This window comes from Heptranchias perlo, chromosome 20 (assembly GCF_035084215.1).
Source record: "Heptranchias perlo isolate sHepPer1 chromosome 20, sHepPer1.hap1, whole genome shotgun sequence".
Classification (NCBI taxonomy): Eukaryota; Metazoa; Chordata; class Chondrichthyes; order Hexanchiformes; family Hexanchidae; genus Heptranchias; species Heptranchias perlo.
This window is the reverse complement of record NC_090344.1, coordinates 27,581,622-27,687,012: the sequence shown is the minus strand read 5'-3', so window position 1 is coordinate 27,687,012 and position 105,391 is coordinate 27,581,622. Positions and strand designations below refer to the sequence as shown.

At 44.4% G+C, this 105,391-nt stretch overlaps 1 protein-coding gene and 13 non-coding genes across 14 annotated transcripts; 7 read left to right on the top strand and 7 right to left on the bottom strand.

Annotated features, from left to right (window-relative positions):
* Positions 1-8,606: 8,606 nt before the first annotated feature.
* Positions 8,607-8,688, top strand: trnas-cga (transfer RNA serine (anticodon CGA)). Its single transcript has one exon. It is a non-coding gene; the product is annotated as a tRNA-Ser (tRNA).
* Positions 8,689-13,804: 5,116 nt separating this feature from the next.
* On the bottom strand, positions 13,805-13,878 carry trnat-agu (transfer RNA threonine (anticodon AGU)). Its single transcript has one exon. It is a non-coding gene; the product is annotated as a tRNA-Thr (tRNA).
* Positions 13,879-18,086: 4,208 nt separating this feature from the next.
* On the top strand, positions 18,087-18,175 carry trnap-agg (transfer RNA proline (anticodon AGG)). Its single transcript is given in 2 exon segments — positions 18,087-18,122; positions 18,140-18,175. It is a non-coding gene; the product is annotated as a tRNA-Pro (tRNA).
* Positions 18,176-23,138: 4,963 nt separating this feature from the next.
* trnag-gcc (transfer RNA glycine (anticodon GCC)) lies at positions 23,139-23,220 on the bottom strand. Its single transcript has one exon. It is a non-coding gene; the product is annotated as a tRNA-Gly (tRNA).
* Positions 23,221-26,009: 2,789 nt separating this feature from the next.
* trnat-ugu (transfer RNA threonine (anticodon UGU)) lies at positions 26,010-26,083 on the bottom strand. The gene has a single exon. It is a non-coding gene; the product is annotated as a tRNA-Thr (tRNA).
* Positions 26,084-31,615: 5,532 nt separating this feature from the next.
* On the bottom strand, positions 31,616-31,688 carry trnav-aac (transfer RNA valine (anticodon AAC)). Its single transcript has one exon. It is a non-coding gene; the product is annotated as a tRNA-Val (tRNA).
* A 6,609-nt stretch (positions 31,689-38,297) lies between these two features.
* trnah-aug (transfer RNA histidin (anticodon AUG)) lies at positions 38,298-38,371 on the top strand. The gene has a single exon. It is a non-coding gene; the product is annotated as a tRNA-His (tRNA).
* A 6,327-nt stretch (positions 38,372-44,698) lies between these two features.
* trnai-gau (transfer RNA isoleucine (anticodon GAU)) lies at positions 44,699-44,772 on the bottom strand. Its single transcript has one exon. It is a non-coding gene; the product is annotated as a tRNA-Ile (tRNA).
* A 6,080-nt stretch (positions 44,773-50,852) lies between these two features.
* Positions 50,853-50,934, top strand: trnas-cga (transfer RNA serine (anticodon CGA)). Its single transcript has one exon. It is a non-coding gene; the product is annotated as a tRNA-Ser (tRNA).
* A 4,582-nt stretch (positions 50,935-55,516) lies between these two features.
* Positions 55,517-55,590, bottom strand: trnat-agu (transfer RNA threonine (anticodon AGU)). Its single transcript has one exon. It is a non-coding gene; the product is annotated as a tRNA-Thr (tRNA).
* Positions 55,591-67,478: 11,888 nt separating this feature from the next.
* trnas-gcu (transfer RNA serine (anticodon GCU)) lies at positions 67,479-67,560 on the bottom strand. The gene has a single exon. It is a non-coding gene; the product is annotated as a tRNA-Ser (tRNA).
* Positions 67,561-73,783: 6,223 nt separating this feature from the next.
* Positions 73,784-73,854, top strand: trnag-gcc (transfer RNA glycine (anticodon GCC)). Its single transcript has one exon. It is a non-coding gene; the product is annotated as a tRNA-Gly (tRNA).
* Positions 73,855-76,802: 2,948 nt separating this feature from the next.
* trnag-gcc (transfer RNA glycine (anticodon GCC)) lies at positions 76,803-76,873 on the top strand. The gene has a single exon. It is a non-coding gene; the product is annotated as a tRNA-Gly (tRNA).
* Positions 76,874-93,327: 16,454 nt separating this feature from the next.
* Positions 93,328-95,960, top strand: LOC137336096 (probable G-protein coupled receptor 139). Its single transcript, XM_068001585.1, has 2 exons — positions 93,328-93,379; positions 95,059-95,960. The coding sequence occupies exons 1-2, from the start codon at positions 93,328-93,330 to the stop codon at positions 95,958-95,960; spliced, it is 954 nt and encodes a 317-aa protein (XP_067857686.1).
* The last annotated feature ends 9,431 nt before the right edge of the window (positions 95,961-105,391 follow it).

Here is a 105,391-nt window from a genome sequence, read left to right as displayed (position 1 = left end):
AAGGGGTGGGCGGGGCTTCAGGGTCCCAGTGATCGGGAACAAAGAGTGGGCGGGGCATCAGGGTCCCAGTGATCGGGAACAAAGAGTGGGCGGGGTTTCAGGGTCCCAGTGATCGGGAACAAAGAGTGGGCGGGGCTTCAGGGTCCCAGTGATCGGGAACAAGGGGTGGGCGGGGCTTCAGGGTCCCAGTGATCGGGAACAAAGAGTGGGCGGGGTTTCAGGGTCCCAGTGACCGGGAACAAAGAGTGGGCGGGGCTTCAGGGTCCCAGTGACCGTGAACAAAGAGTGGGCGGGGCTTCAGGGTCCCAGTGACCGGGAACAAAGAGTGGGCGGGGCTTCAGGGTCCCAGTGACCGGGAACAAAGAGTGGGCGGGGCTTCAGGGTCCCAGTGACCGGGAACAAAGAGTGGGCGGGGCTTCAGGGTCCCAGTGACCGGGAACAAAGAGTGGGCGGGGCTTCAGGGTCCCAGTGACCGTGAACAAAGAGTGGGCGGGGCTTCAGGGTCCCAGTGATCGGGAACAAAGAGTGGGCGGGGCTTCAGGGTCCCAGTGACCGGGAACAAAGAGTGGGCGGGGCTTCAGGGTCCCAGTGATCGGGAACAAAGAGTGGGCGGGGCTTCAGAGTCCCAGTGCCTCATTTATTTTATTCTCACTCTGCCCACAGCGGGTTTAGAACTGAACTCAATCAGAGGAGAGGGAGGGAGAAAACTGGGAGTGGAGGGAAGAAATATTGGAGATGGTGGGATGGGTTTGGATTTCAGCACAGGGAGGAGGGAGAGTGTGTGGGACGGGGATTTACAGCTTTGGAGGAACAAGAGAGGAAAGAATGTTCCATAGAAACTAGAATTGTCTGTTCTGAATTTCGATCCTGTATTTACAGTGTTGACTTTTGTAAACTCCTTTTCCAGGGTACGAGAAGGCGAGGATTTGCAAACATCAGTGTGAGTGGAAAAGCGCCGAGACACACACACCCGAGTGAGAGTGTTCCAGTGCACTGACTGTGGAAAGAGCTTTAACCAGTTACACAGCCAGAAAAAACACCACACCATTCACAGCGGGGAGAAACTGTACACGTGTTCTGTGTATGGACGAGGTTTCAACTGATCATCCAACCCGGAGAGACACAAAGACACCCGCACCACGGAGAAACCGTGGAAATGTGGGGACTGTCGGAAGGGATTCAATTATCTGTCTGAGCTTGAAACTCATCGACACAGTCACATCGGGGAGAGGCCGTTCACCTGCTCCACACATGACAGGAAAAGCACAGTTTCCGGTCTGGGGTCTGTTACCTGATCTCACCCAGAATGGTACTGAGCCCCACAAAGCAGGAAACGCCCAGGCTCAGTCCCAGGCCTGTGCGGAGTTAGCTGTTCTCAGGGTTGTTGGTTCGAGCCCCACTTTGGGTGGTTTGTGCTTTAATTTTTAGGCTGATTTCACAAGCGATCCCCAGTTCGAAATTCCCATGGCAGAGAGTTCAAGGAGTATTTTGTATAAACTAGATTCAAGGGCAGTATCAAAAATGTCCTCCTTGATTCTGGACCTTCATCTCTCTCCAACCGCTCGCTGCTGCAGATTGAACTTTATTTCATTTCACCCGCAGCTCGGGGTCAGTGCGGATTTGAGGGGCTTTGGGCCGGTCTCTCCCTTCACACCCATCAGAGAGGCTTTGGGCCCGTCTCTCCCTTCACAGCCCATCAGAGAGGCTTTGGGCCCGTCTCTCCGTTCACAGCCCATCAGTGCCGAGAAAAAGACGGAGAATTTTACACACATAATGTGTTCTGTAACTTTTCATAAACACTTCAGTATTTTTCACTCCGCATCCAAAATTTTGAGTTCTCCCCTGGTGTGTCCGCTTTCTGTATTTATAAACACAAGTGTATTTCGTTCCGTGTCCAACACTGTGAGGTCTCCCCTGGTCTATTTGTATTTTGTGTTTATAAAGAGTGTACATTATTGACCGGGGGTTTGTGTGTAGTGGGTTTGAGGGTGAGCTCTGATTCCCGCTCCCTGATGGATTGAATGGAGGAAAGAATGAATGAGAGAGAGGCGCGATGTGGGAGACGGGATGATGGAAGAATGTGTCCAAGAACCTGGTTAAAAGTGGCCAAACACAAGATAATATTAAGATACCATCAGCAGAACATTAACATAACCTGAGCTCCGAGATCTGGTCGGTCCCATTCCCCCGAAGTAAGGAATGAGCGGGAGAGGCAATTCCACCCGGTTTATGTTTTTTTTCCAAAGCAACGCCACACAGTCCAACTTGGGATGGAGCCGAAATAGCTCAGTTGAGAATGCGAAAATTTGAAAGTCCCTGGTTCAATTCCGAATTTCAGCAGAATTTGGTTGTTTTGCTCTCGTTCTTTGGGTCGAATCTGGCATTAATTTACCCTGAAATTTTAACCGGCGCTGGAGGCTTGGGGAAGGAGTCGAGAAGCATCAAGGAAGAGAAATATTGATAGCATCTTTACTTAGCTTTATTTCTTTCTGCATTTTTCTCTGTTTTTTGCCTCTCTCAGCGCCGGCGAACATTTGATTTGAAGCATTTGATTCCTAAAGTGATGCCTTTTCCTCATCTCCGGGCGGCCAGACACGCTCTGTCTGTTTGATACTGCTTGTGACCATTAAAGGGCACAAGCCCCGAGTTAAACGTTTATCAGCAAACCGACAAAGCGATATTACAGCGGGAATATAACTCATTGCTTCATATTGTTAGATACTCAGTGACTCAGATTGCAATGTGTGTCAGTAAACATACCCGGATACTGAGTGACACAGATTGTAATGTGTGTCAGTCAACATACCCGGATACTGAGTGACACAGATTGTAATGTGTGTCAGTCAACATACCCGGATACTGAATGACACAGATTGTAATGTGTGTCAGTCAACATACCCGGATACTGAGTGACACAGATTGTAATGTGTGTCAGTCAACATACCCGGATACTGAATGACACAGATTGTAATGTGTGTCAGTAAACATACCCGGATACTGAGTGACACAGATTGTAATGTGTGTCAGTAAACATACCCGGATACTGAATGACACGGATTGTAATGTGTGTCAGTAAACATACCCGGATACTGAATGACACGGATTGTAATGTGTGTCAGTAAACATACCCGGATACTGAATGACACAGATTGTAATGTGTGTCAGTAAACATACCCGGATACTGAATGACACGGATTGTAATGTGTGTCAGTAAACATACCCGGATACTGAATGACACAGATTGTAATGTGTGTCAGTAAACATACCCGGATACTGAATGACACGGATTGTAATGTGTGTCAGTAAACATACCCGGATACTGAATGACACAGATTGTAATGTGTGTCAGTAAACATACCCGGATACTGAATGACACGGAATGTAATGTTTTTCAGCAAACCGACCCAGATGCTGAGTGACACAGGTTGTCATGTTTTTCAGTGAACATACCCAGATACTGCGTGACACGGATTGTAATGTGTGTCAGTAAATATACCGGGATACTGAGTGACACAGGTTGTAATGTTTGTCAGTAAGCATACCTGGAAAAATGGTTCCGGAAATGGAAAGAAATAGAGAGATAGGAAAAGAGGCAGATAGAAAGAGATGGAGACACAGAAAGGTGAGTGAGAAAAGAAGGATAAATGAAGAATGAACAGAAAGATGCGTTTCTCCGCCCCAGGGGTAAAGATATATCAAACATTGTAATGAATGCTATTCTAAAAACTATTCCCTCTGACTTTTTGCGTGAATTTCCTTGTTTGCAAAGTCTGGATATTCAAAGTTGCTAAAATAACGTAATGCATTACTGATAACTCGTATGGGGAACGAACCCGTGACCTTGGTGTTATTAGCATCACGCTTTAACCAACTGAGCTAACCGGCCTTTTATTTTTCTTACGGCCATCAGTTTGGGGCACGCGTTGGATTTTCTGTGTTTTACTTCTCACACTGCGTAATACGGTTATTGCACGAACATTGAACACACCACATCCCTTAAACATTGTTACTTGTTTCTGCATAAAACTGGCAAGGGTGTACATCGAAATTAACAGATAAGGAGCACTTTAATGCGACAAATTTAATTCTGGTAATAATTATGTTCTGAACAGTGAAGGGCCCACCCCGAAAACACTGTCCCGCTGTTAAACCAGTGGGCAGGACCCTGAGGTACTGCGAAAATCGTGTGCTGAGGTTTCCGTAGTGTCGTGCTTATCATGTTCGCCTTTTACGTGAAAAAGCTCTTGTTTTGAGGAACTTGCTTCGGATAAACCTCCAGGCGTCAACTTGTGCTGAGAGAAGGGACAATTCTTGTTCCTTCCTGTTAACTTTAACAACGGCTGTACCAAATTCCAAGTGTCATCAACTATCAACATTTGAAACCAGACCCTTAAAATGCAGTCTGGAAAGTGGAAAATGGTGAAAGTGCATCAGGCACAAAGCACAAAAACATATTTAAAGTTTCACTATCCATGTTAGTATTTCCGTGAGTCAGCAGCATAAAGTTATCGGTTACAACAATTATTCACCTTTCACAGAATTTCATTAGTTTCATTAATTAATTTAATAACGTTCATTGGTCACTACAACCACAAGCTTGAGCTCGATGAAATATTAATGTTGTTAACCATGCAATGTGATGTTTTTCTCTGTTACAATCATTCAGCGCGTTCGGCTCTTAACCCAAAATTTGGTGGTTCGATGACCCCAAGGGACGATACAATATCCCGGATTTCAATGCGTGTTTTCACTGTAAGAAAATGCACCATAAATGAATTTGATGAAAAGTGACTAATATTGTTGACTTGAAATAGTTAGTGTGCAACTTGACATTGCACCACATCGGAATCCAAATTGAGATTCGGGGCCAGAAAAGCAGATGATGCACGGAGGCAGAGGGCAAGGCTGAAGTATTAAATGAGTACTTTGCATCTGTCTTCACCAAGGAAGAAGAAGCTGCCAGAGTCAGTAAAAGAGGAGGTCGTGGAGATACTGGATGGGATAAAAATTAATAAAGAAAAGGTACGAGAAAGGCTGGCTGTACTTAAAGTGTGTAAGTCACACGGTCCGGATGGGATGCATCCTTGGTTGCTGAGGGAAGTCAGGGTGAACATTTCAGAGTTGCTGGCCATAATCTCCAATCGTCCTGAGATATGGGGGTGGTGCCAAACGACTAGAAAATCTCAAATGTTACTCCCTTTTTAAAAACGTGTGCAAGGATAAACCCAGCAACTACAGGCCAGTCAGTTTAACCTCAGTGGTAGGGAAGCTTTTAGAAACGATAAATACGGGATAAAAATAACAGCCAGTTCTACAAGTGTAGATTAATAAAGGAAAGCCAGCACGAATGTGTTGAAGGCAAATCGTGTTTAACTAACTTGATTGAGTTTTTCGATGAAGTAAAGTGCCACAAAATAGGCTTGTCAGCAAAATTGAAGTCCATGGAAGAAAAGCATGGATACCAAATTGGATAAATGACAGGAAACAGAGAGTCGTGGTGAACGTATTTTTTTTCGGACTGGAGGAAGGTAGACAGTGTTGTTTTCCATGGGACTGGACTGGGACCACTGCTTTTTGATATATATTAATAACTTGGACTTGTGTGCACAGGAACAATTTCAAAAATTGCAGATAACACAAAACTAGTAAACAGTGAAGAGGATAATAATAGTCTTCAAGAGGACACAGATAATCTGGTGGAATGGGCGGACACATGGCAGATGAAATTTAACGCAGAGAATTGCAAAGTGATATATTTTGGCAGGAAGAATGAGGAGAGGCAATATAAACTAAATAATAAAATTCTAAATGAAGTGCGGGAATAGAGAGTCCTGGGGGCATATGTGACCATATCTTTGAAGGTGGCAGTACAGGCTGAGAACGTGGTCCTGGGCTTTATAAATAGAGGCATAGAGTACAAAATCAAAAAAGTTATGTTGAACATTTATAAAACACTCGTTCGGCTACAACCAGAGTATTGTGTCCAATTCTGGGCCCCGCATTTTTGGAAGGATGTGAAGGCCGTGGAGAGCATGCAGAAAAGATTTACTCGAATGGTTCCAGGGATGAGGGACTTCAGTTATGTGGACAGACTGGAGAAGTTGGGATTGTTCTTCGAGCAGAGTCGGTTGAGAGGAGATTTGATAGAAGTGATCAAAATCATGAAGGGTTTAGAAAAAGTAAATAAAGAGAAGCTGTTCCCATTGGCTGAAGGGTTGAGAACCAGAGGACACAGATTTAAGGTGATTGGCAAAAAAAAACAAAGGCGAAATGAGTAAAACTTTTTTACGCAGCGAGTGGTTATGATCTGGAACGTGCTGCCTGAAACGGTGGAAGCAGATTCAATCGTGGCTTTCAAAAAGGAATTGGATAACTACTTGAAGGGAAAAATTTGCAGGGCCACGTGGAAAGAGCGGGGGAATGAGGCTAACTGGATTCCTCTTACAAAGAGATGGCACGGTCTGGATGGGCCGAATTGACTTCCTTCTGTGCTGTAACCATTCTATGATTCGATGATTGGATGGACAGAGCGGTCTAATAGGATAGGCGATGGGTTGTGGGGAGCAGGGAAACTTTCGACTGGTTGCACAGCTGTGTTACTGACGGCTCGTTGGTCTCGGATTATGGTTTTCACTTTGGGCGTTTCACTAATTGATATGTGAGAGGTCCGGGGTTCAAATTCCTGGACGAGCCCTCCTGTGTCACTATTTTCAGTGGAAATTCATTCATTTCTTTTTCACATCTTTTCAGCGTTGCAGAATACAGGATTGACTTAATTCCAGAGCATGTTTGACGTTTCGTGGCTCGAATGCAGAGGATTTGTCGACGCAACACCACATAGGGAAAGGAAAATGTCTCAACGTGGTGTGCAGATTGAAGCTGAATGTGAATCTATCTCTTTTCAGGGGTGCAGAAAGAAAATGCTCTTTCATCGGCCGGGAATCAATCCCCGTCTCCTAGGGTGGCAGGTGAGAATTCTACCAGTGAAACAGCAACGTCCGGACGGTCGCGGCTGCATGTGTCCAGTTGGAAACCTGTCTGAAAGAACATATAGTCTCACAAATCTCCTGTGAGTACCCTGTTCATTCTGATTTACAGCCGTGCATCAAAGGCGCTCGCAGCTGCGGTAGTCGCGTGGTTCAGACGTTAGATCTGAAACCCAATGGGGTATTCCGGCAGAAGTTGGAATCGTGCTATCGGCGCTATTGTGTAAAGTTTTGTTCAATGCTCAAATAAATATGAACTGGAGATAACGGGCTGCAATTCCTTCCCTCAGAGAGATACTCCACCGCGGCAGATCATTTTAACTGGGAGCCCAGTGGTCACTTGCAAAATATCAAGATACGTGAAGGGAACTTCACAATATTCCACAACTGTCCAAAACTGGGCACCGCACTTTATAAAGGATGTGAAGGCGTCAGACAGGGTGCAGAAATATTTACTGGAATGGTTCCAGGGATGAGGTCTTCAGTTACGTGGGTAGACTGGAGAAGCTGGAGTTGTTCCCTTCGAGCAGAGAAAGTTGAGTGGAGATTTGATAGAAGTGTTCAAATCATGACGGGTTTAGATAAAGTAAATAAAAAAAAACTGCTCCCGTTGGCGGAAGGGTCGAGAACCAGAGGACGCAGATTTACGGTGGTTGACAAAAGAACCAAAGGCGAGAAAAGGAAAAACTTCTTAAACTAGCGAGTGGATATAATCTGGAATGCATCGCCTGAAAGGGTGGTGGAAGCAGATTTAATCCTTGTTTCTAAGAGAAACTGGATAAGTATTTGAAGGGAAAATATTTGCAGGTATACGTGGAAAGAACGGGTAATGGGACGATCTGGATTGCACTAAAAGAGAGCTGGCACAGGCTCGATGGGCCGAATGGCCTCCTTCTGTGCAGTGACGATTCCATGATTCTATATCTCCCAATCTCCATCGTAAATGCTGCAAACTTGACGTTAGGTTTTTTCGATACTTTTATCTCTCTATCTCTCTCTGTCTCTGTCTCTCTGTGTTTCCCCCTGATGGACTTCTCAGGCAGCCTTGAACGGCCAAAGCTGATCGAACCTGCGACACCAGCAGAGAACGGTAAAGATCGAAAGACTGAGACGGGAGGAAAACTAAAAATCCAACCCAGATGATGAACTCGCAGATAATATCTACACATTAATGTCTCTTCGTCCTCATAGTGAAAACATCAGTAATTTTATTCCAGTATAAAAAGAAAGAAAGTCTTGTCTTTATAAAGCGCTTTTCAAGACCTCAAGACCTCCCAAAGCGCTATACAGCCAATGAGGTATTTTTGAAGTGTAGTCAATGTTATACTTGTGGTCGAGTGGATAATCTGCGGATGCCGAGGGAGACAACAATGTAACTTTCGAGAAATTAATTCTGAAAAGTCTCACTTGGCATGACAAGTCGCACATTCAAAAGGAATGTGGTAAAGAGAGGATAATATTGTTGATATGAAATAGTTAGTGTACAACTTCACATTGCTGTACATCGGAATAGAAAAAGTGATTGGATGGATCGCAGGATGGCCGATCGGCGATGGGTTGCACCGAATTCTGCATTGGTTGCACCCTTTTGGTAGCAGTAGCTGTTCTGTTTTTTGTATAGCTGCGATGGCCGAGTGGTTAAGGCGTTAGACTCGAAATCTAATGGGGTTTTCCTGCGCAGGTTCGAATCCTGCTCGTAGCGCTATTTCTTCTAGATTTGTTCAATGATCAAACAAATAAGGACTGGAGTTGACGGACCGTGTTCCCTCCCTCAGAGAGATGATCCAGCGTGGCAAATGCTTTTAATTCGGAGCCAATGGTCTCTTGCAGAGTTGCACGGCACGTGAAAGAATCTCTCCCAAGCTCCATCTTAAATTCTGCTCGTTCGCAAAGCTTGATATTTATCCGATTTGTTTCTATACTTTAATCTCTCCCTGTCCCTGTCTCTTGACTCTCTGAATTTTCCCCTGATGGACTTCTCAGGTTTTCTTGAACGGCCAAGGATGATCGAACCTGCAACACCAGCAGAGAAGGGTAAAGATGGAAAGACTGAGACGGGGGGAGAAGCAAAGGTGCAACCCAGTTGATGTATTCGGAGCTATTGTCCACACATTTATGTCTCTTCGACCTCACAGTGAAAAAAATCAGCAATTTGAATACAGTGCACTTATGGTAGAGTGTTTAAATGCGAGTGTTGAGACACACAACAATCGAACCGTTGCCATGGTGATGATCGAATCTGAACACTAGACCACAAGGAAACGCTGAAAATTCTTTGGTGCGAACAAGCAGCCCAACGCGGCCTTTCCTACTTGCCTCTTTGTAATTCAGGTCATTATCGTGCGAGACAAGCTGCCCGCAAAAAAATGGCATTTTCTGTTCAAACTACTATCGCGACAGAAGGTGATGTTCAGGCAATGACAGCACCAAGTGCAACTAGGCATGTACATGAAATGGAAAGTGAGGTAAAATACTACCACAAGCTGCTGATGGACATGTTTCGATTTCCAAAATTTACGAACCTGAATGCAGCTCCTGGGAAAACTGCAAGGCCACGCAGGTCCATCATGAATCATTTGAAGCAACTGGCAGTTTAAAGTGGCATCTCCTCCTGCTTCTGTCGGGGGTGAAGGAGAGACACCGTCGTTATAAAAGTACAGTTTGATTTTGTACAGAACTGTACAGAGAAGGAGCACATATACTGGGGCTGTGAGATATTCTATATTATTCATATTTAACCACAAGAATATCCGCAGTCAGAAGCTGAAAAGAAGGGAGAGATAAGAGGCCGGAAAATAAGCACAGAGCTGAATGAATCACGCAAGAGTGAAAGAAAAGTAAATCTTACCAGTTCTGCTGTGTTCCGTGCGCAATCTTGGGCGCTCCCCGATGGACTGATGGTGAGAATTTAATGCTCCCACCAACGCATGAGTTCGATTCCAAGTCAGCGAATTAACTTTAGCAAAAGTTATTAAATTAATTACATGAAACTAATTAAACCCTGTTGGTCGATGAATGACTGTTTTATTCACCATTAATCAAACGATAACTTTCTATTTCATACTGAAGGAGATGTTGACGTGGTTACCGAGAGACAGTCAAAACTTTAATCAGATTTTTATGCTTTGCAGATGATCAAATTTCATCATTTTGCAGACTGGATCTTAAGGGTATGATTAAAAGCTCAGTGCAGCTGTTGTTAAATTTAAAATGAATAGGCAATTGTCGCCGTTGATCACAGGAACGCCCAAACCGGTTCTACGATCAAGATGAAAGTAACGCAACGAGCAACATCTGATACAAAAATCCCCACCGTTTTGCTTTTCCAACATAAAAGGTGTGACATTTATTCTCTGAACATAGGAACAGTCTGGTCTCGCTCACGACAGAAATCTCCATGTCACAGCGAACCAGCTCTCCTGCAGCAAGTGCGGCCTCCCTTCTGGCCTTTCCTGGGCTTGTCTGCCAAGGAGAATTGTGATTTTCTTGCTTCCAAAACATACATTGAAACCCTGGAACTTTGAGGCGAAGAATCCTGAGGAAAAATCAAATAAGAGCTCGAACCATCAAACTTCCGTCCGAACCGACAGCACCAACTAGACAGGCGAAGAGGTCACCTGCTAAACCAATAATTAATTGGGCTAAACTTTGAGTTTGCAGCGACCAATATAACAACTGTCTACAGTCAGTCCAAAATGAATGGTTCAAGCTTGTAGGAGTGAAAATCCAAACAGCCGGTCTTCACTCTTAAACCAGCAACTATGAAGAAAAACATGCCGGAGAAATACTCGCTTTCAGTGCGGTGACACTGGGCCAGAGTAAAGCTCAGTTAATATGATTGGTGAGTGGCTGGAGGGTGGATTTCGAACTCCTGACCGATTGCACTGCGCATTTTCCAGATCTGCTTGGAGCACCAATCCCTTCAATTCATCACTTACAATTCGATTCTCGGTTTCATTTCGCTGACGCTTGGTGAAATTTTACAAATTGGAAGCGATTAGTGTCAAAGCTCACCACGTCACCGACATGCTCGCAGATACAAAGCGGCCACACTCTGCTTCAGCAAGATGAAAGCCGAGAGCGATTTCAAGGTCAAATATAATGGCTAACAAAACTTATTGAAAGAAAGTGCAGGTCGTTGAGTTGCCTTTAAATTCCTGATTGTTCGCATTGAACTTCTTCCCATTGCGTTTGAGAGCCACGTGGGGCGATTTGGGGACTTCATTTCATTTTATGCAGAAGTTTCAAATGCAGTTCAAGGTCAAAAGTCCTGGGAACACTGTTGTTCACAATTTACCGGTGCTGGGACCACTGTTGTTCGCAATTTATCGGTGTTGGGACCACTGTTGTTTACAATTTACCGGTGCTGCGACCATTGTTGTTCGCAATTTATCGGTTCTCGGATCACTGTTGTTCACAATTTACCAGTGCTGGGACCATTGTTGTTCACAATTTATCGGTGCTGCGACCATTGTTGTTCACAATTTATCGGTTCTGGGATCACTGTTGTTCACAATTTGTCGGTGCTGCGACCATTGTTGTTCACAATTTATCGGTGCTGCGACCATTGTTGTTCACAATTTATCGGTGCTGGGATTACTGTTGTTCACAATTTATCAGTGCTGGGTTTGAGAATGCATACGGGGCGCACTTTTAATAAAAATGCATATGGGGTAAACTTTTAGTGGTTTATAGTGAGATACCTCCATAGCGAAGTAGCAGTGTGGTGAACCAATGGTTAATATGAGTAGCCCATTTTGCTAGCTAGAATTAGAAACAATGAGCTTCTTCTTTGACCACCTGTTTACGTTATTGATTTTCTTTATGTATAAGCCTGCCTTGTGTTAATCAAGCAAAGAGATATGATAAAGTTGAATTCTAGTATAAGGAGTTGTCATGCAGCTGCATTATTGAATGGATCTCCCTTTGCAGGCAAGGTCAAAACACATCCCAAGCCAGAGATAAGGTAGCCTCCCTTTTCCTTGGCATACGCATGAACAAGTATTACCTGTGAGTGGTCGGTCATTATGTCAGTTTGCATGGCTTGCCAAGACTCAGCTTATGATTGGTTTTAACCCCTTGCTACTCATGTCCCTCCCCACTCTGAAAATGTATAATTGTGTGGATCTGCCTATGTAATTTTGCCTGCTCTATGAGATTGACCAGACTCTGTCAAGAGTTGAAATCAATTCTATAGATAAGGTCAGCTGCAACTAATAAATTGTGTTAAACTTTCAAGTGTTATTCTCATCAGTTATTGCTGAACCAGACGAAGGGTAAAGAAATCCGGTATCGTCAGGTTCACGGTTGTTCACAATTTATCGGTGCTGGGTTCACAGTTGTTCACAATTTATCGGTGCTGGGACCACTGTTGTTCTCAATTTGTCGGTGCTGGGTCCACTGTTGTTCTCAATTTGTCGGTGCTGGGACCACTGTTGTTCACAATATATCGGTGGTGGGACAACTGTTGTTCACAATTTATCGGTGGTGGGACAACTGTTGTTCACAATTTATCGGTGATGGGACCACTGTTGTTCACAACTTACATTAATGATCTAGTCATCGGAATCGGAAATACAATTTCAAAATTGACAGTCAGCACATAATTGGCAGCTGTAGTTAATACAAAGGAAAAATGCGAAAAATACAGGAAGACGTCAGTAAACTTGCAAAATGAAGTGTAAATGGCAAATTAGGTTCAATATTTATTGTGTATTCCCTTGCCTTGTTTGCCCTCCCTAAATGCATTACCTCATTCTCCAGATTGAATTGCATTTGCCACTATTCTATCCACCTGTCCATTCCACTGATATCTTCCTGCAGTCCACAGCTTCCCTCCTCACCATCAACCACACGACCAATTTTTGCATCTTCTGCAAAATTGTTAATAATACCCCGTACATTTAAATCCAAATCAATGATCTGTGCTACGAAAAGCAGCGACCTAGTACGGATCCCTGCGGAACCCCACTCGAGACAGCCTTGCAGTCACAAAAACACCCGTCGACCATTGCTTCCTGCCACTAAGTCAATTTTGGATCAACTTGCCAATTTCCCTTAGATCCAATGGGCTTTTACACTTTTGACCAATCTGCCATGTAGGAATTTGTCAAAAGCCTCGCGAAAATCTATGTAGACTACAAAAAACTCACTACACTCATCCACCTTCCTTGATACCTCCAAAAAAATTCAATTCAAACGACCTTCCCTTAACAAATCCATGCTGACTGCCCTTCATTAATCCGTCCCTTTCTAAATGAAGATTAATACTTTCCCCCAGAATTGTGCTCAATACCGAGGTTAGGCTGACTGGCCTGCAATAATTCGATCTCTTCCTTTCTCCCTTTTTAAACAACGGTACAACTTCAGCAGTCCTCCAATCCTCCGGCAACACACCTGCAGCCAGGGAGGATTGGAAAATGATGGTCAGAGCCTCCGCTATTTCCTTCCTTGCTTCTGTTAACAGCCTGGGATGTATTTCATCCGGGCCTGGCGATTCAGGTGGAGTGATTTGGGGACTTCCTTTCCCTCTTTGCAAACGTTTGCACCGCAGGTCAAGATCACAAGTCTTGATCCAAATTAGGACTACTTCCGTGTTTGAACCTCAAATCGCGAAATATACCCCGACCCCAACGAGCCCAGAAACAAGAACGTGTCTTTAAATTAACCTGTTACAGACACATTCCATGAGAGGTCTGTCTGTGCAATGAAAGGGCGTTTTTGAACAGTCATTCGGTTATCCGTTTCCTCCTGAACAAACACCACAGTGTTATTTTGTCGCTCAATTCCACAAATTAGGTAAAATAACGAGCTACACAAAGCACTGCTGGGAGTTGAACCCAGGATCTTCTGTTTACTAAACATACGCTTTAACCAACTAAGCCACAGCGCCAATTGATGACACTTTATCTCCACCTCCTCTCATTAATATCTATCAGCGACACTTCACTGTTGGGGGTTCAGGCCGTTTTCTCTTTGTCTGTTTCGCTTGTCCGTTCACCTGTGCATTCCGACACTGACTGGATTTCTCGCTGTGTTTATCTTTGTGTATCCATCAGTGCGTTGATACACGGATGATTATGTGTGATTGTATTTGTTACATTAAATAAATTCGGGGATCAGACAATTCTCGCTCTGACATTGGAGAACTATTGAGCCGAACCTTCCAGCGAAGTGTTCTTTATTGTCGTGCTGAAACTAAAAAAAAGCGTCAGAGGAGCAAAAAGGGAAAAGGAGAAAAACTTGTGAGGGAAAATGAGGACAACTCTCAAGGTTTTTCCAAATATATTAAGAGAACGAAGGGAGGCTTGGAGTAATGTGGGCCGCTTGAAGACAGATGGAGGTGATATTGTAATTGAAAATCAGGAAATGGCAGAGTTGCTAAATTTTTACTTTGCATCGGTCGTCACAGAAATGGATGAGGCTAACATACCAGAGACACGAGGAAAACTGTTAATCAATCAAGGGGTTTCGTTTTAGTAAAATAATGGCAATGGAGAAAATAATTAGGCTAAAGATAGACAAATCTCCACGACCTGATGTTTACCATCCCAGGGGATTGAAAGGAACAATTGATGAAATTGTACATGCTTTAGTCATGATCGATGAAAACTCTCTTGATTTAAGAATTGTTATTTAATGAAGCGCATCTTGATTGGAGGCTTCTGTTAGAGAAAGATCTCGAAGTGATAATTGAGAGACCGAAAATGAAGCTGTTTGGCAGGAGCGCTGATGCTGTCGGTTGTTCGCTGCTCTCGTGTTGCACAATTATTGAGCGTGCGTTACTTATTTATAGCAGTATGGACTCCAGAAATGACCAGGGTGTGAGTTCGAGCGTCTTCTAAAACAATCAAACCTTTTACTCCGAACATTTTGACTGGAGTTCAATGTACAACTGGTATGTTCAATAACGCATCTACTTCTTAGTGTTCCCATGGGAGCTCTTGGGTTCCTCCGGCCTGCCGTCTTGCAATAGCAGGTGCCAGTTTACTTGTTCATAGGGGGAGAGGGGGCTTTTAGCGGCAGCTCATATGGCAAAGGGGCCGGTACGAGATCTTTAAATCTAAAGAACCAAACAAACAATTCTTCTTTTCGTTAAGCCGATATTCATCGGTTGGAAGTTTCGTGTTGGCAAAATTTGGAAGGGAAATATTCTGCCTGGTGTCACTGTGTAACGGAAGAAATTATTCAGCTTCCAGATGTTAATACGCTGAAAGGTCGAGAGGCCTTTTCCAACTCCCGTGTGGGACAAGTTCAGCATTTGAGCCGCTGGGTAAAGTGCTATTTTAATTGGTGCAAACGAATGACAAGACATTTGGCACATAGAAGAAGAATTGTAAACTCACGAGTTCACTGTCCATGTTTCTTACATCATGTTCAACAGGAACAAGGATTCTCCTCAACACGTTGCTGAGAATTTTATCAAACGGACCTCACCCTTGCTCGCCGGCTGCAGGGATGATTCAGAGGCCTCCCATGAATATGTACGATGGGAGCTTATGTAATATCGAGCCTGAGTAGCTCAGTCGGTAGAGTATCAGACTTTCAAAGTGGGCAGTGAGCTGAAGGTCCAGCGTTTAACTCCCTGTCCAGGCTCCAGATTTCGGAACAGCTGGCAAGCTGTGTCTTTGCAGCGGGACCTGCGATGTGTTGTCAAAGTTTCGATCGTATCTTGTTTCCCAGGGATGGGCAGTAATGCGCTGTCTGAGGCGGTTCCCGATCAGGAATTCAACTTTACTGTATTAGTTCACTGTATTAATTTCGCAAAACTCATTCAACTCTGTAAAAAAGACGAATACTTGTTCAAATCGCCATTGATCAACCAGTAACTTTCTGTTTCCGGCTGAAAGAAATGCTAAATTTTTAATGCGTTAATTCACCAGGCCGAATTTAGGGCGTTCAGAGGGGAAGTGAAAAAGGAAATGAGAGGCAAAGAGAAATATGACTATGGACTGACGGCCAACATAAAAGGGAATCCAAAAGACTTCGACAGGCATGTAAACAGTAAACGGGTAGTAAGGGGAGGGGTGAGGCCGATTCGGCACGATAAAGGAGATCTACTCATGGAGGCAGAGGGGATGGCCGATGTAACAAATGAGTATTTTGCATCTATCTTTACCAAGAAGACAGAGTCTCAGCAAAGGAAGTTATCGTTGAGATACTGGATGGTCTAAAAATTGATAAAGAAGAGGCACTTGAACGGCTGGCTGTACTTAAAGTAGATAAGCCACCACGTCCGGATGGGATGCATGCTAGGTTGTTGAGGGAAGTAAGGGTGGAAATTGCGGAGGTACTGGCCATTATCTATCAACATGTGTGTGGTGCCAGCGGACTGGAAAATTGCAAAGGTTACACCCTTGTCCAAAAAAGGGTGTACGGCTAAACCCAGCAATTATAGGCCAGTCAGTTTAACCTCAGTGGTGGGGAAACGTTCAGAAACCATAACCCGGGACAGAATTAACAGCCACTTGGGCGAGGGTGGATTGATTAGGGAAAGGAAGCACGGATTTGTTAAAGGCAAATCGTGGTTAACTGACCTGTTAGAGTTTTTTGATGAGGTAACAGAGAGGATCGATGAGGGCAATTTAGTTGATGTGGTGTCTAAGGACTTTCAAAAGGTGTTTGCTAAAGTGCCACATGGTGGGCTTCTCATCAAGATTGCGGCCCATGGAATAAACGGGGCAGAAACAACATAAATGCAGAATTGACGAACAGCAGGAATCAGATTACTGGTGAACTGTTGTTTTTCGAACTGGCGAGAGGTGTACAGTGGCGTTCCCCAGGGATCAGTGCTGGGACCACTGCTTTTCTTGATATATATTAATGACTTGGACTTGAGTGCACAGAGCACAATTTCAAAATTTGCAGATGAAACAAAACTTGGAAGGGTAGTGAACAGTGATACGGATAGTAATAGACTTCAAAGGATATAGACAGGCTGGTGGCATGGGCGGAGACGGGGCAGATGAAATTTAACGCAAAAAAAATGCGAAGTGATACATTTCGGTCGGAAAAACGAGGAGAGGCAAAATAAACTCCAGGGCACAAATGTAAAAGCGGTAGAGGAACAAAGAGGAGTTTATGTTTACAAATCGTTGAATGTGGCAGGGCAGGTTGAGAAATCGGTTAAAAAGCATACGGGATCCTGGGCTTTAGAAATAGATGTATAGAGTACAAAAGTACAAAAGTATAGAAGTCAGGATGAAACTTTATAACACACTGGTTCGAACACAACTGGAATTTTGTGTGGGGTTCGGGACACCGCACTTCAGGAAAGATGTGAAGGCCTTCGAGGGGGTTCCGGAATAAAATACTATCATAATTCCAGGGATAAGGGACTTTACTTACGTGGATAGACCGGAGAATCTGAGGTTGTTCTCCTTGGAACAGAGACGGTTTTGTAGAGATTTGATAGAGGTATTCAAAATCATGAAGGATCTCGGCATGGAAGATGGAGAGAAACTGTTCCCATTGGCGGAAGGGTCAAGAACCAGAGGACATAGATTTAAAGTGATTGGCAAAATAACCAAAGGTGACATGAGGAAAAACTTTTTTACACAGCGAGAGGTTCGGATCTCGAATGCACTGCCCGAGGGTGTGATGGAGGCAGATTCAATCATGGCCTTCAAAGGGGAGCTGGACAGGTACTTGAAAGGGAAAAAAAATGCAGGGCTTCGGGGAAAGGCGGGGGAGTGGTTCTAGCTGGATTGCTCTTGCAGAGATCTCGCACGGACTCGATGGCGCGAATGGCCTCTTTCCGTGCTGTCAGCTTTCTATGATTCAATTCTATGTGAAGGTTGCAATGCAAAGGGAGCAGAGCGTGCCATAAATCGACACGACTCTGAGTATCCTCACAAGCAATGTATTTTAAGAGCAACTAATTCTGAAACGTCTTACTTGATAACTCAAGTCGTGCACTCGAAAGCAATTTGGTAAAGGGAGACTAATATTGGTGAATGGAAATAGTTAGTGCACAACTTGATATTGCTGTCCACCCGAACAGAAAACGAGATTGAATGGATCGAAGTGGTCTGAAAGGATGGTCGATCGGCTGTGAGACGCAACCAACATTTACACTGGCTGCAAAACTAAAGTAACAGTGGCTCGTTGGTCTAGGGGTATGATTCTCGCTTAGGGAGTTTCATTGAGTGATATGCGAGAGGTCCCGGGTTCAAATCCCGGACGAGCCTGCATGTTTTTCTCCTTTGAGTGAAAAGTCACCAATTGTCTTCTCACATCTTTTCAGTTTTGCTGTTGGGAGAACTGAATTATATCCAGAGGATGTTTGAGCTCCAGTGGACTGAATGCCGAAGTTTCGTCGGCGCAATACACATGAAGCAAATAAAATGTCTCAAGATGATGAGGAGATTGAAACTGAATTTTAATTTTTCCCAATTCAGGCGGATATTAGATGACGGGATAGAAAGCCACATATCCAAGTTTGCCGATGACACCAAGATGGGCAGCATTGTAAGCAGTGCAGATGAAAGCATAAAATTACAGAGAGGCATTAATATAATAAATGAATGTGCAAAATTGTGGCAAATCGATATGAATTTCGTCAAGTGTGAGGTCATCCACTTTGGACCTAAAAGGATAAATCAGAGCACTTTCTAAATGGTGAAAAGCTCGAAACAGTGGAGGTCCAAAAAGACTTTGGGGTCCATGAACATACATCATTAAAAAGTCATGGACAGGTACAAAAAATAATCAAAAAGGTTAATGGAATGTTGGTCTTTATATCCAGAGGACTAGATTCAAGGTGATCGGCATTATGATACAGCTATACAAAGCTCTGGTTCGACCACACCTGGAGTATTGCCTTCAGTTCTGGGCAACGCACCTTAGGAAGGATATATTGGCTATAAAGGGAGTGCAGCGTCTATATACTAGAATGTTGCCTGGACTCCACAGTTTAAATTACGCGGAGAGATTACATAAACTCGGGTTTGCCTCGAATTCAGTAGATTAAGTGCTGATTTGATCGAACATTTCAAAATATGAAGGGGAACTGATGGGGTAAACAGATAAAAAAAGATTTCCGCCCGTTAGCGTGTCTAGGACTCGGGGACGCAGCCTAAATATTACGGTCAGGACTTTCAGGAGTGAAGTTGGGAAACACCTCTGCAAGCAAAGGGAGGTAGAAGTTTGGAACTCTCTTCCGCAAACGGCAGTTGATGCGAGCTCAATTGTTCATTTTAAAACTGAAATTGATAGATTTTTGTTAACCAAAGGCATTCAGGGACATGGGGCTAAGGTGATAATATGCAGTTAGGTTACATATCAACCAGGATCTCACTGAATTGCGCATAAGGCTCGAGGGGCCAAATAGTATACTTTTGCTCTTCAGCTCCTCATTGTTACAGAATGATCCTGCATTGTATTGGGAATCGAACCAAGGTCTCCAGCGTAACAAGTAAGTATTCGACCCCAAGCACCATCAATGCGCGCGTTTGGAACAGCAGCATGTGTCCATTTGGAATCCGATCTGAATGAACATGCCGTTTACAGCTGCGGTGGCCGAGTGTTTAAAGCGTTGGACTCAAAATTCAATTGAGGTTTTCCTGCCCAGGTTTGAATTCTGCTCGCAGAGCTACTGTTTAAAGATCACTTCAGTGCTGAAATAGATTAATTGGAATTGATTGACCGCATTTATCTCTCTCCCAGAATGAGAGATTCTCCAGCGAGGCCGATGCTTTCAACTTGTGTCCAATCTTCTCTTGCAAGATTTCAAGATCCAAGAAGGAATCTCTCCCAATCTGTAACTTAAATTCTGCTAGTTTGCAAAACCTGACATTTATACTCTTTATTTTCTTTGCATGCATCTCTCCATCTCTCCATGTCTCTGTCTCTTGTCTCTCTGTATTGTCCACAATGGACTTCTCAGGCTTCCTTGAACGGCGATGGCTGATCTAACCTGCAACAATAGCAGAGAAGGGTAAAGAAAAAAAAGACTGAGGAAGTCGGAAAAGGAAAGGTGCAACCCAGCTGATAAATTCGTAGCTAATGTTTCCACATCCTTGGCTCTTCGTTCTCATGGTGAATGAAAGCAGCAATTTGAGTAAAGTGTACTTCTGGTGGAGTGTAAACTATGACGATGCCGAGACAGACGACAATGTCGTTTCAGAGTAATTCATTCTGTAAAGTGTTACTTGATAATACATGTCGTACATTCAAAACAAATTTGATAAAGAGAGACGAATATTGTTGATCTGAAATAATTAGTTTAGTAGCTGATATTGCTCTACATCGTATATCGTACAAGAAAGCGAGTTTGGATGGCCATGGTGTTCTGAAAGGATGGCGGATCGGCTGCGTGGCAGCGAAATTTTACAGTGACTGCACGGCTCTGTTCCCAGTTGGACTTTGGATCTGATTCTCACTCAGGGAGTTTCACTGGTTCAAATCCCGGTATGAGCCCCCTTGCGTCCCCATTTTTCGTCAAAAACCACCAATTGGCATCTCACATCATTGAAGCAAGTGCAGAAGGTAGGTTTGACTTATCTCCAGCCGAGCATGTTTGAACACCAGAGGAGAGAATGCAGAGGGTATGTCCACGAAAGACACGTAGACGAAATGAAGATAATCTTTCAAGAGGTTGTACAGATTGAAGCCGGCACATGAATTTATCCCAATTCAGGCGATTTCATGGGTACAGATACAAAAGGTAAAGGAAGCTGCTTTGGCCTGGAACCAAACCCCTGGTTTCCTGTCGGCAGGCGAGGGTTCTACACTCAACCACCAATCCACACACGGCTGCAGGCTGCAAGTGAAGCGTTGGATACAAGTCTGGAACATGCAGTCTGGCAGAGTTCCTGTGATTATCCTGCGCAGTCTCCAACCGCGTGCTACCTGTGGGTGACCAAACGAGTGGGTCAAGCATGGTCTTGAAATTCACTGAGATTCGAAATCACTTCAAACCGCCACTGTAAAATGGTCAAATAAATAAGAGCTGTAGTTACCAGGCAGCGTTTACTTTTTTCAGAAATAATGTAAGAATCCAGCCCTATGTACACGTCTAAGATTTCACGGCATGCGACGAATTTCCTTTAAGCTGCCACCTAAATTCTGCTCAACCACAGAATTGGAGATTTATACTATTTTTCTTTGCATGTATCTATCTATCTCTGTCTGCGTTTCTTCACTTTCGCTGTTGATCCCTAATGGACTTATCAGGCTTCCTTCAACAGCCAGGTCTGCAAACCCGGGATGGGAAAAGCCTGTCGGTTCTTCGTCCAATTGTTGGATTTCGACGGGTTGAGTTTTGCTATTTTCCGTCTCCGTTTTCGGAAAATATAAACCGAGATGGGATTTCCCCTGCTCGGGTCCCGTCACCTGCGGATAATGAGAATGAACCCGATCTATCATCCGGTCCTAATATCTGTATTCTCATTGTTTAACAATAAAATTACGGGGTTACAGTTATTTTCAGGACACATTTTAGAAATTCAGACTTATTCGAAAACTAGAAGCACGTGGGATTAAAGGGCCGGTGGTAACGTGGGCAAGTAATCGGCTGGGGGATAGGAGGCAGAGAGTCGTGGTGAACGGATGTTTTTCTGACTGGGGAGAAATATGCAGTGGAATCCCCCAGGGGTCGGTATTAGGGCTATTGCTTTTCTTGTTATATATAAATGTCTTGGATGTGGGAATAGGGAATACAATTTCGAAGTTTGCGGATGATACAGAACTTGGCAACGTAGTAAATAGTGAGCATGATAATAGCAGACTTCAGGAGGACATGGAGAGACTGGTGAAATGGGCGGTCACGTGACAGATTTAACGCCGATCAGTGTGAAGTGATGCACTTTTAGAAGAAGAACATGGAGAGGCAGTATAATCTAAATGGAACAATTTATGGGGGGTTCCAAGAGCAGAGGAACCTGGGGGTTCATATTCAGAAAACAGGGCAAGTTGATAAGGCGGTTTAGAAAGCATAAGGGATACTTTGCTTTGCAAATAGGGGCATTGAGTACAAAAAAAGGAAGTCATACGAATCCTTACAAATCAGTGTTTAGGTCTCATCTGGAGTATATTGTACAGATCTGGGCACCACACTTTAGGATGAAAAGGGATTGAAGAGGATTCAGAGCAGGTTGACCTGGATGATACCAGGGATGAGGGACTTCAGTTATTTGGAGAGATTGGAGAAGCTGGGATTGTTCTCCTTACAGCAGAGATGGTTAACGGGAGACCTAATAGAGGTATTCAAAATAATGAGGGGTTTTGAAAGAGCAAGTAGGGAGATACTGTTTCCTCTGGCATGTGGGTTGGTAACCAGAGATCATAGATTTAAAATAATTGGGAAAAGAACTAGAGGGGAATTGAGGAGAATTTTTTTCACCCTTCCTGAAAGGGTGGTGGAAGCCGATTCCATGGGATCATTCAAAAGGCAATTGGACATAATTGAAGAGGACTAATTTGCATGATTATTGGGAAAAATCTGGGGTGTGGGTCTAATTTGGACAGATCTTCGAAAAAGCCGACACTGGCACGACGGCCGAATGGCCTCCTTCTGTGCTGTAAGATTCTGTGATCCTATGATTACCTTCTGAATCATTACAATTGAACAACGAAGAAAATTATAACCGTTATATTCTGCTTCTCCATTCCCTTATGAATATCGCAGATTATACTGTCCAGGCGGGGGTGGGTCTGAATGGGGGATAGAGTGCGGAGCTTGGAATGGAAGCCCAGCAGAATGAACTTGGTCTCATCAGTTTTTGTTATTTTTCCGACCAGTTGCCCGAAGCAGGCGGTGAACCTTTTTCTCGAGAGAGGATCGTCATTTCAGTTCAGAAGGAAAAAGGTATCAAGAAAATCGCGTAAAATGCACACAGAATGATCCGGGACTGACAGCACATCCCTTTTAAACAGACACAGACACGAAATGATCCGGACATAAATCATAATTATGGGACGTAAGTTTCTCTTACGTTGACCATAAGATTTACTCATTTTACAATGACACCAATGTACACTCTGATATTTCGCGATCTCACATTCTTACAATCTCAACACCTTCCTGGAAGGAACTGTTGCTGATTTCAGCAAACAATGCAAAACCCTCCGTCTGCCGTTTCGAGAAGGATGGGACTTTCACCAGACCTTCTGGGTGGACTGAATGGGAGAAACAAAACTTAAACGCAATAACGACGAGGATGGGATTCGAACTCACGCGTGCACAGCACAACAGATTGGCAGTCCATCGCCTTAACCTCTCGGCCACCTCGTCGCATGCAGAAATATGCGAAACCCCCTTTATTCAAAATTAAAATTCTGGCTATGTTGCCAATCTGAAATAAAAACTGTAAATGTGTATATCCTCAGCAGGTCAGGCAGAATCTTTCGACATAGAAACAGAGTTAACGTTTCAGGTCCATGACCATCACATGAGTTTTCCAACTCACTCAACTTGCGCCTTGTAAATGGTTGAACGGCTTTCGGGAGTTAGAAGGTGAGTCACTTGGCGCAGAATATCCAGCCTCTGACCTGCTCTTGTCGCCACAATATTTATGGAGCTGTTCCAGTTAAATTTCTGGTTAATGGTGACCACGAGTATGTTGATGGTGGGGGATTCGGCGATGTTACCAACGAATCCCCACAGAAGAGATTTACTGTCATGATTCCAGGGATGAGGGGTATAAGTTTCATGAATGGATTGGAGAAGCTGGGGTTGTTCTGCTTGGAACAGAGACGGTTACGAGGAGATTTGATAGAGGTATTCAAAATCATGAAGAATCTATACAGAGGAACAGTGAGATTCGAACCCTCATAATTCAGAGATGGAAACCAGCATCTGAGACAGCGCAGTGATTCACGCACATGGTGAGCCATTTAGTTCTGATTACAAAGGTCATGCAGCTGAAACGTTTCCTCTGGTTCTTTCACCACAGGCGCTGCCTGACCTGCTCAGTGTTTTCAGCATTTTCTGTTTTCATTTTTGTGATTTCACAATGGCTGTTTTCCTGAAAACAGCCAATTTGACCCAAGGACGCAGCTCACACTTTACTTTCCTCATGCGCTTAAAGTCTGCCGTTTCCGAACTAAATCTCCTCCGCGCCGAGCTTTCAAAGGACCTTTCGCTCACGGCCAATCTGTAATCGACACCTTTTCACCATTGCCGCTCTTTTCATTTCTCCTCATTCCTTTTCAATCGGACATTTCCACAGACCTATTAAGATCAAGCGGAACATTTCCGACTTTCCTGCACCGCCCAGATTGCCAAAAATGCACATTTCAGCCGTCTTTCGCAGCAATGTCGCGCCGCCCGTCTCTTCCGCACATCAACTGTTCGTGGAAAAGCGCCAACGACCATGAAAACAAAATCCAGTTTTTCAGTTAACATCCCCCGTGTCACAAGATACCCCATGGAAATTTCACGGAAAAGTATGCGCTGTCCGACCGAATGCCAGCCCTGCTTTCTTAGAGCTTGTCTCTGGAGCAGATCGAAATGTATCGACTGGTTTCAAGGCACAAATGAACATTGATGCGAACGGGACATGTGTCCCCGAGAAACAGCGGTCGATGGAGAGCAAACTTAAAGCCGGAAGAATGTGAAAGTGAATGTTAGATTCGGCAAGGCCGCAGGAAAGTCTCAATGAAATAGACCATGATCGTAGAAGGAAGGAAAAGCTGGAAGAAGCGGCAGGTCTGAATTGTGGATCATCCAGCAGAGACACATGGAGAACAAAAACAGGATAAAGACAAAGGTGCTGGGGCAGAAAGAAAAAGCACGAAATAAGAGGAATGAAAAGAGAGTGAAAGAAAGAATGGGAGAGAGGGAGGTGAAAGAAAGAAAGAGAGAAAGAAAGATAGAAGGGAGAGAGAAAATCAAGCGTGCAATACTCACCCCGCAAACGGGCGCTGCTCCCAATCGGCTACACTTCACCCCACAGATCCTCATCCCATTCACACCATCCTTCAATACACTGTCAATGTTGTGCAGTGAAACAGAGAGTTTAAAGGCATAAAGGCACACACACCATCCTACAATACACTGCCAATGTTTTGCAGTGAAACAGAGAGTTTAAAGGTCTGAAGACACACACACCATCCTAAAATACATTGTCAATGCTGTGCAGTGAAACAGAGAGTTTAAAGGCATAAAGACACACACACCATCCTAAAATACACTTTCAATACCTGTGCAGAGAGACAGAGAGTTTAAAGATACAGAGATACTTACATACTATCCTACAGTACACATTAAACATCCGTGCAGTGAGTCAGATAGTTTACAGGTACAGAGACACTCACAGCGTCCCACAATACACTTTAAACCATGTGCAGTGAGACAGAGCGTTTAAAGATATAGAGAAATTCAACTTCTTTTTTCAAAAGTGGTACATCCCAGAAGCAAGAGAGAGCGTGTGTCAGTCTCCCTCTCCTGATAGAGCTGAGGCTTGTCAGTCAAGAGTCCTCTCCTCCGTGTATTGGCCGTGGAGGAAGTGCAGAGTAGATTTAATAGAATACCTTCAGCCTGACCGAGGTTAGGCTGACTGGCCTGTAATTACTTGATCTATCCTTTTCTCCCTGTTTATACAACAATACAACTTTAGCAGTCCTCCAATCCTTCGGCATATCAGCTGTAACCAGAGAGGATTGGAAAATGATGACCAGAGCCTCCGTTATTTCCTCCCTTGCTTCTGTTAACAGCCTGGGATATATTTCATCGGGGTCGGGAGATTCAGGTGGAGTGATCTGCGGACTTCATTTTCCTCTTTGCAAAGATTTTCACCGCAGGTCAAGATCACAAGTCTCGGTCCAAATTAGGACTACTTCCGGGTTTGAACCTCAAATCGTGAATTATACGCTGACCTCAACGAGCCCAAAAACGAGAACGTGTCTTTAAGTTAACCCGTTGCTGACACATTCTATGAGAGGTCTGACTGTACAATGAAAGGGCGTTTTAGAAGAGTCAATCTGATATCAGTTTCCTCCTCAAACCTGAACAAATACCAATTCCAAAGTGCCATTTTGTCGCTTAATTCCACAAATTAGGTAAAAATAATTAGTTATGCAAGGCACTGCTGGGAGTTGAACCCAGGACCTCCTGTTTACAAGACAGATGCTTTCACCAACTCAGTCACAGCGCCCATTCATGATCGCTCAGCCCCACCTCCTCTCACTAATATCTATCAGCGATACGTCACTGTCTGTTTTGGGTTCAGACCGTTTCATCTTTGTCTGTTTGGTTTGTCCGTTCACCTGTGCATCCCGATGCTGCCGACATATCTCGTTTTGTTTATCTTTGTGTCTCCATCAATGCGTTGATATACGGATGAGTATGTGTACTTATGTTTGTTACATTAAATAAATTACCGGTTGAGACAATTCTCGCTCTGAAAGTGAAGAACTATTGAGACGCACTTCACAGCAAAGTATTGTTTATTTTGGTGCTGAAAATAAAAAACCGTAAGAGGTCCAAACAGGGAAAAGGAGATAAACCTGTTAGGGAAAATGAGGACAACAGTCAAGATTTTTACCAGTATATTAAGTGAAAGAAGGGAGGCTGAGAGTAATGTGGGCCGCTTAAAGACAGATGGAGGTGATATTGTAATTGAAAATCATGAAATGTAGAATTGCTAAATATTTACTTTGCTACGTTCTTCACAGAAATAAATGAGGCTGACATATCAGAGATATGTGGAAAACTGTAAATAAATCAAGGGGATTCAGTATAAGTAAAATAATGGCAATGGAGAAAATAATTAGATGAAAGATAGACAAATCTCCAGGACCTGATGGTTACCATCCCAGGGGACTGAGAGGAATAGGTGAGGAAATTGTACATGCTTTAGTCATGATCGTTCAAACTCTCTTGATTCAGGAATTGTTCCTTTGATGGAAACAATTTCAATGTCACTCCATTATTTGGGATGGGTAGCAGAGATGATGTTGGAAATTATAGACCCATTCGTTTGACATCCGTTGTGGGGAAGTTGCCAGTATCCGTTATTAGGGAAAGAAAGATTGAGAACTTGGATAAACATGAATTGATCAGAGAGAGCAAGCATGGATTTGTAAAGGGTAAGTCAAGTCTAACAAAACTAGTTGAACTTTATGAAGATGTAACTAACGTGGTAGTTAATGGAGTGTCCATGGTTGTTAAATGATATTGACTTCCAGAGGTATTCGATAAGGTACCATATAAGAGACTGTTAACGACAATGACAGTGCGTAGAATTTAAGGCAACCTAATGAAATGGGTAGGGAGTTGGTTAGAAGGTGGGAGACAGAGACCCGGCATATAAATGACATAGACGAAGGAATAGAGAGCCGTGTATCCACGTGTGTCGCTGACACCAAGATAGGTGTCACAGTGAGTCGTGTAGATGGAAGCATAAAGTTACAAAGGGAAATTGATAAATTAAGAGAGTTGGCAAAACTGTGGCAGATGGAGCAACATAGAATTACATGGAAAGTACATCACGGAAACAGGCAATTCGGCCCAACTAGACAATGCCGGTGTTTATGCTGCAAACAAGCCTCCGCGAACCCCATTTAATCTAACCCTATGAGCAAACCCTTAGATTCCTTTCTCCTCCATTTGTTTTTCTCGCTTCGCTGTAAACGAATCCATGCTATTCGCCTAAACTACTCCTTGTGGGAGCGAATTGAACATTCTAACCACTCTCTGGGTGAATGTGTTCCTCTTGAATGCCATATTGAATTAAACAGTGAATACCTTATATTCATTGCCTCAATGATTTGGAGTCCCCACCTCCACAAATGCAAACACCTTATCTACGTCTAACGTATCAAACCCTTGCATAATCTTAAAGTCCTATATCAGGTCACCCCTCAGCCTTCTCTTTTCTATACAGAAGAGTTCCAGTCTGTTCAAACTTTCAATATGGAGAAGTGTGAGTTCATCTACTTTGGACTGAAGCAAGATAGATCAGAGTATTTTCTGAAAGGTGAGAAGCTAGGAACTGTGGAGGAGCAGAGAGATTTAGGGGTCCAAGTACAGAAATCGCTAAAAGCCAGTGGAATGGTCGAAAAATTTATTTAAATGTCTCATGGGATGTTGGCCTTTATCTCAAGGAAGCTGGTATTCAAAGGGGGAGAATGTTACAGATAGAAATCCCTGCTGAGACCCCATTTAAAGTACTGCATTCAGCTCTGGGCACCACACATCAGGAAGGAAATATTGGCCTTGGAGGGGCTGCAGCGCAGATTCACCAGAATGATACCGGGGCTAAAATGGTTAAATTATGAGGACAGGTTATGCGGAGGTCGGTCCTCATTTTTCTCTTATGGATCCGGCCCCATCCGTTTACTGTTGACGGGAGCGCGACTGATACGAAGTCAGTCAAAATCGGATGCAAATCACATAACCGGCACAGCAGCTCTGGAACTGGCGACTGGTTTTACATTGAGTCTTTTTTATGGGATAGGCTGTACATTGTTTGTATAATAATAATAAGTTTGATACAATGAAGGTTTTTTCAGTTATTTCCCATTTCCACCCACACCAGTTTTACATAGCAAAAGGTAACAATATTTAAGGGATGTGATGTACAGTGTTGGTGGAATCAATGTAATTTAACTTGATATTTTGTAGAATCTCTTGTCCATCCCAGGCTCTTACCTCAGGCTTGGATCCTCACCTAGTTTAAAACCAGTCACTCACTGATATAAATAAACCAGTAGCAACCCCGAAACCTCAGCGGGTATATTTGTTCCGATAATAAGTGACGGTCCCAATTTCCACTGAAATTCTCGATCAGCAAATACCAGAGGCTGTTTTGGGTTTGACAAACTGTGAAACAGATTGATTTAAAAGCCGGGAAGAGGGAAAAAATGGTGATTGATATAAAGTGTTATATATTAACTCTTTCTGTTTCCGATTTACTATTTATCTTTGTGTGTGACTGACAGGAGCGGCTATAACGGAGCCCAGTGACTGGGTAACGAGCTGCACTGAATCATTGCCCTGTGTTACAGACCGGCTCGTTAGACCTGTTCATTCCGTCTCATCTCATTGTCAGCAAACAGGAAATTACTGAAGTTAAGGCTGGTGAATAACAGCTCGAAATATCAATCCTCTCCACCATTGGGGACAGAGTCTTCCGAAAAACAGGGATTTTCACTCGTGCAAATTTCATCCACATTTTCTGCTCTTCATTTCTCTGATTTGTTTGATGCGGCTTTGCCTACAATTCACGACCTACAGGAAAAACCCGATTTTACAGTCGATTTTCGGGTCAAGAGTTATGGTGAGATTTCAAATAATTGAAATCGACCCTTATTAACGCCAATATCGTCACCTACACGTTTGACGAATGCAAAGCGGCTTCACTCACGGTTTTGCTGCACAACTCGTTCAAAGATACTGTCGGTAATTGGAGGGTCTTTGAAGTGATGACACGAACATCACAGTTCGCGCTGCCGTTTTTCTCAAGACGCTTCAGATTCATGTGGAATGATTTAGGTCTGGCGGTTAAATCCGTTCCCTCTTCACAAATCCGTCTTTGAACCTGTATCCTTTAGTATTTTTTATAACCGATACCAAATCGGTTTGCCATGTACTGTACATTACTTTTTAAAATATTACAGATGAGCGGAGCACTTGAGCTGTCACAGCTGTGACTTTCACTTTTCTCCCTCTGCTCTTGATCTCCCCGGTAACTGTCACTAACCACAACCTTCTGTCTCACTTCTCCATCAGAAAGTTCCGAGCCTAGGTTTTCAAATGAAATAACACCCATCTCTTCAGTCAACGACAGCTGAGAGAGAGTTTCTCAGTTTCATTACACACTTTATCCAAATCCTCCTTAAAGCACCATCAAAAGTTGTCCTTTAGTTAATAATAAGATCAATAAAAGTTCTTATCTTCTGGGGTTTTGTTTCAGATTCCAGGGCTTTTAAAGTTCACTGCGGATACTTATCGAAGCGCATCTTGATTGGAGGCTTCTTGGAGAAATCGGAAAAAGATCACAAAGCGATAATTCAGAGACGGAAAATGAAGCTGTTTGACGGGAGCACTGATAAAACCGATTGTGCGCTGCTCTTGTGGCGGAAGCGCTCAGCGTGCGGTACTTTTATGAACTCCAGAAATGCCCAGGTTGTGAATTTGAGCCTCATCTGGAACAATCGAACATTTTGAGTTCAAGGTACAACTGGTATGTTCCATAACGCATCTACTTCTTAGTGTTCCCATGTGAGCACTTGGGTTCTTCTGGCCTCCCGTCTTGCAATAGTAGGTGTGAATTTACTTGTTCATAGGGAAGAGGGGGTATTAGCGGCAGCTGATATGGCAAAGGGGCCGGTACGAGATCTTTCAATCTAAAGAACTAAACATACAATTCTTCTTTTCGTTTAGCGGATATTCATCAGTTGGAAGTTTCGTGTGGCGAAAATCTGGAAGGGAAATATTCTCCCTGGTGTCACTGTGTAACGGGTGAAATTATTCAGCTTACAGATGTTAATACGCTGAAAGGTCGAGAGGCCTTTTCCAACTCCCGTGTGGGACAAGTTCAGCTTTTGAGCCACTATGTAAAGTGTTATTTTAATTGCTGCTAACGAATGACAAGATATTGTTAAATAATAGCTACATCATGAAATAAATTTAAAACAGAAATAGATAGTTTCCTGGAATTAAAGGGAATTCGGGGTTACGGGGAGCGGGCAGGAAATTGGACATGAATTTAGATTTGAGGTTAGGATCAGATCAGCCATGATCTTATTGAATGGCGGAGCAGGCTCGAGGGGCCGATTGGCCTACTCCTGCTCCTATTTCTTATGTTCTTATGTTCTTATGTTCTTATTTGGCACAAACACGAAGAACTGTAAACTCACGAGTTCACTGTCCATGTTTCTTACATCATGTTCAACAGAAACAAGGATTGTCCTCAACACGTTGCTGACAATTTTATAACAGGGACCCTCACCCAATTTCGACATCTACGATGGATAATTCAGAGTCCTACAATGAATATGTACGATAAGAACTTAACAAATTGCGAGCCTGCGTAGCTCAGTAGATAGAGTAACAGACTTTTAAAACGGGTAGTGATCTGAGGATCCAATGTTCTGGTTGTAAATTTTGAAACAGCTGGCAAGTTCTGTCTTCGCAGCGGAGCAACAACTACGGGACAGACGATGCCTGCAATGTGTTGTCAAAGCTTTGGTGTTATCTTGTTTCCCAGGGATGGGCAGTAAGGCGCTGCCTGAAGCGGCAATTGCAGCTTCCCGCCAGCAACGTGTGATCGGACAGGCGGCCTGAATGTTGTTGCTCTCGTGGCCTCACTCAATGCGGGAGCTGGGGAACATCGAACATCGAAAAACTGATCTGTTTGTTGCCGCGGCTGCAATGCTGTTTATAACTGTATTTATAAACCGAGGCAGCGCTGCAGGATCCTTTAATGACCTCTCACAAATCATCTGAAAACAATCGCAATGTGCAGCTTTGAGAGGGGCTTCCTGCACAGTCGGGGCATGAAACGTGAATGAGGGCGAGACACTGTCTGTATATGTGTAGTGTTTGAATGTGTATTGAACGATGCAGAGAATGGAAAACATATCGGTTCTGTGAGGTGTGGTATTTTATTCACATTTAACCACAGAATGAATTCTTGCTTTTTTTCAGACGTATTGATTTTTAGTGGGGAACTTTTTCAAAATGATTCTGCCCGGTTTCGAACCGGGGACTTTTCGCGTGTTGAGCGAACGTGATAACCACTACACTACAGAAACTCTGCGATACAGTTTCCTATAGGAAACCCTCAGAAGATAGCTGCCGACTGCAAATGCTCTCAGTGTGGGAGACGGGTCCCTGTCCCGTTCAGGGAATTAAATTCTCCAAAATAGTTGACTGTATTAATTTCGCAATACTCATTAAACTCTGAAAAAAGAATAGTTGTTCAAATCGCCATTAGTCAACTCATAACTTTTTGTTTCAAGCTGACGGAAATACTGACTTTTGAAAAAATTATTCACCAGGCAGATTACAGAAAGTTCAGAGGGGAACTGAAAGTGGTAATAAGAGGGGCAAAGAGAGGGTATGAGAATAGACTGGCGGCCAACATAAAAGGCAATCCAAAAGTCTTCCACAGGCATGTAAACATTAAACGGGTGGGAAGAACCCGACGCTGATTCGGGATCATAAAGGAGATCGACTCATGGAGGCAGAGTGGGTGGCCCAAAAATATTGCTGCCCGGTTTGAAACCGGGGACTTTTCGTGTGTGGCGAACGTGATAACCACAACACTGCAGAAACTGTGCTGCACATGTTGTTATAGGAAATCCTCAGAACACAGCTGCCGTCTGCAAATGCTCTCAGTGTGGGTGACGGGTCCCTTTCCCGTTCAGGGAATTAACTTCTACAAAATAGTTTACTCTATTAATTACGCAATACTCATTAAACTCTGAAAAAAGACGAATAGTTGTTCAAATCGCCATTAATCAACTAATAACTTTCTGTTTCAGGCTGACGGAAATCCTAACTTTTTTTTCATTCAATCACCAGGCAGAATACAGAAAGTTCAGAGGGGAACTGAAAGGGGAAATAAGAGGGGCAAAGAGAGGGTATGAGAATAGACTGGGGGCCAACATAAGAGGCAATCCAAAAGTCTTCCACAGGCATGTAAATATTAAACGGGTCGTAAGAACCCGACTGTGATCGGGGAGCATGAAGGAGGTTTGACTCATGGAGGCAGCCCAAAATTGTTTTTGCCTGGTTTTGAACCGGGGACTTTTCGCGTGTGTCGTGGACGTGATAACCACTACACTACAGAAACTCTGCTGCGCACGTTATTTAAGGAAACCCTCAGAAGACAGCTGCCGTCTGCCAATGCTCTCAGTGTGGGAGGTGGGTGCCTTTCCCGTTCAGGGAATTAACTAAGGCAAAATAGTTTACTGTATTAATTTCGCAATCCTCATTAAACTCTAAAAAAAAGACGAATACTTGTTCAAATCGCCATTAATCAACTGATAACTTTCTGTTTCAGGCTGACGTAAATCCTAACTTTTTTTTATTCATTCACCAGGCAGAATACAGAAAGTTCAGAGGGGAACTGAAAAGGGAAATAAGAGGGGCAAAGAGAGGGTATGAGAATTGACTGGCGGCCAAAATACTTCCACAGGCATGTAAACATAAAACGGGTCGTGAGAACCCTACTATGATTCGGGAGCATGAAGGAGATCGACTCATGGAGGCAGAGGGGATGGCCAAAAAATGTTTTTGTACGGTTTTGAACGTGCTGCACACGTTGTTTTAGGAAACCCTCAGAAGATAGCTGCCGTCTGCAAATGCTCTCAGTGTGGGAGACGGGTCCCTTTCTCGTTCAGGGAATTAACTTCTACAAAATAGTTTGCTCTATTAATTTCGCAATACTCATTGAACTCTGAAAAAAGACGAATAGTTGTTCAAATCGCGAATAATCAACTAATAACTTTCTGTTTCAGGCTGACGGAAATCCTAACTTTTTTTTAATTCAATCACCAGGCAGAATATGGAAAGTTCAGAGGGGAACTGAAAGGGGAAATAAGAGGGGCAAAGAGAGGGTATGAGAATAGACCGGTGGCCAACATAAAAGGCAATCCAAAAGTCTTCCACAGGCATGTAAACATTAAACGGGTAGTAAGAACCCGACACTAATTTGGGAGCATCAAGGAGATCGACTCATGGAGGCAGAGGGGGTGGCCCAAAAGACTGTGGACCAAACTCTGGAAAGTGGGTTGAGGCTCGATACCTCTTTTTCGGACGGCTCAGACACGAAGGGCCGAATAGCCTCCTTCTGTGAGGTAACTTTCTATGATTGTATGATTCCATGATATTATTGCCGTCTGTCTCGGAATGGTGTTAATATACAATCTACTATAAGTATACTTTAATCAAATTGGTGCCTCTGTTTCACTGCGAGAGAGAAGAGGCATTAATGTGTGGACATTGGCTGCAGCAGCTGGATTGCCCCTTTACTTTTCCTCCTGTCCCAATCTTTCTTTAACCTCCTCTGCTGGTGTTGCAGGTTAGATCAGCCATCGCCGTGCAAGGAAGCCTGAGAAGTCCATCAGGGGATAACACAAGAGACAGAGACAGGGATAGATAGAGAAATGCATGCATTGAAAATAAACTGTATAAATAGAATTATACAGTCATTATTTTTTGAGATCGTTCATGGGATGTGGGCGTCGCTGGCGAGGCCAGCATTTATTGCCCATCCCTCATTGCCCTTGAGGTTGGTTACAGTACAGAAGGAAGTTATTCAGACAATCGAGCCCGTGCAGGCTCATCGTAAGAGCAATCCAGTTAGTCCCAATCCCCCGCTCCTTTCCGGTAGCCCTGTATTTTTTCCCTTCAAGTACTTATCAAATTCCTTTTTGAAAGCCACGATTGGATCTGCTTCCACTATCCTTTCAGGCTGCGCGTTCCAGATTACAACTACTCGTTGGTAAAAAAGTGTTTCCCCATGTCGCCTTTGGATCTTTTGCCAATCACCTTAAATCTGTGTCCTCTGCTTCACGACCCTTCCGCCAATGGGAACAATTTCTATTTATTTACTTTATCTAAACCCTACATTATTTTGAACACTTCTATCAAATCTCCTCTCAATGTTCTCTGCTCCAAGGAGAACAACCCCAGCACGGGGTAAATGCGGTCAATTAGCTTCAATTCATTTATTTGAGCATTAAACAGCTCTTTAAACGTTGCTGTGACATTATGGTAGCGTGCCCTCGCGGTCTCAGGTGTTCCATCAAATTTCTACGGAGGCGTGGGTTTGAATCCCACTGCTGTTAGAATTTCTGCCAATGTTCATTTTGGCTTGTTCGCAGAAAACCCGATTGTCGTGCGATGGAGCAGAGGATGTGAAAGAAGCTGAAAGTGAAAGTGCAGATATTATTTTCATCGCAATGACAGGACACGTTTCCACAGGTAAGGGCCTCTCACCTTAAGGTTCTTTCCAGCAGAGTGGGACAGGTGATCAAAGTGACTGGCTCTAGCGGCGCAACCAGTCAGTGCGTGGTCCTTGGATGACAGTCCAGGGCCGGGAAATGGCGAGGTTGTTATTCGAGGCCCACCGAAACCAACCAATCCTTTTCCTTGTGAAAATTTCGGCCGGAGTTGAAGGTACAATTGGTGTGTTCCAAAATGCATCTAGTTATTTGCATCGCCGTGTGGTTCCTCCGGCGTATGCTGTTGCAAAAGCAGATGAGAATATGTCGGACTGAGATGAGGAGAAATTTCTTCACTCAGAGGGTGGTGAAACTATGGAATTCTCTACCACAGAAGACTGTGGAGGCCAAGTCAATGAATATATGTAAGAAGGAGCTGGATAGATTTCTAGACACAAAAGGCATCAAAGGGTATGGGGAGAGAGCGGGAATATGGTATTGAGGTCCATGATCAGCCATGATCATATTGAATGGCGGAGCAGGCTCGAACGGCCGAATGTCCTACTCCTGCTCCTATTTTCTAAGTTTCTATTAACAATTGGCGTGTTCCGTAATGCATCTAGTTATTTGTTCAGCCATGTGGTTCCTCCGGCCTACTCTGTCGCAATCGCAGATGAGATGTTTAGTCTTCTTAGTTTACAGAGGGAGGCTTCGGAATTGGAGCCACAAACTATGATTTTGATCCATCTACAAATTATGGGATTTAGCTTGAGCTTTAAACCAGCGCGTTAGACCGCTCAGCCACAATACTTTCCATCTTGCGTTCTTCACGTGCTACTTTTACAGGAATAGAATTACTGCAAACAAGTAGTCTACCCATCAAGCACCAATGCTCGCACCGCAGCAGGATGCATGTGTCCAGTTTGAAACCTGTCTGAAGGAACATTCCGTCTGACAGAGCTGGAAGTCCGGCAGATTGACTTTCTCGGTGAGCAGATGATGAGCCTCCTTCTTGAGAGTGTTTCGCCAATCCAGCTCAGAGTGGATTAAGCATTATAAATTCGGGTGGGACTGGAGCCACTAGTATAAGAGAAAGTGGATGGGGGCTGTTTCCCTTCCTTGACAGATATTAATGATCGTGTTCCGGTTTTGCTGCAAAATTTCACTTCCCAGCTCCGAAATCAACGAACTAAAATTTAACGGTGGTGCTATGCGAACACACAATTTCTGAGCGAAAAGTCCGATGTGCTACCCATTGCGCGACTAAACCGGTTATGAATTATATGATTTCACATTACCCATATGCTGCTTATGAACTTTTGATGCGGCAGAGCAAGTGGTTCGAAAGCTCAGTGGGGTTTCAAATGAACTCCTGAGAAAGTTTGTCCAATGCATAGTGCTCTCTCTCCCTCTTTCTTTTGCTCTCTCCCGCTTTCTCTCTTGAGCTCTCACTCTCCCCGTTTATCTATAGAGGGTTCGAATACAAAGAGGTGGAAGTTATGTTACAGCTGCACAGAGCTCTGGTGAGACGCCATCTGGAGGACTGCATTCAGTTCTGAGCACCCCACCTCAAGAAGTATGTATTAACCTGGAGCCTGGAGGGGCTGAATGGCCTATTCCTGTTCCTATTTTGCAATGAATGAAACAATAATTCAAGAATCGAGACGCTAATGTATCAGGATGAGTGAGTGAAGAATGTTTTCTGTTTGAAGTACTGATTTCATTAATTGAATATCCTCAGTGACTCAGCTCAGTGCAGTCCAGTCCAAACACCTGCTCGCACAAAGTGGCATTTTCTCTGAGAACACGAAAGACGTGTTCTGGCCATGACAGTACCGAATGGGGATAGTCCTGTGCATGAAATGGAAAAGTGAGGTGAAATACTCCCACAAGCAGCGGATGTCTCTGTTTCCATTTCCAAAATGCACGCACGCACGGGCCGAATCGATGCAGCTCCTGGGAAAGCTGCGAGGCGAGGCAGGGCTGCAGTGGATCATTTGAAGCAACTGAAACACACAAGATTCCGCCCGTTTCACGTTGCAACTCCTGTTTCTGACTTTTCTTCCCCTCCCGCTTCCTCTACTCCTCCAGCTGCCAGGTGAATTAGATGCTTGATGAAAACACAGGGCAATTCATGAATCACATCCTGACCTGGACAGCATGGAGAGAGAGGGAAAGAACGGTGCTGGCCATTGAGAAGGAATTTTGCACATGCCGGGAAAAATAAACACAAAGATCTCATCTCCCTGCTTCTTTGGTATGTGGGATATCTTAATGCTCAGGTGATGATATCACTGCCCCCGCCGCCCCCCCCCCCCAACCCCACCCCGGCCCATGATATCCACTCACACTCTCCTTCCAATCTCGCACACCTTTGCTTAGGTTTGAAATCGTGTAAGTTTTCACACTGGGATTCAATTTGAAGAAAGCGATGCTGTGATAACCTGGGGCTATTGAGGAGTTGCAGTGCAAGAAGGCTAATGATAACAGTGACAGTTCTGACACTGTGAGCGACAGTTAAAGGTGAACAACATTTAAAGTCTCATGCAGCAGTCTGGGTCCAAATCTTTCACGTGGCATGTCCTTCTGCTGCTGTCACTCATTTACCTCCACGGAGAGTTCATTTGGAATTCCTGTGCTGCTGCCTTGCGCATTTTCCAGTTCTGCTTCGAACAATCGGGACTTTAAAGGCACCTCTGTGACCTGCACTTTCTTTAAATGTGTTTAGTTCGCTTTGCATTCGACTGTGAAATCGCTTTCGGATTTCATCTCACTGAACCAGACTGTGACCGCATTGTATCTGTCAGCGAGTAAGTGGCGAGGTTGGGGTCAGCACGGGTCGTTATCAACTTTTGAAACCTCACCAATTACAAGAAAAAGAGACATTGAATCAGTGATGAATTGAATGAATATCGCTCCAAGCAGATCTGGACAATGCGCAGTGCAGCCGCACAGGAGTTCTAAATCCACCCTCTCGCCACTCGGCAATCGCATTAACTGAACGTTACTCTGACCCAGTGTCACCGCGCTGAAATCGAATGTTTGTCGGCCACATTTTTTCTTAACATCATAGTTACTGGTTTAATGGTGAAAACTGCCGTCCGCTGCACTGTAAGTACAAGAGACAACTTTGTAGACACCGTGTCGTGCCACAGACCTGCTCGTTGGACCTGCTCGTTTCATCTCCTCTCATTTTCACCACACCTGAATATTACTGGAACAGAGAATGGAGAATCACAGCTCGAAAAATCAATCCTCTCTGCCACGATGCGACTAAGACTTCCAACAGACAGATGTTTAATGGCAAGGTGAGTTTAATGTTTAGAAAAAATAGAGCACAGATTTTCACTCATGCAAGCTTCACACCCTTTATTTTGGAAAAGTAAACTGATGGTGGAGAGATGTTATATTGATCGCGGCAACCTGAATTTTTAGCTCGTTGAATCAATGGCTCAAAAACAAACGTGTCGTGTCTCTGTGGCGCCATCGGTTAGCGCGTTCGGCAATGAACTGAAAGGTTGGTGGTTCGAACCCACCCTGGGACGGGAGGGAAAATTTTACCTTAAGTTTCATGGTCTCGTATTTCCTGCTTTCAAATATATGTTTTGTCTGCAAAAAAATGCACGGTTTCGATGGCCAGCTGAGCACGGCCGATCTTCCACCATTTAACCTGAGATTGCCTTCACGGAAATCAGAATTCTTCTTGACAGACAAGGTCGAAAGATTTCAGGAGAGCCGCTTCACGCTGACATGGATGTTTCTGCAGTGAGCGACACCAGACTGTTGCCACAATAAATGTCAGTCCTTTTATTTTGGAAACGCAAAATTGTTTTCGCATTCCGGAGGGTTTCAGTTCATTTGTGAACTCCACCACTGACACTGCTGAAGGTTGTAGGCTCAGGGAGTGGGACCTCCAGGAGTGGACTGTAAGAAAGCTGGGTTTCGGCATCCTGACAAATATATGCCGAGGAACCAGAGGAAACCTTACGAAGGAACCGTCTGGGGTTTTACCTGTTAGTTTAGGTCTCAGGGTGAATGATTCCTGACTCCCCGAACTGTCTTACATTAAACTCAGGTCAGATCAGGATGAATTCAGTTTACAGGAGGACAGTGTCAAATATCACCCACAATCGAGGGGGACAAAAGCAGCCATTAGAGAAGCTACGAGATCATTGGAAAAGAAGATGGTGCACAATTGTGGGAATAAAAGCAAACGCCTTTTCAACTGCGTCGGGAGTCAGAAGACCATTAAAGATAGTTTAGGTCCACTGAAAGGCAGTTCAGGACAGATTCCCAGGCTAAGGCAGAGCTGTTAAATGACTATTTCTCATCAGCCTACACTCCTGTGATTGATGCTGAGATTCCAGCTATGGGATGCGCTGTCGACAATAACATCATAAATATTAAAATAGAAAGTGATGTCATCTTGGATAAAATACGAAATCTCAAAATAGATTGTGCTCCAGGTCCAGATGATATTCACCCACGGGTGTTTTAAGAGATGGGACGGGTGGTCTGTGAGCCCCTTGCCTGTATCTTCAACAGCTCAATAGAGTCAGGGATTGTCCCCTGAGATTGGAAGGTAGCTCACGTAGTTCCCATTTTCATTAAAGGGGACAAATCAGAGACAGGGGATGACGGGCCCATCAGTGTGACATCGATCAGATGGAAGATGCTTGAATGGATCCTAAGCGATGCTGTTTTGACCACGGGGAAAGAGAAGGAGCCATTAGAGATACTCAACGCGGCTTCCGAAAAACAAGGTCGTGTCTTACAAACTTGCTTGAGTTTTTTGAAGAAGTTGCTGGGTTAGTGGATGATGGTAATCCGGTTCACATTGTCCATCTCAGGGGTGTCAAACTCATTTTCGATGGTGAGCCTGATCTGATAACATGGCACTTGTCCTGGGCCACATTCCGCAAAAGTTATTAAACTGGAAATAGATGAAGATTAACTATATTGGTACTTACTTACGTTTAGATTTTATTTATTGCTACTGTTGCTCCCGATACCTGGCACCTCTTAGCTTGAACCATTGCATCAATATTTGGAGTAAATGACTGGGCTGTGTGATGTCTTGGATAAAAACATGAGGAGAACTTGTCATTAAAGAACTTTGGAAGTGATTTCCACAATTTCACAACTCCCTGTGTAAAGAGATTTCTCTTGATCACTGCACTAAAGCAGAAAGTAGGGGTTAAGGGTCGCTACTCAGACTGGTAAAAGGTGGAAAGTGGTGTTCCACAATGATCGGTGCTGGGACGACTGTTCACAATTTATATAAACGATTTGGACTCGGGAATCGGATGGACAATTTCAAAATTTACGGATGACACCAGTTTGAGGCGGGGTAAAGCTGATACTGATCAAGACTACAAAAATATACAAGAAGACATTAATAAACTTGCAGAATGGGGGTGTAATTGGCAAATTAATTTTAATAAAGATGAGGATGAAGTGGAGCATCTTGGTAGCAAGAACAAGGAGGCCTCATAATGCTTGGATAATAAGAGTCTATATGGGGTAGAGGAGTAGAGAGATCTGGGGACACAGATCCACAAATCACTAAAATTAGTGATGCAGGTTAAAATGGCCATTAAAAAGCAAACCAAACACTCGGGTTCAATTCTGGAGGGATAGAATTGGAAAGCTATGTTAAACTTGTATAGAACCTTGATTAGACTACACTTGGAGTACTGTGAACAGTTCTGGTCTCCATATTATATGTAGGATATAGAGATACTGGAGAAGGTGCAAAAAGGATGTCACCATTTTAGTGGTCGCTGGATTTGGTGTCTCTGTGTAACTGATCCCTGTATTTGGTGTCCAAATGTAAATAATCCCTGGACTTGGCGTCTCAGTGCAAGTGGTCCCTGGATTTGGTGTCTCTGTGTAAGTGGTCTCGAGATTTCGTATCCCTGTGTACGTGTCCTTGGATTTGGTGTCTCAGTGTTAGTGTTTCCTGGATTTGGTGTCCCAGTGTAAGTGGTCCCTGGATTTGGTGTCTCAGTGTAAGTTGTTCCCGGATTTGGTGTCCAGTGCAAGCTGCCCTCGATTTGCTGTCACATTGTTCGTGGTCCCTTGTGTATTGAGGCATCGCTCGTGGAATTTTTCACCTCCTTCCACTTTTGCAAAAATTGTTGCCAGCTTATTAAAGCCATTAACTGGCTCTCGGGTAGGGCACAGAAAAAATGAGACATCGTCAGTTTCCCTGAGAATGACAGGTCTGAATTCGAGTGAGAGAACATTTAGCAATTAAACCAGACTGGGCGGGTCGGGCCTGAGTTGCGACTTACTAACGGAAAAGTAGCGGCCAGGGAAGGGCTGAGCACTCAGGTTTCTGTATAATTTATTTATTTATTATGTTTGTTGCTTCCCTGGCACCAACCTCGATGGGATGACAATAATTAATTTTCTGTTCACCAATTCCGGCTTTCAATGGCGGGGCATTTCCCCACAGTCCCCCGTGCCTCAGAATGTGCCCTATCAATGAATACAGGAGTCCAGTGCGCGGTGCCAGGACCAGGCTGTGCTATGAGCATGCGCAGTGCGAGTGGTGGCGAAGGACTGAGGAGGAACAGTCGTGTCGGAGGCCGGGAGAAGACGGGGGAGTAATTGGACCTATGATTAGGCGGAGAAACGTCACAAGCACCTGATGGCGTCTTGAGGCCACAAATCCGAGTCCACAGGCCCAGTGTTTGCACCTCGGTGACAGGCCCGACCAGCAGCCGTCCGAAAATCAGTGTGACTGGCCGCCATCTTGCGAGCGGAAGTCATGGTAGAATCTTGGCGCATGCGCGACCATCTTGGCACTGGAACAACGAGTGGGCGGGGTTTCAGGGTCCCAGTGACCGGGAACAAAGAATGGGCGGGGTTTCAGGGTCCCAGTGACCGGTTACAAAGAGTGGGCGGGGCTACTGTGTCCCAGTGACCAGGAGAGAAAACCATTGCCTCATTTATTTTATCCTCACTCTGCCCACAGCGGGTGTAGACCTGAACCCAATCAGAGGAGAGGGAGGGAGAAAACTGGGAGTGGAGGGAAGAAATATTGGAGATGGTGGGATGGGTTTGGATTTCAGCACAGGGAGGAGGGAGAGTGTGTGGGACGGGGATTTACGGCTTTGGCGGAAAAGAGAGGATGTAAAGTTCCATAGAAACTAGAATTGTCTGTTCCAAATTTCGATCCTTTATTTAGAGTGATGACTTTTGTGAACTTTTACAGGGTATCAGAAGGGGAGGATTTGCAGACGGGAAATTCAAACCAAATATCACATCAAGATCTGACAGAGTCACTCGATTCACCAGGACCTGAATATCATCGACCTTTGAATGTGGAAGGAGAAATGTTTGTCTTTTCTGTCTGTGGGACAAGAATACAAACATCAGTGTGACTGGAAAAGCACCGAGACACACACCCGAGTGAGAGTGTTCCAGTGCACTGACTGTGCAAAGAGCTTTCACCAGTTACACAGACTGAAAAAACACCACACCATTCACAGCGGGGAGAAACCGTACAGGTGTCCTGCGTGTGGACGAGGCTTCAACTGATCGTCCAACCTGGAGAGACACAAGGAGACCCGGACCACGGAGAAACTGTGGAAATGTGGGGACTGTGGGAAGGAATTCAATTACCCATCAGAGCTGGAAACTCATCGACGCAGTCACACTGGGCAGAGGCAGTTCACCTGCTCCACACAAAGCAGGAAAACCACAGTTTCCGGTCTGGGGTGCGTTTCCTGATCTCACCGGAGTGGCACTGAGCCCCACAGAGCAGGAATATCCCAGGCCTGTGCTGAGTTTTCTGTTGTCAGGCTCGTGGTTTCGAGCCCCACTTAGGGTGGTTTGTGTTTTTATCTTTAGGCTGATTTCACAAGCGATCCTCAGTTCCAAATTCCCCCGGCAGAGAGTTCAAGGAGTATTTGATATAAATTAGATTCAAGGGCAGTATCAGAAATGTCCTCCTTGATTCTGGACCTTGATCTCTCTCCAACCGCTCGCTGCTACTGATTGAACTTTATTTCAATTCACCTGCAGCTCGGGATCAGTGCGGATCAGAGTGTCTGCGGGCCCATCTCTCCCTTCAGAGCCCATCAGTGCCGGGAAAAGAATGGAAATTTTACAGACATTACGTGTTCTGTAACTTCTCATGAAAACTAAAGTGTTTTTCACTCCGTGTCCAAAACTGTGTGGTCTCCCCTGGTGTCTCCACTTTCTGTGTTTATAAACACTTTGGTGTAATTCGTTCCGTGTCCATAACTGTGAAGTCTCCCCTGGTGTATTACCATTTTGTGTTTATAAAGAGTGTAAATTATTGACTGGGGGTTTGTGTGTTGGAGGTTTGAGGGTGAGCTCTGATTCCCGCTACCTGATGGATTCAATGGATTAAAGAATGAATGAGAGAGAGGCGCGATGTGGGAGACGGGATGATAGAAGAATGTGTCCACGAACCTTGTTAAAAGTGGCCCAAACACAAGATAATATTAAGATATCATCAGCAGAACATTAACATAACCTGAGCTCCGGGATCTGGTCGGGTCCCATTCCCCCGAGGTAAGGAATGAGCGGGAGAGGCAATTCCACCCGGTTTATGTTTGTTTTTTCCAAAGCAACGCCATGCACTCTAACTTGGGATGGAGTCGATATAGCTTAGTTGAGAATCCAAAAATTTGAATGTCCCTGGTTGAATCCCGAATTTCAGCAAAATTTGGTTGTTTGGATCTCGTTCTTTGGGTCGAATCTCGCATTAATTTACACAGAAATTTTAACCGGCGCTGGAGGCTTGGGGAAGGAGTAGAGAAGCATCAAGGATGAGAAATATTGATAGCATCTTTATTTAGCTTTATTTCTTTCTGCATTTTTCTCTGTTTTTTGCCTCTCTCAGCGCCGGCGAACATGTGATTTGTAGCATTTGATTCCTAAACTGATGCCTTTTCCTCATCTCCGCTCTGTCTGTTTCTAACTGCTTGTGATCATCAAAGGGAACAAGCCCCGAGTTAAACGTTTATCAGCAAACCGACAGAGACATATCACAGCGGGAATAAAACTCGTTGCTTCACATTGTTAGATACTCAGTGACTCAGATTGTAATGTGTGTCAGTGAACATACCCTGATACTGAGTGACTCAGATTGTAATGCGTGTCAGTAAACATACCCTGATACTGAGTGACACGGATTGTAATGTTTTTCAGTAAACATACCCGGATACTGCGTGACACGGATTGTAATGTGTGTCAGTAAACATACCCTGATACTGAGTGACACAGATTGTAATGTGTGTCAGTAAACATACCCTGATACTGAGTGACACGGATTGTAATGTGTGTCAGTAAACATACCCTGATACTGAGTGACACGGATTGTAATGTTTTTCAGTAAACATACCCGGATACTGCGTGACACGGATTGTAATGTGTGTCAGGAAACATAGCCGGATACTGAGTGACACGAATTGTAATGTGTGTCAGTAAACATACCCGGATACTGAGTGACACAGATTGTAATGTGTGTCAGTAAACATACCCGGATACTGAGTGTCACAGATTGCAATGTGTGTTCGTAAACATACCCGGACACTGAGTGACACAGGTTGTAATGTTTGTCAGTAAGCATACCTGGAAAAATGGTTCCGGAAATGGAAAGAAATGGAGAGATGGGAAAAGAGACAGACGGAAAGAGATGGAGACACGGAAAGGTGAGTGAGAAAAGAAGGATAAACAGAAAGATTGTTTTTCTCCGTCCCAGGGGCAAAGATATATCAAACATTGCAATGAATGCTATTTCAAATATAATTTCCTCTGACTTTTTGCGTGAATTTCCGTGTTCCTCAAGTCCGGATTTTCAAAGTCACTAAAGTGATATCATTAATTACTAATGGCCCATACGGGGATCGAACCCGCGACCTTGGCGTTATCAGCGCCACGCTCCAACCAACTGAGCGAACAGGCCATTTTTATTGTTTACGTCAATCGGTTTGGTGCACGCATTGGGTGCTCTGTGTTTCACTTCTCACACTGCGGAATACGGTTATTGCAGGAACATTGAACACACCACATCCCTTAAACATTGTTACTTGTTTCTGTATAAAACTGGCAAGGGTATAAATCGAAATTAACAGATAAGGAGCACTTTAATGCGAAAAATTTAATTCTGGTGATAATTATGTTCTGAACAGTGAAAAGCCCACCCCTGAAACACTGCTCCACTGTTAAACCAGTGGGCAGGACCCTGAGGTACTGCCAAAATCGTGTGCTGAGGTTTCCGTGGTGCAGTGCTTATCATGTTCGCCTTTTACGTGAAAAAGCTCGATTTCAGTTCCCGCATAAAAACATAGTATTGAAGAACTTGCTTCGGATAAACCCCCAAGCGTCAACTTGTGCTTGGAGAAGGGACAATTCTTGTTCCTTCCTGTTAACTTTAACAACGGCTGTACCAAATTCCAGGTGTCGGAAACTATCAACATTTGAAACCAGACCCTTAAAATGCAGTCTGGAAAGTGGAAAACTGTGAAAGTGCATCACATACAAAGCACAAAAACTTATTTAAAGTTTCATTATCCATGTTAGTATTTCCGTGATTCTGCAGCATAAAGTTACCGGTTACAACAATTATTCATCTTTCACAGAATTTCATTAGTTTCATGAATTAATTTAACAACGTTCATTGGTTACTGCAACCACAAGCTTGAGCTCGGTGTAATATTAATGTTGTTAATCATGCGATGTGATGTTTTTCTCTGGTACAATCATTTAGCGCGTTCGGATCTTAACCCAAAATTTGGTGGTCCGATGACCCCCAAGGGACGATACAATATCCCCGATTTCAATGCGTGTTTTCATTGTAAGAAAATGCACCATAAATGAATTTGATGAAACGTGACTAATATTGTTGACTTGAAATAGTTAGTGTGCAACTTGACATTGCACCACATCGGAATCCAAATTAAGATTCGGGGCCAGAAAAGCAGATGCATACACGGAGGCAGAGGGCAAGGCTGAAGTATTAAATGAGTACTTTGTATCTGTCTTCACCAAGGAAGAAGAAGCTGCCAGAGTCAGTAAAAGCGGAGGTCGTGGAGATGCTGGATGGGATAAAAATTGATAAAGAAGAGGTACTAGAAAGGCTGGCTGTACTTAAAGTGGGTAAGTCACACGGTCCGGAGATATGGGGGTGTGCCAGAGGACTGGAAAATCTCAAATGTTACTCCATTTTTAAAAACGTGTGCAAGGATAAACCCAGCAACTACAGGCCAGTCAGTTAAACCAGTTTAATAGGACAAAGTCAGCATGGCTTTATGAAGGGGAAGTCATGTCTGACAAATTTGCTTGAGTTCTTCGAGGATATAACGTATAGGGTGGATAAAGGGGAACCAGTGGACGTAGTGTATTTAGACTTCCAGAAGGCATTCGACAAGGTGCCACATAAAAGATTATTACTTAAGATAAAAAATCACGGGATTGGGGGTAATATTCTGGCATGGGTGGAGGATTGGTTATCAAACAGGAAGCAGAGAGTTGGGATAAATGGTTCATTTTCGGACTGGCAACCAGTAACCAGTGGTGTTCCACAGGGGTCGGTGCTGGGTCCCCAACTCTTTACAATCTATATTAACGCTTTGGAGGAGGGGACCGAGTGCAACATATCAAAATTTGCAGATGATACAAAGATGGGAGGGAAAGTAGAGAGTGAGGAGGACATAAAAAACCTGCAAGGGGATATAGACAGGCTGGGTGAGTGGGCGGAGATTTGGCAGATGCAATATAATATTGGAAAATGTGAGGTTATGCACTTTGGCAGGAAAAATCAGAGAGCAAGTTATTTTCTTAATGGCGAGAGACTGGAAAGTACTGCAGTACAAAGGGATCTGGGGGTCCTAGTGCAAGAAAATCAAAAAGTTGGTATGCAGGTGCAGCAGGTGATCAAGAAAGCCAACGGAATGTTGGCTTTTATTGCTAGGGGGATAGAATATAAAAACAAGGAGGTATTGCTGCAGTTATATAAGGTATTGGTGAGACCGCACCTGGAATACTGCATACAGTTTTGGTCTCCATACTTAAGAAAAGACATACTTGCTCTCGAGGCAGTACAAAGAAGGTTCACTCGGTTAATCCCGGGGATGAGGGGGCGGACATATGAGGAGAGGTTGAGTAGATTGGGACTCTACTCATTGGAGTTCAGAAGAATGAGAGGCGATCTTATTGAAACATATAAGATTGTGAAGGGTCTTGATCGGGTGGATGCAGTAAGGATGTTCCCAAAGATGGGTGAAACTAGAACTAGGGGGCATAATCTTAGAATAAGGGGCTGCTCTTTCAAAACTGAGATGAGGAGAAACTTCTTCACTCAGAGGGTGGTAGGTCTGTGGAATTTGCTGCCCCAGGAAGCTGTGGAAGCTACATCATTAGATAAATTTAAAACAGAAATAGACAGTTTCCTAGAAGTAAAGGGAATTAGGGGTTATGGGGAGCGGGCAGGAAATTGGACATGAAGCTGAGTTCGGATCGGTCAATGCCCTGTGGGTGGCGGAGAGGGCCCAGGGGCTATGTGGCCGGGTCCTGCTCCGACTTCTTGTGTTCTTTAGATTTGTGGTTGGGATCAGATCAGCCATGATCTTATTGAATGGCGGAGCAGGCTCGAGGGGCCGATTGGCCTACTCCTGCTCCAATTTCTGATGTTCTTATGTTCTTATGTTAAGCTTTAGGAAACGATAAATACGGGATAAAAATAACAGCCAGTTCGACAAGTGTAGATTAATAAAGTAAAGCCAACACGAATTTGTTGAAGGCAAATCTTGTTTAACGAACTTGATTGAGTTTTTCGATGAAGTAAAGTGCCACATAATAGGCTTCTCAGCAAAATTGAAGCCCATGGAATAAAAGCATGGATACTAAATTGGATAAATGACAGGAAACAGACAGTCGTGGTGAACGGATTTTTTTCGGACTGGAGGAAGGTAGACAGTGTTGTTTTCCATGGGTCTGGACGAGGACCACTGCTTTTTGATATATATTAATGACTTGGACTTGTCCGTACAGGAACAATTTCAAAATTCATAGATAACACAAAACTAGGAATTGCAGTAAACAGTGAAGAGGATAATAATAGTCTTCAAGAGTACACAGACGGGCTGGTGGAATGGGCGGACACATGGCAGATAAAATTTAATTCAGAGAAGTGCGAACTGATATATTTTGGCAGGAAGAATGAGGAGAGGCAATATAAACTAAATGATACAAATGAGGTGCGGGAATAGAGAGTCCTGGGGGCATATGTGCACACATCTTTGAAGGTGGCAGGACAGGCTGAGAACGTGGTCCTGGGCTTTATAAATAGAGGCATAGAGTACAAACTCAAGAAAGTTATGTTGAACCTTTATAAACACTGGTTCGGCCACAACCAGAGCATTGTGTCCAATTCTGGGCACCGCATTTTAGGAAGGATGTGAAGGCCTTAGAGAGGGTGCAGAAAAGATTTACTAGAATGGCTCCAGAGATGAGGGACTTCAGTTACGTGGACAGACTGGAGAAGTTGGGATTGTTCTCACAGCAGAGTCGGTTGAAAGGAGATTTGATTGAAGTGTTCAAAATCATGAAGGGTTTAGAAAAAGTAAATAAAGAGAAGCTGTTCCCATTGGCAGAAAGGTCGAGAACCAGACGACATAGTTTTAAGGTGATTGGCAAAGAAACCAAACGCGAAATGAGTAAAAAAAATTTACGCAGAGAGTTGTTATGATCCAGATGTGCTGTCTCAAACGGTGGAAGCAGATTCAATCGTGGCTTTCAAAAAGGAATTGGATAAATATTTGAAGGGAAAAATTGCAGGGCCACGGGGTAACAGCGGGGGAATGAGACTAACTGGATTGCTCTTACAAATAGATGGCACGGTCTGGATGGGCCGAATTGACTTCCATCTGTGCTTTAACCATTCTATGATTCGATGATTGGATGGACAGAGCGGTCTAAAAGGATAGGCGATCGGTTGTGGGGAGCAGGGAAACTTTCGACTGGTTGCACGGCTGTGTGACTGACGGCTCGTTGGTCTCGGATTATGGTTTTCACTTTGGGCGTTTCACTAATTGATATGTGAGAGGTCCGGGGATCAAATTCCCGGACGAGCCATCCTGTGTCACTATTTTCAGTGGAAATTCATTAATTTGTTTCCCACATCTTTCCAGCGTTGCAGAATACAGGATTGACTTAATTTTAGAGAATGTTTGACGTTCAGAGGCCAGAACGCAGAGGGTTTGTCGACGCAAAACCACACAGAGAAAGGAAAATGTCTCAACGTGGTGTGCAGATTGAAGCTGAATGTGAATGTATCCTTTTTCAGGCGATCTCATCGGTGCAGAATGAAAATGCTCTTGAATCGGCCGGGAATCAATCCCCGTCTCCTCGGGTGGCAGCTGAGAATTCTACCAGTGAAACAGCAACGTCCGGACGGTAGCGGCTGCATGTGTCCAGTTGGAAACCTGTCTGAAAGAACATATAGTCTCACAAATCTCCTGTGACTACCCTGTGCATTCTGATTTACAGCCGTGCATCAAAGGCGTTCGCAGCTGCGGTAGTCGAGTGGTTAAGATGTTCGATCTGAAACCCAATGGGGTATTCCGGCAGAAGTTGGAATCGTGCTATCGGCGCTATTGTGTAAAGTTTTGTTCAATGCTCAAATAAATATGATCTGGAGATAACGGGCTGCAATTCCTTCCCTCAGAGAGATACTCCACCGCGGTAGATCATTTTAACTGGGAGCCCAGTGGTCTCTTGCCAAATATCAATATATGTGAAGGGAACTTCACAATATTCCACAACTGTCCAAAACTGGGCACCGCACTTTATAAAGGATGTGAAGGCCTCAGACAGGGTGCAGAAACATTAACTGGAATGGTTCCAGGGATGAGGTCTTCAGTTACGCGGGTCGACTGGAGAAGCTGGAGTTGTTCCCTTAGAGCAGAGAAGGTTGAGTGGAGATTTGATAGAAGTGTTCAAAATCATGACGGGTTTAGATAAAGTAAATAAAGAGAAACTGCTCCCGTTGGCGGAAGGGTCGAGAACCAGAAAACGCAGATTTACGGTGGTTGACAAAAGAACCAAAGGCGATATGAGGAAAAACTTTTTAAACTAGCGAGTAGATATAATCTGGAATGCATCGGCTGAAAGGGTGGTGGAAGCAGAATTAATCGTGGTTTCTAAAAGGAATTGGATAAGTATTTGAAGGGAAAATATTTGCAAGTATACGTGGAAAGAACGGGGGAATGGGACGATCTGGATTGCACTTAAAGAGAGCCGGCACAGGCTCGATGGGCCGAATGGCCTCCATCTGTGCAGTGACGCTTCTATGATTCCCAATCTCCATCTTAAATTCTGCTAACTTGATGTTAGGTTTTTTCTATACTTTTATCTCTCTATCTCTGTCTTTGTCTCTCTGTGTTTCCCCCTGATGGACTTCTCAGGCAGCCTTGAACGGCCATAGCTGATCGAACCTGCGACACCAGCAGAGAAGGGTAAAGATAGAATGACTGAGACGGTAGGAAAAGTAAAAATCTAACCCAGATGATGAATTCGCAGCGAATGTCTACACATTAATGTCTCTTCGTCCTCACAGTGTAAACATCAGTAATTTTATTCCACTATAAAAAGAAAGAAAGTCTTGTATTTATAAAGCGCTTTTCACGACCTCAAGACGTCCCAAAGTGCTTTACAACCAATGAAGTAGTTTTGAAGTGTAGTCACTGTTAGACTTGTGGGAGAGTGGATAATCTGCGGATGCCGAGGGAGACAACAATGTAACTTGAGAGCAATTAATTCTGCAAAGTCTCACTTGGCATTACAAGTCGCACATTGAAAACGAATGTGGTAAAGAGAGGCTAATATTGTTGATATGAAATAGTTCGTGTACAACTTCACATTGCTGCACATCGGAAGAGAAAAAGTGATCGGATGGATTGTCAGATGGCCGATCGGCTGTGGGTGGCACCGAATTCTGCACTGGTTGCACCCTTTTGGTAGCAGTAGCTGTCAGATCGTTTCACAGCTGCGATGGCCGAGTGGTTAAGGCGTTGGACTCGAAATCCAATGGGGTTTTCCTACGCAGGTTCGAATCCTGCTCGTAGCGCTATTTCTTAAATATTTGTTCAATGCTCAAATAAATATGAACTGGAGTGAACGGACCGTGTTCCCTCCCTCAGAGAGATGCTCCAGCGCGGCAAACGCTTCGAATTCGGAGCCCAATGGTCACTTGCAAAGTTGCACGGCACGTGAAAGAATCTCTCCCAAGCTCCATCTTAAATTCTGCTCGTTCGCAGAGCTTGATATTTATACTATTTGTTTCTATACTTTAATCTCTCCCTGTCTCTGTCTCTTGAATCTCTGAGTTTTCCCCTGATGGACTTCTCAGGCTTTCTTGAACGGCCAAGGATGATCGAACCTGCAACACCAGCAGAGAAGGGTAAAGATGGAAAGACTGAGACGGGGGGAGAAGCAAAGGTGCAACCCAGCTGATGAATTTTTAGCCAATATACACACATTTATGTCTCTTCGCCCTTACAGTGAAAACATCAGCAATTTGAGTACAGTGCACTTTTCGTAGAGTGTTTAAATGCGGATGTCGAGACAGACACCAATCGATCCGTTGCCATGGTGATGACCGAATCTAAACACTGGGCCACAAGGAAACGCTGAAAATTCTTTGCTGCGAACAGGCAGACCAACGCGGCCTTTCCTACTTGCCCCTTCGTAATTCAGGTAATTTTCCTGCCAGACAAGCTGCTCGCACAAAATGGCATTTTCTGTTCAAACCACTATCGCGACAGAAGATGATGTTCAGGCAATGACAGCACCAAGTGCAAGTAGGCATGTACATGAAATGGAAAGTGAGGTAAAATATTACCACAAGCTGCTGATGGACATGTTTCTATTTCCAAAATTCACGCACCGAATGCAGCTCCTGGGAAAACTGCAAGGCCACGCAGGTCCATCATAAATCATTTGAAGCAACTGCCATTTTAAAGTGGCATCTCCTGCTGCTTCTGTCGGGGGTGAACCGTACAGTTTGATTTTGCACAGAACTGTGCAGTGAAGGAGCACGTATACTGGGGCTGTGAGATATTCTATATTATTCATATTTAACCACAAGAATATCCACAGTCAGAAGCTGAAAAGAAGGGAGAGATAAGAGGCCTGAGAAAAAACACACAGCTGAATGAATCACGGGGGGTGCGCGCCCTTGGGAGCTCCCCGATGGACTGATGTGTTCGAATTCAGTGTTCCCAACCACCTCATGAGTTCGATTCCAAGGCAAGGAATTAACTTTAGCAAGAGTTATGAAATTATTAAATTAATGACATGAAACTAATTAAACCCTGTTGGTAGATGAATGACTGTTTTATTCACCATTAATCAAACGATAACTTTCTATTTCATACTGAAGGAGATGTTGACGTGGTTACCGAGAGACAGTCAAAACTTTAATCAGATTTTTATGCTTTGCAGATGATCAAATTTCATCATTTTACAGACTGTATCTTAAGGGCATGATTAAGAGCTCAGTGCAGCTGTTGTTAAATTTAAAATGAATAGGCAATTGTCGCCGTTGATCACAGGAACGCCCAAACCGGTTCTACGATCAAGATGAAAGTAACGCAACGAGCAACATCTGATACAAAAATCCCCACCGTTTTGCTTTTCCAACATAAAGGGTGCGCCATTTATTCTCTGAACATAGGAACAGTCTGGTCTCGCTCACTGCAGAAATCTCCATGTCACAGCGAACCAGCTCTCCTGCAGCGAGTGCGGCCTCCCTTCTGGCCTTTCCGGGGCTTGTCTGCCAAGGAGAATTGTGATATTCTTGCTTCCAAAACATACATTGAAACCCTGGAACTTTGAGGCGATGAATCCTGAGGAAAAATCAAATAAGAGCTCGAACCATCAAACTTCCGTGCTAACCGACAGCACCAACGAGACAGGCGAAGAGATCACCTGCTGAACCAATAATTAATTGGGCTGAACTTTGAGTTTGCAGCGACCAATGTCTACAGTCAGTCCAAAATGAATGGTTGAAGCTTGCAGGAGTGAAAATCCAAACAGCCGGTCTTCACTCTTAAAGCAGCAACTGTGAAGAAAAACATGCCGGAGAAATACTCGATTTCAGCGCTGTGACAATGGACAAGAGTAAAGCTCAGTTAATATGATTGGTGAGTGGCTGGAGGGTGGATTTGGAACTCCTGATCGACCGCACTGTGCATTTTCAAGATCTGCTTGGAGCACCAATCCCTTCAATTCATCACTAACAGGGACAATTCGATTCTCGGTTTCTTTTGGCTGACGCTTGGTGAAATTTTACAAATTGGAAGCGATCAGTGTCAAAGCGAACCACGTCACCGACATGCTCGCAGATATAAAGCGGCCACACTCTGCTTCAGCTCGATGAAAGCCGAGAGCGATTTCACCGTCAAATATAATGGCGAACAAAACTTATTCAAAGAAAGTGCAGGTCGTTGAGTTGCCTTTAAAGTCCTGATTGTTTGCATTGAACTTCTTCCCAATGCGTTTGAGAGCCACGTGGGGCGATTCGGGGACTTAATTTCCTTTCATGCAAAAGTTTCAAATGCAGTTCAAGTCAAAAGTCCTGGGACCACTGTTGTTCACAATTTATCGGTGCTGGGACCACTGTTGTTCACAATTTATCGGTGCTGGGACCACTGTTGTTCACAATTTATCGGTGTTGGGACCACTGTTGTTCACAATTTATCGGTGCTGGGACCACTGTTGTTCACAATTTATCGGTGCTGGGACCACTGTTGTTCACATTTTATCGGTGCTGGGACCACTGTTGATCACAATTTATCGGTGCTGGGACCACTTGTTCACAATTCATTGGTGCTGGGGCCACTGTTGTTCACAATTTATCGGTGCTGGGACCACTGTTGTTCAAAATTTATCGGTGCTGGGACCACTGTTGTTCACAATTTATCGGTGCTGGAGGAACTGTTATTCACAATTTATCGGTGCTGGGACCACTGTTGTTCAAAATTTATCTGTGCTGGGACCACTGTTGTTCACAATTTGTCGGTGCTGGGGCCACTGTTGTTCACAATTTATCGGTGATGGGATCACTGTTGTTCACAATTTGTCGGTGCTGGGGCCACTGTTGTTCACAATTTGTCGGTGCTGGGGCCACTGTTGTTCACAATTTATCGGTGATGGGATCACTGTTGTTCACAATTTATCGGTGCTGGGACCACTGTTGTTCACAATTTATCGGTGCTGGGACCACTGTTGTTCACAATTTATCGGTGCTGGGACCATTGTTGTTCACAATTGAAAGATGCTGGGATCATTGTTGTTCTCAATTTATCGGTGCTGGGACCACTGTTGTTCACAATTTATCGGTGATGGGACCACTGTTGTTGACAATTTACATTAATGATTTGGTCACAGGAATCGGAAATACAAATTCGAAATTGACAGACAGCACATAATTGGGAGCTGTCGTTAATACAAAGGAAAAATGCGAAAAATACAGGAAGACATCAGTAAACTTGCAAAATTGGCGTGTAAATGGCAAATTAGTTTCAATATTTATTTTGTATTCCCTTGCCTTGTTTGCCCTCCCTAAATACATTACCTAATTCCCCAGATTGAATTGCATTTGCCACTATTCTATCCACCTGTCCAGTCCACTGATATCTTGCTGCAGTCCACAGCTTCCCTCCTCACCATCAACCACACGACCAATTTTTGCATCTTCTACAAACTTGTTAATAATACCCCGTACATTTAAATCCAAATCAATGATCTGTACTACGAAAAGCAGCGACCTAGTACGGAGCCCTGTGGAACCCCACTCGAGACAGCCTTGCAGTCACAAAAACACCCGTCGACCATTGCTTCCTGCCACTCGGTCAATTTTGGATCAACTTGTCAATTTCCCTTGGATCCAATGGGCTTTTACATTTTTGACCAATCTGCCATTTAGGAATTTGTCAAAAGCCTCGCGAAAATCTATGTCGACGACAAAAAACGCACGACCCTTATCCACCTTCCTTGATACCTCCTCAAAAAATTCAATTCAAACGACCTTCCCTGAACAAATCCATGCTGACTGTCCTTCATTAATCCGTGCCTTTCTAAATGAAGATTAATACTTACCCCCAGAATTGTGGTCAATATCGAGGTTAGGCTGACTGGCCTGCAATAATTCGATCTATTCCTTTCTCCCTTTTGAAACAACGGTACAACTTCAGCAGTCCTCCAATCCTCCGGCATTGCACCTATAACCAGGGAGGATTGGAAAATCATGGTCAGAGCCTCCGCTATTTCCTTCTTTGCTTCTGTTAACAGCCTGTGATATATTTCATCCGGGCCTGGCGATTCAGGTGGAGTGATTTGGGGACTTCCTTTCCCTCTTTGCAAAAGTTTCCAACGCAGATCAAGATCACAAGTCCAGGTCCAAATTAAGACGACTTCCGGGTTTGAACCTCAAATCGTGAATTATACCACGACCCCAACGAGCCCAGAAACAAGAACGTGTCTTGAAATAAACGTGTTTCAAACACATTCCATGAGAGGTCTGTCTGGACAATGAAAGGGCGATTTTGAAGTCTTTCTGGTGTCCGTTTCCTCCTGAACAAATACCAAGACCACAGTGTAATTTTGTCGCTTAATTGCACAAATTAGGTAAAATAACAAGCTATACCAGGCACTGCTGGGAGTTGAACCCAGGATCTCCTGTTTACTAGACAGATGCTTTAACCAGCTAAGCCACAGCGCCAAGTGATGATCTTATCGGTCCACCTCCTCACATTAATATCTATCAGCGACACTTCACGTTTGGGGGTTCAGGCCGTTTTATCTTTGTCTGTTTCGCTTGTCCGTTCACCTGTGCATTTCGATGTTGCCTGCATTTCAAGCTTTGTTTATCTTTGTGTATCCATAAGTGCGATGATACACGGATGATTATGTGTGATTGTATTTGTTACATTAAATAAATTAGGGCTTCAGACAATTCTCGCTCTGACATTGGAGAACTATTGAGCCGAACTTTACAGCGAAGTGTTGTTTATCGTGGTGCTGAAACTAAAAAATCGTCAGAGGAGCAAAAAGGGAAAAGGAGAAAAACGTGTGAGGGAAAATGAGGACAACTCTCAAGGTTTTTACAAGTATATTCAGAGAGAGAAGGGAGGCTTAGAGTAGTGTGAGCCCCTTAAAGACAGATGGAGGTGAAATTGTAAGTGAAAATCAGGAAATGGTAGAGTTGCTAAATTTTTACTTTGCATCGGTCGTCACAGAAAAGGATGAGGCTAACATACCAGAGACACGAGGAAAACTGTTAATAAATCAAGGGGTTTCGTACAAGTAAAATAATGGCAATGGAGAAAATAATTAGACTAAAGATAGACAAATCTCCAGGACCTGATTGTTACCACCCCAGGGGATTAAAAGGAACAGGTGAGGAAATTGTACATGCTTCAGTCATGATCGATCAAAACTTTCCTGAGTTAGGAATTTTTATTTAACGAAGCGCATCTTGATTGGAGGCTTCTGTTTCAGTAAGATCTCGAAGTGATAATTGAGAGACCGAAAATGAAGCTGTTTGACAGGAGCACTGATGCTGTCGGTTGTTTGCTGCTCTCGTGTTGCACAATTGTTAAGCGTGCGTTACTTATTTACAGCAGTATGGGCTCCAGATATGACCAGGTTGTGAGTTCGAGCGTCTTTTAAAACAATCAATCCTTTTACTCCGAACATTTTGAACGGAGTTCAAAGTGCAACTGGTATGTTCCATAATGCATCTACTTGACAGTGTTCCCATGTGGGCACTTGTGTTCCTCTGGCCTACCGTCTTTCACTAGCAAGTGCCAGTTTACTTGTTCATCGGGGGAGAGGGGGCTTTTAGCGGCAGCTCATATGGCAAAGGGGCCGGTACGAGATCATTAAATCTAAAGAACCAAACAAACAATTCTTATTTTCGTCAAGCCGATATTCATCGGTTGGAAGTTTCTTGTGGGGAAAATTTGGAAGGGAAATATGCTGCCTGGTGTCACTGTGTAACGGAAGAAATTATTCAGCTTACAGATGTTAATACGCTGAAAGTTCGTGAGGCCTTTTCCAGCTCCCGTGTGGGACAAGTTCAGCTTTTGAGCCGCTGGGTAAAGTGTGATTTTAATTGCTGCTAACGAATGACAAGACATTTGGCACAAACAAGAAGAATTGTAAACTCACGAGTTCACTGTTCATGTTTCTTACATCTTGTTCAACAGGAACAAGGATTCTCCTCAACACGTTGCTGAGAATTTTATCAAACGGACCTCACCCTTGTTCGACGGCTGCAGGGATAATTCAGACACCTCTCATGAATATATACGATGGGAGCTTATGTAGTATCGAGCCTGGGTAGCTCAGTCGGTAGAGTATCAGACTTTTAAAGTGGGGAGTGAGCTGAAGGTCCAGCGTTTAACTCCCTGTCCAGGCTCCAAATTTCGAAACAGCTGGCAAGCTGTGTCTTTTCAGGGGGACCTGCGATGTGTTGTCAAAGTTTCGGTAGTATCTTGTTTCCCAGGGATGGGCAGTAATGCGCTGTCTGAGGCGGTTCCCGATCAGGAATTCAACTTTACTGTATTAGTTCACTGTATTAATTTCGCAAAACTCATTAAACCCTAAAAAAGACGAATACTTGTTTAAATCGCCATTGATCAACCAGTAACTTTCTGTTTCCGGCTGAAAGAAATGATAACTTTTTTTATGTACTCATTCACCAGGGCGAATTTAGGGAGTTCAGAGGGGAAGTGAAAAAGGAAATGAGAGGCAAAGAGAAATATTACTATAGACTGACGGCCAACATAAATGTGAATCCAAATGTTTTCGACAGGCATGTGAACAGTAAACGCATAGTAAGGGGAGTGGTGAGGCCGATTAAGGAGATCTACTCATGGAGGCAGAGGGGATGGCCTAGGTACCAAATGAGTACTTTGCATCTGTCTTTACCAAGGAAGAAGATGCTGCCAGAGTTTCAGCAAAGGAAGTTATAGTTGAGATACTGGATGGTCTAAAAATTGAAAAAGAAGAGGTACTTGAACGGCTGGCTGGACTTAAAGTAGATAAACTACCAGATCCGGATGGGATGCATGCTGGTTTGCTGAGGGAAGTAAGGGTGGAAATTGCGGAGGTACTGGCCATAATCTACCAACATACTTAGATATGTGGGTGGTGTCAGAGGACTGGAGAATTGCAGAGGTTACACCCTTGTTCAAAAAATGGTGTACGATTAACCCCAGCAACTATAGGCCAGTCAGTTTAACCTCAGTGGTGGGGAAACTTTTAGAAACGATAATCCGGGACAGAATTAACAGTCACTTGGACGAGGGTGGACTGATTAGGGAAAGCCAGCACGGATTTGATCAAGGCAAATCGTGGTTCACGAACCTGTAAGAGTTTTTTGATGAGGTAACAGAGCGGATAGATGAGGGCAATTCAGTTGATGTGGTGTATATGGACGTTCAAAAGGTGTTTGATAAAGTGCCGCATGGTAGGCTTATCATCAAGATTGCGGCACATGGAATAAAGGGGGCAGTCACAGCATGAATGCAGAATTGACTCAGAGCACGAAACAGAGATTACTGGTGAACGGTTGTTTTGCGAACTGGAGAGCGTTGTACAGTGGTGTTCCCCAGGGATCAGTGCTGGGACCACTGCTTTTCTTGATATATGTTAATGACTTGGACCAGAGTGCACAGGGCACAATTTCAAAATGTGCAGATGAAACAAACCTTGGAAGGGTAGTAAACAGTGTTAGGGACAATAATAGACTTCAAATGACATAGACAGGCTGGTGGCATGGGCGGAGACGTGGCAGATGAAATTTAACGCAGAAAAATGCGAAGTGATACATTTCGGTTGGAAGAACGAGGAGAGGCAATATAAACTCCAGGGCACAAATGTGAAAGCGATCCAGGAACAAAGAGAGGTTCATGTGTACAAATAGTTGAATGTGGCAGGGTAGGTTGAGAAAGCGGTTAAAAAGCATTCGCGGTCCTGTGCTTTATAAATAGATGCATAGAATGCAAAAGTATAGAATTCAGGATGAAACATTATAACACACTGGTTCGAACACATCTGAAGTATTGTGTCCGGTTCGGGACACCGCACTTCAGGAAAGATTTGAAGGCCTTGGAGGGGGAGCAGAAAAAAATTACCAGCATAATTGCAGGGATGAGGGACTTTAGTTACGTGGATAGACTGGAGAATCTGAGGTTGTTCTCCTCGGAACAGAAACGGTTTTGTAGAGATTTGATAGAGGTATTCAAAATCATGAAGCATGGAAGATGGAGAGAAACTGTTCCCATTGGCGGAAGGGTCAAGAAGCAGAGGACATAGGTTTCAGGTGATTGGCAAAATAACCAAAGGTGACATGAGGAAAAACTTCTTCACACAGCTAGAGGCTCGGATCTGGAATGCACTGCCCGAGGGTGTGATGCAGGCAGATTCAATTATGGCCATCAAAGGGGAACTGGATAAGTACTTGAAAGGAAAAAAAATGCAGGGCTTCGGGGAAAGGCGGGGGAGTGTTTCTAGCTGGATTGCTCTTGCAGAGCGCTAGCACGGACTCGATGGGCCGAACGGCCTCTTTCCGTGCTGCAACCTTTCTATGATTCAACTCAATGTGCATGAGGCGATGCAAAGGGAACAGAGCGTGCCGCAAATCGACACACCTCTCAGTATCCTCCCAAGCAATGTAGTTTAAGAGCAAATAATTCTGAAACGTCTTCCTTGATAACTCAAGTCGTACACTCGAAACCAATTTGGTAAAGGGAGACTAATATTGGTGATTGGAAATATTTGGTGTGCAACTTGATATTGCTGGACACCGGAGCAGAAAACGAGATTGGATCAACAGACCTGGTCTGAAAGGATGGCCGATCGGCTGTGGGAGGCAACGAACTTTTAAACTGGCTGCAAAGCTGAAGTAACAACGGCTCGTTGGTCTAGGGGTATGATTCTCGCTGAGGGCGTTTCATTGAGTGATATGCGAGAGGTCCCGGGTTCAAATCCCGGACGAGCCCTCCTTTTAGTGAAAAGTCATCAATTAGCTTCTGACATGTTTTCAGTGTTGCTGTTGGTGGAACTGAATGAAATCCAGAGGATGTTTGAGCTCCAGTGGACTCAATGCCGGAGTATCGTCGGCGCAACACACGTGAAGGAAATAAAATGTCTCAAGATGATGAGGAGTTTGAAGCTAAATTTGGATTTTTTTTCCAATTCAGGCGGATATTAAATGACGGGATAGAAAGCCACATATCCAAGTTTGCCGATGACACCAAGATGGGCAGCATTTTCAGCAGTGCAGATGGAAACATAAAATTACAGAGAGGTATTAATAAAATAAATGAATGGGTAAAATTGTGGCAAATCGATATCAATTTAGTCAAGTGTGAGGTCATCCACTTTGGACCAAAACGGATAGATCAGAATACTTTGTAAATGGTGAAAAGCTCGAAACAGTGGAGGTCCAAAAAGACTGATGTGTCCATCTACATATATCATTAAAATGTCATTGACAGGTACAAAAAATAATCAAAAATGTTAATGGTCTTTATATCTAGAGGACGAGAATACAAGGGGATAGGCATTATGATACAGCTACACAAAGCCCTGCTTAGACCACACCTGAAGTACTGTATTCAGTTCTGGGCAACACACCTTCGGAAGGATATATTGGCTGTGGAGCGAGTGCAGCTTCGGTTTACTGGAATGTTACCTCAACCCCAAGGGTTAAATTACGCGGAGAGATTACATAAACTCGGGTTTACCTCGAATTTAGTAGATTAAGAGCTGATTTGATCGAACTTTTCGAAATATTAAGGGGAACTGATGGAGTAGATAGAGAAAAACTATTTCCGCCCGTCAGGGATGTCTAGGACTTGGGGACATCGCCTAAACATTCGGGTCAGGACTTTCAGGAGTGAAGTTGGGAAACACCTCTGCAAGCAAAGGGAGGGAGAAGTTTGAAACTCTCTTCCGCAAACGGCAGTTGATGCGAGCTCAATTGTTAATTTTATACCTGAGATTGATCGATTTTTGTTAACTGAAGTTATTAAGCGATACGGGGCTAAAGCGATTATCTGGAGTTCGGTCACATATCAGCCATGATCTGTTTGAATTGCGGAACAGGCTCGAGGGGCGAAATGGCATACTTATATTCCTCAGCTCCTCATTGGTGAGAATGATTCTGCATTGGCCGGAAATCGAACCAAAGTCTCCCGCATCAGAGGTGAGAATTCGACCCCTGAACAACCAATGCGCGCGTTCTTAATAGCGGCAAGTGTCCATTTGGAATCCTATCTGAACGAACATGCCGTTTACAGCTGCGGTGGCCGAGTGTTTAAAGCGTTGGACTCAAAATCCAATTGAGGTTTTCCTGCCCAGGTTTGAATTCTGCTCGCAGAGCCACTGTTCAAAGATCACTTCAGTGCTGAAATAGATTAATTGGAGTTAATTGACCGCATTTATATCTCTCCCAGAATGAGAGATTCCACAGCGTGGCCGGTGCTTTTAATTAGTGTCAGATCTTCTCTTGAAAGACTTCAAGACCCGAGAAGGAATCTCTCCCAACCTGTAACTTAAATTCTGCTAGTTTGCAAAACCTGACATTTATACTCTTTATTTTCTTTGCCTGCATCTCTCTATCTCTCCCTGTCTCTGTCTCTTGTCTCTCTGTGTTGTCCCCGATGGACTTCTCAGGTTTCCTTGAATGGCGAGAGCTGATCTAACCGGCAACAATAGCAGAAAAGGGTAAAGTAAAAAAAGACTGAGACAGTAGGAAAAGGAAAGGTGCAACCCAGCTGATAAATTCGGAGCTAATGTCTCCACATTCATGGCTCTTCGCTCTCATAGTGAATGAAAGCAGCAATTTGAGTAAAGTATATTTATGGTCGCGTGTAAACAACAATGTCGTTTCAGAGCAATTCATTCTGTAAAGTGTTACTTGATAATACAAGTCGTCCATTCAAAAGGAATTTGATGTTGTTGATATGATATAATTGGTGCAGAACCTGACATTTTTCGACATCGTATATCGTACAAGAAAGCGGGATTGTATGGACAGAGCGTTCTGAAAGGATGGCGGATCGGCTGCGTTGCAGTAAAATTTTACAGTGGCTGCACGGCTCTGTTGCCAGTTGGTCTTCGGGTCTGATTCTCGGTCAGGGAGTTTCACTGGTTCAAAACCCGTTGAGCCCCGTTGTGTCCCCATTTTCAGTCAAAGATCACCAATTGGCTTCTCATTTCCTTTCAGCGGTGCAGAAGGCAGGTTTGACTTATCTCCAGCAGAGCATGTTTGAGCACCAGAGGACAGAATGCAGAGGGTTTGTCCACGCAACACACGTAGAGGAAATGAAGATAATCTTTCTAGAAGTTGGACAGATTGAAGCCGTCACATGAATTTATCCCAACTCAGGCGATCTCATGGGCACAGAATACAAAAGGTAAAAGATGCTGCATTGTCCTGGAAACAAACTCATGGTTTACCGCCGGCAGGCAAGAGTTCCACACTGAACCACCAATGCACACACGGCTGCAGACTGCACGTGTAACGTTGGATACATGTCTGGAACATGCAGTCTGGCAGAGTTCCCGTATGTCCACCTCGAAGATTTCACGAATTACCTTTAAGCTGCACCTTAAATTCTGCTCAATCACAGAATTTGGAGATTGATACTATTTTTCTTTGCATGTATCTCGATATCTCTGTCTGCGTTTCTTCTCTCTATGTGTTTCTCCCTGATGGTCTTATCCGGTTTCTTTGAACGGCCAGGTCTGCAAACCCGGGCGTTCCAGAAGGGTTTCTAGAATGCTCGGGTTTCCAGAATGTCGGATCTTCAGTCCAATTGTTGGATTTCGACGGGATGAGCTTTGCGATTTTCGTCTCCGTTTTTGGAAAATATAAACCCAGATGGGTTTTCACCTCCTCGGGTCCCGTCAACTTCGGGTAATGGGAATGAACCCAATCTATCATTCGGTCTTAATATCTGTATTCTCATTGCTTAAGAATTAAATTACGGGGTTACATTTATTTTGAGGACACATTTTAGAAATTAACACATAACAGACTTATTCGAAAACTAGAAGCACGTGGGATTAAATGACCGGTGTTAACGTGAGCACGTAATTAGCTAAAGGACAGGAGGCAGAGAGTCGTGGTGAACGAATGTTTTTCTGACTGGAGAGAAATATGCAGTGGAATCCCCCAGGGGTCGGTATTAGGACTATTGCTTTTCTTGTTATATACACATGACTTGGATGTAGGAATAGGGAGTACCGTTTCGAAGTTTGCGGATGATACAAAACTTGGCAACGGAGAAAATATTGAGGAAGATAGCAGCAGACTTCAGGAGGACATGGACAGAATGGTGAAATGGGCAGTCACGTGACAGATTTAACGCCGATCAGTGTGAAGTGATGCACCTTTGGAAGAAGAACAAGAAGAGGCAGTATAATCTAAATGGAACAATTTATGGGAGGTTCCAAGAGCAGAGGGACCTGGGGGAGCATATTCACAAAACAGGGCAAGTTGATAAGGTAGTTAAAAAAGCGTATGGGATATTTGGCTTTGTAAATGGGGGCATTCAATTTAAATATAAGGAAGTCACACTAAACCTTTACAAATCACTGGTTAGGCCTCAGCTGGAATGTCTTGTACACTTCTGGGCACCATACTATACGAAGGATGAAAAGGGATTGAAGAGGATTCAGAGCAGGTTGACCTGGATGATACCAGTGATGAGGGACTTCAGTTATGTGGAGAGATTGGAGAAGCTGGGATTATTCTCCTTACAGCAGAGATGGTTAACGGGAGACATAATAGAGATATTCAAAATAATGAGGGGTTTTGAAATAGCAAGTAGGGAGAAACTGTTTCCTCTGGCAAGTGGGTCGGTAACCAGAGGTCATAGATTTAAAATAATTGGCAAAATAACTAGAGAGGAATCTAAGAGATTTTTTTTTCACACAGAGGGTTTGTTAAGATCAGGAACGCACTTCCTGAAAGGGTGGTGGAAGCAGATTCCACAGGATCATTCAAAAGGCAATTGGACATGTACTTGAGGAGGACTAATGTGCAGGGTTCTGGGGAAAATCTGGGGTGTGGGTCTAATTTGGACAGGTCTTCGAAAAATAGCCGGCACAGGTACGATGGCCGAATGGCCTCCTTCCATGCTGTAAGATTGTATGATTCTATGATGACCTTCTGAATCATTGGAATTGACAATATTCAGTGTTGTGGAGCCAAGAAAATTATAACCATGATATTCTGCTTCTCCATTCCCTTATGAATATCGCAGATTATAATGTCCAGGCGGGGTGGGACTGAATGGGGGATAGAGTGCGGAGATTTGAATGGAAGCCCAGCAGAATGAATTTGAACTCAACAGCAGGCGGTGAACCTTCTTCTCCAGAGAGGATCGTCATTTCACTTCAGAAGGAAAAAGGTATCAAGAAAATCGGGTGAAACAGATACGGAATGATCCGGGACTGACAGCAAATCCCTTTTAAACAGACACAGACACGGAATGATCCAGGACTTTTTGCACATCCCTTTTTAACAGACACAGACACGGAATGATCCGGGACTTATAGCACATCCCTTTTAAACTGACACAGACACGGAATGATCCGGGACTTAGAAAACATCCCATTTAAACAGACACAGACACGGAATGATCCGGGACTTCCAGCACATCCCTTTTAAACATACACAGACACGGAAAGATTCGGGACTGACAGCACATCCCTTTTAAAACAGACACATTCAGGGAATGATCCGGGACTTACAGCATATCCCTTTCAAACAGACGCAGACACGGAAAGATCCGGGACTGACAGCACATCCCTTTTAAACGGAAACAGACACGGAATGATCCGGGAATTACAGCACATAGCTTTTAAACAGACAGAGACACGGAATGATCCGGGAATTACAGCACATCCCTTTTAAACAGATGTAAACAATCTTACAACACCAAGTTATAGTCCAACAATTTTATTTGAAAATCACAAGCTTTCGGAGGCTTCCTCCTTCGTCAGGTGAATGTCAGGAAATCCTTGAACGTTTCGCATTTATATTCAGAGAACAATACCTGATGATTACAGATAATCTTTCCAACTGCCCGTTGTCAAGGCAAGCAAGGTGTTCAGACAGAGAGGTGTTACATACAGGACCACCGAATATACAAACGGCCAGAACACAAAACAGAGAGAGAGAGGGAGAAACATCCGAAAGGAAGAGAAAGACAGAAAATGACTCGTTGAATTAAAAACAGATAACTTTTTTTTCCGCTGGTGGGGTTACGTGTAGCGTGACATGAACCCAAGATCCCGGTTGAGGCCGTCCTCATGGGTGCGGAACTTGGCTATCAATTTCTGCTCGACGATTTTGCGTTGTCGTGTGTCTCGAAGGCCGCCTGGGAATACGCTTACCCTAAGATCGGTGGCTGAATGCCCTTGACTGCTGAAGTGTTCCCCGACTGGGAGAGAACTCTCCTGTCTGGCGATTGTTGCGCGGTGTCCGTTCATCCGTTGTCGCAGTGCCTGCATGGTCTCGCCAATGTACCATGCTCCGGGGCATCCTTTCCTGCAACGTATGAGGTAGACAACGTTGGCTGAGTCACAGGAGTATGAACCATGTACCTGATGGGTGGTGTCCTCTCGTGTGATGGTGGTATCTGTGTCGATGATCTGGCATGTCTTGCAGAGGTTACCGTGGCAGGGTTGTGTGGTGCCGTGGACGCTGTTCTCCTGAAAGCTGGGTAATTTGCAGCGAACGATGGTCTGTTTGAGGTTGGGTGGCTGTTTAAAGGCGAGTAGTGGAGGTGTGTGGATGGCCTTAGCGAGGTATTCGCCGTCATCGATGACATGTTGAAGGCTGCGGAGAACATGGCGTAGTATCTCTGCTCCGGGGAAGAACTGGACGACGAAGGGTACGCTGTTGGTTGCGTCCCGTGTTAGTCTTTTGAGGAGGTCCATGCGATTTTTCGCTGTGGCCCGTCGGAACTGTCGATCGACGAGTGGAGCGTCATATCCCGTCCTTACGAGGGCGTCTTTCAGCGTCTGTAGGTGTCCATCGCGTTCCTGCTCGTCTGAGCAGACCCTGTGTATTCGCAGGGCCTGTCCATAGGGGATGGCCTCTTTGACGTGGTTAGGGTGGAAGCTGGAAAAGTGGAGCATCGTGAGGTTGTCCGTGGGCTTGCTGTAGAGTGAGGTGCTGAGGTCCCCGTCTTTGATGGAGATTCGTGTGTCCAAGAAAGAAACTGATTCTGAGGAGTAGTCCATGGTGAGCTTGATGGTGGGATGGAACTTGTTGATGTTATCGTGTAGTCTCTTTAGTGATTCTTCGCCGTGGGTCCACAGTAAGAAAATGTCGTCGATGTATCTGGTGTATAGTGTTGGTTGGAGGTCTTGTGCAGTGAAGAAGTCCTGCTCGAACTTGTGCATGAAAATGTTGGCGTATTGGGGTGCGAATTTGGTCCCCATGGCTGTTCCGTGTGTTTGGGTAAAGAACTGGTTTTCGAAGGTGAAGACATTGTGATCCAGGATGAAGCGGATGAGTTGTAGGATGGCGTCTGGAGATTGGCTGTTGTTGGTGTTGAGTATTGATGCTGTCGCAGCGATGCCGTCATCGTGGGGGATACTGGTGTAGAGTGCCGAGACGTCCATCGTGGTGAGAAGTGTTCCTGGTTCAACTAGTCCGTGGGTACTGAGTTTTTGTAGGAAGTCTGTAGTGTCGCGACAGAAGCTGGGGGTTCCCTGTACGATGGGTTCAGGATGCCCTCGACGTATCCAGAGAGGTTCTCACACAGGGTTCCGTTGCCTGATACGATAGGACGTCCGTGTGTGTTGGCTTTGTGTATCTTTGGGAGGCAGTAGAAGTCTCCCACGCGGGGAGTACGTGGGATGAGAGCGCGTAGGATGCTTTGAAGGTCTGGATCATGACTTACAGCACATCCCTTTTAAAAAGATAGAGACATGGAATGAACCGGGACTTGCAGCACATCCCTTTTAAACAGACACAGACACGGAATGAGACGGGACTGACAGCACATCCCTTTTAAACAGATAGAGACATGGAATGATCCGGGACATTCAACACATCGCTTTTCAACAGATACTGACACGGAATGATCCGGGACTGACAGCACGTCCCTTTTAAACAGATACAGACTCGGAATGATCCGGGACTTTCAAAACATCGCTTTTAAACAGATACTGACACGGAATGATCCGGGATTTACAACACATCCCTTTCAAACAGACACAGACACGGAATGATCCGGGATTTACAGCACATCACTTTTAAACAGATGGAGACACGGAATGATCCGGGACTGACAGCGCAATGCTTTTAAACAGACACAGACACGGAATGATCCGGACATAAAACATATTTATGGGACATAAGTTTCTCTTACGTTGACCATGAGATTTACTCCTTTTACAATGACACCACTGTACACTTTGATTATTTGCGACCTTGCAATCTCAACACCTTCGTGGTTGGAACTGTTGCTGATTTCAGCAAACAATGCAAAAACCTTTGTCTGCCGTTTCGAGAAGGAAGAGACCCGACCTTCTGGATGGACTGAATGAATGAAACTAGATTAAACACAACATCGACGAGAATGGGATTCGAACCCACGCGTGCAAAGCACAATGGATTAGCAGTCCATCGCCTTAACCACTCGGCCACCTCGTCGCATGTGCAAACTCGCCAAAGCTCCTTTATTTAAAATGAAAATACTGGCTATGTTGCCAAACTTAAATAAAAACAGTAAATGCTGAATATCCTCAGCAGGTCAGGCAGAATCTTTAGATATAAAAACACAGCTAACATTTTATGTAAATGACCATCACATGAGTATTCTATTACAATCCTGACTTGCGCCTTGTAGATGGTGAGACGGCTTTGGGGAGTCAGGAGGTGAATCACATCGGCACAGAATATCCAGACTCTGACCTGTTCTTGTCGCCACAGCATTTAGATGGCTGGTCGAGTTAACTTTCTGGTTCATGGTGACCACCAGGATGTTGATGGTGGGGGATTCCTGGAAAGATTCCAGGAATGAGGGGTTTTAGTTTCATGGATAGACTGGAAAAGCTGGGGTTGTTCTCCTTGGAATAGAGACGGTTGCGAGGAGATTGAATAGAGGTATTCAAAAATCATGAAGGATCTGGACAGAGTCGATAGAGAGAAACTGTTCCCATTGGCGGAAGGGTCAAGGACCAGAGGACATTGATTTAAGGTTTTTGGCAAAAGAGCCAAAGGTGACATGAGGAAAAACTTTTTTACACAGCGAGTGTTTAAGATCTGTAATGCACCGCCCGAGGGGGTGGTGGAGGCAGATTCAATCATGGCCTTCAACAGGGAACTGGATAAGTATTTGAAACGAAAAAAAAAGTACAGGGCTGCAGGGAAAGGGCGGGGTGGGGCGGGGCGTTGGGGTCTAGCTGGATTGCTCTTGCAGAGAGCCGGTACGGACTCGATGTGACGAATGGCCTCTTTCCATGCTGTAACCTTTCGATGATTCGATTCTATGTGTCGGGGGCGATACAAAGCGACCGGAGCATAACGTAAATCGACCTGCTCATGTCCATTCCCTGATAATAAATCCGAGTGTGATGCAAAGAAGAAATACATAATTATGGTGCATATCTGTCATCTTCTGCTCACCATAAGAGATACTTCGTTCACCAGGGGGCCATTGCGCACTTTGATTGATAATTCACCTGGATCACCCCTTACAATCCCAACACCTCCGTGCAAGAAACATTTTGGGTGGCAATTCTGACTTTGCTGATTTGTGCAAACAGATGTGAGCCAGAAATGCGGAAACGCACTTCTTTGGAAAGAAGATTTTTAGGTGAGGCGGCCAAAATAAACGGTTCTATCAATTGTGGCAGAGGGGAGATTTAAACCCACATGATCGAAAGACGGACTCCAGCAACTTAGATAGTTCTGCTACTCTCCTACATACCAGTCTGTCCACTTCCAATTCAAAAGTTCAGAGGGCTGAAACCTGACCTCTGGTTCTTTCTCCACAGGCGCTGCCTGACCTGCTGAGTGTTTCCAGCATTTTCTGTTTTCATTTTTGTGATTTCACAATGGCTGTTTTCCTGAAAACACCCAATTTGACCCAAGGACAAAGCTCACACTTCACTTTCCCCACGCGCTTTCAAGTGTGTCGTTTCTGAACAAAATCCCCTCCGCGCCGGACATTCAAAGGACCGTTCGCTCACGGCCAACCTCCTGTAATCGACACTTTTTCACCATTCCCGCTCTTCTCATTTCTCCTCATTCCTTTTCAATCGGACATTTCCACAGACCTGGGGGACTTCAATGTTCATCACCAAAAGTGGCTCGGTAGCACCACTACTCGCCGAGGCCTGAAGGGCATTGCTGCAAGATTGGGCCGACTGTAGATGGTGAATGAATCAACACGAGGGAAAAACCAACTTGACCTCGGCCTCACCAATCTACCTGTCGCAAATGCATCTGTCCATGACAGTATTGGTAGGAGTGACCACTGCACAGTCCTCGTGGAGACGAAACCCTGTCTTCGTACTGAGGAGACCATCCAACGTGTTGTTTGGCACGACCACCGTGCTAAATGGGATAGATTCAGAACAGATCCAGCAGCTCAAAACTGGGCATTCCATGAGGTGCAGTGTGGCCATCCTGCTGCAGCACAATTATATTCCAGCAAAATCTGTAACTTCATGGCCCGGCATATTCCTCACTCTACCAACAAGCCAGGGATCAACCCTGGTTCAATAAGGAGTGTAGAAGAGAATGCCAAAAGCAGCATCAGGCATACCTAAAAATGAGGTGCCAACCTGGTCAAGCAACAACTCAGAACTAAATGCATGCTAAACAGCGGAAGCAACATGCTATAGATTAGAGCTAAGCGATTCCACAACCAACGGATCAGATCAAAGCTCTGCAGTCCTGCCACAGCCAATCGTGAATGGTGGTGGACAATTAAACAACTAACGGGAGGAGGAGGCTCTGTAAACATCCCCATCCTCAATGATGGAGGAGTCCAGCACGTGAGGCTGTAAGCGTTTGCAGCCAGAAGTGCCGAGTGGATGAATCCATCACGGCCTCCTCCTCATATTCATAGCACAGTCTTCAGCCAATTCGATTCACTCCACGTGATATCAACAAACGTCTAAGTGCACTGGATACAGCAAAGGCTATGGGCCCCGAAAACATTCCTGCTGTAGTACTGAAGTCTTGTGCTCCAGAACTAGCTGCGCCTCGAGACAAGCTGTTCCAGTACAGCTACAATACTGGCATCGACCCGACAATGTGGATAATTGCCCAGGTATGTCCTGTCCACAAATGCGGGACAAATCCAATCCGGCCAATTACCGCCCCATCAGTATACTCTCAATCATCAGCAAAGTGATGGAAGGTGTCGTCGACAGTGCGATCAAGCGTCACTTGCTCACCAATAACCTGCTCACCGATGCTCAGTTTGGGTTCCGCCAGGACCACTCGGCTCCCGACCTCATTACAGCCTTGGTTCAAACATGGACAAAAGAGCTGAATTCCAGAGGTGAGGTGAGAGTGACTGCTCTTGACATCAAGGCAGCATTTGACCGAGTGTGACACCAAGGAACCCAAGTAAAATTGAAGTCAATGGGTATCAGGGGGAAAACTCTACAGTGGCTAACACAAAGGAAGATGGTAGTGGTTGTTGGAGGCCATTCATCTCAGCCCCAGGTCATTGCTGCAGGAGTTCCTCAGGGCAGTGTCCTGGGCCCAACCATCTTCAGCTGCTTCATCAATGACCTTCCCTCCATCATAAGGTCAGAAATGGGGATGTTCGCTGCTGATTGCACAGTGTTCAGTTCCATTCGCAACCCATCAAATAATGAAGCAGTCCGAGCCCGCATGCAGAAAGACCTGGACAATATCCAGGCTTGGGCTGACAAGTGGCTCGTAACATTCGCGCCAGATAAGTGCCTGGCAATGACCATCTCCAACAAGAGAGAGTCTAGCCATCTTCCCTTGACATTCAGCGGCATTACCATCGCCGAATCCCCCACAATTAACATCCTGGGGGTCACCATTGACCAGAAAATTAACTGGACCAGCCATATAAATACTGTGGTTACGAGATGCTTGGTATTCTGCGGCGAGTGACTCACCTCCTCACTCTCCAAAGCCTTTCCGCCATCTACAAGGCTCAAGTCAGGAGTGTGATGGAATAGTCTCCCCTTGCCTGGATGAGTGCAGCTCCAACAACACTCAAGAAGCTCGACACCATCCAGGACAAAGCAGCCCGCTTGAATTGCACCCCATCCGCCACCCTAAACATTCACTCCCTTCACCACCTGCGCACCGTGGCTGCAGTGTGTACCATCCACAGGATGCACTGCAGCAACTCGCCAAGGCTTCTTCGACAGCACCTCCCAAACCGACGACCTCTACCACCTAGGAGGACAAGAGCAGCAGGCACATGAGAACAACACCACCTGCACGTTCCCCTCCAAGTCACACACGAACCCGACTTGGAAATATATCGCCGTTCCTTCATCGTCACTTGGTCAAAATACTGGAATTCCCTTCCTAACAGCACTGTGGGAGAACCTTCACCACACGGACTGCAGCGGTTCAAGAAGGCGGCTCACCACCACCTGCTCAAGCTCAATTAGGGATCGGCAATAAATGCCGGCCTCGCCAGCGACGCCCACATCCCATGAACGAATAAAACATTAATGTGAAGACATTGGCTGCAGCAGCGGGGTTGCACCTTTGTCTCAATCTTTCTTTAACCTTCTCTGCTGGTGTTGCAGGATCGATCAGGCATCGCCGTTTAAGGAAGCCTGAGAAGTCCATCAGCGGACAATACGAGAGACAGATACAGGGAGAGATAGAGAAATGCATGCAAAGAAAATAAAGAGAATACATAGAATCATACAATCATAAGATGGTTACAACACAGAAGGAGGGTATTCGGTCCATTGAGCCCGTGCCGGCTCATTGTAAGAGCGATCCAGTTCGTCCCACTCACCCGCTCCTTCACGTGTGTTGCGCCTTGGAAACTTCCACACTCTGTCCTCTGGAGCTCAAATATTCTCTGGAAAAAAATCAATTCTCCCAACAGCAACACCGAAATGATGTCGGAAGCTGATTGCTGACTTTTCACTAAAAGCACTGAGACAGGAGGTGTCGTGCCGGATTTGAAGCTGAGATCTCGCGTATATCATTAAACGCAAACCTCGAAGCGAGAATCAATCCCCGAGACCCACGAGCCGCTGAGAGTGAAGTCGTGCAGCCAGTTGAAATGTGCGCTGCCTCCCACTGCCGATCGGCCATCCTTTCAGACCTCTTCTGTCCATCCAATCTCGTTTTCTGTTCTGGTGCACAGCAATATCAAGTTGTACATTAACTATTTCCAGTGACCAATATTAGTCTCCATTTACCAATTTGGTTTCGGCTGTACGACTTGAATTATGAAGTAAGACGTTTCAGAATTAGTTGCTCTGAAACCACATTGCTTGGGAGGAGACTGAGAGATGCAGATGCACAGCGGAACCTTGGAGTGCATGTCCACAGATCGCAGAAGGTAGTAGAACAGGTAGATAAGGTGGTTGAGAAGTCATAAAGGATACTCTCCTTTATTTGCCGAGGCATAGAATATAAGAGCAGGGGAGGTTATGGTAGAAATTTATAAAACAATAGTTAGTCCACAGCAAGAATACTGCGTACAGTTGTGGTCACCACATTACAGGAAAGGTGTGATTGCACCAGAGATGGTACAGAGGAGATTTACGACAATGTTGCCAGAGCTGGAGAATTTTAGCTTTGAGATTAGATTGGATAGGCTGGGGTTATTTGCTTTGGAACTGATGAGGCTGTTGGGAGATTTAATTGAGGTGTATAAAATTATGACGGGCCGAGATAGAGTGGATAGCAAGGAGCTATTTCCCTTAGCAGGGAGGTCAATAATCAGGAGACAGAGATCTAAGATAATTGGTCGAAGGATTCGACGGCAGCGGAAGATTTATTTCCCAACCAGTGGGCAGTGGGGGTCGGGAAATCACTGCCTGAAAGGGTGGGAGAGGCGGAAAACCTCATCGCATTGAAAAATAAAAACCTCAGTATGCACCTGAAGATCCGTAACCAACAAGATTAGGGGCCAAACGCTGCAAAGGGGGATGAGGCTCGGTACCTATTTTTCGGCCGGCACAGGCACGATGTGCAGAATGGCTTCTTTCAGTGGCCTAACTTTCTATGATTCTATGATATGATTGCCGTCTGTCTCGGCATCGTGATAATATGCACTCTACCATAAGTATACTTTAATCAAATAGGTGCTTTGTTTCACTGTGAGAGCGAAGAGACATAAGTGTGTTGACATTGGCTTCTGCAACTGGGTTGCACCTTTACTTTTGCTACCGTCTCAGTCCTTTTCATTACCCTTCTCTGCTGGTGTTGCAGGTTCGTTCAGCCTTCGCCGTTCAGGAAGCCTGAGAAGTCCATCAGGGGACACACAGAGAGGCAAGAGACAGAGACAGGGAAAGATAGAGAGATGCATGCAAAGAAAATAAAGAGTATAAATGTCAGGTTTTGCAATCTAGCAGAATTTAAGTTACAGATTGGGAGATATTGCTTCTCGGTCTTGAAATCTTGGAAGATAAGATTGGACGCCCAATTAAAACCACCGGCCACGTTGAAGTATCTCTCATGCTGGGAGAGAGGTAAATGTGGTCAATTAATTCCAATTAATGTATTTGAGCATTGAAGAGATCTTTGAACCGTCGCACTGCGAACAGAATTGAAACCTCGGCAGGAAAACCCCATTGGAGTTTTGAGACCCCGGCTTGAACCAATCGTTCATCGCAGCTATAAACGGCATACTCGTTCAGACAGGATTCCATAGAGAAACATACAGTTGTTGTATAAGCCAGCATTGGTGGTTCAGGGGTAGAATTCTCGCCTGCCACGCGGGGGACCCGGGTTCGATTCCCGGCCAATGCACGATCATTTTGCATTCTGCACCAAGGAGGAACTTCGGAAGAGGAGTCTGGTGTTTGGTCCTTCCAGCCGATTCCGCAACTCCATGGGATCATGGCTGAGTTGTGACCAAACTCTCTGTGCCCGCCTGAGCCCCATATCTCTGAATACCTTTGGTTAACAAAAATCTCTCAATCACGGGTTTGAAATTAACAATTGAGCTCGCGTCAACTGCGGTTTGTTGAAGAGACTTCCACAATTCTACCTCCCTTTGCTTGTGGACAGTTGTCCCAAGTTCACTTCTGAAAGTCTGACTCCAATGTTTCGGCTATGCCCCCAAGTCCGAGACAGCCCAACGAGCGGAAATAGTTTCTATATAACTAACTCATCAGTTCCTCTTAATATCTTGATAATTTCGATCACATCAGCCCTTAATCTACTATATTGCAGGGAATACAACCATAGTTTGTGTAATCTCTCCTCGTAATTTAACGCTTAGAGTCCAGTTATCATTCCAGTAAATCGACACTGCACTCCCTCCAAGGACAGTATATCCTTTCAAAGGAGCGGTGCCCAGAACTAAACACAGTACTCCAGGTGTGGTCCAACCAGAGCTTTGTGCAGCTGCAGAATAATGTCTATTCCCTGTATTCTCGTCCTCTAAATATGTAGGCCACCATTCCAATAGCCTTTTTGATCATTTCCTGTACCTGCCCATGACATGTTAATGATCTATGTACATGGACACCTAAGTTCCTTTGGAACTCCACAGTTTCGAATTTTTCACCTTTTGTAAGGTATTCTAACCGATCTTTGTGAGGTCCAAAGTGGATGACCTCACACTTGCCAAAATTGAAATCCATTTCGGACGGTTTTGGCCATTCATTTATTATATTAATGTCTCTCTGGAATGTTATGCTTTCATCGACACTGCTCACAACGCTGCCCATTTTGGGGCCATCGGCAAACTTCGATATGTCGTTCTCTATCCCGTCATCCAATATCAATGAGACCGCCTGACCTGGGGGAAATTCACATTCAGCATCAATCTCTTCATCATCTTGAGACATTTTAAATACTTTACATGTGTGGCGTCTTGGGAACTTCTGCACTCTGTCCTCTGGAGCTCAAACATGCTCTGCATGTAATTCAATCCTGCCAACAGCAATACTGAGAAGATGTCAGAAGCCAATTGGTGTCTTTTCACTCAAAATAGTGGGACAGCAAGGCTCATCCTGGATTTGAACCCGGAACTACTTGGATATTAATCAACAAAAGCCCCAAAGCGAGAATCATGCATCTGGATCAACCAGACGCTGTTGCTTGCTTCATGCAACCAGTGTAAAGTTTCGCTGTCTCACAAAGCCGATCGGCCATCCTTTCAGACCTCTTCTATCCATCCAATCTCGTTTTCTATTCCGGTATGCAGTAATATCAAGTTATACACTAACTATTTCCTGTCACCAATATTCGTTTCCCTTTACGAAATTGGTTTCTTCTGTCCGACTTGTATTATCAAGTAAGACGTTTCAGAGTTGGTTGCTTTGAAACTACATTGCTTTGGAGGATACTGAGAGGTGTTGATGAAAAGAGGGACCTTGGAGTGCATGTCCACAGATCCCTGAAGGTAAGAGGACAGGTAGTTAAGATGGTTAAAAAGGCATACAAGATACTTTCCTTTATTAGCCGAGGCATAGAATGTAAGAGCAGAGAGGTTATGGTAGAAATTTATGAAACTATAGTTAGGCCACAGCAAGAATACTGCATACAGTTGTGGTCACCACATTACAGGAAAGATGTGATTGCACTAGAGATGGTACAGAGGAAATTTACGACACTGTTGCCAGAACATGAGAATTTTAGCTATGAGATTAGATTGGATAGGCTGGGGTTGTTTGCTTTGGAACTGAGGAGGCTGTTGGGAGATTTAATTGAGGTGTATATAATTATGACGGGCCGAGATAGAGTGGAAAGCAAGAACCTATTTCCCTTAGCAGAGAGGTCAATAATCAGGTTACATAGATCTAGGATAATTGGTAGAAGGATTAGAGGGAAGCGGAAGATTTTTTTTCCACCCAGCGGGTGGTGGGGGTCTGGAAATCACTGCCTGAAAGGGTGGGAGAGGCAGAAACCCTCATCACATTGAAAAATAAAAACTTCAATATGCACGTCAAGATCCGTTACCAACAGGATTAGGGACCAAACGCTGAAAAGTGGGATGAGGCTCGGTGCAGATTTTTCGGCTTGCACTGGCACGATGTGCAGAATGGCTTCCTTCTTTCGCCTAACTTTCTCGGATTCTATGATATTATTGCCGTCTGTCTCGGCATCGTGCTGACATACACTCTACCATAAGTATACTTGAATCAAATTGGTGCTTTGTTTCACTGTGAGAGCGAAGAGACATCAGTGTGTCGACATTAGCTGCAGCAGCTGGGTTGCACCTTTACTTTTCCAACCGTATCAGTCCCCTTTTTTACCCTTCTCTGCTGGTGTTGCAGGTGAGATCAGCCTTCGCCGTTCAAGGTAGTCTGAGAAGTCCATCAGGGGTCACACAGAGAGAAAAGAGAGAGAGACAGGGAAAGATAGAGAGATGCATGCAAAGAAAATAAAGAGTATAAATGTCAGGTTTTGCAAACTAGCAGAATTGAAGTTGCAGATTGGGAAAGATTCCTTCTCGGGTCTTGAAATCTTGGAAGAGAAGATTGGACGCCCGATTAAAAGCACCGGTCACGTTGAAGTATCTCTGATGCTGGGAGAGAGGTGACTGCGGTCAATTAATGCCAATTAATGTATTTGAGCATTGAAGAGATCTTTAAGCCGCAGCACTGCGAGCCGAATTCAAACCAAGGCAGGAAAACCCCATTGGAGTTTTGAGACCACAGCTTGAACCACTCGTTCATCGCAGCTGCAAACGGCATGTTCGTTCAGACAGGATTCCATTTAGAAACAGGCAATTTCTGTATAAACCAGCATTGGTGGTTCAGGGGTAGAATTCTCGCCTGCCACGCGGGAGACCCGGGTTCGATTCCCGGCCAATGCACGATCATTTTGCATTCTGCACCAAGGAGGAACTTCGGAAGAGGAGTCTGGTATTTGGTCCTTCCAGTCTGTTCCGCAACTCAATGAGATCATGGCTGAGTTGTGACCGATCTCCCTGTACCCGCCTTCGTCCCATATCTCTAAATTTCATTGGTTAACAAAAATCTCTCAATCATGGGTTTGAAATTAACAATTGAGCTCGCATCAACTGCCGTTTGTGGAAGAGACTTCCACACTTCTACCTCCCTTTGCTTGTGGAAGTGTGTCTTAACTTCACTCCTGAAAGTGCTGACTCTAATGTTTAGGCTATGCCCCCAAGTCCTCGACACCCCAACGAGCGGAAATAGTTTCTTTGTAACTACCCCATCAGTTCCTCTTAATATCTTAATAATTCGATCACATCAGCCTTTAATCTAATAAACTGCAGGGAATACAACCATAGTTTGTGTAATCTCTCCTCGTAATTTAACGCTTGGAGTCCAGGTGTCATTCTCGTAAATCGACACTGCACTCCCTCCAAGGATAGTATATCCTTCCGAAGGTGCGGTGTCCAGAACTGAACACAGTACTCCAGGTGTGGTCCAACCAGAGCTTTGTGTAGCTCTAGAATAATGTCTCTTCCCTGTATTCTCGTCCTCTAAATATATAGGCCACCATTCCATTCGTCTTTTTGATTATTTCCTGTACCTGTCCATGACATGTTATTGATCTATGTACATGGACACATAAGTTCCTTTGGAACTCCACAGTTTCGAATTTTTCACCTTTTGTAAAGTATTCTGATCTATCTTTGTGAAGTCCAAAGTGGATGACCTCACACTTGCCAAAATTGAAGTCCATTTGCCACGGTTTTGGCCATTCATTTATTATATTAATGTCTCAATGGAATGTTATGCTTTCATCTGCACTGCTTACACCGCTGCCCATTTTGGAGGCATCGGCAAACTTCGATATGTCGTTCTCTGTCCCGTCATCCAATATCAATGAGACCGCCTGCCATGGGGGAAATTCACATTCAGCATCAATCTCTTCATCATCTTGAGACATTTTATTTAATTACATGTGTTACCAAGGTATAGAATGAAAGGGCAGGGAGGTTATTCTAGGAATTAATATAACACTAGTTTGGCCACAGCTGGAGTTTTGCATACAGTTGTTGTCACCACATTACAGGAAAGGTGTGACTGCACTCGAAATGGTGCAGATGTGATTTACGACGATGTTGAGAGGACTGGAGAATTTTAGCTATGAGAATAGATTGGATAGGCTGAGGGTGTTTTCTCTGGAACCGAGGAGGCTGAGGGGAGATTTATTTGAGGTGTACAAAATTATTACAGGCCTCGATAGAGTGGAAAGGAAGGACCTGTTTCACATAGCAGGGAGGTCAATAAAAAGGGGACATAGATTTAAGGTAATTGGTAGAGGATTAGATTGGAGCAGAGTGGAATTTTTTCCACCCAGCGCGTGTTGGGGGTCTGGAACTCACTGCCTGAGAGGGTGGGAGAAGCAGAAATCCTCATCGGATTTAAAAAGCACTTCAATATGCACTTGAAGAGCCATAACCGACAAGATTACGGACCAAACGCTGGTAAGTCGGGTGATACTGGATCCCTCTTTTCCGGCCGGTACAAACACGATGGGCGCAATGGCCTCCGCTGGCGTAAATTTTTAAGATTGTCTGATTCTCTGATATGATTGCCGTCTGTCTCGGCATGGTGATAACATAGGCTCTACCATAAGAATACTTTAATCAAATTGGTGATTTGTTTCACTGTGAGGGCGACGAGACATAAATGTTTAGACATTGGATGCAGCAGCTGGGTTGCCCCTTTACTTTTCCTACCGTCTCAGTCTTTCTTTCACCTTCTCTGCTGGTGTTGCAGGTTCGATCAGCCATCGCCGTTCAAGGAAGCCTGAGAAGTCCATCAGGGGATAGCACAAGAGACAGAGATAGGGAAAAAATAGAGAAATGCATGCAAAGAAATTGAAGGTTATAAATAGAATCATACGATCGTAAAATAATTGCAGCACAGAAGGAGGCTATTCGGTCCATCGAGCCCGTGCCGGCTCATTGAAAGAGCAATCCAGTTAGTCACATTCCCCCGCTCCTTCCCGATAGCCCTGCATTTTTATCCCTTCAAGTACTTATCCAATTCCTTTTTGAAAGCCACGATTGAATCTGCTTCCACCATCCTTTCAGGCAGCGCATTCCAGATTGTAACCACTCGCTCGGTAATGAAGTGCTTCCTCATGTCGCCTTTGGTTCTTTTGCCAATCACCTTAAATCTGTGTCCTCTGGTTCTCGACCCTTCCGCCAATTGGAATAGTTTCTCTTTATTAACTTAATCTGAACCCTTCATGATTTTGAACACTTCTATCAAATCTCCTCTTAACGTTCTCTGCTCGAAGGTGAACAACCCTAGCACGGGGTAAATGCGGTCAATTAGCTTCAATTCATTTATTTGAGCATTAAACAGCTCTTCAAACATTATGTGACATTATGGTAGCTTGGCCTCGCGGTCGAATTTGTTCCATCAATTTTCTATGGAGGCGTGGGTTTGAATCCCACTGCTGTTAGAATTTCTGGCAATGTTTATTTTGACCTGTTCACAGAAAACCCGATTGTAGTGCGATGGAGCGGAGGATGTGAAAGAAGCTGACAGTGAAAGTGCAGATATTATTTTCATCACGGGGACAAGACACGTTTCCACAGGTAAGGACATCTCACCTTAATATTCTATCCAGCAGCGTGGGGCAGGTGATCAGAGTGGCCGGGCTCCAGCGGCGCAATCAGTCAGTGCGCGGTCCTAATATGACGGTACAGGGTCGGGAAATGCCGAGGTTGTTATTCGAGTCTCACCTAGATCAACCAATCCTTTTCCTTGTGAACATTTCGACCGGAGTTGAAAGTACAATTGGTGTGTTCCAAAATGCATCTACTTATTTGTATTGCCATGTGGTTTCTCCGGCCTACCCTGTTGCAATAGCAGATGAGATGTTTAGTGTTATTCGTTTAAAGGAGGGAGACTGCGGAATTGGAGCCACAAACTATGATTTCGGTCCATTCACAAATTATGGGATTTAGCTTGAGCTTTAAACCAGCGTATTTGACCGCTGCCGCGATACTTTCCATCTTGCGATCTTCAGGAGCTACTTTTACGGCAATAGAATTACTGCAAACAAGAATTCTACCCCTCAAGCACCAATGCTCGCACGGCAGCAGGATGCATGTGACCAGTTGGAAACCTGTCTGAAGGAACATTCAGTCTGACAGAGCCGGAAGTTCAGCAGATTGACTTTTGCAGTGAACAGATGATGAGCCTCCTTCTTGAGAGTGTTTCGCCAATCCAGCTCAGAGTGGATTAAGCATTATAAATTCGGGTGGGACTGGAGCCACTTGTGTAAGAGGAAGTGGAGGGTGTTATTTCCCTTCCATGACGAACGTTAATGGTGATGTTGCGGTTTTGCTGCAAAGTTTTACTTTTCAGCACCGAAATCGCTAGTTTTAACAGCAGGTCAACATCGTAAGCCTTGGGGAAAATGAGGGCTGGTCCGGGATCTCTCGCATATTTCAATCAACAAACCCGAATCGAGAATAAAACCCCTAGACCATCGAGCCTGCTGAAAAAAATAGCACCAAGTCGCGATACGTGAGGGAGAGTTTCTGAGTATCAGCCCCCACTTTCCCCAAATCTCCTTTAAAGTACAGGAAATAAAAATGTGTCCGTACATGAGTGAAAAGTTATGAAGTTAATTTCTTCTTTGTTGGGTTTTGTTTCGCGTTTCCGAAGCTGTTATAGGTGATTGGGGACGGTTAATGAGTTAACAGGTGTTAGGGTGCAGATACTCCGGTGTAAAGGTGCAGATACTCCGGTGTATGGGTGCAAAGACTCGGATTTAAGGGTGCAGATACTCGGATGTCAGAATTTGTTGCCGCGACTGAAATGCGGCTTCGAACTGTTGTTATTGTCCGATGATGTGCAGATGCCGGTGATGGACTGGGGTGGACAAATGTAAGGAATCTTACAACACCAGGTTATAGTCCAACAAATTTATTTCAAAATCACAAGCTTTCGGAGATTATCCCATTCGTCAGGTGAATGAGTGAAAAGGTTCTCAAAACGCATATCTTATACTAGGCTGGGACAGCATCACACCAATCAAAAGGTGTCGTTGTTATTCAAACAGGCCAGTCACGGAGAACAGCACGTCCCAGTACACTGGATATACATTGTGTCAATCACACAGACAGACGGAAAGAAACCCAAATGGCAGAGAGAGAGAGAGAGGAAACATTAAAAACATAATTTTTTTCCCTTTTTGCTGGTGGGGTTACGTGTAGCGTGACATGAACCCAAGATCGCGGTTGAGACCGTCCTCATGGGTGCGGAACTTGGCTATCAACTTCTGCTCGACGATTTTGCGTTGTCGTATGTCTCGAAGGCCGCCTTGGAGTACGCTTACCCGAAGATCGGTGGCTGAATGTCCTTGACTGCTGAAGTGTTCCCCGATTGGGAGGGAACCCTCCTGTTTGGCGATTGTTGCGCGGTGTCCGTTCATCCGTTGTCGCAGTGTCTGCATGGTCTCGCCAATGTACCATGCTCCGGGGCATCCTTTCCTGCAATGTATGAGGTAGACAACGTTGGCCGAGTCACAGGAGTATGAACCATGTACCTGGTGGGTGGTGTCCTCTCGTGTGATGGTGGTATCTGTGTCGATGATCTGGCATGTCTTGCAGAGGTTACCGTGGCAGGGTTGTGTGGTGTCGTGGACGCTGTTCTCCTGAAAGCTGGGTAATTTGCTGCGAACGATGGTCTGTTTGAGGTTGGGTGGCTGTTTAAAGGCGAGTAGTGGAGGTGTGGGGATGGCCTTAGCGAGGTGTTCGTCATCATTGATGACATGTTGAAGGCTGCGGAGAACATGGCGTAGTTTCTCCGGTTCGGGGAAGTACTGGACGACGAAGGGTACTCTGTTGGTTGCGTCCCGTGTTTGTCTTCTGAGGAGGTCTATGCGATTCTTCGTTGTGGCCCGTCGGAACTGTCGATCGATGAGTCGAGCGTCATATCCCGTTCTTACTAGGGCGTCTTTCAGCGTCTGTCGGTGTCCATCGCGTTCCTCCTCGTCTGAGCAGATCCTGTGTATTCGCAGGGCCTGTCCATACGTTTTGAAAGGGATGCTAGTAACGGCTGGTTAGCTTGCTTGTTTCAAATATGCTATAATGTCGTGATCGCGGGTTTGATTCCTGTATGGGCTGATAAGGAGCTTTGTTTTGGGTTTTAGTAACTTTTAAAATCCAAGCTTCACTAACAGGCCAACAGACAAATTCACGGGGCCAGTTATTTGTATAACATCCATTGTAACTTTAACCCTGGGCCGCAGAAACACGTCTTTCTTTTTATTCTTTTTATATAAGCATCACACTCATATATACGCACCCACAGTTCATATATAAACATCGCACCCACATATACACTCCCACAGTTTATGAAACAGCAGCACACTAAAACTTAGACACTGAGTTTATGGGAGGGAGATCGGTTCCCACCGCCGCTCGAGCTCTCGGAGTGGCAGAGGCGGAAGCAGCGGGAGCGGAACAACCTCTGGATCTCATCGTTAACACAGGCAGGTAGATCGACCAGTGAAATTGCATCGCACTTGGGTATGAGGAAGGGTAATCGTTTCTGAGAAGGAATCAGGGAGTCTAATATCTTCTTAGCTGGCGATCCGAAGGGGCAAGGGGATCTCAGAGAGGGGAAGGGATTGTCAGAGAGTATCAGAGTGTAAGGGGATCTCAGAGAGGGGAAGGGATTGTCAGAGAGTATCAGAGTGTAAGGGGATCTCAGATCGGGGAAGGGATTGTCAGAGAGTATCAGAGTGTAAGGGGATCTCAGATCGGGGAAGGGATTGTCAGAGAGTATCAGAGTGTAAGGGGATCTCAGATAGTGGAAGGGATTGTCAGAGAGTATCAGAGTGTAAGGGGATCTCATAGTGGGCAAGGGAGTGTCTGAGGGTACCAGAGAGTGTAAGATGGCTCAGGGCGTATGATAATGGATTGTCTGAGGATATCAGAGAAGATGAGGAGCTCAGGGAGAATCGAAGAGGGCAAGGCGGGGGGGGGGGCGGGATATCAGAGAGGCGAATTGATCCAGAATTGTCATCTTGTAAATATTGTATTTTCTAAACATTAACATATCTAATAACAGCAAAAAATGAAGCCGATTGAACCGATGATCTGCCGTGTCCCATGTGGAGAGATTGAGAAGGTAGAATCGTGAGGGAGTGGATATTTGGCAACGCTCACGGTTTCTTTTCACACAGCTCAGTGTTGTGTGTTATGTAACTGGAGATAACTGAGTGTGATAATAATTGTGTGTTTATATAACTGAACCAGAGATAAGAGGTTGCACTTTGAACCTTTTATCAGCCAGTTTGAGAAATAAAACACAAAACGCCCAAAAGTTTCATCCGCAGTTCAAGATCAAAAGTCAAGGGCAGAATGAGGCGCCTTCCTGAAATTTGAGAACTCGGGAAGCAGACTTTACAGCAAGGTTCTGTTTATTGTGAAAAAGCAAATCAAACATTCATTCCGGAACGAGCCAGAATCCTAACAGCTGAAAAAGCAACGGTTACCCGTGATTTGAACACGCAGCCTTCTGGTGACGCAATAAGTAATGTAGATAGAAGCAGGAAGTCGATAAGTGGGAATTGATCGATTAAGTGAGTGGGCAAAACTGCGGCAAATAGAGTTCAATGTGTGGGAGAGCGAGGTCATCCACTTTAAATCTAAGAAAGATCAATCAGAGTATTTTCTAAATGGTGAAAAACTGGGAACTGTGGAGGAACAGAGAGATTTAGAGGTCGGTGTATAGAAACCGCTGCCAGCCAGCGTACAGGTACAAAAATTAATTAACAGCCGAATGTGCCGTTAGTACGGCCGGTTAGCTCACTTGCATTGAGTATAACGTAATGTCATGATCACGGATTTGATTCTTGTAATTTACTTTAATTATTTCGGGTTGTTGTAACTTTTAAAATCGAAGCTTTACAAAAAAAACCACAGACAGATTCGCGGGGACAGTTTTTTGAATAACATCCATTGTAACTTTGCCCCTGGGCAGGATAAACACGTCTTTCTTTTTATTTGTCTTTCTCCGATTTGCAGATAAACGTTTAATTCGCGATCTGTTCCCATTAATGATCATCAGCAGCAACAGACAGACAGAGCGGGTCTAGGCATCAATTTCGAACAAATGAAACAAATCAAATAGTCCCCCGGCACCGAGAGAGACAAAACCAAGAGAAAAAGGCAGAAGATATTCGAGAAATAAAAGCCAAATACAGACGATATAAATATTTCCCATCCTTGATGTCTCTCTATTCCATCCCTAATCCTTCATTGGCCGGTATGAAATTTCACTGCAAATAAATGCGAGAATCGAAGCAAGGAAGAAGAAACTAAACAACCAAAAATTGCCGAAACTCGGGATTTAACCAAGAACCTTAACGCTCTCCCAACTGGGCTATTTCGGCTCCACAGCTACACTTTACTTTATGACATTGTCTTGAAAGAAGATATAACCCCAGGAGGAATTGCCTTTCCTGTTCATTCAGCAATTCATAAAAAAACACCGCACTCATATATACACACCCACAGTTCATATATAAACATCACACTCATATATACACACCCACAGTTCATATATAAACATCGCACTCATATATACATACCCACAGTTCATATATAAACATCGCACTCATATATACACACCCACTGTTCATATATAAACATCGCACTCATATATACTCACCCACAGTTCATATAGAAACACCGCACTCATATATACATACCCACAGTTCATATATAAACCTTGCATTAATATATACACACCCACAGTTCATATACCACATCTCACTCACATATACACACCCACAGTTCATATATAAATATCACACTCATATATACACTCACACAGTTTATAAAACAACAACGCACTCATACATCCACACCCAGTTTATAGGAGGGAGATCGGTACCGACTGCCAATAGAGCTCTCGGAGTGGGAGAGACGGAAGCAACAGCGACCGAACAAATTCTGGATCTGAATCTTAAGTCAGGCCGGCAGATCCACCTGTGAAGATGCACCGCATTTTGATAGCAGGGACGGTAATTGGTTCTGAGAAGGCATCAGGGCGTCTAATGGCTTCTTCGTGGCGGTCCATTGGGGCAAGGGACAGTCAGAGGGCATCAGAGAGCGTAACGGGGCTCAGAGTGGGAAAGGGGTAGTCAGAGGTTATCAGAGAGTATGTTGAGATCTCATAGAGGGGAAGGACTGCCAGAGGGTATCAGAGACTGTCAGGACGTTCAGGGCGTATCAGTGGGTGAGGGGCACTCAGCGGGTATCAGAGAGTGTAAATGGCGCTGACAAGGTTCAAAGAGGATAATGGACTCTCTGAGGGTATCAGAGAAGATAAGGAGATCAGGGAGAATCAAAGAGGGTAACGTGGGCTCTGGATGTATCAGAGAGGCGAATGGATCCAGAGTTCGCATCTTCTAAATATTACACTTTCAAACTATCAACATTTTTAATAACAGCAAAAATGAAGCCTATTTAAACGGTATCTGCCGGGTCCCATGTGGAGGGAATGAGAAGGTCGAATCGGGAGGGACTGGATATTTGGCAACGCTCACGGTTTCCTTTCACACAGCTCAGTGTTGCGTCTGTTTTTTAATTGGATTTCATCAACTGGAGATCAGAATCTTTCATCACCCACTGTGAAAAATAGAACACAAAGCATCCAATGCGTGGCTTGAACTCACGACCACTGAGCTGAACGAGTTATCGTGCTTTACCGACTGAGCGAGCCATACCAGTAACAGTGTTTTTTCCCAACCTATTATTGCAGAGAGGCTGGTGGTGACGTTGCTGCAGGGGTTCAGTTTGTCCGACAATCTCAGGGTGGCTGCCTCTGAACACCCGCTTTTCATTCTGGAGTCAGTCTGATGTCATTTAACAGTCATTCAGCCCCGCGCTGAGCAGTATAGGAACATCGGGACAAGAGAAGTCCATTCAGCCCCTCGAACCTGCTGCCCCATTCAATTAGATCATGAGATGATCTGCAACTCAACTCTGTTTCCCCGCCTTCGACTCATACCCCTTGGTAACCGAACCGAAAAAAGATCGATCAATATCAGACTTGAAAATTTGAATTGAGCCACAATCCACATCCTTTGGGATGAGAGAGTTCCAGCTTTCGGCCGTATTTTGTTTCCTAAAATGATTCCTGATTTCTTGCCTGATTAGTCCAGCTCCAATTTCATTTTGGATTCGGCCAACAGAGAGAGAGAGAAAAAGGCCGCCTTAACCGGAGATTGATCCTTTAATGATCTCTCACAAATCAACTGAAACCTGTCGGAATGTGAATACCTTTTTATATTTCCAAAATAAAGGGAATGTCATTGTGGAAACGTTCTGGTGTGGCTCACTGCAGAAATATCCAAGTCAGGATAAACAAGCTCGCCTGCAACCTTCGGAACTTGTCTGTCAAGAAGTATTCCGATTTCCTTCAAGCCAATCTCGGTTGTTTTAGATATTTTTCAGATGCCTGTTATCTGACCGCAGATTAAATGGTGGAAAATCAGACGCACACAGCTGGAAATGTTTATGGTATAGTAGACTCGAACATTTTCCCTACTGCTGATGTTTGGCCAGCCTGTCTGGAGTTCCCCGTTTTCTCTCTCCCTCCTTTTTTAAATAGTGGGATTACATTTGCCACCCTCCGATCTGCAGGAACTATTCCATAATCTATAGAATTTTGGAAGACAACAACTAATGCATCCACTGTTTCCATGGCTACCTGATTTACTGCTCTGGGATGCAGATCATCGGGCCCTGGTGATTTATCGGCTTTCAGTAATTTATTGGCGGGGGAAAAGGACTAGCTGGATTGCTCTTGCGTAGAGCAGGTGCGGACTTGATGGGCCGAATGGCCTCCTTCCATGCTGTAACTGTTCTATATTTCTATGATTCCATGTGCTTTTAGTCTGAGTGACTCATTTACTGCCAACCTCCTTCTGTGCCTTAAATTTTCGATGATTCCGTTTCTACTCTTTGTTTTCTGTCCGTTAATCAATCCTCTATCCATGCTAATGTATTACCCTCAATCCTATGAGCCCTAATCTTGAGCAACAACCTCTTACATGGCACCTTATCGAATGCCTTTTGAAAATACAAATATACTACATTCACTCGTTCCCACTGATCAACCCTGCAAGTTGCACCCTCAATAAACTCTAATGGATAGCATACACTATTTCAACCGGATAAAGCCGTGCTAATTCTGCCGAATCATATTGTGATTTCCTATCTGCCCTGTTGCTGCACCTTTAGAAATAGATTCCAGCATTTTCTCTGCTACTGATGTCAGGGTAACTGGCCCATAGTTCCCTGTTTTACCTCTGGATAGGAGACGCCTGGACCTGTGTAGGAGCCGTTTGTGTCTGTGTAGGAACAGTCTGGTCTGTTTAGGACCTGTCTGGGTCTGTGTCGGATCTCTAAAGGTCTGTGTTGGAAATGTCTATGTCAGTATATGTGCTCTCTTGGTCTCTGTAGGAGCCGTCTGGGTCTTTGTGGGAGCTCTCTGTGTCTGTGTAAGAGCTGTCTGGGGCTGTGTTGGAGCCGTCTGTGTCTGTGTAAGAGCTATCCGGGTCCGTGTAGGAGCCGACTGTGCCTGAGTGAGAGACGCCTGTGTCTGTGCAGAATCTTCATAGTTCTGTGTTGAAGCTGTATAATTCTACATGTCTGCTGCCTGGGTGTGTGGGGGAGTTGCCCGGGGCTGTGTGTCGTTTGTCTGGGTCTGTGTAGGAGGTATGAGGGCATGTCTAGGAGTTTCATCGGTCTGCTTGGGAGCTCCATAGGCCTGAGTAGGAGCTGTCTGGGTCTGCGTAAGTGTTGTCTGGGTCTGGGTGTCAGCTGTCTGTGCCTGAGTGCCTGTTGGATAGGTTTGTGTAGGAGCTCTCTGCGATTGGGTATGAATTGTTTGGGGCTGGGTAGGTGCTGTTTCCGACTGTGTAGGAGCTCACTGGGTCTGTGTCGTGTTTCTCTGGGTCTGTGTTGGAGTGCCAGGGAATGAGTAGGATTACATAGAATGTACAGCACAGCACAGACTCCGGCCATTTGGCCCAACAAGTCCATGCCAGATCTGTCTGGGTCTGTGTAGGAGCCATGTGGGTATGTTTCGGAGCAGTCGGGATCTGCGTAGGAGCTCGGTGCGTCTGTGTACTAGTGCCTGTATCTGTCAAACGAGCTGAATGGGCCCTTTAAAGGAACTGAATGGGTTTGTGCAGGAGGTGTCAGGTTCTGGTCAGAACTGTCTGCGACCGGCTAGGAGCTTTCAGAGACTGGCTAGGATTTGTCTGGGCCTGGGTAGGAGCTATCTGCGTCTGCTTGGGAGTTGTTTGTGTCTAGGTAGGTGCTATCTAGGTCTTCATAAGAGCTGTCTGGGTCTGGATGAGACCTGTCTGCTCCTGGGTAGGAGATACCTGCGTCTGTTGAGGAGTTGTCTGTGTTTTGGTAGGAGATGTCTCGGTAGGAGATGTCTGCGTTAGGTGCTATCTAGGTCTTCATAATAGCTGTCTGGGTCTGGATGAGACCTGTCTGCGCCTGGGTAGGAGATACCTGCGTCTGTGGAGGAGTTGTCTGTGTTTTGGTAGGAGATGTCTCGGTAGGAGATGTCTGCGTTAGGTGCTATCTAGGTCTTCATAATAGCTGTCTGGGTCTGGATGAGACCTGTCTGCGCCTGGGTAGGAGATACCGGCGTCTGTGGAGGAGTTGTCTGCGTTTTGGTAGGAGATGTCTCGGTAGGAGACGTCTGCGTTTGGTTGGAACAGACTGTGTCTGAGTAGGAGGTGTCTGCGTCTTGATAGGACATGTCTACATCTCAGTAGGATGTGACTGCCTCTCGGTAGGACATATCAGTGTTTGTGGTGGAGATGTCTGGGTATCCTTAGGAGGTATCTGGTTCTGTGTAAGATCTCCATACATCTGTGTCGGATCTCCATATGTCTTTAAATGAGCTGTGGGGTCTGGGTGGCAGTTGTCTGGGTCTGTGTCGCAGTTGTCTAGGTCTAGGTGACAGTTGCCTGGGCTTGGGCCAGAGCTGTCTGGCTCTGTGTAGGATCTCCATAGGTCATTGTAAGATCTCCATAATTCTGTGTAGGACCAGTCTGGATCTGTGTAGGAACTGAATGGGTCTGTCTCGACCAGTCTGCAGCCTTTGATACGGTTGACCACACCATCCTCCTCCAACGTCTCTCCTATGTCGTCCAGCTGGGTGGGACTGTGTAGGAGTCATCTGGGTAAGCTTAGGAGCAGTTTGGATCTGTGTAGGATCTCGCATCGTCTGTGTAGGAGTGCTCGTGTCTGTTTATGAGCTAAATGTGTCTGCCTCGACCAGTCTGCAGCCTATGACACGGCGAACCACACCATCTTCCTCCAACGCCTCTCCTCCATCGTCCAGCTGGGTGGGACTGCGCTCGCCTGGTTCCATTCTTATCTATTCAGTCGTAGCCATAGAATCACCAGCAATGATTTCTCTTCCAGCTCCGGCACCATTACTTCTGGAGTCCCACCAGGATCTATCCTTGGCCCCCGTCTATTTCTCCCTCACATGCTGCCCCTCAGCGACATCATCCGTAAACACATCAGATTCCACATGTACGCTGATGAAACCCAGCTCGACTTCACCACCACCTCTCTCGACCCCTTCACTGTCTTTGATTTGTCACAATGCTTGTCCGACCTCCAGTACTGGATGAGCAAAGATTTCCTCCAACTCAATATTGTTAATACTGAAGCCATTGGCTTTGGTCCCTGCCACAAACTCCGTTCCCTGGAAACCGGCACTATCCTTCTCCTTGTCCACTCTCTGAGGCTGAGCCAGACTGTTCGCAACCTTGGCGTCCTATTTGACGCTGAAATGAGCTTCCGACCACATATTCACTCCAGCACCCAGGCCACCAACTTCCACTTCAGTAACATCGTCCGTTTCCACCCCTGCGTCAGTTAATCTGCTGCTGAAACCTCATCCATGCCTTTACAGGGTGGATAAAGGGGAACCAGTGGACGTAGTGTATTTGGACATCCAGAAGGCATTCGACAAGGTGCCACATAAAAGATTATTGCTCAAGATAAAGAATCATTCGATTGGGGGTAATATTCTGGCATGGGTGGAGGATTGGTTATCTAACAGGAAGCAGAGAGTTGGGATAAATGGTACATTCTCGGACTGGCAACCTGTAGCCAGTGGTGTTCCGCAGTGGTCGGTGCTGGGTCCTCAACTCTTTATAATCTATATTAACGATTTGGAGGAGGGGAACGAGTGTAACATATCAAAGTTTGCAGATGATACAAAGATGGGAGGGAAAATAGAGAGTGAGGAGGACATAAAAAACCTACAAGGTGATATAGACAGGCTGGGTGAGTGGGCGGAGATTTGGCAGATGCAATACAATATTGGAAAATGTGAGTTTATGCACTTTGGCAGGAGAAATCGGAGAGCGAGTTATTATCTTAATGTTGAGCAACTGGAAAGTACTGCAGTACAAAGGGATCTGGGGGTCCCAGTGCAAGAAAATCAAAAATTTAGTTTGCAGGTGCAGCAGGTGATCAAGAAGGCAAACGGAATGTTGGCTTTTATTGCTAGGGGGATAGAATATAAAAACAGGGAGGTATTGCTGCAGTTATATAAGATATTGGTGAGACCGCACCTGGAATACTGCATACAGTTTTGGTCTCCATACTTAAGAAAAGACATACTTGCTCTCGAGGCAGTACAAAGATGGTTTACTCGGTTAATCCCGGGGATGAGGGGGTGGACATATGAGGAGAGGTTGAGTAGATTGGGACTCTACTAATTGGAGTTCAGAAGAATGAGAGGCGATCTTATTGAAACATATAAGATTGTGAAGGGGCTTGATCGGGTGGATGCGGTAAGGATGTTGCCAAGGATGGGTGAAACTAGAACTAGGGGGCATAATCTTAGAATAAGGGGCTGATCTTTCAAAACTGAGATGAGGAGAAACTTCTTCACTCAGCGGGTGGTAGTTCTGTGGAATTTGCTGCTCCAGGAAGCTGTGGAAGCTACATCATTAAATAAATTTAAAACCGAAATAGACAGTTTCCTAGAAGTAAAGGGAATTAGGGGTTACGGGGAGCGGGCAGGCAATTGGACATGAATTTAGATTTTAGGTTAGGATCAGATCAGCCATGATCTTATTGAATGGCGGAGGAGGCTCGAGGGGCCGATTGGCCGACTTCTGCTCCTATTTCTTATGTTCTTATGTTACCTCCAGAGTTGATAATTCCAATGGTCTGCTGTCGGGCTACCCATCTTCCACCCTTCATATACTTGAATTCATCCAAAACTCTGCTGCCTGCATGTTAACTCGGACCATGTCCCGTTCTACCATCACTCCTGTGCTCGCTAACTTACATTGGCTCCAGTTCCGGGAACGCCTCGATTTTAAAATTCTCATCCTTGTGTTGAAATCCCTCCATGGCCTCGCCCTTATCTCTTTAACTTCCTGCAGCCCATCAACCCTCAGAGATCACTGTGTTCCTCTAATTCTTGCCTCTTCCATATCCCTGATTTTAATCGCCCCACCATTGGTGCCTGTGCCTTCAACTATCTCAGCCCTGATCTCTGGAATTCCCTCCCTAAACCTCTCTGCCTCTTTTCCTCTTTCTCCTCTTTGGAGACGCTCCTTACAACCTCCCTCTTTGATCAAGCTTTTGGTCACCTGTTCTAATATCTCCTTATGTGGCTCGGTGTCAAATTATGTTTGTTAATCGCTCCTGCAAAGCGCCTAGAGACGTTTTACTACCTTAAAGGAGCTATATAAATGCAAGTTGTTTTTTTGTTGTTGCGTCAGAATATATCGGGTTCTGTGAGAGTGAATCAATATATAAAGGGGTACAATGGGCTATAGACATTCAGGAAGTCGCCAGAATGTTACCGGGGTCTGTGAGAGTGGGTTATTATATAAAGGGGTACAATGGGCTATAGACATTCATGGAATCACCAGAATGTGTCATCATTTACAGGGGTCTGTGAGAGTGTGTTAATATATAAAGGGGTACTAAGGGCTGTAGGTATTCTGAGAGCCTCTGTATTGTGTCGGTATGTACGCGGATCTGTGAGAGCGGGTTAATATATAAAGGGGTATCAAGGACTGTCGACATTCAGGGAATCCCCAGATTGTGTCAGTATGTTCAGGGGTCTGTGAGAGTGAGTCGATATTTGCAGCGGTACCAGGGACTATAGACATTCAAGATGTACCCAGATTATGTCAGCATTTATCGGGGTCTGTGGGAGTGATTCAATATTTACAGGCATACTAGACAGCAAACATATTTATACAGTCCACAGATTGCGTCAGGAATCGCAGTAGCCGAACAATATTTTTAGAAATATCCAGAGCCTTTATCATTGTCTGTAGGAATATTCGCAGGGAAATCCATAGACTATGCGAATATTTACAGTAGAATCCAAAGACAGTGCCATTTTTTGCAGGTAGATCCAGAGACTGTACCAATGTTTACAAGAGGGTCCATAGGCTTGCCGATATTGACAGGGTATCGAGAGATTGTAAAAATATTCACGGGATGATCTCCAAACTGAATGGTAGAATAGTTCAGTTTCCATCTCAGTGTAAGCTCAACCCTTGAGAATTGGTTAGAAACTCTCTGAAACTAAACGATTTCACTCGGAAATAATCTGCAATTTGTAAATGAAGCTGCTCTGGCTTCACATCCGTGCTGTCAGACTGCGGGTCTCATAGTTTCGGTTCTTTCAAACATTTATTAAAATAATATACTGGGCTTTGGGCATTCTATCTGTGTAATATTTGGTTAAATATATGTTGTGATATAAAAATTGTTGGATTTAAAGTTATTAACTGAATCTGTTTGTTCAGCGAGTGTAATTAATATCAGTCTCCATGGGCCCTAATTGTGTCATTGAAGTGTTTCTCTCTGCTATAAATAATCGACTTCTTTCAACATGTTCTCCCATAGTGTCAGTTGGAGCATAACCTCCGGCACTAACAGAGATCAGCGGCTCTACAGAAAGGGAAAGCATAGATCGGAATCGAAGAGCAATAGATTGGAATGTTACAACAATGGGTCGGAATCTGAGAATAATAGATTGGAATGTTACAACAATGGGTCGGAATCTGAGAATAATAGATTGGAATATTACAACAATGGGTCGGAATCTGAGAATAATAGATTGGAATGTTACAACAATGGGTCGGAATCTGAGAATAATAGATTGGAATGTTACAACAATGGGTCGGAATCTGAGAACAATAGATTGGTCTAGTCCATTCTGGGTTTTTCAATATCTGCATGACGATTATGATTCAATATCAATAGAGTGGTGGATATCTTATGCGCTTATGGGGATAAAAGTAATTTATTATCCTCTCCTCGTTGCTGTTGGTGTTCCTGGTAAGTTTCTGTATCCAGTTATTAATTCTATGAAACATTTTTCTCTTTATTACTGTTCTTGTCATTCCCTGTCCAACACTCGCTGCTGTTGGTGCGCCTGGTAAGTATCCATATCGAGCTTAATATTTAGAGGCGGTACCCGCGATGGGAGATATATTGATACGGGGAACAGGAGTGGGAAATATATAAACGCAGGTTTTCTGAATGTGAGATTTAAGTTACAATGTGTCCTTGGGGTGTGTAAGTATTTACAGGGGATCCAGAGATGGTGCTAATATTTACAGGGGTTCCAGAGACGGCACGAATGTTTACAGGAAATTCATAGATAGTACAAATATTTACAGGTGATCCAGAGGCGGTACTAATATTTACAGAGGGTCCAGAGGCGGCACGAATATTACAGGAGATACAGAGATAGCATAAATATTTACAGGGGATCCCGAGATGGTGATTATATTTACAGGGGATCCAGAGGCGGCGCTAATATCTACAGGGAATCCATAGATGGTACTAATATCTACAGGGAATCCATAGATGGTACTAATATTTACAGGGGATCCAGAGATGGTAGTAATATTTACAGGGGATCCAGTGACGTTACTAATATTTACAAGGGATCCAGCGACGGTACTATTATCTACACGGGATCCACAGACGACACGAATATTTACAGGGGATCAAGAGACAGCACTACAATTGACAGAGAATCCAGAGGTGTTACTCATATTTACATTGGGTCCAGAGACGGTACTAATATTTACATTGGGTCCAAAGATGATACTAATATTTACAGAAAGATATAGAGAATGTATTAATATTTACTGGCGATGCAGAGTCAGAACTAATATTTACAGTTGATCCAGAGGCAGTAATAATAATTGCAGTGGGATCAAGATATAGTACTAATATTTACATTGGGTCCAAAGATGATACTAATATTTACAGAAAGATATAGAGAATGTATTAATATTTACTGGCGATGCAGAGTCAGAACTAATATTTACAGTTGATCCAGAGGCAGTAATAATAATTGCAGTGGGATCAAGATATAGTACTAATATTTACAGGGGATCCAGAGATGGTACTAATATTTAAAGGGGATCAAGAGAAAGTACTGTTATTTACAGGGGATCCAGAGATGGTACTAATATTTAAAGGGGATCAAGAGACAGTACTGTTATTAACAGGGGATCCAGAGATGGTGCTAATTTTAACAGGAGATCCAGAGACACTACTAATATTTAGAGAGGATCTAGAAATGGTGCTAATGTTTACAGGAATCCAGAGACGGTACTAATATTTACAGGAACCCAGAGATGGTGCTAATATTTACAGGGGATCCAAAGATGGCACCAATATTTACAGGAATCCAGAGACGGTACTAATATGTACAGGAATCCAGAGACGGTACTAATATGTACAGGAATCCAGAGACGGCACTAATATTTACAGGAATCCAGAGACGGCACGAATATTTACAGGGGATCAAGAGAAGGCACTAATATTTACAGGAATCCAGAGACGGCACTAATATTTACAGGGGGTCAAGAGAAGGCACTAATATTTACAGGAATCCAGAGACGGCACTAATATTTACAGGGGGTCAAGAGAAGGCACTAATATTTACAGGGGGTCCGAGCCTGATGAATAATTTCCTTGTTTATTTCTCTTCCTTACAGTTAACTTATTGACGATTCTGATCATGTCTCGGGGAAAGTGCGGTCTCTCGAAATGTGTCACTCGCTACCTGGTGGCGATGGCAGAGGCGGATCTACTGGTCGTTATCACCGATCTGATACTCAGGCAGATTCCGATTGCTGATATGTTTCACTTTCAATTCGTGAAACGGTCCATTCCTGTGTGTAATATCCACGCCGTCCTGCTTTTCGCAGCCACAGACTGTTCTGTCTGGTTCACCGTCACTTTCACCTTTAATCGATTTGTGGCCATTTGTTGCCAAAAGCTGAAAACTAAATATTGCACGGAAAGAACGGCGGCTGTGGTTCTCGGAACCGTGACTGTACTGAGCTGTTTGAAGAATATTTTCTGGTACTTTATGTTCACGGGTCGGTATATGCTTGTCAATGAACCCTGGTTTTGTGATGTAACACTCAATTTTCTGTATTCACGTGTGTGGGCAGCAATCGAACTCCTTTATTATATCCTCACTCCGGGGGTCCCATTTGTTCTGATTCTACTGCTCAATGCCTTAACCGTCAGGCACATCTTAGTGGCCAGCAGAGCCCGCACGAGACTCAGAGGCAACAGCAGTGGGGAGAATCCCAGAGACCCAGAGATGGAGAACAGAAGGAAGTCCATCATTTTACTGTTTGTTATCTCAGGAAACTTTATACTGTTTTGGGCGCTGTATATGGTGTTTTCTATATGCAACCGGATATATTATTTAGGGTATTCTTCTGTATATCTACATTCCTTTGTACAAGAAATAGGACTCATGCTTCAGCTTCTGAGTTGCTGCACGAACACTTGTATTTATGCCGTGACACAGACTAAATTCAGAGAGCAGTTGAAGAATGTGGTGAAATATCCCTTTACTGTGATTGTTAATTTCATTAAATAATTGGAAGATGTGAAGCAGAGTCAATGCTTTGCCATACGGTGTCTGAATCTCTCTACCAGGCTACGGCACTGCAAACACTGTATATTCTGCAATCAGAGAATCGTTTATCAACTGAGGCTATTTGTACAGCATTTTACAGCGTTTCTCAGTTAACATCTGGGAACACAGGAACATAGGAACAGGAGTAGGCCATTCAGCCCCTCGTGCCTGCTCCGCCATTTGATAAGATCATGGCTGATCTGTGACCTAACTCCATATACCCGCCTTTGGCCAATCCTTTAATACTTTTGGTTGCAAAAAGTTATCTATCACAGATTTAAATTTGGTAATTGAGCTAGTATCAATTGCCGTTTGCGGAAGAGAGTTACAAACTTCTTTTTCTAATCTCGCTCCTGAAAGGTCTGGCTCTAATTTTTGGACTGTGCCCCCTACTCCTGGAATCCCCAACCAGCGGAAATAGTTTCTCTCTATCCACCCTCTCTGTTCCCCTTAATATCTTATAAACTTCGATCAGATCACTCCTTAACCTTCTAAACTCTAGAGAATACAACCCGAATTTGTGTAATCTCTCCTCGTAACTTAACCATTGAAGTCCGGGTATCAAGCAAGTACAAGTTGTAAAATATCAAGTGGCAACTAAATGCACCAAATGAGTTACCATATTTGAGAAATTTAAGGTCATAAAATAAACAAGCATACAAGGTTGTTAATGAGGCGGGATGTAGAGGAGATGCTGGGAATGTGGGTGCCGGTGACCAGTGTGTAAATGGTGCGGGAGGTAAAGGAGATCCCGGGATAGTAGGTACCGGTAAACAGGTTTATAATGGGGCGGGAGATAGAGCAGATCCCGGGAGTGTAGGTGCCGGTGACCAGTGTGTTAATGGGGTGGTGAGGGGGGAGGGCGGAGGTAGAGGAGATCCCGGGACTGTAGGTGCCGCTGATCAGTGAGTTAATGGGGTTGGGGGGGGGGGGGGGGTGAGGTTAGAGGAGATCCCGGGACTGTAGGTGCCGCTGATCAGTGTGTTAATGGGGTGGTGGGGGGTAGAGGAGATCCCAGGAATTGAGGTGCCGGTGATCAATGTGTTAATGTTGCTGGAGGTAGAGGAGAACCCGGAACTGTCGGTGCCGCTGATCAATGCGTTAATGGGACGGGAGATAGAGGACGTCATGGGAATGTAATGTCCGGTGACCAAGAGTGTTAATGGGGCTGGTGTTTGAGGAGATCCTGGGACTGCAGGTGCCGGTGAGAAAGGGTTTCCTAACTTCACTCCTGAAAGTCCTGACTCGTGTTTCGGCGATGTTCGCCGAGTCCTAAAAACCCCACCGAGCGGAAATATTTTCTCTCTATCTATCCCATCAGTTCCTCTTAATATCTTGAAAGCTTCGATCAAATCAGCACATGATCTACTAAATTCCCGGGAATACAACCCTAGTTTGTGTAATCTCTCCTCGTAATTTAACCCTTGGAGTCCAGGTATCATTCTAGTTAATCTACAGTGCAATCTCTTCATGGCCAATATATCTTTCCTAAGGTGCGGTGCCCAGAACTGAACACAGTACTCCAGGTGTGGTCTAACCAGAGCTTTGTGTAGCTGTAGCATAATGTCTATCCCCTTGTATTCTCGTCCTGTAGATATGAAGGCCAGCATTGCATTAGCCTCTTTGATTATTTTCTGTACCTGACCATGACGTTTTAATTATCTATGTACATGGCCTCTAACTACCTTTGGAACTCCACAGTTTTGAGCTTTTCACCATTTCGAAAGTATTCTGTTCCAACTTTTTTAGGTCCAAAGTGGATGACCTCACTCTTGCCTAAATTGAAATCCATTTGCCACTGTTTAACCCATTCATTAATTATATTACTGTCTCTCTGTAATGTTATGCTTCCATCTACACTGCCAGCAATGCTGTCAATCTTGTTGTCATCGGCAAACTTCGATACGTGGCTTTCTATCTCGTTATCCAATATCAACGAGATGGACTAAATTGGAGTAAATTCACATTCGGCTTCAACCTCCTCGTCATCTTGAGACATTTTATTGACTTCACCTGTGTTGTGCATTGGAAACTTCTGCAGTCTGTCCTCTGGAGCTCAAACATGCTCTGGATATAATTCAATTCTACCAACAGCAACACCGAAAAGATGTCAGAAGCCAATTGGTGACTTTCCACTAAAAGCAGTGAAACTCCAGGGCTCGTTCGGGATTGGACCTGCGACCTCTAGCATATTAATTAATATTACCCCCTAAACGAGAATCAAACCCCTAGACGAACGGGCCGCTGAAACTTAAGTTGTGCAGCCAGTGTAAAGGTTCGGTGCCTCCCACAGCCGCTCGGCCATTCTTTCAGTCCTCTTCTGTCCATCCAATCTCGTTTTCTATTCCGGTGTAGAGCAATATCAAGTTGTACATTAACTATTTCCAGTCACGAATATAAGTCCCACTTTACCAAATTGGTTTCGACTGTACGACTTGAATTATGACGTAAGACGTTTCAGAATTAGTTGCTCTGAAACCACATTGCTTGGGAGGAGACTGAGAGATGTAGATCAACAGCGGGAACTTGGAGTGCATGTCCACTGATCCCTGAAGGTAGCAGGACAGGTAAATAAGGTGATTAAGAAGGCATACAGGACACTCTCCTTTATTAGCCGAGGCATAGAATATAAGAACAAGGAGGTATGATGGAACTGTATGAAACACTAGTTAGGCCACAGTTAGAGTACTGCGTACAGTTCTGATCACCACATTATAGGAAAGATGTGATTGCACTAGAGAGGGTAAAGAGGAGATTTACGACGATGTTGCCAGGGCTGGAGATTTATAGCTATGAGGATTGTATGGATAGGGTGGGGTCGTTTTCTTTGTAACCGAGGACGATGAGGGGAGATTTAATTGAGGTGTATATAATTATGACGGGCCTAGATAGAGTGGATCGGAAACTCGTATTTCCTTTAGCAGAGAGGTCAATAATCAGGGGGCATAGATTTAATTTAATTGGTAGAAGGAGTAGAGGATAGCGCAGGAGAAATTTTTCAACCCAGAAGATAGTGGGGTTCTGTAACTCACTGTCTGAATGGGTGGTAGAGGCAGAAACCCTCATCGTTTTGAAAAAAAAACTTGAAGATCCGTAACCTACAAGACTACGGACCAAACGCTGGAATGTGGGATGAGGCTAGATACCTGTTCTTTTTCGGCCGGCACAGAAATGATGGGCCGAAGGGCCTCCTTCGGTGGCATTAATTTCCATGATTGTATGATTCAATGATATGATTGCCGTCTGTCTCGGCATCGTGATAATATACAATCTACCATAAGTATACTTTAATCAAATTGGTGCTTTCTTTCACTGTGAGAGCGAAGAGACATAAGTGTGTCGACAATAGCTGCAGCAGCTGGGTTGCACCTTTACTTTTCCTACCGTCTCAATCTTTCTTTAACCTTCTCTGCTCGTTTTACAGGTTCGATCAGCAGTCGCCGTTCAAGGAAGCCTGAGAAGTCCATCAGGGGACAAAACAAGAGACAGAGACAGGGAGAGATAGAGAAATGCATGTCAAGAAAATAAAGAGTATAAATAGAATCATACCATCATAAAATGATTACAGCACTGAAGGAAGCTATTCGGCCCATCGAGCCCATGCCAGCTCATGGTAAGAGCAATCAAGTTAGTCCCATTCTCCCGCTCCTTCCTGGTAGCCCTGCATATTTTTCCCTTCAACTATTTATCAAATTCCTTTTTGAAAGCCACGATTGAATCTGCTTCCACTATCCTTTCAGGCAGCGCATTCCAGATTATAACTACTTGCCGGGTAAAAAAGTGTTTCCTCATGTCGCCGTTGGTTCTTTTGCCAATCACCGCAAATCTGTGTCCTCTGGTTCTCGACCATTCCACCAATAAGAACAGTTTCTCTTTAATTTAATTTATTTACTTTATCTAAACCCTTCATGATTTTGAACACTTATATCAAATCTCCTCTTAACATTCTCTGCTCTAAGGTGAACAACCCCAGCACGGGGTAAATGCGGTCAATCAGCTTCAATTCATTTATTTGAGCATTAAACAGCTCTTTAAACGTTACTGTGACATTATGGTAGCGCGGCCTCGCAGTCTTATGTGATCCATCAAATTTCTATGGAGGAGTGGATTTGAATCCCACTGCTATTAGAAATTCTGCCAATGTTTATTTTGACCTGTTCACAGAAAACCCGGTTGTAGTGTGATGGAGCAGAGGATGTGAAAGAAGCTGAAAGTGAAAGTGCAGATATTATTTTCATTATGGGGACAGGACACGTTTCCACAGGTAAGGACACCTCACCTTAATATTCTTTCCAGCAGAGTGGGACAGGTGATCAGAGTGACCGGGCTCTCGCGGCGCAGTCAGTGCGCGGTCCTTATGTGACACACAGCGTCGGGAAATGGCGAGGTTGTTATTCGAGTCTCACCTGGATCAACCAATCCTTTTCCTTGTGAAATTTTCCACCAAAGTTGAAGGAACAATTGCTGTGTTCCAAAATTCATCTAATTATTTGTGTTGCCATGTGGTTCCTCCGGGCTACCCTGTTGCAATAGCAGATGAGATGTTTAGTGTTATTCGTTTACAGGAGGGAGGCTGCGGGATTGGAGCCACAAACTATGATTTTGATCCAACTACAAATTATGGAATTTAGCTTGAGCTTTAAACCAGCGCGTTAGACCACTGCCGCGATACTTTCCATCTTGCGATCTTCAGGAGCTATTTTTACAGGAATAGAATTACTGCAAACAAGAATTCTACCCCTCAAGCACCAATGCTCGCACGGCAGCAGGATGCATGTGACCAGTTAGAAACCTGTCTGAAGGAACATTCAGTCTGACAGAGCCGGAAGTTCAGCAGATTGACTTTTGCAGTGAACAGATGATGAGCCTCCTTCTTGAGAGTGTTTCGCCAATCCAGCTCAGAGTGGATTAAGCATTATAAATTCCGGTGGGACTGGAGTCACTTGTGTAAGAGGAAGTGGAGGGTGTCATTTCCCTTCCTTGACGAACATTAATGATGCTGTTGCGATTTTGCTGCAAAGTTTTACTTTCCAGCATCGAAATCGCTAGTTTTAACAGCAGGTCAACATCGTAAGCCTTGGGGAAAATGAGGGCTGGTCCGGGATCTCTCGCATATTTCAATCAGCAAACCCGAATCGAGAATAAGACCCCGAGACCAACGAGCCTTCTGAAAAAAATAGCACCAAGTAGCGATACGTGAGGGAGAGTTTCTGAGTATCAGCGCCCACTTTCCCCAAATCTCCTTTGAAGTACAGGAAATAAAAATGTGTCCGTATATGTGTTGGGATTTTTTTAGCTGTTTTTGGTGACTGGGGACGGTTAATGAGTTAATGGGTGTAAGGGTGTGATACTCCGGTGTATGGGTGCAGATACTCGGATTTAAGGGTGCAGATACTCGGATGTGAGGATTTGCTGCCTCGACTGAAATGCGGCTTAGAACTGTTGTTATTATCCAAGGCAGCGCTGCAGGATCCTTTAATGATCTCTCATAAATCAACTGAAAACCTTTGGAATGTGAATACAATTTTGCGTTTCCAAAATAAAGGGAGTGACATTCATTGTGGAAACAGTCTGGTTTCAGAGTGAAGCGGCTCTCCTGCAACCTTCGGACCTTGTCTGTCAAGAAGAATTCTGATTTCCTTGAAGCCAATCAGAGGTTAAATGGTGGAAGATCAGCCGATCTCAGCTGGCGATCGAAACCGGGCATTTCTTTTGCAGCCAAAGCACACAATGGAAACCAGGAAATGCGAGACCATGAATCTTAAGGTAGAAGTTGCCCTCGCGCCTTTGGGCGGAGTCGAACTAATATTTTTTTCTGCGAATAGCCGAACGCGCGAACCGATTGCGCTACAGAAAAGCATTACGTTTACTTTTGAACCACTAACTCAAAGAGCTAAAAATTCACGTTGCGGCGATCAATATAACATCTCTGTACTATCAGTTTAATTTTCCAAAATAAAGTGTGTGAAGTTTGCACGAGTGAAAATCTGTGCTGTATTATTTCTCAACATTAAACTCACCTTGCCATTAAACACCTGTATGTTGGAAGACTCGGTCCCCTCGTGGTCGAGAGGATTGATTTATCGAGCTGTGATTCGCCATTCTTCATTCTCTCCCAGTCATATTCGGCTTTGCTGAAAATGTGATGAGTTGACATGAGCAGGTCCAACGAGCTCTGACACGACACTGTCTCTACAAAGTTGTCTCTTGCACTAACATTCAGGCGGGCGGCAGTTTTCACTCTTAAACCAGTAACTATGATGTTAAGAAAAAAAAAAGAGGCTGAGAAATACTCGATTTCAGCGCGATGACACTAGGTCAGAGTAAACTTCAGTTAATGCGATTGCCGAGTGGCGAGAGGGTGGATTTGGAACTCCTGTGCGGCTGCACTGCGAGTTGTCCAGATCCGCTTGGAGCGATAGTCCCTTCAATTCGTAATTTACAGGGAAAGTTTGATTTCACGCTTCTTTTCTCTGGTGCTTAGTGAGATTTCAAAAGTTGAAAACGACCCGTGCTTACCCCAAATGCGCCACTTGCACGCTGACGGATACAAGGCGGTCACACTCTGGTTCATTGAGATGAAAACCGAGAACGATTTCACGGTCGAATGCAAAGGCGAACAAAACTCATTCAAGGAAAGCGCAGGTCATTGAGGTGGCTTTAAAGTTCAGATTATTTGCACTGAACTTCTTCCCAAAGCGTTTGAGATTCATTGGGAGCGATATGGGGACTTCTTTACCCTCTTTGCAAAAGTTCCATCCGCAGTTCAAGGTCAAAAATCGAGGGCAGATTGAGAAGCCTCCCTGAAATTTGGGAACTAGGGAAGCAGACTTTAGAGCAAGGTTCTGTTTATTGTGAAAAAGCAGATAAAACATTCATTCCGGAACGATCTAGAATCAAATCAACTCGAAAAGCAACTCTTACCACGGCGTGATTTGAACACGCAGCCTTCTGGTGGAGCAGTGAGTAATGTAGATAGAAGCAGGAAGTTGAAAAGTGTGAATTGACAGATTCAGTTAGTGGGAAAAACTGCGGCAAATAGAGTTCAATGTGGGGAGAGCGAGGTCATCCACTTTAAATCTGAGAAAGGTAAATCAGAGTATTTTCTAAATGGTGAGAAACTAGGAACTGTGGAGGAGCAGAGAGATTTCGGGGCCCATGTACAGAAATCACTTCAAACGAGCGTACATGTAAAAAAAAGATTTAAAATGATGCATGGGATGTTCGTAATGGCTGGTCAGCTTGCTTAATTAATACATGCCATGGGAGGGAAAGTAGAGAGTGAGGAGGACATAAAAAACCTGCAAGGGGATATAGACAGGCTGGGTGAGTGGGCGGAGATTTGGCAGATGCAATATAATATTGGAAAATGTGAGGTTATGCACTTTGGCAGGAAAAATCAGAGAGCAAGTTATTTTCTTAATGGCGAGAGACTGGAAAGTACTGCAGTACAAAGGGATCTGGGGGTCCTCGTGCAAGAAAATCAAAAAGTTGGTATGCAGGTGCAGCAGGTGATCAAGAAAGCCAACGGAATGTTGGCTTTTATTGCTAGGGGGATAGAATATAAAAACAGGGAGGTATTGCTGCAGTTATATAAGGTATTGGTGAGACTGCACCTGGAATACTGCATACAGTTTTGGTGTCCACACTTAAGAAAAGACATACTTGCTCTCGAGGCAGTACAAAGAAGGTTAACTCGGTTAATCCCGGGGATGAGGGGGTGGACATATGAGGAGAGGTTGAGTAGATTGGGACTCTACTCATTGGAGTTCAGAAGAATGAGAGGCGATCTTATTGAAACATATAAGATTGTGAAGGGTCTTGATCGGGTGGATGCGGTAACGATGTTCCCAAAGATGGGTGAAACTAGAACTAGGGGGCATAATCTTAGAATAAGGGGCTGCTCTTTCAAAACTGAGATGAGGAGAAACTTCTTCACTCAGAGAGTGGTAGGTCTGTGGAATTTGCTGCCCCAGGAAGCTGTGGAAGCTACATCATTAGATAAATTTAAAACAGAAATAGACAGTTTTCTAGAAGTAAAGGGAATTAGGGGTTATGGGGAGCGGGAAGAAAATTAGACCTGAAGCTGAGTTCGGATCGGTCAATCCCCTGTGGGTGGCGGAGAGGGCCCAGGGGCTGAGTGGCCGGGACCTGCTCCTACTTCTTGTGTTCCTTAGATTTGTGGTTGGGATCAGATCAGCCATGATCTTATTGAATGGCGGAGCAGGCTCGAGGGGCCGATTGGCCTACTCCTGCTCCTATTTCTTATGTTCTTATGTTCTTATAATGTCGTGATCGTGGGTTTCCTTCCTGCATGGCTATGTTTTGGGTTTCGTAACTTTTAAAATTCAAGCTTCACAAACAGGTCCAACGACAAATTCACGGGGGCAGTTTTATTGAATAACATCCATTGTAACTTTGCCCATGGGCCGGAGAAACACGTCTTTCTTTTTATTTGTCTTTCTCCGGTTTGCAGATAAACATTTAACTCGCGGCCTGTTCCCATTAATGATCATCAGCAGCAACAGACAGACAGAGAGGGTCTGACTGTCCCGAAATGTGGAAAAGGGATCAGTTTAGGACAAATGCATCAAATCAAATAGTCACCCGGCACCGAGAGAGAAAAAAACAAGAGGAAAAGTCAAAAGGTAACAGAGAAATAAAAACCAAATACAGAGGACATAAATATTTCCCATCCTTGATGTCTCTCTGTTCCATCTCCAATCCTTCAGTGGCGGGAATAATATTTCACTGTCAATAAATGTGAGAATCGACCCAAAGAAGAAGAAACTAAATGATCAAAAACTGCCAAACACTGGATTGGAACAAAGACCTTTAAATTTTCAGTTTAATGCAACCGCGACTGAGCTATTTGGACACCAAAGCAAATGCAACTTTTCGCCATTGCCTTGCAAGAAAATACAACACCCGGGATGCCTTCACCCTCCTGTTCATTACCGCACTTAATATATAAACATCGCACTCTTATATACACACCCACAGTTCATATAAAACATCGCACTCAAATTTACACACCCACAGTTCATATATACGCAGCACACTTATATACACACCCACAGTTCATATATAAATATCGCACTCATATATACACACCCACAGTTCATAAATAAACATCGCACTCATATATATCTCCCCACTATCCATATATAGACATCGCACTCATATATACATACCCACAGTTCATATATAAACATCACACCCATATATACACTCCCACAGTTTATGAAACACCAGCGCACTAAAACTTAGACACTGAGTTTATAGGAGGGAGATCGGTTCCCACCGCCGCTAGAGCTCTCGGAGTGGCAGAGATGCAAGCAGCGGGAGCCGAACAACCTCTGGATCTCATCGTTAACACAGGCAGGTAGATC

Excerpts from the sequence above, each read along its gene's own strand:
- LOC137336096 (XM_068001585.1), top strand. The coding sequence starts at position 93,328 with ATGGGGATAAAAGTAATTTATTATCCTCTCCTCGTTGCTGTTGGTGTT. Across the intron at positions 93,380-95,058 it reads CGTTGCTGTTGGTGTTCCTG|TTAACTTATTGACGATTCTG; the intron begins GTAAGTTTCTGT and ends TCTTCCTTACAG.